The 144,179-nt window shown below is 38.0% G+C and overlaps 7 protein-coding genes and 1 further gene across 9 annotated transcripts in view; 4 read left to right on the forward strand and 4 right to left on the reverse strand.

The window, feature by feature from the left end:
* Positions 1-29,656: 29,656 nt before the first annotated feature.
* LOC100892758 (alpha-2B adrenergic receptor) lies at positions 29,657-30,928 on the forward strand (the record flags this gene model as incomplete). The annotated part of the gene is made up of 1 exon (XM_003724056.3): positions 29,657-30,928. A coding segment is annotated over one exon (1,191 nt), but the record flags the coding sequence as incomplete, so codon positions are not given.
* An 8,580-nt stretch (positions 30,929-39,508) lies between these two features.
* On the forward strand, positions 39,509-40,789 carry LOC105436881. Its single transcript, XM_030987514.1, has 2 exons — positions 39,509-40,046; positions 40,731-40,789. The coding sequence occupies exons 1-2, from the start codon at positions 39,509-39,511 to the stop codon at positions 40,787-40,789; spliced, it is 597 nt and encodes a 198-aa protein (XP_030843374.1).
* Positions 40,790-41,284: 495 nt separating this feature from the next.
* Positions 41,285-58,308, reverse strand: LOC580746 (eukaryotic translation initiation factor 5A-1). The gene is made up of 5 exons (XM_030987247.1): positions 58,208-58,308; positions 53,374-53,569; positions 45,861-45,965; positions 44,481-44,612; positions 41,285-43,730 (listed from the first exon to the last, which is right to left on the reverse strand). Exons 2-5 carry the CDS (start codon positions 53,542-53,544, stop codon positions 43,668-43,670), a joined length of 471 nt encoding a protein of 156 aa, XP_030843107.1. The 5' UTR covers positions 53,545-53,569; positions 58,208-58,308; the 3' UTR covers positions 41,285-43,667.
* Positions 58,309-63,942: 5,634 nt separating this feature from the next.
* Positions 63,943-75,190, forward strand: LOC580680 (Y-box factor homolog). Of its 2 annotated transcripts, none has more exons than XM_030987248.1 (7): positions 63,943-64,085; positions 67,837-67,900; positions 68,935-68,968; positions 69,649-69,738; positions 71,063-71,380; positions 72,888-73,221; positions 73,764-75,190. In XM_030987248.1, exons 1-7 carry the CDS (start codon positions 64,025-64,027, stop codon positions 73,838-73,840), a joined length of 978 nt encoding a protein of 325 aa, XP_030843108.1. In that variant the 5' UTR covers positions 63,943-64,024; the 3' UTR covers positions 73,841-75,190. The 2 variants fall into 2 exon arrangements, with proteins under 2 accessions (XP_030843108.1, XP_030843109.1); XM_030987249.1 differs by having other exon boundaries at positions 71,069-71,380.
* Positions 74,027-75,179, reverse strand: LOC373457 (speract protein; the record flags this gene model as incomplete). Its single annotated transcript, NM_214606.1, is given in 2 exon segments — positions 74,027-74,881; positions 75,041-75,179. The product of NM_214606.1 is annotated as a speract protein (mRNA).
* A 2,008-nt stretch (positions 75,191-77,198) lies between the features above and the next one.
* Positions 77,199-88,951, reverse strand: LOC580627 (peptidyl-prolyl cis-trans isomerase H). Its single transcript, XM_030987250.1, has 6 exons — positions 88,769-88,951; positions 86,913-87,001; positions 86,013-86,100; positions 84,309-84,401; positions 81,370-81,498; positions 77,199-78,408 (listed from the first exon to the last, which is right to left on the reverse strand). The coding sequence occupies exons 1-6, from the start codon at positions 88,841-88,843 to the stop codon at positions 78,340-78,342; spliced, it is 543 nt and encodes a 180-aa protein (XP_030843110.1). The 5' UTR covers positions 88,844-88,951; the 3' UTR covers positions 77,199-78,339.
* A 4,428-nt stretch (positions 88,952-93,379) lies between these two features.
* On the forward strand, positions 93,380-99,586 carry LOC762575 (N-alpha-acetyltransferase 38, NatC auxiliary subunit). Its single transcript, XM_001198253.4, has 3 exons — positions 93,380-93,505; positions 96,857-97,118; positions 97,991-99,586. The coding sequence occupies exons 1-3, from the start codon at positions 93,503-93,505 to the stop codon at positions 98,092-98,094; spliced, it is 369 nt and encodes a 122-aa protein (XP_001198253.2). The 5' UTR covers positions 93,380-93,502; the 3' UTR covers positions 98,095-99,586.
* An 8,330-nt stretch (positions 99,587-107,916) lies between these two features.
* LOC580152 overlaps positions 107,917-144,179 on the reverse strand; it is a 55,677-nt gene continuing 19,414 nt past the window's right edge. Inside the window, exon 4 of the mRNA XM_030987515.1 lies at positions 107,917-108,133. Coding sequence (XP_030843375.1) covers positions 107,917-108,133 — 217 coding nt within the window. The remainder of the gene's footprint in view (positions 108,134-144,179) is intronic.

The following is a 144,179-nucleotide window of genomic DNA, read 5'->3' on the forward strand; positions in this document are numbered from 1 at the left end:
TTAGCTATTTTCTAGGTGTAAACTTGTTTTTGACTCACACGGTATATTCCATGTTTACATAACACGATTAGTAGTATGATTTAAGACGCTAATGGGCAGCCTTTCTCACTGTGCATACATGTACCTCATATTATAAAGCCGTATTTAGATGACGGAGTCCAGGTTTTTGTCGCCGGCAGCTGATTTGATGTAATGAATATTTAAATTAAGAATCGGCGAGCCCCAGGAAGATACTAGTAAAACACTGGATAAGGAGACTGGATTATGAAAGAGGCATTAAAAGCAAGAAGAATACGGAAAGATAATAATCAAAACCGACTCAATAACCCTCAAGCCGAAAATATACTCTATTCCCCATTGAATCAAAGAGGTGTGTATAACTCAACATCGTAAGATCACCTGCTTCTCTTTCTCAACCATGATGAATATATTCAGAGTCAGACACATTTGTGTAGGTCTATCATCTATTTTAAGTATAACTGCATTTTAAAGGTACTTACGTGCCTGTTGCATCAGCGTCAGTGGTTGCCGCGCGTGGCCCTTAATGAGCCATCTGAGAATCGTCTGGAAAGTAAGTGCAAATTAAAATCAAAGAATCTTTCTTAGTAACTGGCATATGAGCAAATGGTTTTACAGGCTTGATAATCGCAGGTAAAAACGCAATCGAATGGACGCCTCGTGTACACTGGGCGTTTTACAAATAACATCCGGGTGTGGGTTCATTAGTCGAAATAAGCGCATGTGTTCAACGAAAGCCGAGTGGCTATAAACATGAATAACATGCTTTGGACAATTCTAAAATAAAAAAGTTCGGACATTTTTACTCATACACGATTTGAAAGATGTAAATATATAAGCATGAACGATCCCTGTTTGAAAGGGATTGGGTATCTTTGCCTCAGATTCTAAACAAAATCCTGGATTTAGCTCATGCTGCAATCATAATTATGAATGAAAGGAATCTCATGACTTTTACAAGCCTATCGCATGTTTGATTATCAAGATAGTTATGAATGGGATTCGGAATGTCAATAACGGTTTTTATAGCACTACATTATATTTGGAAAAATGAGTATGGTAAAACCGGTCACTCAAAGATGTTTACTTTTTTGAAGCACTTCATGATCATTTTGAAGCGCAATTTTTGTTAGGGCTTCAATATTACACCATATCACAGACACCGATAGGACGTAGGGCCATGCATCTCAGATTTTGCGTAGTAAGTTAAACAATGGCTTTAGATAAATAAGTAAATATTGAGAACAAAATATGATTTAATCGAAATTTGACTGGTAATGGAGATTCATGCATAACGACGCGGGGTTGAGTGAACTTAGTTAATCTTTGAATAAATGCAATTGGTTTTGAACTGTGGTTCATTTTGACATCCACTTCGTAGACTTAATATTCATTCTCAGCGGGAAGCAAATTATAAAAATACATTAGAGGGAAGAAAAAACAAACAGTTAATCTTAATTTTGGTACTGTTTGCAAGAATCTATCAACAATGCCTTTGTTAGTATTTTTTGTTTGTTTATCTGATTTTATGCCGGAATTCTACGTCATATTAAAAATTGATATTCAAACTACGTACACAACATTAATAACAGAAGTAAAAATACATACATTGATATGATATTAATTTATTAAAATAATTACATCTTTAAAAAACTCATTTCAAATTAAAAACATGCTAGAGACCGGCATCTTAATCGGAGGCTGGAACGTGATGGCGGCCTTAGGAAAGGAACTTATATGGGCGACAAAACTTATAATATATATAATAAGAAATAAATTTACTTGTGACTTCCACATATACTGAAGGAAATTGCTTTTTTAACGACATAAAGTGAAATGCGTGAACGGTATAGACCAGTTCTGGTCATGCGATTGCATTGTGAAAGAAACGTTGTGAAATCGATCAGAAAAGGTTGATCATCTAGCATATAAGTATTGGTGTGTACGTCAAGATTCTGGAATCATCAAAATGATAAGAAATTTTGCCTAGTCTTGGTAAAGTTACAAGCACTGTACACAGAAAGATGTATATGGGAGAACGGTAGAGAACCCTATATCTATCCAGTCTAGATAGATATAATAATTTACCAAATATATCAATTAGTAGGCAGTTTCCCGGCAAAATTTGTAGATCACGTATTAGTCAAAACACATTCTTTCACATGACTGGTAATAAGAGGTTCCATTTCTTTTTTTAAATGGAGGTGTTTCCAAAACTGCTCTTTACCTTTAAACTTAAATGAGTAGATCAGTTAAGGGTATGTCTTTTGTGAAACGTGTTATTTATGCTCTTATTTATGTATGCGCGTGTGCAAGTGAGCGTGCGAGTGCATGCTTTTGGAGCGTTTATCAAATTATGACTTATATGCTGATGATATTAATTTACACTTCATGGCAGCCTTGACGAAATATGATTAGTACATGATAGATTAGTTGTTGGGAGAATATTCCATAGGTCAAGACCATTGTGTCGGATAGATTTATGTGCAATTAACAATTTCAGGATTATCAAATGAAGGTTCTAAGAGCGAGTCGTGTCGGGTAAGAATGTATCGTGTTGTTGATAACAAACATGTTGTGGAAGGCTAAAAGAAGTAGATTATTTGAACATAAAGATTGTAACATGCAAAGTATTGATTGAACAAACTTTAAATGTTTGCAGCCTCCGAAATAAGGGTTCTGAATTTGCAAGAACTGATGATCCGGTGCAAATGCGAATAGCTCTTTTTATGCAATAAATGAATGGAATTAAATTTTGTCTTCGCACAACTTTCCCAAACAATATTACATGTACCTAAATAATAATAACAATCCGTTGATCAGCATTATTTAAAAAAAGAAGAAAGTATGTGTGTGTGGGGGGGGGGTGGGGGTGCGTGTGTGTGAGTGTCATAGCAATCCCTCCTTTGAGGACATCCTGTCTATAATAGCCCAATCTTTATATGCAATATGGTCATTATGTAACGAACACACTGTGATGGTGGCTTTGTAATACTATCGACTATACTTGCTTTGGGGCATACGTGCATTGGGCATTTTATTAAGTTCCTCTAAAAAGGGAACACCATGGCGTGGTCTTGCGTATAATGAGTCATGGATAATTGCTAGATGCTAGCGTTTCAAAGTCATTTCACGGAAATACAAAGAGCCTTTGAACATTTTATGTCACGATGTAGCAGATAAAGGGGCTTGCTGTCCTCGAAAATGTTCAGCTGTGGGATACTTTTCTTCTTCTTCTGCTATGACAAGGAGAACTACATAATTATTATGATCCATGCCCATGGCGATTTTACAACACATGCTCTCATGGCTGTTCTTCCGTGATTAATTTCTTACCCAAATGAAATTTCTAACTTCATCCCTGGACCCCAACACTCACCGTTATGGTACCCAGTAATCCATGTCATGTCATGAAGACCAATATCAGATCGACAACAGACCAAAGATACATTCAATTATTCGTAAATGGCTAAAGTCGTTCGGTTTTGAGTCGGGTTGGCCCTGTGACTGAGATATGAAAGTAAAACTAATCCCGAATGGACCTAGATCCCTATCACAATTCAAATCATAACTTGGTATATTTGACGAAAAAAAGGTTTTATTCATAACTGTAGATTGCTTATTTCATAATTGTGAGGTATGATATATTCTAAAGAGCCTCAGCTGTCAGCAAGATAAACCACGAAAATCTTACTAGCATACATCAAATTTGATATCAGAAGTAAAAGAAGATTTTTTTTAAAGTGCACTTATTAGGTCAAGTTTTTCTTCGGAAATCACACAAATCTCCACACTCGCCATAGTTTTCAGCCTCGTTCACATTTGGCGCGGTTAACCCCGGCGTTTTTTTTATGATGACGTAAAGTGTAATACACTTCACGTTTCATTATCTTTTAACAAAGAGCTATGACTTTAATACGCGCATGACCTTTGTTACTTGCAGAGGCCATTCCCTTACTTGTACAAAACCGCGGCGGTACTTTTTTTCCGGCGGTTTACCGCACCATACCTGAACAAGCCTTTAAAGGTAAAGTTGAGTACTAGTCATGCAATTACACAGTCATGAATGTGAAAGAGACTGACGCGAAGCAATCGGGAAAAGTTGAATAATGTACTACATCGTAATTGATGTATACCGTGAAGTATAGGAATGGTCAAAATTAGACGGAATTGATTAGGTCTTGATGAAGATCACATGCACCGCAGTCAGAGGTTGGCCTATACATGTATACAGGTCCCCCCCCCCCCCCTCCCCCCTTTGTTTTGTTTTGTTTTGTTTTGTTTTTATTATTAAAATAAAAAAAATAAAATAAAAAATTATACCCACGGCTAATCTAAATAAGGTGACCTTACCCCCCCCCCCCCCCAACGAAGAAAAATGTTAAATTTTGAAATTTCGAGACCAAAAAAAAATAAAAAAATGTCCGTTTACTTTTCGGCCGGCGCGGTTTTCAAATTTTCGGGAGCACAATATTTTAAACCCCCCCCCCCTTGAAAAAATCCTGCGTACGCCCCTGCATGTATATAGGACTGAACACAAATCTTTGGTTCGCACTTTTCAGCTATTTCTCGCCATATTATAATTCCTTTCAGGAATATATTTCTACTTTTATATTGTTCAAACCTGGCATACAAAGTAAGAGAATGCTGACAATGGTCTTTCAGCTTTCTGTCTAAGCTCAATTGTGTTTGTGTATAATGACAAATTGACTTGTTAGTTTTAAGTAATGACTCTTGTGAGGATTATCTAGATGGCTCAAAAGCAGAGCTATATTTTGTTGAAAAGGAAACAAATAACAGGCCATACGATGTCAGTAATTAATTAAGTCATGGATTCATGCATCGATGCATCCAAACCACCAACGCAATTTGTTGAGAAAAAAAACTATGAAGGTCATGCAACCTTTGGATAGATCATAACTTTGTTAGGTTTTAAAGAGATTTTGAATGATGCCCGAAAGTGGTAAGCGCTCTGAAGCATATTTTGTCTCATATTGTCAATTATATTTATTATGCTCTGTTATAATCTTATATGATATTATGGTACCATGCAATGCCTCCATTATCATACTAACGATTGTTTTGTTGTCGAAGAAACAAATATGAAGGTCAAACATCCTATGTAAAAATCACCATATCTTTCTGGAGTTTTAATGTAGAAAGGTTAGGTGTATGCGTGGGATGCTGAGGGTAATCTATTTCAGTATTCGGGAGAATGTCGGTCTTCTTGCTCCCTTTCCATCTGCATCAATCCGAGCCAGTTGTTTTTCCTCATGAACACAAGGAACTGAAATTACCTCATCGTGAAATATGTCAAGAAAGAACTTCTCAATATGATGTATGGTCACATCTGGTGATTAAAAAAAAAAAAAAAAAAAAATCCCTTTTATTGTTCATTAAACAAAAACATAAGACCATCGCATCTTCATTATCAAAGAGTGAAGGACTTTGACGTACGCAATATTTCTGCATTGGGCAATCTGACGTACGTATGCTTCTGTTGCATTTAACCAAACGTGGGTTAATGATAAAGGTTATGATTACGGTTGTGAGTTTTGCCCGTTGCATAATAAGGCGCCATTTTGATCGCTATATACCCCACGCTAACAAAGTAAAGGCAGGTACCACAAACACAAGCGTACACACCCACACAACCTCGTACACACGCACCGTCACCCACAAACACGCACACTCACAGACATCTGCACAAACACACACACACACACACATACACATCAGGCATTCCTAGAAATGTCTGCAATGTTTACGGCATTTTACTATCACTTTTTACGAGAATCACTTCCACATTGAGCATCAAAGTCCGCACTAGTTTCTGACGCCGTCAGACGAATGAGGACTCGAGTGCAATAAACATTAGGTTTATGATTAGGGCCAAGTACTTGGTTAAGAACCCGCCCCCCCCCCCCCCCCCCACTCAGTGTTATTTAGGGTACGCATATGCTCGTTCCCTCTTTTTGAAAACACCCCCTATCTGAGGACTGCCAACATTTCCGAACCCCCCTTTCGCGGGCTTTTTGCGGGCTTTTCCTGCCTTGGAGACCCCCTAAATCATGAAAAATGCTCAATGTACCCCCCTAAATTCGGAATAATTTCAAATGAGTCCAAAGAGACGAGAGAAAAAAAGAAAAAACACCCCTTTTTTTACAATTCTCGGGCCGGACTTTGTCGCACGAAAAGTACCCCTTTACCGGACATTTTGGTAACAGGCATGGGGTCATTCCGACCCCGGGGGGGGGGGGGGGGGGGGGGGGGGGGGGGGGGCGGAGTTAAGAATAGAAATGACAAATTCAATAGACCTCAAGAGGTTGACCGCTTCAAGACTTCATCATCTATATTATTGTTACCGGCGGATTCAGAATTGACTTTCCAGGGTGGGGCTTAGCTCCCAAAGTGACATAAAATTGTTGAGGTGCTTTATTATTAATCCAAAACTCTTTGACATACAAACGAAGGTGTATCAAAATTCCAGGTGTCTTATTGGAGGCTGGATTTACTACTGGGGAGGGTTGTATTTCCGTGACTACTTTGCCATGTTTTATACTGGGGATTAAAACGGTTTATCTACTTTTACATCCGACTCTAATCATGTACCTACCATGCTCTAACTATGCTTTGAAATACTAAATATCACTGTCAATATGGGAACCATAATTGAGTGGTTTAACCGCTTGAATACAGTTTTGAAGGCCATGGGTCCATGCTCGGGCTCGGCACTATTATTGTTCAAGGCATAATAGTATTATAGCGCCTAACACTTACTTTATCAGAAGTCTCTAAGCGCTCTACAAATAATGCAGCATAATTACCCTGGCTTTAGCAGTGCAGCTGTTACGCGCGCTGCGTTTCAAGGAATAAATTCCCATAAGTACCCATTTACTTCACCTGGGTGGAGTGTGGCAAATGTAGATCAATGTCTTGCCAAAGGACATTAGAGCAGCGGCGGGACTCGAAACGCGGACATTCTGATAGACAGTCCGGCGACGTATCCACTCGACCACAACACCTCAACACATCTGGATAAAGATATGCCTCTCATGACTCAAATGACGTAAGTCACGTCGCCTCGTTACGATAACTAGAGTTAATAGGTAATAGCTATGAATAGCACTGACAAGATTCAAGATTCAAGCGTATAGACAAGTATAACATATTAATATGTAGCCAAATTTAAACACGACCTCAAAGCCCATCAGACAAACGCAGTTGTAAAAGCCTTAATGGCACACTGTCCTACTTGTAGCTACTTGCTCCCTCTATATAGAAAACTTCCCCAATCGGTGCCTGTTGGTCCCCCATGATCCTCTTTTTATTATGTTAAATGAGATAGCCACCTGTCACAGTGACCTCGCTGGCTCGCTGGGCGGTCTAATCTCTTCTGGCTGAAGTAGTAAAGCCTGCCTTTAACATGTGCGGACGCGGCAACGTCATGATGACGTAACATGATTAATTGCTATGGGATGTACACAAAAGGATAGTGTACTTACCCTTCAGTTTCTTTCTCGAAAGAATTTGCGATCGCTTTTTTCAATAGAATGATAGGAATGAATTTTATAGAGGAAAAAATACCTCCCCCGTTATTGTACTGTTCTTCTGAATTTTTTTTTTTTGAAATGTGAGAAAGTGGTTAAAAATTGAAAAAACACTTCTTCACCACGTACTTCATGATGATAAGATGTTTGGAGACTATTCCAATCGGTAAAGTATACAGCACTTCGTGCCGTTTACTGTAATCATACCTCGGCAAAGTAGTTCAAATTGAATTAAACGAAGACATATCTTCTCGAGAGTGACTGCAAATATATATTATCTGAATTATATCCTCTCTTGCAAAAGTTAACCATCCGGAACTACTTCTAACAGAAGTAGTTACAGAAATGATTAAATATGGTGAAAATATTCTGTTGTTGAATTTCATCTGTTAGAAAGGGCATTGATTGGCAATTTTAATTTCATTTTTTAATTTCAATTTCAATTTCAGGTTTCAATTTCATATGACCCTTTCCATCATTTTTTAATTAATATTATACCATACCCAACTCTAGGAGAAGCGAAATATAACAGGTTATTGATTGACGCCGATGAGCATGACTGTCACATGTTGCTTCATTTGTATCTATTTGAATCATTATTCTCTGTTTAATGATGGAGAATTTCACAAGGTCCCGAAATCCAATTGTACGCAATGGCTGTCAAAATGTAGATTGATTGTACCGCTTTGTCGTAGTCAGTTATTTATGTAAGTCCTCCTTCTTGTTCAGCTATGAGGTGGTAAACTGAAGCATTTTTGTCTCATATTAGGTACTTTTAGCTTCGCACGAGGACAATGTGGATTGCTACGATCGACGTCCTTTTAATGCACTGCCTTGAATGGACGTCACACGTATCAGTCCACGAAAATCTAAAAGTCCCTAATGACGTAGACTGAGCTACCGTTCACATTTATTTTGTGTATCTAATAATATCACGGAGCTAAGTAAAAACTCGCATGACCTTCGATGCGAGCAATAGCCATTCATTTACATGTAAATAAAAAACCGCGACAGTTGACCGCGTCATATCTTAACAAGCCTTTAGCGGTCAACTATTTTATTCATTTAAAACAAAATTAATGCACATAAAAAGGATAGCAATCATACATTATTATCGAGCCCCCGATGCTTCAGTGAATTTTGCTTGTCTAGTTAGTTTGCACTACCCTTCACGAATCAGGCACGATTTAAGTTTGAAAAGGATCTGTCAATTACCGACGATGAAAATATCTAAGCAACCTTGTTTTTGGTGATCAGTTTTAATTCATAAATTTTCTGCAATGCATCAGAAGCGATTCTGTTGCCTTGAAGTAATGCGTGCCTTTTGATCTGTCAAGCTCTATGAGCCGTCCTTGACAATATATCCATGGCTGTAAAGCATTACGTGCACTCTGTCTCTTCGACTATCAATTTACGTCTACTTTAATTTCATAAAAAGATTTTAGCTTGTGATGTATATGCCCCAGTCCCACGAACGAGATCGACACCACATAATATATCGGGAAAAAAGTTTTAAAAAACTGTGATTGTGATCATTCTTTATGAAAATGACAGATGTATTGTTTTGAGAATGAGAACTCTGCATCGAGAGAGAGAGAGAGAGAGAGAGAGAGAGAGAGAAAGTAAGAAAATGTAATATCACGTATACGGAAAGGCGATAATTTGTCGGTGTGGAATCGTTTTCGAGTCTGTTTGACGGTGTCCATGGATGCGTTTAAGCTTAAATTTTGAAGGCAGAATGAGCGATTTGTAACGCTCATCGTAAACGCTCATCGTAATCGCAGTTCCACGGTGTACTGTTTATGCTCACTTCTCTGGCTCCTCCAAGCATTTCTCCCTGGGTGGCCTTAATTGGCCTTGCAGCTGGATTCGCAACCTTGAAATGCGCATGCTATGTAGACCATGGTCCATGCGTAGACCCACTAGAGGTCAGTGCGTTGACCCCATTTAAACGCGTTTACAAATTGTAAACGCATCTTTTTGTGAGTTTACGATCGGTGATCGTGATCGCCGTTTTTCGGTGATTCTACGAAAGTGAGAAAGGACGCAACCGTGTTTTAAACTAAACGTTTTAAACTAACAGATGCCTGATTCTGACCAGAAAAAGTTAAGCATAAACACGCCCCAAGTCACACTATCAACCTGAGTCCTAAACCGATCAAAAGCGACCGATTCTTGGTCTGGTGTCAGTATGGTTGTTGTGACTGAGGTTACCAAGCAAACATTACGTTACACAGAATGGCCAATGTTTGTCGGTGTGAGTATGATTATGATGAATGTAACCTATGCGGTGAACATTTCAGATACATGTACATTATCAATCATTAACTAAGTTTTTTCTAAGAACATAGACTGCTCTTGAAAGGGGTGTCTTGACTTTGAAAACATGAACATTTATAATGCACATTGTATGTTCCGAGGGCTTGAAGATTTGGCGTTAATGTAAGTTTCAGGATTTTCTAGAACAAAAAATGTGTTTATCGTGTCAAACGTCAACATTACGTGACTGGGGTATCATTATTACGAGCTGCTGGTTTTGAGCGATGACTGGTATCATTTCGATTCATTTAGATGTCATTCTTCAAGTTTGATACAAAATGAAGGAAATCAAACAAGGAAATAGTCAGATTCTCCACCCTGTGTCTGACATATCGTGTCCGTTTTTAGCCGAATGAAATTCGATATACTTTATCGACCAGCATATTTCGACGATCAGGGTATAGACCGTGAAATGTGCTGGCTAAAATTCTGATTCTGACTTAAAGCTTTTAGAAATGTCTGTGGAATACGTAGGCTAACGCACGTTTCTATTCCAACGATATAAACAAAAAAGTATAACAACGTTGATGGCATTTGGCATCATTGGATTTTGTAATTGTTAGTCGATCAGACAGGTTGCTAAATAGAAAAGAGAATCAAACAAAAGCAAATGAAACAAAAAACAGATTGGGTTACGGGCCATGAACGATAAGATCTCGTCCACATTTTGTATAGAGACATTTCCCCCAGAAATATTTACATCTACTGCGTCAAAATAGTAGAAGTGCAAGATGAAAAGCTTACGCCACGAATACAATAATTGCAGCTGTAATCAAATATCCCACAATTCCACCATTATTAATATTGCTAAATGCTTTGGGGTGTCTTTGCATCGTCAGAATTAAAAGTTATTCAGAATTGACGGAAATTTATAGTTTTGTATTAAAACGTGCTTCAGTAAACAAATACAATCAAAGTATCAGATCCTTTGCTTGGATATGTTGACATTTCAATACATTTCCTCGTTAGCTTGTTATCCTTTTTTATATTGAAAATATCATTCCATTTATCCGATCTCTTTGGGGAAAGACAGATTCCTTAAAAATTGAATATGAGAATTTAGAGAAATGTTTAGTAAACAATAGTTTCTCTTTTAAAAATTATAATGGATCTCTATTATCTTTAGACTATAATCTATATATAGGAATTGCCTTTGTAATGGACAAATATTTTCTTTTATCACCAATTGGTATGTCAAACTCTAATACTAATTAAAAAAATTCTTTGAAACATGTTCCATCATGAATCAAATCCTGTATTGTTTTAATTCCCCTTTCATACCAAGCAGGGTAGTAAAACAACCTTTTCGTTTTCAAGCAAACATTTTTGTTGTACCATAAGCTATCTAATCTGTGTATTTCTACCAGATTAGATTCAGACAGCAATCTTGATCTGAAAGCGTACCACACCCTTATAGTCTCTGCAAGTTGCATATTCAACCTTTTCAAAATCTTTTGAGTGGCATGGGCTCTACTAGGAGCATTTTCTTATTGTATAGGTGAAGATTCGAAATCTAGAGACACTGAGGTTATAAATACTTTAAAGGTAAAGACCAGTATTGGAAACGCCCCAATTTCAAAAATGAAATGGAAGCTCTCATTACCAATCATGTGAAAGAATATGTTTTGAATAATACATGATGATAAAAATATTCGCCGGGAAACCGCCTACTAATTCATATATTTGGTAAATTTGTTTCTCTCATGGTCTGTGAGAGATATAGGGTAGTCCCATATACATCTTTCTGTGTATAGTGCTTGTAACTTTACGAAGAATGGGCCAAATTTCTTATCATTTTGATGATTCCAGAACCTTGCAGATGCTAGATGCTAGATGATCAACCTTTGCTGATCGATTCCACAACGTTTCTTTCACAATACAATCGCATGACCATAACTGGTCTTTACCTTTAACAGGTACTGACTGTTCTTTTCAATGAATCGATATTGAATTATCTCTATGCCAGTTCACAGAGGTTGATAACAAAATTAACGTCTACAAACTAAATCGTTATTATTTATTTATCCATTTTTATTTATTTATTTTGTTTTATTTACCCAGGGTAATCCCATCAGTGAGTAAAACACTGTTATACTCGGGGGCCCTGCAGTAGTACAACACAAATTACACACATGTAAATGAATACAAAACAACAAATATTACAAAGACATCAGACCTGCACGAAATATAAAACTTTTAAGAAAAAAAAGAAAAATTAAACTATAAGGCTCCCACAATGCCTCTGTTTGCCGGAACCAACTGGACAGCAAGGTCCGAGGCATTACTTCCAAACACTACTCTCCCTCGCCACCCCATATTGAATTTGTTTTTTGTTTTTGTTTCTCCAATATGAAGTAGCAAAGGACTGCCTAGAAACAGACCCACATTTTGTTCCGTTGGGGGGGGGGGGGGTAAGGTCATCTTTTTGGGGTCAGCCATTGGCATAACTTTTTAAGACATTGGCATAAAAATCAAAAGGGGGGGGGTTAAATTCAACCTGAGATGATTATCAATACCTAATATAGATGTACTGTATATCATACGAAATGTCTTCTAATGTAGGCTGGAGCATGATAAGGTTCGGGTTCCTGTTTTCATTCAAATATTCAATATAATTCATGCTATGACGTAAATACTATTAGTGATTCAAAGATCCATATCATGCATATGTAATTGTTATAAGATCAACTAAATCGTCATTATCAATACCTGATATAGTATGAATAACATCCGATACGTCTTCTAATGTAGACTGGAGCATGTTACAGGCATCGTTTAACAATGTTAAATCTGAGATGCACGGCCCTATGTGTTATCAGTGTCTGTGATGTAATATCGAAGCCCTAAACAAAATCGCGCTTCAAAATGATCAAAAATTAAAAATCTTTGAGTGACCGGTTTACCATACTCATTTTCCCCAATAGACTGTAGTGTTATGAAAACCGTTAGGCAAACGCAAAATTTGGTTTCGATTTCCGATCATAAATATCTTGATAATCAGACAGGCGATCGGCTTGTAAAAAGTCATGGGGTTCCTGACTGACCTAAAGGTTTATAATTATCATTGCAGCATGAGCTAAATCCAGGATTTTGTTTCATCTGAGACAAAGTTACCGGATCCCTTGAAGGTCCGGATTCCTGTTTTCATTCAAATGTTCATTTATATTTCATGCTTTGGCGTAAATACTATTAGTGATGCAAAGATCTGTATCATACCTATGTAATCGCTATATGATCAACAAAAGTAGTCGTAAAAGGAATTGCTGTAATCTTATTTCATCTCTTTGACATGTTTGATGACCTGTTATTGTTCATGTTCTGATTGTTCGAGCTGAATTGCATATGTCTTCTACTAATTTCACATTTATCATTCAAGATGTAACAGGGGCGGGTCAAGCTTTTTGTCAAGGGGGGGGGGGGGTTTACCCAGTGGCGATTCCAGGATTTTCCAAAAATCGCGCTGTTTTACTGTTTTACTTTTTTTTCTTTTCTTCTTTTTATTCTATTTTTTTTTTTTTACCCCTCCCCCCTTTTTTTCTCACTTGGCCGCCCAAGGGAGGGGGGGGGGGGTAACCGCCGAACACCCCCTCCCCAGATCTGCCCCTGTGTAACCATTTCATGTGACGTACGGGTACCGCGTCACCTGCGTCACTCTATTCCAATCTAATCACATGGCATGATAACACATCAACCCCTCATAATATGTGCTTTACAGAGTGCAAACAAAATGAAAACCAAATTAAAATCTTAATGTAACAATGGCATCGCTGGTACAAGCGAACATTACATTACCTCAGGCTTATTGGTAAATTATTTCCATCGGGGTCATAGACCAACATCTATAGATGCCCCATGATAATAAACTTCATCTATCTTTCATGTGTAATCAGGACTATTGTGCTCCTACCTTGCTGGAGATAAATTTCAATCAGATTAATTTTTGAACAAAAACAATAAACGCAATTACGGATACGGTGAAAGGTCATAACAACTTGGATAAGGAAGATGAGTCTTATGCTTTTGTTTAATTAACAATAACAAGATTTTTTTTTCTTCTTCAATTCTTCTAATTCAGTCATTCTGATTTACTCATGTCAGTTATTAAATAATTTTATTCACCTCATGACTTGAACCCTTCTCATAAAGATGTATTTATGACAAATGTTGTGCGTTCAGGTTGTTTTGCCAAGTTTTAAATACATCAGTTGACAGAGGTATAAAAAACCGTGACGTTATACAACGATTTTTTGTAATATTCAGCCTAACTGTTTCTTCGAAATTAGGATTAGAAATATAAATGTATTTGTTATTTATCTAGAATTATGACTATAGTTTAATTTCATAGTATATATACCCTTTGGAAAAATTAAGACAAATTTTTGAAGTATTTTTTGTGGTTTTCCGCGTAAGACGTTGTCATAGAATACAGGAATTGTCAAAAAGGTTAATACTTGGGAGATAATCATTTTGAATCTTTCTTTTCTGATCTTTTATCTCGTCGGATGTATTGTATCTTCTTTCTCTCACTAATTATCTGTTCCTAGCCATTATACCATAGGGAAATTACTTCATATGACCTCATAAGATTCCTACACATAAGTCAGAAACTAATTTTCATTGTCAGAATTGCATAGATGGACTTCGATCCCCGTAAGAACATGGTTATGAAGCGTTCTTAATACGTTAATGGAAAGGTCGATTTCACATGGGAATATATCCTTATTTTCCCTTTTTATATATTCCAACAGTAAGGCAAACCAGCAACAATAAGAAGAAACTATGACTAGAATTTTCCGATTTACGTTTATCGGTTTTAAGAGGCAATAAAGTTCAATTCGTGACATTATATATCGCTTGAATGTGGATGTTTGGAGTCAATATGTATTAAACAGTTAAAATGTATTCGCCAGGGATAAAACCTTCAATGAGATAAAGGAAATGAATACTCGTAGTTTCTAATTTTCCATCCCACTCTATCAATCTTCCATCCTTTATTTTCATTTAAACTCCCACCCCCTGCACTAAAATTTAAATTACTTCACGGTTCCCATTATAACCTATAAGACTGAATAATAATATATGGATTTGATGATCGTAATGCATTTTCATTGGTTGAGGTACATTGACTCGTAGTTACCATTCTTTTTATCAAGCTTTTTCATCGAAATATAATTGAATATCTTGCGTGACACATACTGCACTTACATCTGACAGTTCAGAAGAAAACACCTTCATCAACTGTAATGCTGTTCATGAAATTATTAATAATGATCCCTAATGGCAGGCTGGTAATCAAGGACACTGCCGGTGAATGAAACACGTTGGACCATTTTTTTTCTTCAAAGCAATGCTTTTACGAATCCTTGGTGATAACAAAGGTTTTGATGTGAGCTCCAACATATTAGTGATCGACATTGTGATGTGGTATTTGAATGGATGGGATGTAAGTTATTACACACTCGTTACAGAAGTCGCATACTTACAATTAAGGGCAATTGTATCAGGGGGTGAAATAGTTTAGGGTTAAACCTGAAGCTAAATGTAATTAAATATGGTTCATTAGAGCTTTCGACTGAATACAGTAATAACGTCCACTAAACTATAGACGTGGCCGATATCTAACTTTACCCATATGTGTATGTAAGTAAACTGTGAATCGTTCCACTCATCTAATGCACACAAAGGTCTAAAGCATTTTTACAAGACTTGCAGACATGCTTCCCGCCGAAATGCGCCCAGAACACGAGTACATTACACATTCATTCATCTTTCTTACACACAACCGCACCCACAAATACATACGCACTCACGCACATAAATAAAGAGGTAATCTTGCCGACACTGGTTTCACCCACGACGGCTTGAAAACAAAAATCAATGATAAGAGCTAGATCACAGACGTCTCTAAGGCAACAGACCTTAATGCTTTTAGCACACCAGCTGTTTAGTTGGCGTCAAAAGCAGGATATCATGAAAACACCATGCATTATTGAATGGAAATGTGAAGGGTACAATCGACCAAAATAGGACTTGAATCAAACACAGACCACAAGGAAGAGAGATAGGTTAACAGATATTTAAATAGATAAATAGATGGACAGAGTGGTAAAGAGCGGATGAGAGAGAGAGAGGGGTAGAAAGCAAGAGAGAGAGAGAGAGAGAGGGGGAAAAATATAGAATGAATAGAGTAAGACGAGACCCCTCCCATGCAGATCCTAGCCCAAATCGGTTCAGCCTTGTTAATTCACATGACATCTATATACCGCCTGCAAGTGCCCCCCTCAAGTAACAGTAATGTAAGTAATGTCGTAGCTAGGGAGATGATTAGTGGCTGGCGTACGTAGTGACGGGAACATATTAACACTTTCAATCTGTAAAAGACCATCAATGTAGAATATTGTAATTTATGTACTGTAAGTGAAAAATTATGTTTCTATTTCTCATGGTATAACGTTATTATTGCATCGCGGTGATATTCATGATCTTTGACAGCTATCGGTTTTTATTTTTAGATCTCGAATAAAACACGACCGCAAATTCCTTGAGAAATCATCACAATGGCAATTGTTATACGTTATTGTAAATCATGGAATAATGTTCAAATTACGTTTATGCGCGTTTTAAAAAGGTAAAAGATGATATAAGTCTTTTCGATTGTGTTAATATATTAAACCGGAAAGCACCTTGACCAGACAGATTCTATTGTGGGTGGGGATGTGGGAAGAGGAATGTTGATTTCAATATGGAAGGTTAATTTGGAAGCATTTGAAATCCCAGATGATTACAGATTCTACACAAATCAATAAAAATGCACCTATCCTTCCGATCTCTCCATTTTTAGCAACGAAGAAGCAAACCTTCCTATTTTGACCCTTTCAAGAAAATCACGCCATTCAACTACTTCCGGTTGTTCATTCAGACACCCGGTGTCGTGAATAGATAGACTCGCCGCTCGGAAGACGAGTTTTCAGGAACATCTTAAAAGCAAAGATTAAAGAAAATCTAAGGCGATCGCGATGTAGCAAATGCATTCGCAGAATAAACAAATCTATTTGTTTCTTCTCCTCCCTCCCATACTGACCTTTTCTATTGAAACAAAAGGGAGGCAGAGTCTGAAAGATTCAAGGTCATGATTTCCCTATTCAAAGAGATGGAGTAATCGGTGAGACAGATTATGGTATATTCGCATTCAAAGCACTGTTTTCGCCCGTCTTTACAGACATTTCCAGCCTCCATGTATGACAGGCCTAAGTGTGTCTTTTCATGTACAATATTTGGATCAAAAGGATTTAAAATGTCGAGAGACACATAGTATTTTTGAATTTATTGTGTTCAAGGTTTAGTATGTGCACTATCCAAATTGCCTAGATGTATCAATATATAACTCATGTTATTAGATTGGAGCTGAAAACTAACTATGAAATGGTTTACTACGCCAATCGAAAATGGCGTACATCATGCTTACCAATTAGAGACAACACAGCTAGCTAATCAGTCATAACTCCTTGGTAAAGTACGGCTTAACAAAAGGTAACAATGGCAACAGAAAATGAAGTGCATTTGGTCGTATAGTATAATGATGTCACCCCATCTTCAAAAGACAACTTCATTATTTCGTTTAATTTCTATTTGAAATAACAATGTTTATTGCGTAACATTGCCTAACGCAAAACCCTTGTCAAATGAATCCTCTTAAAAAACACTATGAACATGACAGACAAAGAAAGCGGACAAAATATACAGTTCCTCAGGTGGACAAAGGAACATCCCTTCACTGCCATTATGTAAAAAGTGAATATGCATGTGACACCTGTTCTACATATTTTTACATAATAGCAGTGAAGGGATGTTCCTTTGTCTACCTGAGGAACTGTATATTTTGTCCGCTTTCTTTGTCAGTCATGTTCATAGTGAAAGTCCTTGCAGCAGTTTGATTGCAAAAGTAAAGAATATAAAAGGCAAGATAAAATAGATGATTAAAACGATAAAAACATGTCTCAAAGCGAATGAAAAGTTGAGTCGTGATTTATTTTTTTCATCTTTGTGATATTACACTTAATCATGTTTATGGGTGCAGATTGTCCAACCTGAGGGTTACTATGTTTCCCACCAACTTTCAAGCAATTTAATGACAGGGCCCTTTTCATAAATCTTGTTATCAACAACAAGATACGATCATTGTTATAAGCTACTGAAATCCTTGCATTTGATATGCTATGAGCAATTTGTCATAGATCTGCTCCTGTTGTTCATAACAAGGCTTATGAATACTAATATTTGGGACTTCTTTACCCATAAAAGCAATATCGGTATGTTTACTGTTCTACCTGTGGGCCCTGCAATTATTATTACCCTAGCATTGTCAGGTGGATTAATGTCTTGCCAAAGGACGGTAGTGCCGGGCTGGGATTCGAACCCTCAACCAATGGATTAAAAGTCAAGTGAAGTAACCACTATACCACAACATCCCCACTGAGAGAAACAGAGAGAGAGAGAGAGAGAGAAAGAGAGAGAGGGGGGGGGGAGAGGGGAAACAAGAGATTCGGAATGAAAGTGAGATCCTTTTTCCAAAAACAAAACAAATAAAAATTCCCCTTGTCTCACCTGCCGTTGTTGTTTTTTTTAGTTTTTTTTTTTAGTGTGTGTCCAAACCGATGGAAACCATTTTATGGCTCAAGTGATGACAGATGTATGACCGATATGAGCGCTATACAAGAACCGACTATTATTATTATTACTATTATTATTCGTCAAAGCAATTTATAGATTATTCAGCATATCCATTACGATAATGGATGATAATGCGCGTGTGCATGTACTATGTGTGAAAATTGCGATGGATTCCACTTTAACATTAATGACACAAATTAGTTCTTACAAAGTGCTTTACGAATTAACTGATCAAATACACTATAACCATGATTGATGATCCGAACCAACCCATTACAAAAACAGAAATGCAATATAATTAGGATTCTTTTTATATCAAGTCGAGGTTAATCAATTAATAAAGCAATCAAATTTGCCATCAATGACCATTTGAAATTGTACCCCTGGTAACTATAGTTCGATATAGAAGCAATTACCCGTAATAACAATATGTGACCTGCAATTGATATTCGACGGACTAAAATGAAATAAATGATTGTTGCATCTAATATCCAATTCATTACTGGTGTCGTTCATAGATCTTATCCTTGGTGTAATAGCTTTATAGATTGGGAAAGGCTTAAAAGGGCCATTAATGCATTAGAATAAGTAAGTAGCACGAAATCACAATAATTGCCGCCCCATCAAGATGAAAACTAATGAACTTGTCCACCCCCCCCCCCCCTCCTGCTGATTATGATTGAAGTAGGCCTTCCCTTTTCGAGTTATATTGTTTATTCTTATATTGACTCTTTCCCTTTACCAAGATTTATCTTTGTTTTATACTCTATTTAACCCCCTCTCTGTCTCCCTCTTCCTCCCCTCCCTCTATTTCTCTTTCCCGCTCTCTATTTCCCTGTCTCTGTCTCTCTTCTTCCCACCCTTCTCTCTTCCCCCACCCTTCTCTCTTTCTTTTATTTCTCCCTCCCTCCCACTCTCTCTCTCTCTCTCTCTCTGCCTTTCTCTCTCTGAGTCTCTCCCCTTCCCATCTCTCTTTCAAATCTGCCCTCAGCCAACTTGTTAATATTCTTCTTTTAACCATAGGGATACGGATCCTGTTGTCAATAAATATATCAGAGCGCACTTTAACTTCATTCTTTTTTCTTATTTCAATTCTGTTGTTGACAAGAAAATCGATCTCTCTCTCTCTCTATGTCTTTCTCCATCTTCTCTCTCCTTTCGTCCCCGTGCACATTTTCCACGTGAATATAACATATCTTTTAGCTTGTATAAAGCGAATAATCGACAAAATAGACGTCCATTACTATCCTTGAGCAGGTAGAGTGTAGTTTAAAGGTAAAGACCAGTATTGGAAACGCCCCAATTTCAAAAAATGGAATGGAAGCTCTCATTACCAATCATGTGAAAGAATATGTTTTGACTAATACATGATGATAAAAAATTTGCCGGGAAACCGCCTACTAATTCATATATTTGGTAAATTTGTTTCTCTCATGGTCTGTGAGAGATATAGGGTAGTCCCATATACATCTTTCTGTGTATAGTGCTTGTAACTTTACGAAGAATGGGCCAAATTTCTTATCATTTTGATGATTCCAGAACCTTGCAGATGCTAGATGCTAGATGATCAACCTTTTTCTGATCGATTCCACAACGTTTCTTTCACAATGCAATCGCATGACCATAACTGGTCTTTACCTTTAACATATTTAATTGACATATTGTCGTTATCTGAGGTCCTACGACCTTCCCCATTCACTTGTCTTCAATTATGCCACCTATGCCATCACGGGCATCCCTAGTCAATTTTGAATGTGTGTGTGTGTGTATGTGTGTGTGTGGGGGGGGGGAGGGGGGGGGGGGGTTACCGCTTATGGTAGTTATTAAGAGTTAACAGGGCCATCACACAACCTGCGGCCCGAGTGTTCAATTCAATTTATATTTATTTCATTTCCAACAGAAAGGTAAACAAAGGTATTACATTTTTTTCATACATAATTCATTTTTTCTGGTAACTATTTAGATACACCTTGCACATAATAAAATTATTACAAGAAATTCTTAATTTTTGAGGAATTTGGGGGATCCACTAAAAAGCAGTATGACTAGTTTGTGAAAGAAACTTATGTAGGATTGCAAAATCGATATTTCAAATGTCAATACCTCGTGAGTGAGGTTATAGTGATGCCGAAATGTCAGGGTGAGCCTTCATGTCGAAGAACACTGAGAATCGATCGTATGTAAATCAGAGTAAACTAGTCCGACGGCTGACCTGCGCCTCAGAGCCAAGATGTCTTATTCTCAGATAGGAAGGTTTAACTACAATCCGAATTTAGGTTTTAACGACCATTTGGGGACATATATTGACAACAAGTTACCGTACATATAATCTGTTTATGATTCTATATTTAATTTTTCTGCAATTTCCTTCCTTACCCAGTCGTATAATTATAGTCAGGTAATAAATTATGCGGTGGTCTCTAAATATGGGGCATCTTGTGGTTGCTTATTCTGGTTAGATTGTTTTGTTTTTATTATTATTTTGGTAAGTTACGCAGTATTATACTTTTTCTTTCAATAATATATACACAATCTTTCAAGTTAATGACGCAGCTTTAATATTGTAGCAAATTTTGTGTTTCACGTTAAATACATATTCAGACGGGGAAATCAAAGAATACATGTAAAGGGAGTCTCACGTTAATTTGTGAAATAAAAGTGTATGAGTTACATTTATTTCAATTTGCTTTTCTATTCAAGACTGAGTTTCATAGACAGAACAATAATTTTTCGGGGAATTTGACTGTATTACAAAAGAGTATCGGGATATATTTATCAAACTGCTACTGCTGATCAGTGCAGCAAAGTAAACTTGTTGCAAAAGTTATAATCATATAGACCACTCCAGGGCCAGGGAGAGAAAAATATAATAAAAGAAGAGACAGGTAGACCTTCCAATGAAGTCTAGAAGATGGTTATAAAAGAGTTTGGAAAATTTATTAACTCTTTATTGACATTTAGGCAAAACTTATGAGCAAAATATTTTCGCCGGTACGATTGAATAAACGGCGTATGAGTATGTTGTTGCATTTGTTTAGTCTTAACCTTGAAACCGCATTTCAAGTTCACTTTAAAATGTAAAGATACAACTTAAACTATGCTTCTCCCCCGGTGTGCAACATGCACTTCTGTTGTCATGTTTATTTTTGCAGCTTGTGCAAAGGTGTCCGTATTCTTCCTTTAAAAGAGAACGTGTTAATTCAATCTCTTTCATTACTTGCGTTTTTGCTAGTCAGAGATAAAAAAAAATTGTCAACATAGCACTGGATAGTGGGATGACGGCTCCCTTGTTTTGTTGTCAATAATTCCTGGAATTGTATCTCCCTTACTTTATTCACAATAGTAAAGGGAAAGGTCGATGATGTCATATGATATTATCGTAAAAGAATTAAGTTACATGGCAATATTGCCTTATTAAAATTAATTTAAATTAAATTTACATTTCAGGCTAGATTTTGATATGATGGAGGTCTTTGTATCTGTAAAAGAATTTGTATGTTACACGAGATTCATTTTGGAAATTAAAATCCTTCACGAAGCCATTAGCTAAGTGGTTAGAGAAATTTTGTTTACGAAGAAAGAAATTTATAAAGCCTACAGCCTGACGGAGACATCAGTGAAATATGACCTAGTTTTATAATTGTGACCTTGCTGAAAACACTCGGCCTTGATGAAATTTGAAACTGTCGGGTCAGATTAAAAGGGTAAAATATAATTAGGAATGAGATAGTTACCTTGTCTTATCGTTATGCCGATTCCATTACTAATAAAGCAGGGCATGGCCGTTCATGAAGAACTTTGACATAACCCCCTTTATCCCTTTTCTTTTTCCTTCTTCTTTCCCATCTGTGCATACTTCCTACTTGACCTCTGCACTCTCTGCACTCAGAGAGCAATAACTCATTAATGTCTCGACTTGGTGTCAGCTTGGGTTTGTCATATTAGATCGCCCGCTAATGGGTGGGGTGGTTTTTTGCACATATGTTACATATTTTCACACACACGGTGAGCTTGTTAGCTCACCGGTGTGATGGGGATGTGCGCATCTTCTTGTTGTAGTCATCCATGCTGTGGTCGATGCATCGTTGGGTAGTCGTTCTCTGAGAGTATTTTGTAAATAGTTTTAAATATTCCATATTTGTTGTTGTATTCATGAATAAGTTATCTTTGTCACATCATATGAGGGGGCCTTAACTTAACAAGCTGTGCTTCAACCAAGGTCTCCTCGTCTTCCTTTATTCTACATTGTACTCTATTATATTTTGCCACATGTGCTTTCTGGAAGACAAATAAACTTGATACTTTGATACTTTTTGATACTTTTTGATACTTTTGAAATGGGACTGAACATTAGTAGGGCTATTAGAAGAAGAAAAACGAAGGTGAGATAAAAAGTGATAATTCAAATATATGAATAGTCAGGATTCAATAGAACCATGACGTGTATATATGGCAATAGTGCATGAAGTGCACTTTCATGAAGAAACGGAAGAAAGATACAGGGCAGATATTGAAGAACAACTCAGCGAAGATGAGATAAATTCAATAGAAATAAAAATACAGTAATCGGAATAGTCAGGATGAAATTAAATGAAATAATTATAATTTATTGGTTGCCTTTGAGTGGTATATCAGATATATTGCGTTCAATATTTTGATATATTTGGTATACAACGAAAGAAAGCCAATATAAGTTTGATTATACATTAAAAATGATTTGCTGTCTGTGACTACAACTGCTATTGCTCCACTTTAAAAAATAATAATAATAAATTGAAAACATTGAAACAAAATACAGCACCCATTTAAGTATTGAACTGATGTGAATTTATATGCAACAATGGTCAGAGTTCTGAGATATCACTTATACAAATATATGACCTCCAAATAACCAGAGGTCTTTTACACACCTTTATACGCGTTTTCTTGGTATGCTTACAGTATTTACATTTTGACTGATGGATCTAAGAAATGGAATTGAATACGTGATTTTATTCTCTGGGAAAATAGGCTCTTATGTTTAATAAAAACTCGTATTTAATCGTGGTGGTAGTGGGCATACACGAATTGTGAAAGAAAAGAAAGTTAAGACAAAAATCAGTTGAGGTGAGATAAAAGTGATAATGAACAAAAAACACAGTCGGGATTGAATGGAATAGTTACCATGGTAACTTGGAGTGCTTTCGTTGTCTAGTGAGTGACCATCCTAATAAGCCAGTTCACAGATACCATCTGCGCATGGGCAGATGAAGGTCATTTGTACCAAAAGGGTAAAACCCACAGGGATGAATACTGGATATGCGCTCATGAAAGTTATGTAACATTATTGATTTATGCACCGACTGTACATTCTATGATACGCAGGTGGAAGTATTCTTTTCAAGAGGTCAAACAAAAGGTATTCATGAAGCACATCTAGGACTTTGGCTTTATTATTCTAAGAAGCTCAAAGTGGAACTTATCCATGTTTAAAAGATCTGTGGATATTTATTTGTGAGCACATTTTTTTTTGTCCTCAAAAATTAAAAAATTTGCACCCCCCTGGATCAAGCTTCAAACCCTTTATTGGAAGCGTATTATAGAGACATTGATCAAATTAATGTGCGCTGAGTAAGAAAGTATTATTATTATTATCATTTGTATGAATGTCATCAATATTGATCAAAGAAAACTGGAAACATTCCTAGTAAAAAAAACTATGTCAAAACGTGAGTAAATAATATGCTCAAACAAGTTTCGGATACAATTGATTTTTTTTTCGTCTAAACTTTTAAACAAAAATTTATTTATTTATTTATTCTCCACTCATGGGATGGATTGCCCTTGTCAGCTATAAGCTGTTTTTCGAAAAAGCAAATGCGTTTCATTGGATATATGCTCACAGTCTCTTGTAAAGTAAGGTAAATTTACAAATTCATTGTATTTAATGAGATTTTGCCCCACATGCACTCGTATTACACTACCCGTGAACAATACCATCCCATGTTCAAGCTAATATTATGCTCTCTTCAACATCATGAATACGCAAGTCTAAATGAAAAAAATGTACCAGCATAAAAAGCCACTTCAAAAACACAATCTGCTGATGAGCAGATACTGAAAGTCATTCGAACAAACGGTAAAATGCGATCGATGCTAGATAATGGGTAAGTGTAAAATATATAATCATCATTTACTACGCACCAGCGCGGCGGTACATTTTATGATACATTATGTGGAAGTAATCATTTCAAGAGGGCAAACAAAAGATATTTATGAATCCCCTCCACTTTGGCAGTGATTAATCTAATAAAGCACAAAATGAGACGTCTTCATGTGTAAAAGATCTGTGGTTATTTGGGGGTCATTCATTTGTACAAGTGATATCTCAGAACTCTGACCATTCTTACATATAAATTCACTCGAGTTCAATACTTAATGGGTGCTGTGTTTTGTTTCAATTTTTTTAAATGTATTATTATTATTTTTAAACAGGAGTAATACCCGTCGTATAGTCATAGGCAGCAAGCGAAGGAGCGGGGATTGGGTGGGGTAGGAGGTGGGGGTAGGGGTGTAGGGAAGGTTACCCCACTCAAATATATTTCTTTTAAAGGAGGAGAAATAAACAGTGACTATTAACGCTTCACAACCATGTAAAGACTCTTATTCAGTGATACACTCTATCGTGATTATAGATTGAGCATCGCAATATAAAAAAATCATGTTGTTCAATAATGATCAGTATGTGTATGTAAAGATGATCTTGATTGACCAATGTCGTTTTGCTATTGATCGCAAACCTTTGTTTTACGGGGCCTAGGAATTTAGAAGGTTAGCTTTAAAATACCTAAATGAAAGAAAAATGTCAAAGCGATTATGTGTTGATATTTGCGATACACTATACGGAGTGTCATCAGGGAGGTGAGATTTTAAATGGTGTCATGTTCCTAAATGAGTGTTTTTGTTTGAAAAGTGTAATTGACATTGGAAAGGAAGCAAGGCATACCTTTCCACCGCATCCTGATGACTGTTATAGGTCAATGCCTCTTCCCCTCCCTCTCTCTCTCTCTCTCTCTCTCTCTCTCTCTCGCTCTCTCTCGCTCTCTCTCTCTCTCGTATCAATGACAACACTGATTGGTACAAATCATCACTTAACAGACAGATTAAAGGTACAATGGTCTGCATCATCCAGGTTATACACAAATTGCTCTGGCGGCATATTGCTCCGTGGTCTTCCTACAATAACCAAATTCCGCACTTCAACCCTGGACGAATTACTATACCTAACCAGAACCCTAACCTACAATATAAACCTGACTGTATTCCTAACCTTAACCCTGTATCTTGACCGCCTCCCCCCCCCCCCCCCCCAAAAAAAAAAAAAAAGTTAGAAGAAGTAAGTCCTGAGCAACATGTCGGAGAAAATGTCTGATCACTTCAACTGAATCACAATAAGACAGCTCAATGATGTACTACTTTAGTAATAAATAAACGCCAATTAGCCCAAATCAAATGATTAATATTTATTGTAACAAAGTCTTTTTTTCTACAATGTATCGATATCCACGGCAAATGAAATTTATCCTTTAAATTTGTTATCTCAAAGTAGTAGTCCATGATCAGGATATTGACGGAGCGAAAGGAGAATCTTTCCATGGCGTGGGAATATATTCACTACTATATTAGAATCTATTTCATAGATCTTGTTTGTAGTCTTTTTTAAACGATGCATCGATATATCCAAGGCAAATTGTTAAGTTCTTTGATATTTATCCTTTAAGTTGGTTATCTCAAAACAGTAGCCCATGATCAGGATATTGACGGAGCGAAAGGAGAATCTTTCCATGGCGTGCGGATATCCTGTGGGATAAGATAGGTAGTATCGGATTGTCAATCCTGTCTTCCGCTACCACGTAACTCCTTTAAAGGTAAAGACCAGTTTTGGAAACGCCCCAATTTCAAAAAATGAAATGGAAGCTCTTATTATCAATCATGTGAAAGAATTTTGTTTTGACTAATACATGATGATAAAAATTTTGCTGGGAAACCGCCTACTAATTGATATATATGGTAAAATATCATATCTATTTGGTCCTGATATATATCGCGCACATGTCGCGTTGTCCAAATTTCATCTTTCTGTGTACAGTGCTTGTAACTATACCAAGACTGGGCCAAATTTCTTATCATTTTGATGATTCCAGAACCTTGCAGTACACACCAATACTTATATGCTAGATGATCAACCTTTTCTGATCGATTCCACAACGTTTCTTTCACAATGCAATCGCATGACCATAACTGGTCTTTACCTTTAACGTTCAATCCGTCCAATCTTGCAACATGACGCCAGCATAATCATAATATACACTATGACAGGCAGGTAATACAATGAAGATTGATGTAAACAATATGGTCAGTCGGATTTTGTGTGCGGGTTTTTTGTCTATTTTTGTTGTTTACTGATCGAATGTACAGTTTTGATTATTCAGCGAGACAGAAACGGCCACCCTCAAGAAAATCCTACCATCCACCATCTAAAATGATTATTGCATTTATTTATTCTTTTATTTTAATGTTCATCAAGTTTTCAGAAAATGAAAGGATATAGATATTTGGACTACGTGGTTCTATCGGTTGACGTCTGATTCTTGCTCTGTAATTTGGTCACTATACTGTGTCTGATACAAAGGTATCTTTTGGGGGTTAATTCTTAAAAGATCGAACTTTTGGGGCCTTGATACGCTATTCGATCTTTTTAGATTCACAATGACCTTTAATGGATTGTATTTCGTGGCATTTAGTGCAGGTCATACCATACTGCATCTTTGCGCCATCTTTTCCACCAATCTATCTGTGTCTAATTCACCTGGATTTCAAGCAGTGACCATGTTTGTATGCTTCTTAATCATACTGGGTAATGCATATTATTGTGAGGGGAGTAATTGCGACTTTTTTTGTCTACTGATAGCCATGTTTGTACACACTTTATATAACTACGTGTGAAAGAGTCCCCGTTACACAGGAAGTTATGAGGGAGTTACTTACCTACTTTCATTGGCCAGAAGGGTAATACAATATAATTTAGTTTATTTTCACTTTCACACGGGAAGTACAATGGTGTATACATGTTGATACTTTTTGTTATCAGTGTGTACGTTCTATACAATACAACAAAGGTACGTACAACACCATGTATTAAACATGTTAATAGAATTATTTTGTATAGTTACAAAATATAGCACACAAACCATCTCAAATTTGGGACATAGAGTTGTTTGATTCTTCATCAACTCTCACTACTTCCATCATGGCCATGTTGTGGGTATAGGTCCATGCTAGTAATATCATGGACCTAGGAACTAACAGTATTTGCCACATATTCGCTACCTATGTATAGGATTCCCGCGCAAAACAGCGCTGATGGATCTGTCCTGTCAAAATATGTTTGAATCATGTAGCAAATGGTATTTTTTTAGCTATCTCGGGAAAGAGTTCTTTTATTTTGTGTCGTTGCACTTCCACCCTGATCAACACAGGAAGATAAACAGTACGCCGTCAGGATATCAGTAAGACGTCTTCCTTTTCAATGTATTCATGTTTCCTTGTCTAACTGAACATCAATCATTCCCCAAAGAGAATCAATTTCAAAACATAAAACAAATGTTTATTCGGCGTCACCCGTGCCTGGGAGAGAGAGCAGAGAACTTTATCACCATATCCCAGGTCTTTCCTCCTGGTGGGGAAGGCGTTTCATCACTCTAATATTTTATGTGCCATACTGCCAACATGAGATGTAAAATTTTGTTGAATACTTTTGTGTAATAGTTTATACCATAGTGATCAACGGAACCTAAAGCAGTAGCAGTTCGACAGGTGGTTTGTGGAGATCAAGCCCCCCCCCCCCCCACCTCTTAATTATAGATAAATTTCAGCGAGGCTCATGTATCAAAAAGCAAGAACCGCCAATTAGTGTCCCCACCCAATTATTCTTCTAGAATCGCCCCTGCTCCAAACAGATCAACAGATCCAAAAACGATTCTCGGCCGTTCGGTTTGAAATAAATATGTCTTGTTCGATCCGTTGTCAGTCTGGTATCGGTCTCATTGGTGCGGCTAGAGGGTAGTGGACACTTTTAGACCCTAAATTACATGCTTGTTCTGAGGCGTGTCAGACTTAGGTTAATTTCCTGTCATGAGTCTAAAAATCATAGTCGAGGGTAACTTGAAGTTCGGTGCTCATGAGATGTGAGGGATGTTTGTACTCTAAACAATGAGGTGTGACGTCTGACCAAGTCAGAGTAGGGACATCCATAATTTACAGGCCCCTGACTGATTGATTCATTGATTAATTTTATATAAAACAAAGTATAAGAAAAAAGAACCCGCTCAACAACTAGGCTGGTTTTATACAAAGGGGGCACATTGGAAATACCCACATCCAATCTCATTCTGAAACTGAAAAAAAAGAATCAATCGATGTTACTCCCCCTGCAGTTAGGTCCCAAACTGTTATTCAGAATCCGTTTAAACTCTCTATATATTTTCTGGGGATCCAAAACCAAAGGGTGGTAAGGTACCTTTCGAAGTTTGGAGGCACGAAATAAAATGCCTCCAAACAGATAATATGCAATAAAAATACAAATATATCAAAACAATACATGATAATGTTATAAGCATATTGGATGTTACAGCATAGACAATGATGTAGAGAATCGATGGTCAGAGTATAGGGGCTCAGTTTTCTACATCGGGCAGCATCTCTCAAAACCATTATACAAATTCGCTGACATTATAGATATCGGCGAGATATCCATGATCTTTGCACAGAATTAAAAGGTTTCATAATTGAGATTATGCCACGGTTTTCATGAGATCTTAACATACCCTGTCATTTTCCGCATCAATCAATGAAACAAGATTCGAAATATGAATTCCGGTATTTTGTTATGATGCTAACTTATACGACCCTAACTTATACGACCCTACTTGTTAGAATTTCGATACCCGTTATCATTGGTATTAACAAGATTTCTCTTTTTTTCTCTCTGTCTCTCTCTCTCTCTTTCTCGCTCGCTCTCTCTCTCTCTCTCTCTCTCTCTCCCTCTATCTCTCATTCTTCCCCTTCATTTCGACTTAACAGGTGTGTGGACCTTAGCAGTTATCCTGGCTCTGCCGCCGCTCACGAAGGGTTGGGGTGACTACGGCTTTCTTCCAAACCAATCATTCTGTTTCTGTCGGTGGCGAAGCAGTATCTCCTATACATTCTTCATGGTAGGTGTGTGCTTCGGTGGACCCTGCTCTGTGATGACCTTCTGTTACATCAACATCCTCAAGGTCGTCCGTCAAAGCAGGAAGCGCGTCGCCAGCAACCCGATGCCAACCATCCAGCAACGGCCGAAGACAAAAGGCTCTCCAAAGACCGAACCAAAGAAGTCGGTACCATCCTTCTGTGTCAACGGCAACACGGATACCCGGTCACCGTCAAAGGGTTCGGTTAACCCAACCGTTGATGCGGTAAATGGAGGCGATGCCCGGCAAATGCTCCGGACGCAACTGAACGACCTCCTGCGTTCTAACACGGTAGGAATGTCACAGAATAGTTTGTCGCAAAAGAATTTGTCTCAAAGTGACCATTCCGATTCGGACGATTCGCGACCTGGCAGCGTGGAGCAGAACAGGTCTCAAAGCGCAGACAGCACTCCTTTAAAAACGACTAGCCTTCGTTCACTTAGACCTAAGCCAAGAGAAATCAAATGGATCGTTCCAGAGAGAAAGTTATCTCTGGCAAGCATTATCGGATCAACATCACCACCTAAAGATGGCGAAGACAACAACAGCAACAAACTTAACGGGAGTCCTAAGGTTCAGGAAGCAACAGAAAGGAGCTCTCTCGCTCGTCTTGCCGTTCCAGTCTCCACGGACGTAGCGCGGAGAAAGCAACGAAAGAAAAACCGATCCGAATCTGAGAAGCGACGGAAAGTGGAAGAACTCAAACTCACCAAGTCTTTCTTGGTTGTCATCTTTGTCTTCGTGCTGTGCTGGTTTCCATTTTGTATCACCATGTTCTGGAGTGTTTTCTCGAAAATTGATAATGCAGTTCCACGTCCTGTAGACATGGGTACCTTGCTCTTGGGGTACTTGAACAGTTGCTGTAATCCTATCATCTACGGGGTGATGAACAAGAGATTCCGAGCAGGTTACAAGAGCGTCCTCTGCGGGTGGAGACGCAGGACGACGGATAGCAATAACACCACTTTCCAAGTAGACGGGATAAACCTCAACACATCCACCGTGGGATCGACTGGGTAAAGATAATGATGAAAGAAACAGTTAGACTTTGTCTTTACTAGTATCTCAATATGTCATTGAACCCGGTGATGGCATTTCGCACAAACTCTACACACCAGTATGCCCTTTGCACTTGTGACGTCATGTGCCTGACGTAGGACTGTTGCGTCAGAGGTTGGTGCAGCCATTGACGCACCATCCAAGAGTATCTACGTACTGAAAGCGAGTACACGCAGTAATTACCAGGTGCCAATTTACACCTGGGTGGAGAGTGGCAAATGTGGATTAATGTCTTGCCAAAGGACGTTATAGTACCGGGCTGGGATCCGAACCCTCAACCCTTGGATTCAGAGTCAAGCGAATGAACCATCATCTGTACAATGATACCTGTATTGGTTTTTTGGATAGAAAATATGACCTGCATGGAATATCTGTCATTATGATGTTAGAAGAAAAACAGACATGGAATGATTTGCCCTAAAGACTGTTATAAGAAGAAGTTTTACCAGTTTATGATTTATGTTTGTTCATTTGATCAAGACAAGTTTCAATCCAAGGTCTAGAAATAATTATTATTAATCATTATTTTGAAAACAACTCCAAAATCTTTCGATAAATCAGCCGTTGGGCAGTTTGAATATCCTTGTTAATCATTACAAAGAAGTTACTCTCTAAAAAAAATCGAGTGATCACGGACGTCACTCCTCTGGAGAGTGAAAATGTAGTGAAAATAGAGTGAACATTCACTCTTTTCTTCTTAGAGAGCACTCTAAAATCAATCGATTTTCAATTCTAAACAAGTGATCACGGACGTCACTCCCAAGAAATGAAAATAGAGTGAAAATTCACTCTTTTTTTAAAAGAGAGTACGCAGCAGTCATGATTACACTTGGCCTCCTCAAATTATCATTTGTCACCTAAACATGGTATTATGCATTATTGTGCAAATCAGGAACAGCAATTTTTATTTTCTTGCCTTGTTTTTTCATTGTTCAATATGTTTGTCACTGTTCAATATGCTTGTCACTGTTTCAATATGTTTACTGTGAATTTGTTAATTTTGTCAATTTTATACTCAATGCATAATTATCAAGAAGGTGGACTTCAGATGATTGATAAAACTATTTTTTGTTTAAAATTTGTTAATTTTATGCAACACGAAGTCATGTGAACATTCCTTTTTGTATACAGAAATGTCAACTATTTTTTACTCGACGTGAACACAATAAAATGACAGAGAAAACAATTAGTTGATGTAAGTAGACATCAGAGTATGACCGTGACTACTTTTACGTCCAATCAAAAAGAAATACAGGCCTTTAAAAAGTAAAAAGAGAGTGTAAAGCGAATTTTTCAGAAAGAAACATACAGACATGCATTGTCATTGATAAACAGAGAGATAAAGAGAAAGAAAGAGATAGAGAGATGGGGCAGAGAGATAGAGAGAGAGAGAGAGAGAGAGATGACAGATAGATGACAGAGAGAGGGAGAGAGAGATGTCAAGACAGAGACAAAGAGAGAGAGAGAGATGGGACAGAGAGAGAGAGAGAGAGAGAGAGATGGCAGATAGATGACAGAGAGAGGGAGAGAGAGATGTCAAGACAGAGACAAAGAGATAGAGAGATGGGGCAGAGAGAGAGAGAGAGAGAGAGATGGCAGATAGATGACAGAGAGAGGGAGAGAGAGATGTCAAGACAGAGACAAAGAGAGAGAGAGAGATGGGACAGAGAGAGAGAGAGAGAGAGAGAGAGAGGGAGAAGGGGAGCGACATAGAGGGCATAAAGAGAAATGAGAAGACAGAGACAGTGATAACGAGAGAGAGGGAGAGAGAAAAAGAGAGATGGGACATGGAGAGAGGAAAAAAGAGAGAAACAATAGGGAGCAGAGAGAGGGGGAGCTGGCGATGGGAGTGGGAGGGGGATACAAAGTGGAAAGCAGAAGGAGGGGGGGGGGAGAATTGATGAAAAGAGAAGGGACAACCAAAAAGAAAAAAGTCAAAAGAAATGGCCAAGAAGACAATATGTCATAGCTATTTTACGTCATCGAAATTCATTTGACTGTACCGTGCGTCAATTTATGGATTTCTATGTTTTGTGTATGGCCCTAAACAAGATTAATTTAAACTTCAGCTCAATAAGAGAAACAAGAAATTGTGACCAGTTTTCTGATCTTTGTATTCACTTTTCTTCTCTTATTCGAATGCACGAAAATTGCTCTTTTCTCTAACATGCCTAATGAAAATATTCGATTATACGCGCACATTTAATGTATTTATAGCAAGATAGCAACGACAAGCAAGAACAATGAAATCCATGAAATGTTCAGTACCAAGCCGATAAAACAGATCCTCGAAGGGTACATCACATAGTTGCTACTTTCCGCTGGAGAGATTTCAAATCCACACACACAAAGGGGAAACAGAAGACAACAATTATTATTATTATTTTTTTTATTTTTACTAGAGTTGCTTACATTTCTGCCCAGTGTTAAAACAATCTTATTTAATATTATATCATGCATCAGAAATGTATTGGTTATTGATTGGTTGAGAGCTGTCACATGAGCAGAATTATTCCATCTATTTTAAGGTTGCTCTTTTTTTCTTTCTTTTCTTCTTCTTTTCAAATCTTAATCAATTTAATGAAAACAAAATATTTAAATTTTTTTTGATACAAATTTTCAATTTATTTCTTATTATAAATTTTTGATGCAGGATATAAAAGAAATATACCATGCCTTCTATTCGAGGTACTGGTTTGAACTATGGGCCTCGGTGACTCCAAAAATACCATTTGCTTCGGGGCTGCGCCCCTGCGACCCTCAGCAAATAGTGCTATTGGAGTCACCTCTTGCGCATAGTTTTAACCAGAACCTCTCAAGACAGTGTATATTTACAGGTACAGGCTAAAAGAAAGAGAGAGAGAGAGAGAGAGAGAGAGAGAGAGAGAGAGAGAGAGAGAGAGGAAGGAGACGGATGTTGACTTTTGTTTGCCTATATTTTAATTCTTTTAAATATTTGCTTGTGCCCTCCCCCCCCCCCCCCTTGATCCGCCATATAGAGGAAGACATAGTGATAATGTTATTTAACTTTTCAAACAGGAAGAAACAAACATCCCTCCCCCAAAACAAATAAACAAATATATATATATATATATATATATATATATATATATATATATATATATATATATATATATATATATATATGTATATTTTAAAAAAAATATGAATAAGTGAAAAATAGATTGATAAATAAATAGATCAAAATATAAATTATATCTTCATAAAGGAAAGAAAAAAGGAAAACGCTCCGCCAAGGTAGGTACTTAACATATATCGCTAGATGGCGCTATCCCAAACTACTAGTACAAGGTAGAGAGGATGTACCTCGTAATCTAGGAAATAAAAGAGCAGTTTGCATTCGACCCGAGGAGAGGTCAACTTCCAAATTGAAAATGATATTTAAATATATTTAAGTTTGGGCATTATGATTGTCCGAACCCCTCCAGATGCCTCTACACTTGGAGAAGAGTCAAGCTACAACTATTGATTCATGTTGTAGGGACTTGTGGGGGCAAGCGGCAGGGTGGGGGAGGGCAAGCGGCAGGGTGGGGGAGGGCAAGCGGCAGGGTGGGGGAGGGGGCTATCAAATCCTTATCAGGGTTAAAGTTGTTGTCAATATTTGAGGCCCCATGTTTATAGAGGAGAGTCACCACCCAGTGTACTATTCGTATGAGAGTAGGGGGAAACCCCTGTGCAATGGTCCACTTGCACATCCCAAGCTGTGCGTAAAGTTACGAATGACTTTACAAATGATATTCATAATTTCATATGAAGCGCAAAAGGGGATGCCCCATGTTTTTCCTGATATTTTAACAAAGTGTGACTGTATTTCGGTATTTCCCATAATGTCAGTTGTAGCCAAAAATACACTTTGCATTAAAATGTTTTGTTAATAATGATAACCCAGATAGCAAAATGTTGTGGGGCCCATCTGGGTTTTATCTGGTTACAACTGGGCTGGCCCACTTGGCCCAGATGGGCCAGCCCATCTATTGCCCACTTGGCCCATTTGGCCCAGATGGGTCCCAGATGGGCCCCATGTGGGGCCCAGCAATCTGCACCCGGGTTATAGAAGGGCCCCAGATGGGCGGCCCAGATTGGACCCACTTGGCCCACATGGGCCCACGTGGAACCCAGATGGACCCCACAATTTGCCCATCAATATACACAAGGGTTACCTACTGGGCACCAGATGGGCCATGTGGGTTTTATGTGGGACCTACCACATTCTATATATGGGTCAAGTGGGTTTTATATGGGCCCCATATGGGCTATAAGCGGGTTTATATATGGGATCCATTTGGGCCAAGTGGGTTTGATCTGGTCCCATACACTCTAAGAAAAAAGGGTGCAAAAAAGGGTGCAAAATAAGAGTTTGCACGCTTTACATAAAAATGAACCCTATTGAAGGAAAAGGGGTTAAAAAAAGGGTGCAATATAAGATTTTGCACCCTTCCCACAAAAATGAACCCTAACAACCCAAAAAGGTGCAAAATAAAAGTTTGCATATTGCATGCATATTCATGATTACTTTCCACGTGTTCACATGAAAATACAGTTATCATATGATTTGTTAAGCAAATTATGACAATGCAATTCAATTTTGTGATTTGTATTTTCCTTCGGCAATCATTAACCAATAGATTATTTTGTCTGATCATGTTACAATTAAATTCACGTTTTAGCAATATATATATATTGATTATATGATTACTAACCAAGAAACATCATGCATGTTTAATATGTATATGTGTACGAGCAAATGTCACGAGTATTCCTCGATGATGGGTGCAGGATTGCACCTTTTAAAGGGTGCATGAACCCCTTAAGGTGCTGCTAATGCATCGGTTTGCACCCCTAAAGGAGCAGGATTGAACCTTTAAGGGTACTAACATGTCTCCTAAAAGGTCCCTTCTGGCACCCTCCTAAAGGGTGCAGGATTTAACCCCTAAAGGTGCTGCTATTGTTGCATCGGTTTGCACCCCTAAAGGAGCAGGATTGAACCTTTAAGGGTACTAACATTTCCCCCAAAAGGTTCAATCTGGCACCCTTTTGAAGGGTGCAGGATTGCACCTTTAAAAAGGGTGCAGGATTTAACCCCTAATGGTGCTGCTATTGTTGCATCGGTTTGAACCCCTAAAGGTGCATAGTTGCACCATTTTTTCTTAGTGTGTATGGGTAAATTTGGTTTAAATGGGCTTCATATCGTTGGGTTCTATTTTTACCCAGTTGAATTCATTTATCCCATTTCAGTATACAGGGTTACCAGTTGGGTTTAACTGGACCAGTCGTACCATTTGGCACAACTTTCAACCAGTTAAAAGCTCCAATTAGCAAACTTAATTAGTAGCTTATGTAGCACTTGTACTAATTAATTTTGCCAATAGCAACAACACATCGTCTAAAATTCCCAATGTAAAGGCATTGGTGTTAAGAAGACTTTGTTAATTTACTGTGATGAGACATTCCCATATACTTGTATTTTATTGAATCTGTTTTAGATCATAGTTAGTGTTTTTCCTAATTCATGTTTAATTAAATGGAATTTATACAAAGTAGTGAAATGTCCTAAATATTAGCAATTTACATTTTGTAGTATTTTCGAAATGAATTGCATATAACTAAATCATCAGTAATTAGGAAATATCCTGTAAATTCAGATAAATTGTAAAAAAACATAGATGTTCACGCACCCCATATTCATTATGCAAATTCTGGGATATATTTGTGGGTTTTGGGTGGGAAGGCCCATCTGGTTTACATCTGGTTTTTAGCTGGGCCCGGCCGATGCTCGATGTACAACTTTCACCACCAAAAGACCCACATGGGGCCCACATGGGGCCCACATGTGTTGGTATACATGTGGGTTTTGGGTGGGAATGCCAATATGGGTTTTTTATGGGCCACGTGGGCTCCATATACTTGTGGTTCTGGGTGGGAAGGCCCATCTGGTATACATCTGGTTTTCAGCTGGGCGAAGACAATGTTCAACATGCAATTTTCACCACCAGAAAAAACATGGGGCCCATATGGGGCCTATATGTGTTGGTACTTGTGGGTTCTGGATGGGAAGGCCCATCTGGTATTCATCTGGTTTTTATATGGGCCACGTGGGCTCCGTATACCTGTGGTTTCTTGGTGGGAAGGCCCATCTGGTATACATCTGGTTTTCAGCTGGGCCCAGCCGATGTTCGACGTGCGATTTTCACCACCAAAAACCCACATGGGGCCCATATGGGGCCCATACTTGTGGGTTCTTGGTGGGAAGGCCCACCTGGTATACGCCTGGATTTTAGCTGGGCCCAGCCGATGTTCGACGTGCGATTTTCACCACCAAAAACCCACATGGGGCCCACATGGGGCCCATATGCGAGGGTTCTGGGTGGGAACGCCCATCTGGTATACATCTGGTTTTTGTATGGGCCACGTGGGCTTTAGTCAGCCCATACAAAACCCAGATGGGCCCCAGATATTTTGCTATCTGGGAAGGTTAATCTACATCTGCATACTTTAACTTTAGCTTATGCAATTAAAAGGATTTGAGAATCCCATTTAGCACTTCATATTCAATTCATATTCAATTCATTTGTAAAGTCATGCGTAACTTTACGCACAGCTTTATGAAACACCCCCCCCCCCCCCCCCCCCCCAGCTAGGAGAAACCATTAAAGTACTAGTTGGAGAAACCAAAGGGGTTATAGAGTGATTCAGTTTGCTTTTCACCTCCCAGGCAAAGGTGAGACCAAATACTTCTACTGCAAATAATATTGATTATAATGTTAATACTAAGAATGGTATCATTATTATCATCATCATCATTATCATCATCATCGTCATCATCATGATCACCTCCATCATCAATATTATTATTGTTAAAGGTAAAGACCAGTTATGGTCATGCGATTGCATTGTGAAAGAAACGTTGTGGAATCGATCAGAAAAGGTTGATCATCTAGGCATCTAGCATCTGCAAGGTTCTGGAATCATCAAAATGATAAGAAATTTGGCCCATTCTTCGTAAAGTTACAAGCACTATACACAGAAAGATGTATATGGGACTACCCTATATCTCTCACAGACCATGAGAGAAACAAATTTACCAAATATATGAATTAGTAGGCGGTTTCCCGGCAAAATTTGTATCATCATGTATTAGTCAAAACATATTCTTTCACATGATTGGTAATGAGAGCTTCCATTTCATTTTTTGAAATTGGGGCGTTTCCAATACTGGTCTTTATCTTTATCATTATTATTATTACTATTACAATAGGCAAAATAACGAAATCAAATATTAAACATGAGTTCCTGACAGAAATAAAGAGAGTGAACACTCGTTTTACTTAGACTTTTGCTCCATGTCCCTTTATACCGACTGACCGACTCTGTTAATCAACATAATTCTTGATGACAGTAACGGCAACGAGTCGAATAGCAACATTCTGAAAATGATTCGTAACCACACTTGACTAAATGTATTATATATTGGGTAATGAGGCAACTCTCCTTGAAATATGGTTGTAAAGACTTTCAAGAAATCAATGTGAGGCGTTTGAAATAATACATTATGATGACGCATCACCTAAAGACCATTTTTGGAAACGCCCCCCTCTCAAAAAATGAAATGGAAGCATTACCAATCATGTGAGAGAATATGTTTTGACTAATACGTATAGATACAAATGTTGCCGAGAAACCGCCTACTGATTGATAAATTTGGTGAAATATTATATCTATTTGGACCTGAAAGATATAACGCACGTGTCGCGCACGTATCGCGTAGTCCCATATACATCTTTCTGTGTACATTGCTTGTAACTTTACCAAGACTGGGCCAAATTTCCGATCATTTTGATGATTCCAGAACCTTGCAGTACACACCAATACTTATATGCTAGATGATCAACCTTTTCTGATCGATTCCACAATGTTTCTTTCACAATGCAATCGCATGACCATAACTGGTCTTTATCTTTAAATCCAAACAGGATTTCTCACTTTTCGGGGATATAATGACACAGTAGCGAAATCGCCTTTTAGTCCATTTCTCGAAAGTATTTGCAATTGTTATTTGGTCATTTTCCGTCATTGCTCGATCGAGCCTTGTTCGAGAGCCAATAATTTACATTGGTTTAGCTGGATGGAGAAGAACAGATTTCATAATACTCCAAATAGAAAAAGAATCAACCAAGCTTTTCCCAATTTTATATCAGATATAAGAAACCCTCATGATTCAGTCATCCATGTTCAAAACATTCATTAACACATGGCTGATATGTATATATTGCTCTCTTGCATTTTAACTTTAATTTTCTGCAGCGATTAGTTCAGATCTATAGATACATGTATTATGTATACCTTTATCTAAGAATATGCAACATTGGTTATGTACAAGTGCACGATGAAGTCTTTACCCTACACAGACTGTTGTCGGTACATATTATATAGCTCACTATTTCTACGAATAGAACGCTACTGTTGTATCTAATTAATTTCTATTTTGTACTAATATATTCTTCAAATGGTGAATTCTAAAACAAATACATACATGTATGAAGACTAATTTAATACCAGGAACAATGAACCGTGTAAGATTGTCCGTCGGTGATCAACAGGGAAATGGCAACCGACACTGTATGGACAGACATGGCATTAACCAACACTGTATGGACAGATATGGCATTAACCAACACTGTATGGACAGACATGGCAACCGACACTGTATGGACAGACATGGCATTAACCAACACTGTATGGACAGATATGGCATTAACCAACACTGTATGGACAGACATGGCAACCGACACTGTATGGACAGACATGGCATTAACCAACACTGTATGGACAGACACGGCAACCGACACTGTATGGACAGACATGGCATTAACCAACACTGTATGGACAGATATGGCAACCGACACTGTATGGACAGACATGGCAACCGACACTGTATGGACAGACATGGCATTAACCAACACTGTATGGACAGACACGGCAACCGACACTGTATGGACAGACATGGCAACCGACACTGTATGGACAGACATGGCATTAACCAACACTGTATGGACAGATATGGCAACCAACACTGTATGGACATACATGGTAACCAACACTGTATGGACAGACATGGCATTATTTTACAAAGCTGCCACAAGTACAAGTTTACATTACATTGATAAGGAGTGTTCATGTATTAATATAACACCTGTGTACCGCATGTTAATTTTGATACACAGCATCAGCAAACTTGTACTTAAGACGGTCTTGTTAAACGTCACACTGATACAGAATGGGTCAACAAGTTTTGATTTTGAAAGCAACTACCATGGTATTAAATTGGGAGAAAAACGTTTCTATCCATTGTTGGGTATCACCACTGGATGAAAGTGGACACAAACACATGATACAGCAAAACCTTGCTATAACAAACTCCCTCAAAATCTTGTTCAACAGGGCTTATCGCATTAGAATACAAACAAAGAACCAAGCCTGGAAAGTCTACCTTGTTATGACTGCATTTTGTTTCAATTCAGTTTACCGGTAGCTCAATTTAAAATGGCGTTTATCAAAAAGAAAACCCTGCGTCACAACGTTAGTGTTGAATTGTACATAATTTACGAATAAAAAGATTTTAAAAAACTTTAAAAAGTAACAAACTTATTAAACGTTCAAATGATTTTAGAACAGTGTTCATACTTCGTTATACCAAGGTTCTACTGTACCTTATTACAAAGGGACTACATAACACCCAGATTATCATTAATAGTTTTGTCAAGAGTTGTTCAGTTTCTTTCAAATGTGTTGATATCCTCCATGAGTTTTGTATCACATGATACAGAACACATGGAGGATATCAACAGTTTGAAGGCATGTGAAGATTCAGATCTCCATTTATAGTCAAAACACACATTTGAAAGAAACTGAACTCTTGACAAAACTATTAATGATAATCTGGGTGTCTAGATTAGAGCCTGCGGGGTGTTAGCTCTGCAAGACCTCCCGGGTGCCAGCAGATGGACAGGTACATTTAACATGATTCATAAAGATTTAGAGTGAAATCTAAGTTCGATTACGAAGCCTTAAAAAAAGATATTGTATTGCCCTTCAGGTGCCAAAACATGGGTCGGTCAGAAATCTTTTTTTCCTCCCTCTTTGGGCTGACATTTCTCAGTTTTGAATGCTTTAATAATCTTTTTTTTAAAAGGCCGACCGTAGATTTCAAGATTTTGGGGTCGGTCGCAAAGGGCAATATATCTCTTTTTTTCTTAAGGCCTAATTGCAAGGCAATGTGTTGATGATACAGGTACAATAAGGTTCTAAATCCCAAATAATGCCAGTAATGTTACGAGTCAATACAACATTTACACAAAACAGAGAAAAGAGAACAATTTCTTTACGTTGAATTTGAACAAATTTAATCTAAAAGCGGTGTATCAAATACAAGTAGTATTGAATTACATAGAATGATAATTTGTCAAAACATACATGTGGTATACATCTGCCCATTATAAGCAATCTTTTTTTGTGACATAAATAAACGTGTTAAATTTGGAACGTTACACCGTTCCATATGAGAAGCCAGAAACATGATTACAAAAAGGCTGTACGATCATAATAAAAATACATACCCTCTGTATACGGCTGTCCTAAATTTTGCTTTTGATCATGCTAAATAGTTAATATTTTCCGTCAGTAACCTATTTCAAATCTGTTCACATGCAGTCTACAGGTTATATACACTGAATCTACTTAGGGTTATTCGTTTCAACTAGTTTTTAAACTGGGCACTGGCAGCATCTTACTCGTACAGTCGATAAATTGAAGACTTTTCATAATTCCATATACATGAAGTGTAAATAGTTAAACCGACACCAATAATCCTTCTGCCCTTAAAGGCATGAATATGTATAATAATACACATGTACAAGTGTACATTCTAATGCATGGCTAAACTACACTGATTGAATTGGAACCAAATACTGATTGACTCAAAAACGGCCACTACTGATTGATTGAATTGGAACGAACTACAGAATGTCTCAAAAAACGGCAATCTATTCTCACACGTACACCTGAGAGGATTGACTCACTTCAGAACACATCAACACAAGACTGTCTTCAAAGAAACAAACAAGCCCTCATCAGACTACTTTGGAAGATACAGCATTTCATGCTAAGAGAATGATTACCCTGTCCCTCTCTACACACCCCCCCCCCCCCCCCCCCCCCAACAAAACAAAATACTTGCCAAAATACACTTTGGCTATACAGCATTAAAAGGAAAAAATTGATAAAGCAGGTTATTGATTGTCATGTCTGCTCTGACTTTTTCTTTTTTGCTAAGGGGGGGGGGGGGGGGATTTTTGTCATTCAGACCAAAAAAGTGGAGTTTTCAATCGCATAAAGTCTGGGATTTTGCCTGGTTAGGCACACCAGTTTGAGCACAAACATTCTAGTTTTCATAATTTTATATTTTTTTATATTTCTCTTTGAGAACAAAAAAATAAAGCCACTGTATGCATTGAACACGATTCCCACAATTTCTGATTGTGATTGATCACAATCAAACTATTTTTCAATTTGACAAAACATGAAACAAGAACTTGGGATGATTCGTAACACCATCCATACATAATCTTAAGGACAAAAACAAAATTTGGGGGAAAATAAAAGAGGGAGACAAAGAGAAAAAAAGAATGTACAATAGTTTTTTTCTTTTCACATATTCTCTGTAGAGAGAAATACCCGAGGAATAGAAATAAAAATTTTAAATAAAATAAAAAATTACAGTGGAACCTCGTCATAACAAACTCCTTGGGACTAAGGACATTGCTTTGAAATTTCATTATATCAGGGTTTAAAAAAATATTAAAAAATTTAAAAAATACCAAAGAAGTGGGCCAAATATATTTCCTTTATCACAAGGTTCCAGCGTAATGATAATAATACTTCTTTGATAAATCTGTGGCGTGTTATTCAGAATCATTAAGATCACTCTTTTTTAAAATAATATCAATTGTTTGTCTTGGTGGTGGAAGTCTTCATATGCCTAAAACCACAATCCCCATTGAAATTACTCAGTATTTATAACCCTCTAAGTCTTCTTTTGAAGGAATGGGTTAAGAACTGGTCTCCTAAAGGCCAGAAGGGTGTTACCAAAGCGAAATGCCATTTGAGCCTTCTGGCTCTTAGCAGACAATAAACACGTCTTAACCTTTCATAGGGTGTTCTACGCCAGCAGATGATTCTGATCAACTTCTGTTTTTAGTTTTTAGAATGCATTTACAAATTGTTATCACTGCACGACGACCCGATGGTTCAATCTATATCTGCTGGAGAGACCTTGCACAGCAGCGAAGACTGACTGGGGTCAAATTAAGCAAATAGAATGTGTGTGTTCAGTCTTCTGATACCAGTATACTTATGCTTACAGATGACAATCTTTAACATTAATAACAGACTAAATAAAGCCTAATGTCCATCAAAGATTTTCTGTCTGAAAAAATATGAATTATTTCTGTGAAAATGAAGAAAATCTTGACCTAGAACTTCTATGGGAGATTCTGACAACATGTTTCTTTTTTTCCCCTGAAGTTTGTGAATGTTCAATGATTCCATGAGTGGACCGGTTTCTGGACAATGGAGAAAATCAGAAAGAAAAAAAAAAGAGAAAAAAGTTGTACAACTTTGGATGAGCCTGTGCACAAGCTAGGCGGTGCTGACTTCTTGGCCACTGATTGGCTGCCCTGTGGTCACATGATATCCAATAGCTGTTCTAAGTGGGACAGACCTTGGTTGCCACGACCATTTCTTCGCCCATTGCTGACAGGACAGTGCACTGTGAACACAGAAAAAGAAAACAACAAATTTTAAATCAAGTCCAACCAAGGAAATTTATGCATTCATTCATTCATCTACATGTGATATTCCCTAACCCTATGGTTTCTATTATTGCGTCGGTGCCAGTGAGTGATAAGGCTACGGCATGGGGCATACCATGCCTCTGCACTCCATTCAAGCAGAGCTGCGGATAATGACGTCATCTTTCAAGTAATATCCATATTTCCATGGTTGAATAAAGCAAATTATTAGTTCCTTAATAAAACAATTTTATTTTCTCAAGTATTTCTATATAATAACAAAACTTTATAATTTGTTATACTTAGAAAAGGTATTTAGTTTTTACAAGTTACAACTTTATGTCAAGTTTTCAATGTTAAAATATCAACTTCAAATGAGAGAAAAATCCTAGGTAAGTACATTTCTCACTGCATATCCTAAAATCAAAACCATTCTTGCATGCAACTAATATATATTCCAAAAAACAAAAAACTTAAATAGAATAGTTAACATTCCTTCCATTCTTTTGGTTGTTTTATTATTTTTCAGCTCGGATCAAATAGGTTTCCGATTTGATTACAGCTCTATCTGATAGTACATTGCAATGACCCTGAAACAAAACCTGAAATCACTGTATATTCGTAGGATTACTAACAAAAGGCTCGAGTATCTTGTCAAAGCAACATTTCTTTCCAATGTAGAATCACCCATAGGCAACCGCATACAAAATCAACAATAATGTACTCACATTAAATGGTTCACCTATTTCGGCCTTCTTTTTAATTTCTTTGCCGATATCACTATCAGGGAGTTTAATATCACTTCGCATTTCACCAGCGTCATTCATTAGGGATAGATAACCATCCTCTATATCCACAAACTATGGTACAAATGAGAAAAGAGAGATTTAAAACATACAAAGATAATCAACATCTGGTAATGATAAACAAGACAAATGCGAATGTGTCTACTATATGCCTCTGCCCTAAATTAAGTAGGCCTGAGTCGAAACGGGTCCCTGCCCGGGCCCTGACCGTCGAGCTGAAACCCGGTTTTTGGTTTTCGGGTTGGGGTGACAAGTGTCAGATATTTAAATAAATCAACATTTTTCTTTTAAAGATGAAAAGTCACATTTTAAGAGGCGATATCCTTTTATCTAAATATGATAAAATCATACTGGTTGGTACCTCTGAAAGTGTATAGGGGATGAGTAATGAGCATAGAAAGTTACATAGGCCTGTTACCATGTGCTTAAAGGTAATACAAAGTTTTGGTATGGGGTCATGAAGTTGGTTCAAATTAATATATTGGAAGCATATGCGATCCTACAATATTCAGTGATCGTTGTCACGTTTGAAATCGAGTCTTATGTTATGAAATTGTAAATAATACACTCTTTATGTTGTATAGCTCCCTCTCAAGGTCAAGTTTTAATTAAGCTTTAAAACAATGTTTCTTGACTAAAATCGACCAATTTCAGCTATTTCCGTTTGGAAACTATATATCGCAACTACATATTCTGAAATTGTCATGGTCGCAGCTACCACCGCTATTCGAAATTAATCAAAATTTACCGGGAGCACCGGTAAATGTTTATATTCAATTTTACTCAAAAGCAGAAGTGTTTCAGGTGCTTAACTTTCTAGTGATTATAATACATCCACAGGGGCATTCAAATATATCAAAATTGTAAAGAATCACTATCCACCCAATTTTCAAAAATTCCTAAAACTTTGTATTACCTTTAACACAGGTAACCATGTGCTTTACACAGGTTACTATGTGCAAATGAGATTTATTTCCTTTTATTGAAGTTCCAGCAAATTTTTGTTAGTTTGTTTTTCTTTTAATGATTTAAACAATCAATCTACTGCAGGATAAACAATCCAAAATGAATTATAGCCATGCTCTCTCGACATGCGATTCCCATACCAGAGCTCAAGATTAGCGTTTAACATTATCAATGAGGTCTGACCAGGGACCCGTTTCACAAAGCCTTTTTTCAACGACAAATCTGCTGATGACCAATCAGAAGTAAGGATTTCAGTAGCTTATAACAGCAACTGCCATTCGTCACTGATGACAAGTTTTGTGAAACACCCCCCAGGACTAGATGCTTATTACTCACCTGCAAATCCTTGCGTGTTACGTGAGGAACGTTCATGTTATGGGTGGATGGGCAAATATCTTCATATTTTTTTGAAGTGAATATGTCCAAAGCAACAAGATGAACCTGTATGGGAAATTGGAAGTAAGAAAAAAAAAGAATTGAAAAGGTTGGAGATGTTGTCCAATATATGCTCCAGCGACACGACATGTACTTTAAAAAAAGGAATTTTCTAAAGGTGTCACTGATCAACATGCAAAGTGGCAACTCAGTTATGTACCTTATTTCCCATTCTCTCTGTACATAAAAATGAAAACATTTCCATTTTCTCTATAGAATATGTATAGGTACATGTACTGATTAATTACATAATCCATTATGTGATACATCTACCACTACAAACCAAGAAAATGGAAATTCCTCAAAATTTAAGTACAAAGCAAACAGAAAAGATGTACGAAATGAGTGTTTGACAGACTACACCTTTAAAATTGTTTTTTCTTAAGATATTCTTTAAATTTTCCCTTATCTTTTTTTTCTCCCTTCAATATCTAGTAAAAATCCCCTCTAACCTTATCTAGCCAGGGCTATTTTGAAACTGCATAACCCCCCCTCCCCACTATGATCTCGGCCGTAAAACAGCCGATCGCCGCAAAAATTTGCATGCATGTCAAGTAAAGTGAATAGATTACTATGGTAATTTATGCAAATAAGGTAATAACATTCACATTTTTACCCATAAATCATATATTCTTCATATTTAAACATTAGTTTTCACTACATATATTCTTTAGACCATTTGGGATAATAACAAAACAAAAGAAATTGGAAGAGCCAGGTTATTCCTAAAGTTTTCTATTGATTTGATAATTTCTTTGTTTTTTTAATTAATGTATTTTATTGTTTTTGTTGTTATATTTTAATTCTGACTATAATGAACCCCAAAATAAACACCTAAACAATAAACAAGACCAAATAACCAATGTTAAATCTCTTTTAAAAAAATGAGATTCCTATATGTTTTGTACACAAATCACGAAAATGAGATTCTTTCACGTTAAACATTATCCCGAAAAGTGTAGAGGGGGGGGGGGGGGGGGGGGGGGGGGCTAGATAGGGTTAAACCTGCAGTGAACATATAAATTTGAAAATATCACATATAAAACAATTACATTTGGTGAAAACAGACAAAATTGACAGGTGAATTCATCAGTACGTAATCTCTAAGTGAACTAAAATATAGGCTTGAGTCGGTACGGTCGATCACACCGGGACCCGACCGTTGCCGTCGGGTCCCGGTTTCGTTTTTTTGAGAACCGACGCTCCGAAAAAAATAATGAAATATGTAAGAAATTGCAGTTTTGCACACCACTAAAATCAATCCACCTTAAAACTAAAGTATTTAATTGTTACCAATAATATTCTAGCTCATCCTGAATCAATCCGAACTGCTGATATAAATATGGGTTGCAAAGCAGTTCGCCCCATGGGGTTGTTGTTGCCAGCTAGCTGCTAGCTAGCCTATAATCTAGGCGGAGTGCCGAGCTTTTTTCTTTGCTGCTAGACTAACCCTAAGCAGAACGTCTGATACGGCGAGACTACGAACCGTGAGTCGCGAAGCGGCTCACCGCCTATAATCACTGGTCTAGATAATCAATATTCATATATTCAAAATGGCGGATCTATGAATCATTCAACAGCCCTACCAAATAAGGTACACCTATGTTACGTTCGACCAATCAGATATAAGAAACCGCAACGAAACAACGACTAAAGCTAGAATCCGTGGTCGCGTAGAAAATCACAGCACAAGGGGCCCTTGCTTGGTATATTGCACTCTTTCCAAAACCAGTAGGTAATGCAACAAAAATATCCCTGCCGGCTTCAGTAACGCTACGAATAGCGGATTCCTGCAGTTCTCTGAATTTTCCATTAGGAATGCCTAGTTTGTTGGCCGCATATGATAAACTTTCTCGCAGAAGATCGTCGTCGCATGAACTACCCGCCATCTTGGATGAAGAAAATGACGTAATGTCACATGATTTATAATATGCATATGCATAGACTCTTCTCCATACGTGTTTCTGATTGGTTGAGTTCATTTCGTATTCATGAGGTTTTTTCGTACGAAAAACTGCCACGGATTCATGGTCGATAATAAAAAAACAACGACTAAAGCTAGACCAGTGATTATAGGCGGTGAGCCGCTTCGCGGCTCACGGTTCGTAGTCTCGCCGTATCAGACGTTCTGCTTAAGGTTAGTCTTGCAGCAAAGAAAAAAGCTAGGCACTCCGCCTAGATTATAGGCTAGCTGCTAGCTAGCTACTGTATTGGCCGGGTCTCTCGGCAGGATTAATAAATCAGGTTGAAAGAAACATTAATGTTTGAATAATAAAACGGCTTTCTAAAACGTACTTCTTTACAACATACCGATCAAATATTTTTTAAAAGACAAAATAGATATTTTTTTCTTTGATTTTGAACACCGCATGCTTCTTTTAACCCTTACTGTACTGGGCTATTTCGAGCACTCTCTGACTGGGGGGGGGGGGGGGCCTGGGAGGCCCCCCCCCCCTATGATCTCGGCCGTCGAATGTCTGATGAACGTGAAAATTTGCATGTTTGTAGATATTTACGTAAGGAACAAGATGGTATAATTAGTTTTTCGCTAATATGCAAATTTTTTTTCGTTATAGCCTAATTAATTATGCAAAATGCTAATTTTATGCATTTTACAGAAAACTCTACATATTTGTCCGTAGACTTGTGAAGAATCTTGAAAATGTATTGAATAAATGTTTCCTTCATCTCAAATTCATGAGGTTTCATTATTTTTATGATATTTGAAAATCAATAGGTTAATTTGCATAAATTATGAATATGCATTCATGAATATCAAATCCGTAAATATATCTCGGGAACTAGAATCCTTACAAAAATTGTCAGACTCCACTTTTTGAATGTTGTTACTCATTATTCAAATGAAACTTCTTTTCTATCACAAAAATGTTATTTGAAGTAATTAATAATGATAATTTATGCAAATTTGATGCGATTTTCAACTATATATTTTCTTATGTATTTTATTGTTTTTTATTTCTTATTATATCTATTGTTTTATTTCTAATGTATTCTTTTGTTCTGAAATACATCAAGTTACTTTGAGAAACATATAAAAGCAATTTGATATCAATTCATAGCTTCACATTTCTGCTTGTACATGAATATATGCAATTAAAGCACTTTTTTTGATGACATGCGCATACTAATTGTTATGTAACACCCTACAGGTATATCCGATTTTGACGAAAATGGTATCAAAATGTGCGTAAGACTTGAGGGAAAAAAGTCATGAAACGACAATTCAAAATTCTGAGCGGTTGCGGCGCAATCTCTGAAAATGTCGAGGGGGGGGGGGGCCTCCCAGGCCCCCCCCCCCCCCAGTACAGTAAGGGTTAAAAGCTGAAAATTACTTGGTAATCACAAGAAGTTTCGATACAGATAGCTGTTGCAGGGCAAGTTCAGACTAGTCTCAGAAAATTGCGCAGTCCACCTGGTTCGCTGTAATGCGTGCCAGAACGAACCCAAACAAAGACGTGATCGTAACGAGAAAAAAAATCATTAAAAACTACGAGAGCACAATTGGAAAGACAACTACTCAAAATTATCGTAGGCAGATACATAACTTGGAGGAAGAATACAATTGTCCAAGAAAAGCCACATACATGTAAATAGTGATATTTAAGGAGTTACTATAGGTACAATCATTATCGGAAGGGCCTAGCTGCTGTGATATCCGAATTACACGTGTTTAAATTGAACATGAGGCTAGAAACCAAATAAGGCCCTTTACGGTAAAAAGCAGTATAACAAAGGATTCAAGTATTTGCAGCAAGACCCTTGCGATAAAAATGTACCCAGTTACTCCTCGATTATCACAATTTCTGTGGCATTTCTTGGGCGATTATTTAATTCTTTGTCCAAGTTATGTATCTGATTATGGTAATATTGAGCAGTAGTTGTCTTTCCAATTGTGCTCTCGTAGTTTTTAATGATTTTTTTCTCGTTACGATCACGTCTTTGTTTGGGTTCTTTCTGGCACGCATTACAGCTAATGACCAGGAGCACTGCGCATTTTTCCGAGACTAGTCTGAACTTGCCTTGCAACAGCTATCCGTATCGAAACTTCTTGTGATTACCAAGTAATTTTCAGTTTTTTAAAAAAAGCATGCGATGTTTGAAATAAGAGATAAATATTTATTTTGTCTTTAAAATATTATATGATCGGTATATTTTACAGAAGAATTTTTTAGAAAGCCGTTTTATTATTCTAACATTCATATTTTTTGACCAGATTTATTCAACCTGCATAAATCAAAATGGCGGCTCGAAATTTTGCTGTCTATCTATTTCTGCCCCAATTTTTTTAACTTTTAGAGGCACGATAATAGCACTAAACATCGCCAACCATGGATGAAAAATAACGTCAAATGGAAGAATATACCGATCTGAGCCGAGGTATGCACGTGTTGATTTAATTGATTGATAAACTAGATGGAACTTCGACTGCATGCAGTCGAAAATCTCAGAATATTGTGATTACAAGCAATTTCTCATATACATAAATGACCCTTTGATCTTTGACCTCATGACCCTAAAATCTACTCAGTTCATTGGCTCTGCAAGATGTCCTGAGTTAAATAGTGATCCATCTGTCAGTTCTAATGAGAATGCGTTCACAAGCTATTTTTGCATACATAATGAGCCCATGACCTTTGACCTTTGACCTCATGACCCAAGAATGTACTCAGTTCATTGGCTCTGCAAGATACATACATGATCTAAGTTTGGCAGGAATCCATCGATCTGTTCTAATGATAATGCAATCACAAGCTATTTTTGCATACATAATGAGCCGCATGACCTTTGACCTTGACCTCATGGCCCCAAAATCTAATCAGTTCATCGGCTCTGCAGGTAACATACATGACCAAAGATTGGCAGGAATCCATCAATCGGTTCTTGAGATAACGCGATCACGAGCTGTTTTTGCATACATAATGAGCCCTGTGACCTTTGACCTCGTGACCCCAAAATCTAATCAGTTCATCGGCTCTGCAAGATACATACATGACCAAAGTTTGGCAGGAATCCATCAACCGGTTCTTGAGATAACGCGATCACGGGCTGTTTTTGCATACATAATGAGCCTTGTGACCTTTGACCCCAAAATCTACTCAGTTCAGCGGCTCTGCAAGATACATACATGACCAAAGTTTGGCAGGAATCCATCAGATGGTTCTTCAGATAACGCGATCACGAGAACGGGACGTACAGACAGACGGACAACCCGAAAACATTATGCCTCCGGCTACTTCGTAACGGAGGCATAAAAAGGTCACTTTTAACCCTAATAAGGCCGGGGGGGGGGGCCATTATGGCCCCCCCCCTCCACATTTTTTTCGATTGCTCTGGAACGCATATGGATGGCGCCCCGCCGCTCGCTGACTTTTTTCTTTCGAGTCTTGCGCAACTTTTAAAATAATTTTTTTGAAAATCGGACCTACGGTTACAAGGTCACGTGACCTTTTGTCTTCGCATGTCAGCCTGAAAATCGCTCATTTTCGTGATTTGTGTACAAAACGTATGGCAAAGTCATTTTTCCTAAAAGCAGATCAAACATAGGTTATTGGGTCTTGTTTAAAGTTTAGGTGGTTGTTTTGGGAGTCAAAATAGTTGAATTGTAGTAAAAGATAAAATAAAACAACAAAAACAATGAAATACATAAGTTAAAAAAACAATGAAATACATAAGAAATTATCAAAACAAGGGATAACATAAGAAATAAGCTGGCTCTTCCAAATTTTTTGTCTTATTATTATTCAGAATGGTCTAATGAATATATCTAGTGAAAAAGAATGCTTAAATATGAATAATATATGATTTATTGGTAAAAATGTGATTTTTATGACTTTATTTGCATAAATTACCATAAATATGCAAATGAGTGAATTTTTCAAAAAATTGAAATGATCATATTATTCTTTACACTTCACTTGACATGCGTGCAAATTTTTGCGGGGATCGGCCGCTTTGCGGCCGAGATCTTGAGGGGGGGCCATAATGGCCCCCCCCCCCGGCCCTACTAAGACTAGGGTGTCTGAACGATTTTTCAATTTTCAATTTGGGATCGTTTTTCACCATTTTTGTTTGATATTTGAATAAAAAATGTTATCAGAATAATACATTTCAAATTTCAAGTCTCACCGATGTTTCTATCAAAAGTTACAGCCCCTCCAACACGCTGGTATATTCATATCATTTTGGTCAAAATCGACGAAAAAGACGTCCACGCAGAGTGATGTTGTTTTGCTAAATTTAGCCAAACAGCTGTATCGCGCGATATGCAAGCGTATGCATATCGTACGCATGCTGCTAAGCCAATCCGCGACTTGCAGCTTGAGCTACGCTGTCTCCGCGACATGTGCGATTGACTAGTATGGTTGGCGTTCGTCGCACAATAAACCCGGAAGTGAATGCACGTTATAGTCAATGGCAATATCGCGGAGACAGTCTCCGCGATATTGCCATTGACTATAACGTGCATTCACTTCCGGGTTTATCGAGGGAATTGCCAACCATAATTTCAGTCACTATAATGTGTAATTGAATTTAGGGTTTCGTTCGTGCGCGGAGATGTTACGCGATGTAACCATGGTTTGGACTGAGCGGAGCGCACGCCTCCTAATTAGCTGATCCACCAAATAGCGAGAAGGGTATTTTTAAACTGTTATCAGTTGTGATCCCTGGGGGCTAGCGAAAATATAATCACATAGAATTGTTCCTTAGGACTGGGACTACTTATCGATCGGGGCGTCATATCTCAAAAGTGACAAACCTCAGAGTTAGCCAGGACACAATGTTTAAATTGCTGTTTTGACCAAGATATTTTTAGAATTTCGGGGGCTACGCCCCTTTGGAAATATTGGAATTCACCTGCTCTTTCATATGACACCTCATTCATTGATTATCACCTTCAGGATCACAACTGATAAAGGTTTGAATCTCGATTTGAAAAAAAAAATTGACTTTTTTTGCATGGTCGCGCAATGCACGTAGGCTGCATAGGGATGCGTGTAATCTCTATGGGAAGAATTTTAGCACACAACATCGGGTGCGCGATCAGACACCCTACTAAGACTTCAAATAGCCCGGCCTTATTAGGGTTAAGGGACATACTGATGATATACGCTTTTCATAGAGGCAAGTGACAAATCCTGCGAGCTGATTTCGGGACACCGGGTCCCAATCGCCGGTGCAACGCCGTCGGGACACGGTATATGAAAATCCCGACATGACTCGGGCCTACTACAAAAACAAGGTACATGTAATTTTTGTTATAAGAGAACCAATTCACATTGTTTTGTGGTGTATTGGCAATGCAAAATGGGTCATACAAAGTGATACAATCCTCACAAATACATTTGTCTTCAATCTGACGAGATTATAGCTCAAGTATTTCTATTTTTGTTACCTTAGCATGACCATGCTTTCCTGTCTTAGAAGTGGACATTTCTACAATTTTGCAGGGACGAGATTTGATGAGAACATGACCATTCTTACGAAGTGCAGAGCACTGCTGTGGGTAATGCTTGGACGCTCCAGAGTCTCCACTTTCGAAATATTCATCATGATTATCAGCCATTGTGCGGGGTATTAGGGCTTTTATCCTGGAGGGGGGAGAAGAAGAAGAAAAACTAGAATTTAATTCGTCACGAGGACGAATAAGGTGGTCTGTCTTCAAGTCTTATAATAGATTATAATATTTACTATATTGAAAAAGGGAGAAGTTATATAGACATGTAAACAATGATGATCATCATGATGATCATAATGATGATGATCTTGATAGTAATGGTGATGACGATGTTGATGATGATGATGATGATCATGATCATGATCATGATGATGTTGATGATCATCATCAACAGACCATGATGACATCTGATTGAAAAAAATGAGGGGACATTTAGATAGCATATAGTCTCAGCTACAACATACTCCAAAATCAACAAAAACCAGGCGGAAATAACGGCAATATTGCTCGCAAAAGACAGGAATGTAGAATCCAGATTTGAGAAAAAGTCATCTCCCAGAGGGACTACACTCAAAAAGTAATGGATCAAGTGATAATAGGGGAATAATAAAGTAAATATGGTTGTTTATAACATTATTTGTGATTCTACGTGTTTTAATAAGCAAAGGAAAAGGTACAGTGAAAGGTCAAAAAGACAAAAAAAAGTGAAGAAAAAAATTGTTGGAGACGCCTGGACTCGAACCAGGGTCTCGAGGTCGGAAGTAAACATTTCCCGTAGCGATTACACGTAAACGGAAAATGAAATTCTCAACTCCCACTTTGAAATATGAGCATGATCCCGGCATCTGATCGAAAAATAAAGGGCACACATGTGATAACTTATTGTCTCGGCTAAAACATAGTCAAAGCTCAGCGAAAACAAAGCTAAAACGACGGAGATATTGCTAGTTGAAGCAACTACACTGGCTTCCCATCAAACAGCGAATTGAATTCAAACTAGCACTTTTAGTGTACAAGTGCTTAATGCATTCTGCTCCACACTATCTGTCTATCATGCTTACTACTCCTCCAGTTTCCAGATACCATCTGCATTCACGGAACGATCAGACACTATTACTGATCCCACGCACCAACACCAAGGCAGCCGAACGCTCATTCTCTTATGCTGGACCATCCACCTGTAACACTCTGCCACAACACCTCCGCCTATGTAGTACAGAAGACACTTTCAAAAAGAAACTTAAAACCCAACTCTTTCCATCTTGAATCCATAATGTACATTTTGAGTAGCTAAATTTTATTTTCGTTCATAATATCTTAATTACTGTTCCTTGTTTAATTGTTATGATTTGTAGGTTTCTTTTCTGTTGTATAGCGCTCTGATCAGTTTGTCTGTAGTAGCGCTCAATAAGAATCAATTATTATTATTATTATTATTATTATGAGAGAAAAAAAAGAAAAAACACCCCCTTTTTAAAGAAATCTCCGGGTGAAAAGTCAAATACACCCCTTTTTTTACAATTCTCGGGCCGGACTTTGTCGCACGAAAAGTACCCCTTTACCGGACATTTTGGCAATACGCATGCGGTCATTCCGACCCCTGAGTGGGGGGGGGCCAGGGCTGTTGAGCAAAAATTATAACTTGGCTTGTACCACTTTTTTGTCCATTCTGGCCAAAAATTGGATGAATATTGCCTAGATTTCAGGGGACCGTATCTTTTGATAGAGACATCAACTGTGAGTCTTAAAATTTGAAATGTGTTCTTCTGAGTAGTTGATCTTTTCAATTTTCCAACCATAATTCAAAACAAAAGGGAAAATTAAAAAAACGTTCAGACAAAGTGAAGGAAAAAAGTGTGCGCATCTACTGAACTACTCTTATATCACTTCTTTAGTAGGGTGTCTGAACGATTTTTCAATTTTCAATTTGGGATCGTTTTTCACCATTTTTGTTTGATATTTGAATTAAAAATGTAATCAGTATAATACATTTCAAATTTCAAGTCTCACCGATCCAAAGATACAGCCCCTCCGAAACGCTGCAATATTCATAGGATTTTGCTCAGAATCGACGAAAAAGATGTACACGCAAAGTTATGTTGTTTCGCTAAATTTAGCCAAACAGCTGTATCACGCGATATGCAAGCGTATGCATACGCTTTTCATCTTGCAGCTTGAGCCACGCTGTCTCCGCGATATGTGCCATTGACTATAACGTGTATTCACTTCCGGGGGTTTATGGTGCGAACGGCTTTCCATACTTTCATTCACTATACGTGCAGATGTTACATGATGTAACCATGGTTTGGACTGAGCAGAGCTCACGCCTCCCTAATTAGCCGATTCCAAAAATGTGGGAAGGGTATTTTTAAACTGTTGGGGCGATTGATCTCTTGGGGCTAGCGAAAAAATAAATGCAAACATATTTTCCTTACGTCTATCCGGACATAAGCCCGGGGGACGCAGCTCAGGAAAGTGGCAAATTTTGGAGCTAGGATGCAAACAACATTTAAATCGCTGTTTTGACCAAGATATTTTTATAATTTCGGGGGTGCGCCCCTTTGGGGAATATGGAGAAAAACTTGCTCTTTCATATGACACCTCATTTATTGAGTTTCACCTTCAGGATCACAAGCCCCAAAGGTTTGAATTTCAATTTTTTTTCATGGTCGCGCAATGCACGTAGACTGCATAGGGATGCAATCTCTAAGGGAAGTATTTTAGCACACAACATCGGGTGCGCGATCAGACACCCTATTAGTAGTAGTATCAAATGCATGCAAGTTACCCGTCTGAGCTAGGCTCATATTTTGCATTCGAGCCGTTGAAGTAATTTTTGTTCGAAGCTTGGCAACGTCCGAAGTTTGGCGGTTTTACTCTAAGTAGAGTAAAGGAGCCGGTAATCGGCCAGCTCCAGTTTTCGGCCGATTGGTTGGATGCAAGGTAAAATCACTCTAAAATACATTGCATAATAGCATAACACATATCCCACACATACCATACCATGCCAGTGTCACTGAAGAACCACATTTGCAATGAAAAATATATCCTAAAATATCACATTTTAGCGATGTAATCGGCGGTCCCGCTACCCGAATCTGAAAAATCGAGTATCTTACGCGTGTCTGTAAGAAATATGGGTACCATAAAATGAGCTTTATTTCAAGTATTTTTCAGATTTAGAGCCCGATTTTGTGCTAGTCGCAAGCTCAAAAGTATCTCATCGCATGTATTAAATCAATGCAGCCGCACACCGCAACGCACACCGCAACGCACACAGGATATATCTAATTCAGATTCCAATATCCGATCACCACTGCACAGAACTAGTTTTCGGCCTGGCGAGCTCTGGGGAGCTCCGGCGTGGGATATCTGCTCCGCCCGCTAGTGCTATAGATCAGCACGGAAACGCACGGCGCGTGCGCGCGCTTCCTATTGACTTTGTACATGCGGCCATAACTGGTACGCTATGCCGAAAACTGATTCCGAAACAGTGAAAATTGAAATGAATATTGTCATGGCAATTCGTGATTTTTTTCTGGGATTCTTGTTTTGTTTAAATAATAATATTTGCTTCATGATTTGAACAACAAATGATAATAAATAGGAAGTAAAGGGTCCTAAAAATAGGATTTTGTCTTAAGTGGCCGAAAACCGGCTCCTTTACTCTAAGTAGATCTAAAACTTTTAGTAAAAGTTATAGGGTGGTATTCCGGTAGCGCGTACTAAGTTAGCGCGTACTTAGTTAGTTCACACTTTTATGGAGTGCCTGTTGCAAACTAATTTACCCTGTACAGATTATTTTAATCCCTCAATGAAAAGTGTACAAAAAATTAATTTTGCAACGAAATGGGAAGAAAAAGATAATAGATCTATGAGTTTTCTATGAACTGAATTTCAACAAAGTCTTTGGTAGATTATCTTTGTCATGAATATTGAAGGAGGAAGATGAAACCTAGCATTCCATAGAAGTGTGAACTAAAATTCTTGTTTAGTCTGGACTTAGTCCCGGCTTAACTTATGAGAATACCATAGATCTAGGGTCTAGAATCTAGGCCTAAAGAATAAAGGACAATTCATCATTTTCATGATTGATTTGATTGCTTATGCGCCAAGTAATAAGTTTTATCAAACTTATATAAGAGGGCAAGGCTGAAACAGATCATGTTGCAACAGCATTGCCAAGTATTGCCATTGGGCAATGACTAATCATGGAATCAGACTAAACCTATATATTAATAGTCTTCCGGTCGGTACCCATGCCAGGCCATGCCACATGCATGTATGCGCTACAGTGTACTGTACACTGCAATTGCAACCAACATGCCAAACTCGTTCATTCATTGACGTATGGTCACCACTTATTCGACCTAGATTTTACACTTATTTGTAAGTCAAGAATTCGAGTACAAGACTCTACAAACTCAACAAATAATTCTGAAATCTGCAGAGGGGATAGTCACGACACAACCGGTATGGTTATCAGATTGATTATTGGAAGAGAGATTCGATATCGAAACAGTCGGGACTAAGACTAGTTACATTCGTCACTAGTTTTAGCTCAACATGGCAGCTTCGGTAGAGTCACCACACAAATACTGCAACATCACCACTCTCAATATATCAACTTCCGAAATTCAAATTACGAAATTTCACAGCAAAATCACACCAAATTGTTTTCTTAAACTATGTGGTTGACATAAAATGAAAAACATATTCTTTAAATATAACTAAAGAACTAATCAAATAGTTAATCGACAACAATACTCACACGTGCACGGAGTAACAGAGCCGAAGGAAAGACTATTTGTAGATCATAGCTTAGTGCGCATGCGCGTCAAGAAAGAAAGCGCGCCATCTACTCGACTGTACTTGCAATCGACTGTGCATGCATGGATTGACTATGGGATGACATTTTTTAAAAAAAGGTCTCCTTTGCTTCTTCTTCTTTCTTTTCTTCGCCAAACCTGAAAATTTGTAAATTCATGAAGTTTTTGGGGGGTGTTGAATTCAAATACAAATATAAAAATGCTGCCACGCCATTATAATTAAAGGTACGTATTGCCAATATCAATGTATAATTCATCAACTATCTTATTAACACCAAAAGTAAATTTAGTCTAGCCTATTTACGAACTTTCCACCGGACTGAGTCCGTCGGGAGAAAACAAAAGTTTAGTTTTAATTGCATTAACCGATAATTTCCAAAGCTCAATACTGATATACAGCAAATAAGGCAGATTGCAAATCTTCAGCAGATTCTGCCATTGTCTTCAGCGTAGAGCAACACATAAATTTGGAGAAAAGCTATAAAGATAGGCCTACTATGTCCTTTTTACAGCCAACATCAAATTCTGTAGAACTTGAAACGTCAACAGAAACTGAATTTTGATAAGGATTAAGAGTCGAGAACGGTCGTCTTCTTTCTCTTATAATTTGATGAAACCTCAAAGCTTTCGCGCTTTGCGCGGGAGGGGGGGAACTCCCCCCTTCCTGCACGTATCCTCCCCCCAGGGAGCGTGCTACGCGCGCTCTGTAAGTGATTCGCACGCTTCGCGTGCTCACTACCGCCCCCCTAAAATAAAATCCTGGCTACGCGCTGGACGGCCCATGCGACATCGCTTGGCGATTTTCTAAATCTGTTTTGTATATTTTTGTTTTACTTTGTTTTGTTATGCTCTGTTTTGTTTTGGTTTCTATTGTTTTGTTTGATGTTTATTTTTTTTATAGTTTTATTCTGTGTTTGTGCTTTCTTTGTTTCGTTGATTTTTTTTTTCGTTTTTAATTGTTGTTTTGTTCAAGTGGCGTAATAGGAGAATAACTGAAAGTAAATGCCGGAGCGGAAACAAACGCCTCTGTGGAAAATTTGCACTGACCTACCAGTTCATTCTTCTATCCCTTTTTATTTTGTAAATTTAGATTATCCTAAATGCATGGGGATAGACATTGACGTACGCAGGATTTTTTCAAGGGGGGGGGGGGTTAACATTTTTAAATCGGGCCGAAAAATTCGCAACGTCTCAGCCAGCCGCTGAATAAGCGGGGGGGGGGGGGGCAAGAGCACATGTTTTCTTTTTGTCCAAACAATTTCTCAACGACTCAGGGGGGGGGGGGTAAGGTCATTTTTTTAGGGGTCACCCTTTGGTTAAAAAATAATTAAAAAGTTTTTTTTTTGAGGGGGGGGGGTCATCAAAAATCACACACGTACAAACAAATTGAGGGGGGTTTCAACCCCCCCCCCCCCCCCCCCCCGCTGCGTACGCGCTTGGGGATAGGCCTCAAATGTGACTGATTTGACGAACTTTGAAATTCCCTGCCGAAACTTTGCAAAATCCATTACTTTCTTAATACTTTGTCCCAAATAAAAAAATCGTTTTGCCATGATGGCTTTCTATTATACTATAGGCTGGTGGTAGATTCAATGAAGACACATCGACTACGTTGCCCTTCTATCACAGAAGTTAAACTTAGTTGAAAGACTGATTTTCCTCTATTGTGTCATAGTTTATCACAGTCATGAAGAACTTTTTGGGGGGTGTCTTTTTGTTATTGCTATAGGCCCCTAGTAAATTCAAGATAGCTATTTCACTTATTACCCTCATAATAATAAGCACGTTCATAGTTACAGTCTGCAGCATGAGCAGATAAAGGCCCGGCCCCCCCCCCCCCCCCCCACTCAGTATTATTTAGGGTACGCATATGCTCGTACCCTCTTTTTGAAAGCACCCCCTATCTGAGGACTGCCAACATTTCCGAACCCCCCTTTCGCGGGCTTTTCACGGGCTTTTCCTGCTTTGGAGACCCCCCTAAATCAGGAAAAATGCTCAATGTACCCCCCTAAATTTCGGAATAATTTCTCAGGAGTCCAAAGAGATGATAGAAAAAAAGAAAAACACCCCCTTTTTAAAGAAATCTCCGGGTGAAAAGTCAAATACACCCCTTTTTTTACAATTCTCGGGCCGGACTTTGTCGCACGAAAAGTACCCCTTTACCGGACATTTTGGCAACACGCATGCGGTCATTTCGACCTCTGAGTGGGGGGGCCGGGGATAAAGGTCATTGCAGACCAAATATTGTGAAATACACAAAATATCGGATGCGCGTGGTCATGAAAGTTATGTCATTATTCATTTCATGCACAATCAGTGCACTCCATGATACACAGGTGGTAGTATTCCAGGCGCGGATCCATGGGGGGGGGGGGGGGGAGAGAAGGCCTTGCACCCCCCCCCCCCCTCAAAAAGGGGAGGAGGAAGGGAAATGGAAATTTGAGAGCTAAAAGGGAAAACAAAAAGAGAAAAGAAGGGGAGAACAGTTGCAATTAATCCCGCCAACAACGTGTGGATCGGGGTGGGGCCGAAAGGCCCTTGGCTCCCCCAGCAAACCTAAAACAGAGAGAAGGAAGGGAAGGGAAAGGAAAAGAGGAGAGAAAGTGAAAGGAAAAAAAAGAGAAAGAAGAAAGGAAGGGGAGATCAGTTGCGATTTTTCCCGCCAACAAGGTCAAGGTGTAGATCGGGAGGGGGGGGGGGCAACTGGCGTACTGATGCCCCTAAATATAATTCAGACGTGGTTTATTTCTAATTTGATACCGGTGATTTTAAAATGATGCTGAAATGACATTATTTTCCGAGATTTTTCCTCAATCATTAGTTAGTCATACTTTTTTTGCTCATCTGACCGTAATTAAATGCTAAAAACCCCTTGACTTCTGGTGGCTCTGCCCCTGAACCGAACCAATAGTCTTAAGGCGGGCCCCTGGATGCTCATCTGACGGTAATCTATTGCCTAAAACCCCTGAGCCTCCGGGGCTCAGCCTCTGGAGCCCCACACTAATTTGTGTCCTGCCAGTGTCACAAATAAGGTATAAAAATAATTATTCTGACTGTACTTTATTGCCCGAACCCCTGAGCTTACGGGGGCATTGCCTCCTGGACCCTGTGCCAATTTTGTGCCCTGCCAGTGTCAAAAATAAGGTATCAAAATATGCTCATCTGACCGAAATTTATTGCCCGAAACCCTTAAGCTTCCGGGGGCATTGCCCCCTGGACCCCACGCCGATTCGTGACCTGCCAGTGTCACAAATAAGATATCAAAATAGGCTAATCTTACGATAATTAAATGTATAAAACCTCTGAGCTTCTGGGAGCTCTGTCCCGTGGACCCCACATCAATTTGTGTCCTGCCAGTGTCACAAATAAAGTATCAAAATATGCTCTTCTGACCGTAATTTATTGCCCCAAACCCCTGAGCTGCCGGTGGCTCCACCCCCTAGACCCCATGCTAATTTGTGTCCTGCCACAAAAAAGGTATCAAAATATGTTCATCTGACGGTAATTTAATGTATAAAACCCCTGAGCTACTGGTGGCTCTGCCCCTTGACATCCGCCGGGGCTTCGCCCCTATACCCACGCCAATTTACGCTATGCTCTACCTGATCGTACAATATTATATCACTCGCCACCTACTTAGAGAAACGTTCAGCGGTGCTGCATGTAAGAGTGGGGGTGATGCGGATTTTTTTTGTCTACCTTTTGATTCACTATGATTCAATTTGTACTTAAATGTCTGTAAATATGTTCATTTATTATAACTTGCATATTTGTTTGTAAATTGTATTTTCATTGTTTTATATTCTATTCGAATTTTATGTAATCATGGCCTCGCTGAAAACAGCTTTTGCTGAATGCGGGCACAAATTATTATTATTATTATTTTTGTTTAACCGTGAATAAATAAAATATACCATACCATACCATACCCCCAAACCTTTTTACTCATTTCGCCACTGCTGGTGTCACCATATACGTACCAACAGTGGCGTACGCAGGATTTTTTCAAGGGGGGGGGGGGGGTAAAAATCGGGCCAAAAATTTCGCAACAACTAAGCCAGCCGCTGAAAAAGCGGGGGGGGGGGGGGGGGAGGGGTAAGAGGATATATATTTTTTTTTTTTTTTTTTGGGGGGGGGGTCCCCAAAAATATCGCAATGACTCAGCCAGTCACTGAATAAAAAAAAACTCAAAAGGGGGGGGGGGGGGGTTCCCAAAAAACATACACAAAGCATACACATTAAAAAAAAACCCTGCGTACGCGCCTGCGTACCAATATTTGGCTCGCATAATTTCAAACTTGGGCCCCTCCCCCCCCCCCCCCAAGAAATTGTGGTATTCTTTGGAACTTAAAGGGGAAACACAATTACTGTAGGCCTATAGTAGTGATCATATTTCAAAATGTAGCCTACAAAGTGGGACTTCTTCATTTTTCAGATATGTGGATATTCGGGGTCATTTTGGACATGTATGAGGCTAACCGTGAACTGGTCAATTGACTTCTTTATTTGGAATGGACTTCTCGGTAGATGAGCATGAATAGTAACCTCGGTCTTTGATCTGCCAGTGTGCCTTCAACAATGCAAATTTCAAACTACAAAACATGACTGAAGGTCTATTGTTTGACGATTTATATATTTTTTGTTTCCACGGAGGTCAACTTCTATTAAAAGAGAGGCCACCCTTGGTTTCAATAAAATCAGAAAATGAGAGAAACAAAATGAGTAAAATTTTGTGCAATATCCGATTGAAAATAGGGAATTTATGTATTTTTAAAGTTGTCATCAGTGAAACACAAAATGGCAACGTGCACTAGATTTTGCGAGCTCCTATCCAATTCGCACCTTACTGAACGTTTCATAAACCGTTATATAATTGTTCTTTTGTATAAAAATATATTTGCAATAATTTTATTTGGGATTAATCAAAATAATGTATGATTGAATTTCTTGTATCTTTCATGTAGTAGACGGCAAAGGGGAGGGGACTAAACATTTAAAAAAATGTATTTATACACAATGTCTAAACGCTTTCGCTCAAACTTTTACTGACTTTCTCATTTTCCTGCTTCTATCAAAACAAAAGGAAAGGAAAGGAAAGGAAATTGAATGGAAATGAAAGGAAAGGAAAGGAAAAGAAAATTAAAGGAATAAAGAAAAAAGATACGGAAAGGGGGAAGGGGGAATTAGGAAAGGAGAGATAAGGAAAGGAAAGGAAAGGAAAGGAAATTAGGATGAAGGAAGAAAGTGAAGGAAAGGAAAGAAAAGGGGAGGGAAGGAAAGGAAAGGAAAGGAAAGGAAAGGAAAGGAAAGGAAAGGAAAGGAAATTAGGATGAAGGAAGAAAGTGAAGGAAAGGAAAGAAAAGGGAAGGGAAGGGAAGGAAAGGAAAGGAAAGGAAAGGAAAGGAAAGGAAAGGAAAGGAAAGGAAAGGAACTAATTAGGAAAGGAAAGGAAAGGAAAGGAAAGGAAAGGAAAGGAAAGGAAAGGAAAGGAAAGGAAAGGAAAAGAAAAGAAAAGAAAGAAAGGGAAATGAAACATTGAGAAAGAGAATGCTTTTGAAAGGAATTAAGAAGGGCTATAGAAAGACGAGGAAAACAAAAGCAGAGGAATGATCGGGCGTGTCATTTTTGCTTCCCATAATGCCTTTCGTATCTCAGGTTTGGTTTTCGGATGTTCTTCCGGTATCTAATCAGCACAAAGAAGACCATTGTGCGAACGAGTCGGAATTTTTTTCCACCTGAGAAAAACATCATCCAGGAAGATGTCCGAGGGCCAAGAAGAACAGCCCCAGACCATTGAGGCTCCGGAGAAGATCGTTTTGGGTATGTTGATGAAGTTTGGCCATTTTTCATGAACGGGAAGCTGGTTAAAAAATGAGTTACATTTAGGTTTGCTCATTCGGAGTGCCGCAGTTGGCACGTAACAACGCACGGGACCGCGATTATAAAGCATGCACATGGGACATGCGTGAAAGGACCCGCGTGTATTTTGCACGCCCACATTTTTAGACCTTGTGCGTGCGTGGCAAACAGAAATGCGATGGCAGACCAAGGCTAGCTATGGCATGCGCCACGTCGCGTGTTTTGATTTTACTTATGACTCTAGAGTCTACTTACAATTTCATATGATATTCCTATGAGAAGTTCTGAACGCAGGCTTAATCCTCCATATTCAGTTCCAAATTCCTTCTTCCTTCTGCCAAATGTTGATAATAAAATTAATATTGAAAAATAGAAATTTAGTTGGAAATAAAAGTTGATGATGCATGATTTTGAACTCAAGACAGTTTGATAGACCTATTGACAGTTGCGTAGAGTCTAGATCTACACAGAATTTTTAACAGGGGGTGTTTGAAATTTGATGGAATATTTTTTAGTGACCCGGCGAAGGAGCACAGAGAACTTTCCTCACTGAGCCCTGTACACTAGACTGATGTGTATGGTGGTGTGACCAAAGTTCGCGCGTGACCTAAGTTCGCTATCTCAAAAAATCAGTAAGATTACGAAAATCTGATATCACCAATGGAAAGAGGAACATAAAATTACCCAGAAGTGTAATTTTCTTTGGAATTGGGTACGAAATTGTGAAAATATTGACAAAAGATCGGCAAATTTTGCAATATTTTGCGTCCGTTCCGAAAAATGATCAACTTACCGATAAGGGTTTGAAAATCTTCAATTTGAGAGCAGATTTCCTCAAAATTGTAAGTAAAGAGTGGTATAAACTGATTGTATGATATCTTGCCTTGCAAATTATGATATTACCTTATTTTTGATGGATCACACTTTTTGATAGAGTAAAGTAGCCCGTTTTCGGCCACTTAAGACAAAATCCTATTTTTAGGACTCTTTACTTCCTATTTATTATCATTTCTTGTTCAAATCATGAAGCAAATATTATTATTATTTACACAAAAAAAGAATCCCAGGAAAAAATCACGAATTGCCATGACAATATCCATTTCAATTTTCACTGTTTTGGAGCCCGTTATCGGCCGAGCGTTTCAGTTTACGCCCGCATGTACAAAGTCAATAGGAAGCGCTCGCGCGCGCCGTGCGTTTCCGCGCTGATGTACAGCACAAGCGGGCGGAGCAGGTATCCCACGCCGGAGCTCCCTGGTGCTCGCCTGGCCGAAGACGGGCACAGCAGTGATCGGAAGTTGGAATCTGAATTAGATAGAGATATCGTGTGTGCGTCGCGGTGTGCGGCTGCATTGATTTAATACATGCGATGACATACTTTTGAGCTTGCGACTAGCACAAAATCGGGCTTTAAATCTGAAAAATACTTGAAATAAAGCTCATTTTATGGTACCCATATTTCTTACAGACACGCGTAAGATACTCGATTTTTCAGATTTGGGTAGCGGGACCGGCGATTACATCGCTAAAATGTGATATTTTAGGATATATTTTCCATTGCAAATGTGGTTCTTCAGTGACACTGGCATGGTATGGTATGTGTGGGATATGTGTTATGCTATTATGCGATGTATTTTAGAGTGATTTTACCTTGTATCCAACCAATCGGCCGAAAACGGGAGCTGGCCGATTACGGGCTCCTTTACTCTAAATCAACTGTAAACCCCCGTGCGTGAAGTTAGGTCTCGTTGTTTTTATGACTTTTTTAGATGCAGCGCGCACGAACGATCGGACATCGAATTTTTAGATCACGATATCTCCGAAATCCTTCGACGATAAAATTTTCTAGTTGAACTAATCTGTAGTTAAAAACTTCGCCGTCCCTTTGGTTATAATTGAAATCAATAAATTTGTGAAGAATATGAGAAATCGTAGTTCGAATATCACATTTTGTAATATGTTCTAAAATGTCCGCGAACTTTGGTCACCCCTTCATACAGTCAGTTAATATACTCTCCCATTGGCCGAAGCACTCGAGTGGCTCCGAATTTAAGTGAGAGATGGTCCGCTTCAGCAGAGAGCACAATGGCAACGCCAAAACAAAACCGTACCAAACACACTGACCAACAATTGTCAAGTGACATGTCATGCATTATACAGGTGACGCACTTCACACATAGGTCTAGTCTACCTGACGCACACTAAGCATACAGGTAAGACTGAAGCAATGAAAGTTGAGAAGGTCACAAGGTGCAAAGAAGAGCAACAAAGTTAATTCCTGAGATCCGTCACCTATCCTATCAACTTCAAGACAGACTTAAAAACCTCAGAATGTATCCACTGCAGTACAGAAGGATAAGAGGCAACATGATAGAGGTCTACAAGCTGATGAACGGCCTCGTAAACTCCGATCCCACAACCTTCTTCACATCTGCACCTCATGAAGCTACAAGAGGACACCACCAGAAGCTGTATAAAACAAAGAAGCATGGCCCTAAAAAGAAACAGCTTCAGTCAGAGAGTAGTACTAGTAGAATCCTGGAATAGTCTTTCTATACTGTCATCTCCGCATCATTACTCACTTCTTTTGAGATTAGATTGGACAAGCACTGGTTCTCTCAGCACCAAATGCGTCCTTAAAATTAAATATGTGCGTCCACCCACCATGCAAGCAAAAATATTTCAGTTTAGAACAAATCACCACTCGATGAAACAACCAGAAGTTTCTACAGGATCACCTGACACTTCAGTATGCTGATGCTGATACAATAGAAAATCAACAAACATTTCAGAACAAGTCGCAAGTTTGTACCTTAAATATGACAAAAATAAGAATTTTTCAATCTTCTGAAAGTCTTAAAATTACGTAAATTAACCTTCTTTTAATGATGCTGACAAAATTGTACAAAATAGAAGAATCTACTGGAATATCATGAGTTTGGTATCAGATCAAACAGAAAATCGCAAGCTTTCTCTTCGCACTATTATAACGTTGAGCGAATGGCAGCCAGCAATAGCCGATCAGAAGGGGCCTGGTACATGGTGTGCCAGTGTATAAAAATGAGGCTGAAACTGGATGATCATATTGAGCATGCACTTAAATATTTAAGCTAAAGTTCTACAATATTGGGAGCCAAGCGACATTGGGGGCCTTGCTTTTTTGTGGGGGCACAAGGAAATAATTTTTTTTCTTCATCCAGTGGTGATGGTAGCTGAAAGAAGCATAATTGTCACTTTGGTTTGCACTGCATCAATTTTTTTAATGTTTCATATTAAATGTTATGGGTGTGAACATGGACAATAATGAATGGGTTTCGTTACCTGAAATGTTAATGTACGTTTTGGCAATGTGCAATTTTACACTCAAGTATACCGGTATCTATAAAATGCTCGTGCTCCAGGTGTTCGCTAAATTCTGCAAACTCTGCGGGTGTTGCCTCCTATACTACAGTATATACTAATCGCTATTATCGATGTTGGAGTCTTTGTCAAAAGTCTTGACAAAAGATTCTGACAGTAGGGACTGTCACCCAAATAGGAAAGGGTCCCATGTTGTGCATGCGCCTCTACTGATAAATGTCTAATCCTTGCACACATTTTAAATATCATCTCTCATATTTTACCAAAGTCTAGTACTAATCTAGTACTACATCAATCATGTCAATGGCAAGGAAAATTAACGTTTTCTGCATATCTTTTAAATTTATCTCAGCCACAAAAGTTTCAGGAACAGTCAAGTGGTTCAACGTCAAGAATGGCTATGGGTTCATCAACCGGTAAGACACTCTTCATTTAACTTCATCTCTATTGTATACTAGATGGCATATTCAAAAGTTGGGAAAATGCTTTAGTCATGAAATATTAAGCCGTTGTGTATAATTTATGGGTTCGTTTAATGCTAGTTACTTTCAACGATGAAAATCAGGGTTTAGGAACAAATCTATGTAATGTATGCAGGGCCTTTAAATGTGGACATGCACAATAATCCGAAAACTTTCAATACTTAACATATTCAAACTTTTTTCTTTTTAATAATTATACAATAATCTATCATAAAATTGTGTTTGTGTATGTGTGTGTATGCTTGAGAGAAAGAGGGGGGGGGGGGGGGGGGGGAGGCATTTGGAGGTTTTATGCGAGCAAACTAAGAACCAGAACAAGCCTGAGTCAAAACGTTTAACCAACGGTTAAACGACCGCATTCATCAAAACCGTTAGGTTAAGCATTTCTCGGTCCTTTTAACCATTATTTTTGTGCAGTTTGTGACATGTGTTTTGTTTTTGTTTTTGAGACTTCATTGCCGAAATGGAACTCCTAAATTATTAATTATTGACAAGATTTCATTGCTAATACGGACAACGAAGTCTTGCCATTAATTTTTGTTATTAGATCTCCGTAGGGGCAACAAAGTCTTGCCGATAATAATTGTTTTTAGATCTCCGTAGGAGCAACAAAGTCTTGCCGATAATTATTGTTTTTAGATCTCTGTTGCAGGCCTTAAATTTCAATACTTTTAGGGCAAGGCCACTTTTCTGTAGGGCACATTCCTATATTACAGCACAAATAGGAAGAATTGGAAAGGGCACAAAAAATCTCCAAGGCCAATGAGAGGGGCATTGAGGCCAATCAAAGGGGCATCCACGGCCATGGCCTTGGTGGCCTTGGATTAATTTAAGGCCTGCCGTTGGGGCAACAAAGTCTTGCCGATTAATTATCGGTAAATGACTCGGGCTTAAACCAGAACCATGCTTGATTACCTGTCACTAAAGCTTGTTTTTAATTTCATCATCTCTTCTTTTTGTGCCTACAGAGATGACACCAAGGAGGATGTATTCGTCCATCAGGTGAGCAATGCGTAGACTGTAATTGTCAATAAAATTAATTTACAAATCATCATTGAATGATATGCAAATGAACTTGGGATAGGTTAGAAAATTAATCATTAACTTTTATCTATAAATGAATTTTAATTTACACTTCAGAGTAAATGGGCCTATATTATGAAAATTATCATCAGTATCAAGCCCCCGTCACATTCAAATTCATCGAGAAGAGACACAGAATCAGAGGTGATACGATGCTGCTTCAATTAAATATTGTCATATACATCCAATGAAGATGCTCTTTGTTCAGCAGATGATGTTCATTCAGCATCCTTCATTCTAGACTTACCTGTATTACAATAATTGTTCCTAATATACCATCCCATTGGTGTATCTGGCTTCCAAACCTTAAATTAATTACTGGTTGAACAACCTTGCTGATGATACAAACATGTAGAAGATAATATGAATCTTGTTCAACCTCTTCCAAAGCGACTTATAATTGATTACAGTTACCTTTCATGTCTGTACCTTTCCAATTGTACTTTGTATATATGTATCATGTATTTCATCTTTTGCACAAGCTGCGCCTTGAGCATTTGACTGTCAAGTGGATTTGGCGCCTAATAAATCTAATGTATTATTATTATTATTATTAATACATATATTCAGTAAAAGAAATCATTTTCAATTGTTTACAGTCGGCCATTGTAAGGAACAACCCACGCAAGTACCAGCGCAGTGTTGGTGACGGAGAAGTGGTAGAGTTTGACGTTGTAGAAGGAACCAAGGTGAGGGAGCCGTTTTTCATTTCATGCTAATATTAACCCCAAAGAGCTTAGCTTTGAACAACTTGTTAATGTTTTTGAGGCAATTCAACATGCCTCGTCCTTCATTAGAGACCCCCTCCTGCCAAGGTATTGAATATACCATTCTCAATAGGTATATCTTCATCAGCTCGAAATAAGCCAGAAGTTACAAATCCCCTCTCCATCAGCTCCATAATTGCAACTGCTGGCTGATAAAGACGCAAATTAGCTGGATAATTTGCGATCGGGTTAGTTAAAATATCTGGTTATTTGGCAATCTCGAGCTGATGAAGACAGGCCTATAGTTTGGCAGAGGTAGTTTTTACAGTTCATCTCAAGGTCTGTGAGGGATTGACAACATCGCTTTAAAGGGATCGTTTAACAATGTTATATCTGAGATACACGGTCCTACATGTTACCAGTGTCTGTGATATGGTGTAATATTGAGGCCCTAAAAAGATCGCGCTTCAAAAATGATCAAGAAGTGCCTCAAAAAAGTAAAAATCTTTGAGTGACCGGTTTTACCATACTCGTTTTTCCCCATGGACTGTAGTGTTATGAAAACCGTTCGGTAAACAGTTTTCAAACTTTGTAATTCCAATCATTAATATCTTGATAATCAGACAGGCGATTGGCTTGTTAAAGTCATGGAGTTCCAGACTGACCTAAAGGTTTATAATTATCATTGCAGCATGAGCTAAATCAAGGATTATTTCTAAAGGATCTAAGACAAAGTTACCGGATCCCTTTAATACATGAATGGAAGTTATTACACTTCCTCAAGTCTAAGCAAGCAGGATGATACAGGATGGTTATGAAGATGCTTTGTTGGCCTTGTAAGTTACTACATTTTAGTGACCACTATGTAGGATCATTCTTCAGACAATGTTTCAATGCTGTGTAAAGAGTGTTGTTGCATATTATGGGGAGAGATTTTTGGTGTTGTCCCTTATAATCATACATTTTTGGAAATTTGTAGTGAATACTAAGGCAGAAATTGTTGTGTAGAAGTTACTGGATGCTGGAAAAAAAGAAAGAAAAAGTAATAGTATATCTGTAAAGCGCTTAGAGACATACATGTAGATGTATTAAGCACTATAAAAAAGTCGAATATTATTATTTGAAGAATTCTCATCCTCCGACTCTAAAAGTAATGAAAAGTACTGCAAAAAGCAGAGAATTCATATTCAAGTAAAGAATTATCATCCTCCTATTTCAAAATTTATTAATAATACTGCAAAGAGTAGAGAATTCTTATTTAATTACTTTAAAAATAACGACAAGTACTGTATATTCTTGTCTCCTGGCCAAGGGCAATGAAGCCGCCCGAGTGACTGGTCCTGAGGGTGCCCCAGTAGTAGGGAGCAAGTACGCGGCCGACAAGCGCCGTTACCGCGGCCGCCCCCGCTACTACCGCCGTCGCAGACCCCGTAACTCGCAGGGAGATGAGGAGGAGATTCCCTCGGACGAGAAGGAGGGAGGAGAAGAGAACGACGGTCCCAAGGAGGGGAGGAGACAGTACCGTGACGGAGGTAGGGGAGGCTATCGTGGTGGTCGTCGAAGGTATAGAGGTGGACGTAGACCAAGACCGGGCCAGGATGGAGCACCGCCAGACGGGGAGCAAGTGAGTAGTAAAATATGTCATAAAGCTCCCTTCAGATAAACCCAGAGTGTGTTCAAGGATATCAGTATTTTATGATTATTAGCCTGGGGAAATGCAGAGCTGTGTAGTGCCTTTTGTAAACAAGACACTCAGTTTACCACTGAACTTCAATTATGTGCATACTTACATCGACCTTGACAATCTTTTCCATTCAATTCTATTCTCCAGAATGTAAAAGAAAGAAATGTTAGTTATACAGGCACAGCGGAGCACCCCAATTTGCATATCATTAGCGGCCCGTTCTATTTGAATAACCAACGGACATCTGCGTGAATCCGAACATGTGTGTGCTAGAATGTCAAATCTTAAAATTCGCGTTGCGCCTTTATTACTGCCAATATCGCTTTGAAACTTTCCATACTAACTAAAATTATTATGAATTTTATGTCAGTGAAATAAATACGAAATTCCATGGAATAAAACTCGAGATATTAATGTGTTTTGAGCTTCGCCCCTCGAAAAACACGACGTCTACTTTATAATGTGATGACCCTATCAAGCAATGCACGAAGTAGAGACTTGGTATGAATATTCATTAGGGTTAAATCCATACATGGGCGAAATTTTCGCTTCTCCGCTGTATTTTTTTGGTTATAACGTTCTTTTTCATGGGGCTTCATTTTTAAAAGTTGTAGTCAGCGAACTCATTGAACATGACGTCATCGATCTCAGCGATGTACTGCGCATGCGTCTTAGGCCCAGTGCATGCCAGATCGAAACAGCTGAGCCATTAGCGTGCACGTGTGCAGTCGGCTGGCAAGACATGTATAGCCAACGCACACGCGAGGTTCAGACATGACACACATTTGAAAGTATGGGACTGGTCAAACAATTTTGCGACAACGAAGGATTATTTTTGTTCGATGAGATTCGGACATTGGGGTATGTTTTTCTCTGAGACGACCCTATCAAGCAACTATGAAAAGAGATATTTCACAAGGATTGAGATTATTAAATTTTCTTTCTGTTCATACGAGGCAATTCTTTCTCGCTCTAAAAGAAATGGTGAATTTTACGGTGATTTTGTATCTCATTTTTTTCGTTTTTGTTCGTCAAACCTATCCCTTAAATTTCACATTTTCTGTGCATCAATAACTCTTTTTATACACATGAGTGTCTTGCAAATTTATTAAATACTCGATTTAGTAGCTTTGATTGGTGATATTCATCACATTAATGAAGAATTTGTCTTCGAAATTTGTTTACTTTTTTCGCATCGATCGGTACACAATTGTTGATTTTATGCAAATGATGTTTACTGGACGAGAGTCGATCGCACGGTAATTGGGGTGCTCCGCTGTGCCTGTATAAACCATGTTAGAAGGTTTGATTATCCATAAATATATCATGAGATGCATATCTATTAAAGTGGACAAGCTAAATGCTCTTGGGATTGTAGTAAAATGTGCTGTGGATTCAATCCTCAAGAATTCACCAAAATCCCCTCATGTATTCTATTTTTCGACAGAATGAAGAGGAAGGCGAGCGACAGGATAGGGAAGGCGATGACAAGTCAAACAGCAACCGCCGTCGCCGATACCGTCCCAACCAGAGATATAACAACCGCCGCCCCAGTCCCGTGGCGACCAGAATGAGGAAGGTGGTGATAGGGAGAACGGGGAAGGAGGTGAGGAGAGGGAAGGTGGCGAGGATCAACAACGTAGGAGGCCAAGACGTCCTTACCGTCGTCGCTACAACAATCGTAAAGGTGCCCCAACAAGGACGGGGAAGGGGACCAAGGAGGAGAGAACCAAGGAGGGGAGAACCAAGGAGAGAACCAAGGGGAGACAGGAGGAGGCCGGGTAAGTTGCTTCATTATCAAAGTGGAAAATGCAATGAGTGACATCAGAAGTGCATGTAACAGGGATGCCAGTTTTCAGGCAATAGCCTGAATTCAGGCCATGGCGAGTTTTTTTCAGACCATAGTTTAGGCTTTATTGTGTGCAAAATAGCTCATTCTAGGTGATTTTCAGGGACTCTGATCAATGCTAACTGGCATCCCTTATGTAAACTGAGTGAGAAAGTTTATTGAAAAGACATGTTTACTGTAGGTTATCTGTGTTGTACTTGCAGTTATTCATCATGGCAACAGGTTAAATTTCTTGCATTTAAAGAATGGGTTGGTTTGTAGAAAATTCTTCTGTGCCCTTTCAACAAGAAAATTATTTTGTGGAGTCAGCTATTGGTGGAAGGAGACATTAGTGTTTCTGATTTGAGATATGTAAATGTATTTAAATATGACAGTTGCGTAAAATAATGCTCAGATATCTTGTTCTTGCCTTGATGCTGTACATGATACAAGTTCATGGCTTGAGATAATCATCCCTCTTTACTTCTCTTGCAGAACGAGCCCTCGGACAGACCGGTCATCAAGGAGGAGCCATCTGCTCCAGCAGATACCAAGGCCAGCATCAAGGTTGAAGAGTAGAAGGAGTTAACCACCAAGAAGCACTGCACCCTGCCTTGTAGCATTTCACCTAGTAAATCATCATCGGCACAGTCATCGAAGTTAGACAGACACTGCTCACCAGCGATGCAAGAACAAACATCAGCAACAAGTTACAACACCATGGACAAATCATTTTTGCTTTTTCCTTGATTTTACTTGAATTCAAGTATCTTCATTGCGTCTCTGGATTTTACCAAGCACCAGACTACAAAGAAAGTCACGTTATCAAAATTCTTTGCAGCAATGCATCATTGACTTCTAGTATTTGTTATCATTATGTGAAATATACAAGGCCTTCATGAACTAACCATATTGCTCAACAAGCGTATGGACCGTTTTTTTGTCACTTGTATCAAAGCTCTACACTGATGACCTATCTGTCAATCGATTTGCAACCTTCCAAATAAAAATCTGGCTCTCTTTTTAATTTACCATTTTAAATGAGTACAGGAGAGTAAACATTGGAAAGATAAGAAAAGAGGAAAAGAGCACAGCTACCAAAATCTTTCCTTTTTTATGTTGCGTTATTCTATACTTCTCGATTTGTTTGTGGGCAGTGTCGACTGTATATTCTAGGCAGGTGCAAGTTATGGTATTAATTCGTATTAGTTGAAAGGAGTTTACAATCAAAGGAAAAAGGAAAGAAGATACCAAAGTAGATCTAAAATCTTGTAAAGTAACATCTAGAAGGTACATTGTATGACCTTTACCTGTTTGATTTGCCTGATGTAATACCTGCGGCTATCACTATCAGTTGCTGACATTTTGAAAAGAAAATTTTGCTTTCAATTCATTTTCTTCTTTTTTCAATTCTTTTTGACAAAGTTGTCTTTTGGAAATAATTTATTAAACTATTTTTAAAATATTTTATATTTTATATATTCTTTCTAGTTTTTCCAATGAAAAAGAAATATGAATTGTAGAAAACAGAGAAAAATGCTGAAATAGCCATTTTACAGGCATATGTAATTTTTTTTGTTAAAAATTTATTTTCAATATTTGATGAGGAAACAGAAGAACTCGCTGTCAGTGAATAGCAGGCAGGTATTGCTGATTAATACAGGCATATATTTTTCTCGAATGCCTCAGCATAAGTTTAACACACGGAATTAAAGACCTTTCTAATAACAGTATGCATTATTCATGTTAGTTTTAAGACTCGTTAAAAAGCAAAGAAAACGTCCTTAAGATCAAAGTTTAACATACCATCTTGAGTCTTAAATTTTGCTTATCGCCTCTCTTGTGACGCAGACCATCATGATGACACAGGATGATGGTTGATCGTTGCAAGCTCAAGAAAACAAGACCCTTATTTGAGCAAATCCTCTTGTCTTTATCTGTTTATTTCTTGACGTCTACAGATGATATATATTGTGATTGATGGATGGTGTCTTGAATGGTGTGACTCAATTCCTTTAAAGCCCCACTGCACTACTTGTAGCTACTTTATATAGTAAACAATGCCTTAGCGGTGCTCGTTGGTGCCCCATGATCATCTTTTTCTTATGTTAATTGAGAGCTGAGTTGATGAGATAACCACCTGTCAGTGATCACGCAGGGTGGTTTAATTCCTCATGGCCAAACTAATGCAGTGGGGCTTTAAAGAGAGAAGGGATGCTACAGAAGATATGTATTTGATTGATGGATGAGCATAAGATCGAGGTGGGTTCATTACTGCAAAACCAGAAACTTTTGGTTGTGTATGTTTGCGAATTTCAGGAGTGGTTCAAATTTCTGATAGTTACAAGCTGTGACATAATTGAATCGCAACTGATGCGATAATGAATTTTCGCATGTTAAGATGGTTTCTTGTAAAAACAAATTGCCTTTACCAGATATAAAAACACTGAAAGTGTTGTGTTGCAAGAGTTTCTGGGTTAACACTACAAAAACATCTTAAGACGTGAATCCAAGTATTCTCTTGCTGGTGATGTTGACAAAGAGGTGTAGATAGTGTATGTGTGTGAGAGAGAGAGACATAAAAGAAAAGCTAAGGATATGGCAGGGAGGGAGAGAGAGGTGACCATATGAAGGAATATTCAGAGGTACTCCACTGCCGGACAAAAGCCAACCTGCATGTATCTAAAGTTGCAGCAGGAATTATCAGGCAGGCAAACACAAAAATCTCTTTCATTCACACGACCGTTTCTTCTTTCTCTAATATCTGTACTTCACGATATCCACCCTGTTCTCCTCATTCGTTGGATCTCATTATGCTCTCGTTTTCTTTTACCCCCCCAAACTCCTTACAGCCTCGCTACCTTTTTCTCTCTGTCCCCACCTCCCTCTTCCTTCCGAGATGCCAATTTTCAGGCAATAGCCTGAATTCAGGCCCTGGCAAGTTATTTTCATACCATAGTTTAGGCTTTTTGGGTACAAAATAGCTCATTCTAGGTGATTTTCAGGCCCTCGATTCTAACTGGCGTCCCTGCCCTTCCATGATTCAAGGATGATTTATTGTTCTTTCTCACTCTGTGTACACATATCGTCATAAACATCGTAAGTTTTATTTCATTCGAAAGTTTACTTTCTTTTAGTCTCGACTCCTGTTATCATTCTATTCGTATATCCTACACCTATTTGCAAGTTTCCTTGACTTGTCTCATCCCACACTATATGGCCCTTATCCAAGTGTCTCGCGGAACAATCAGAAGTATCAAATTTGTAAATGTCCCAAGGAAATGTGAGTTGTGTGTTTCAACGGGATGCCATTTTTATTTTCCATTTTTTGTCTTCATATTTTATGTATTAAACGCTGCTGTGAACTCTTACTCTCCCTACCCACTCTCCTTTCCTTGTTCACCATCTCTCCTTCCTAAATCTTAAAGGCAGGGTATTCTACTGACACTACTTCAGATTTACGTATATACAGTCAAACCTGTCTATAACGACCACCCAAGGGAAACAAAAAAAATTGGCCTTTGTAGACAGGTGGTCTTTGTAGACAGGTGGTCTTTGTAGACAGGTTCCTTTAGTACGTTTCAATTAAACATTTTCAAGGGAAACAAAATATGTGGTCTTTGTAGGCAGGTGGTCTTTGTAGACAGGTGGTCACTAAAGCAGGTTTGACTGTACTGCCATCTGCTGCTCACAATGTCCCAATGTGTCAACAGCCATGTCCCACAATGCATCACAAACTGATAAGCGTGAGTGATATGTTTGGGTACAAGAATCGAAAGTGGCTCTATGTACACCTTCACCGAAAGACTGCGATTTAAAATACATTACAGAAGTTGCAGTGATGTCAGTTAAATACCCTGCTTTTAAATTCTGTCATTTATAAAACTCTCAATTCATGCCAAACAAAAACTTCCTGAAAATGGCTCACCATTTCATAAGAAAAAAGTTTATTTACATAAAAAAAAGTACACTGATATCTTAATCATGATGGAGACACTTCGAGTAGCGTCTCTTCCTGCCTTAGGAATGTTGCCAAATAAAAGCAACCAGCCATGTCAGGTCACAACTCATTATGTAGAGGTCAGTTTCAACTGTTTACGGGCTTCGGTCGACTAAAGGCTCGTCCAGATAGGACGCTGTAAACCCCCCTAAATATACGGCAGCGGTAAATAAGTGGAAACTGCGTGAAATAAAGGCCTTGGGATATTCACCAAACTCTGTGTTATAAGATTCAGTAATGTGGCGCTTATTACACTTCACGTCATCTTTTGGTTTTGCTGGATCATATCTGAATGGTGCTTATTTAAATAAATACCGGTAGTGAACTGCTGGTGAACCCGATGAAAAGCAGCACTTGTACTGAAATGGGTGATCTATCCCACAAGAGGTAAATAAATAACTAAATAAAAAATGAATTTGAATTTTGTCACACATTCAGGGTACTATGTACCAGTGTATCAATGTGGCAGTCTTGAGTTTGATCCATACAATGATAGTGCTTGTGTATTATGTCAAACCATACGCTGATCATCTATATTTCGTCAAGGATATTGCCTGTTTTGGAGCCAGAAGGACGTTAACCCATGTACGGCAACACAAAGTTGACGCCCTTCTGAATCTGAACAACAGACGATGTGGGCTTTGGTTGGGATTAGGTTCCAGGTTAGGGTTCGGGTCAGGCATAAGTGTTGGGTCAAGGGTTAGGGCTATAAATTCGATTTGCATAAGATGTCGACCGCAGATCAATTGTCACAGACGGATGTATCAAACAAGTGAAGTACATGTAGTATCACCAGGACATTGTTGGGTGTTCCAGAATAAATTAGGCCTTCCACTCTCTTGTAGTAAGAACTTTGGGACATCACAAAGGGGCAAACATTGGTGGGCAGTTGAGTAAGAACCTGACTGACAGATCTGCATCCCGAGATTCCCGATGGCTACCATTTTGTGTTTCTGTCATTTGGATTTATCCATTTATGGAACATGTACAAATTCTTGCTGTCCTCACATGGAGAGTAGAGAGGTCTTGAAGGAACTTATAAAACAGTCTTTGAGCTGGGCTGGCTGATCATCACATCTCCCCACACTGGGAGACAAGCACAGGAATCTTGGGTCTGTTGTTTGGTCCGGTTGGTACATTCTGAAAACCAAACAAAGAATATCAATCAATAGGTAGCTGGATGGATAGCCATCATTATTTTCAAAAATAACTGAAAACGATACAAAACAATACGCAAATAAAAAAATAGGAAGACAACATAAAATTAAGGAAAAAAAACCCCTCCCCCCCCCCCCCCATTTTCTCAATGTCATATTCAATTCAAGTTTTCCACAATATGATACAAATACAAAACAATCAAAATACAAACAAGAATACAACATAAGTATTACACAACAGAACGGGTGGGATCCAGGCGCGTAGCCAGGGGGGGGCGGTGGGGGCGGTCGCCCCCCCCAAAACGCCGGCCAAAAAAAAAAGAGAGAGAAAGAGAAGAAAAAAAAGAAAGAGGACGTAGGAAGAAAAAGGGAAAAGGAGTCGAGAACGGTACAATGAATCGTCAAAGCTTCCGCGCTTCGCGCGGGAAGGGGGAAACTGAGTTCAAATTAAGAAATATGAGTCGGGAAAGGTACAACGAATCGTCTTCTTTCTCTAATAATTTAATGAAACGTCAAAGCTTCGCGCGAGAGGGGGGGGGGGGGGGAACAGAATTCAGACAAGGATTAAGAGTCGAGAAAGGTACAACGAATCGTCTTCTTTCTCTAATAATTTAATGAAACGTCAAAGCTTCGCGTGAGAGAGGGGAGGGACTGAATACAGATAAGGATTATGAGTCGAGAAAGGTACAACGAATCGTCTTCTTTCAAAGGGGAAACTCCCCCCTCCCTGCACCCACCCCCCTAGGGAGCGCGCTTTGCGCGCTCTTTAAGTGATTCGCACGCACCGCGTGCTCACTACCGCCCCCCCTAAAGTGAAATCCTGGCTACGCGCTTGGTGGGATCAACAATAGGCCTACAGGTCTTTTAATGCTCAATCCCTTCAGTATATATATATGAAAGTAATATATATCTATTTTTCTTTACCCATTGGAATAATTAATTGCAATGACCTCTCAAGTGTTGTCCTAAAAGACAAACTGTAGTGGAGGAAGTCATCTTATAAACTGAATCTAACCTGAAACTAAACTTGATGATACACGTCTTGTGTATCTCCTGTATCTTTTATGAACAGTCATTTCTTGACTTTGACCCTGCATTTCTCTCTTTCATGTTAACCCTCTCATCACCATGTAATAATCAGGGGTGATAGTGAGCACTAAAAGAGAAAAAATCTGGAAAATAAGGGGAAAATAGGGGTAAAATCGGGAAGAAAAAAAAAAAAAACGGGGAAAAATCAACAAAAAAATAAATCAGGAAACCGATATAAATCATTACGAAAAGCTCTCGTTAAAACTATACCCCACCACTATAGCACAGCAGTCAATGTAATCTGGTGGGGTAGCACTACCCCAGATTCATTTCTCTCGTTAAAACTTTGTAATCTGGTGGGGTAGCAATACCCCAGTTTCGTTTCTCTCGTTAAAACTTTGAGAGAGCTACACAGGCACCAATGGGAATCTGATGGGGTCTCACTACCCCACTTTCAATTCTCTCGTTAAAAACTTGGACAGAGCCTTGAGGCTTTGAGTGAGAGATTAAGATATTGGATTGCAGCTGGACTCTACATCATCTTACGTAATACTAGTGTAAACAAACTCTTACTGGGGTCTGCCTGAAAGGAAATGAGAAGTAGAAAATAAGTATTTTACTTGTTTTAAGATATTTTCATGTCCTAAAGTCACTAATAATTTAGATGAAGACCAAAATGAAAGTTCGAACGAAGCAAAATGACCCATAATTGGCGATATAACAACAATTTTTACTCTGGCAGCGAACCCCTGCATGTGTCTCTTTCTCCCTTCTCCCTTCCTTTCCCCTTGTATCATGCTTATCTCTCTCTCGCTATCACCTCATCAAGGTCTCGATGGGGGTGGATTACAGCGCTAGTGTTTACTTAGGGCTTATCACAATCTCAGCTCTAGTACAAGTAGAAATGGTGAAAGTCAAATGGGGGTTTCAATTTTAAACGACGAGTTTTCGTCATGTCGGGTAATTATCAGTCCTGAATAATGCACTATTTGCACTATTTCAGATAAATTAAGCTAATCAGGAAGTCGAAATTATATTCCCAAACACAGTTTTGTAAGCTTTGAGAGAATAATACAAAGAATAGATGAGTCAGGTCCTGGCCAAGCCGATATGAATAGTACAATCCTCCTAGGCACAGACATTGAATGGACAGGAAGATCAGTTGAGCGCTTCTCAATCCTTGAGTATTGGTTACAACATGTTGTGAGATGTTGTGATTGTTAACATCTATTCTATTATCCGAAATAAGATACACAACATTAAATTGTAATTGAGCAATACCTAGGAAGATGGGGGGGGGGTGGGGAGGGTAACATTACCTGACCCCCCCCCCCCCCCAAAAAAAAAAAAAAAAAAAAAAAAAAAAAACCCTAACGAAGTACATGTACCTGAAAATGTTTTTCTTCTCCTTTCACATTTTGCCAAAGTGGACATTATATCAACAACAAAATCTTCATTTTGTCCTCATCTTGTTTTTATTACAATTTGACATACCTAATGTACAGGAGATTTTGCATCATTCTAAAAGTTAGATTCCATCTTAAATAGTACAGCGCCATGAGCGTCAGACCCTGGCAGATACCGGCGCTATATAAATATCCATATTATTATTATTGCATCAAATGTTTCTGATATCTTAATTGATGCTTTGATTGTTTTACCTGACTGCGAAGAAAGCAGGAGCATGCTAGTATAATAAATAACCCCGGGGATTGATGGCTTTAAGTTCTCTCAAGGGGACTTGGTAATTGGGATTAATGCCATACCAAAGGGGACTGGCGCATCCACTTGGTTTTTAACCCGGGACCTGCAGATTACAAGCCCACTGCTCTACCACTGAGCCATTGTGTCTCCTCAGGAGTGGATGCACTTTTGTAACCTCCTCCCCTGAAAAACAGAAAAGAACTGCACATACCTCAATCTTTCTCATGACCAGAAGTCCATCTATCACCTTGCCAAAGACCACATGCTTGCCGTCTAAGAAGTCACACTTGGCGCACGTCACAAAGAACTGACATCCGTTAGTACCTGGACCCGAGTTAGCCTGATAACAATAACAAACAAAATAATACCCGGTAATGACAATGATAATAGCTCCATTTACATTGCCAACATCCTATTTTTCTAGGGGATACAAACAGTGCCTACAGAGTACTATCATTACCCTGGCTACAAACCAGCTGCCCTAGGGTTCTAAAAGCATTCAAGTGATTTCTACCTACCAGGTACCCTTTTACTATACCCAGGGCTGTCAACCCTCTTGCATTTGGAGGAAGTCTCACGCCTCCACGCTCATTCTCCCGCCGTCCCACCAGCTTGAAGCGGGAGATTCCCGCCACCATCATCCCTTTCTCCCGCTTCAATGTAGAATCTCCATTTATGAAAAAACCTCCCTCCAAACATGGTAACCACAATTTAACCTTTTTTTTTTGCTCGGGGGGGGGGGGGGGGGGGGGGGGCAGTGAGCACCAAAAATATTCTTTTTTTGATTTTTTTTTTTGAAATTTAACCCAACACCCACCTCCCCCCAAAAAATCCTGTTGAGCAAACAAAATGTTGGCATACAATCTTCCTCAAAGCAGTTCCCCAAAGTTGACAGCCCTGTATACCTGCATCAAGAGTGGCAATGGTAGACTAATATGGGATGATTTTCTGAATTCTGCTACTGATGTTCAAGTCTCACGACCATCTATCTCCTGGGCAAATGATTTCCTTTATTCCTCATTGAACAGTACGGTCTTCATCCTGGCTTGTATGGAAGCAGGAGACCGTCAAAAACATGGATATACGTCGTGTCGTAATTCGAATTGCCACACTACCTAAATAATTACGTAGATAAATACTGACTTCATAGGAGGAACCTGCACCAATGTTTTTGTTTTGTTTGTTTTTCCTGAAATGACATGAATCGGGGGAGCATTGTGGTATAGTGCATTCAAAGGTACCAAGATCGTTTCTTGCTTTGGGCTGTTATCCTTGAACAAGGTGTTTTGGCAACAGTTGTCTCTCTTGACCTAGGTGTATTATACGGTAACCAGGGGGGTGTTTCACAAAGACTAAGATGGACTTTAATTGGACTTAACTATGGCAGGCCATTCATGCCACTGGTTGCTCTCACCATTATGATCTTTAGATAATATTTTTTCCTTCAATAATGAATTATAAAAAAAAACTAGATGGAATTCGACTGCGCGCAGTCGAAAATGATGCCTCCGTCATAGAGCAATTTTACAAACCGAAACGGAAGAAATTTTTCAAATTCATGTTCAATTGTAATCCATTAACATGTTCTCAGAATATCGTGATTACAAGCAATTTCTCATATATACTTTGATCTTTGACCTCATGACCCTAAAATCTACTCCGTTCATTGGCTCTGCAAGATTTCCTGAGTTAAATAGTAATCCATCTGTCAGTTCTAATGAGAATGCGTCCACAAGCTATTTTTGCATACATAATGAGCCCATGACCTTTGATCTTATGAACTATTCATTGGCTCTGCAAGATACATAAATGATCTAAGTTTGGCAGGAATCCATCAATCTGTTCTAATGATAATACGATCACAAGCTATTTTTGCATACATAATGAGCCGCATGACCTTGACCTTTACCTCATGACCCCAAAATCTAATCAGTTCATCAGCTCTGCAAGTAACATACATGACCTAAGTTTGGCAGGAATCCATCAATCGGTTCTTGAGATAAGGCGATCACGAGCTGTTTTTGCATACACAATGTGCGCTGTGACCTTTGACCTCGTGACCCCAAAATCTAATCAGTTCATTGGCTTTGCAAGATACATACATGACCAAAGTTTGGCAGGAATCCATCAATCGGTTCTTCAGATAACGCGATCACAAGCTGTTTTTGCATACATAATGAGCCCTGTGACCTTTGACCTTTGACGTCGTGACCCCAAAATCTAATCAGTTCATCAGCTCTGCAAGATACATACATGACTAAAGTTTGGCAGGAATCCATCAATCGGTTGTTCAGATAACGCGATCACAAGCTGTTTTTGCATACATAATGAGCCCTGTGACCTTTGACCTTTGACCTCGTGACCCAAAATGTAATCAGATTGTTTTCCTATAGTGATACACACTATCACTAAGTTTGAAGTTTAAATCTCCAGTGGTTCTTGAGATATCATGATAACAATCTCAATGTATGGAATTTCATAAGTTGACCTCTGTGACCCTTGACCTTTGACATACGTGCTCCAAAATCTAATCAGATCGTCTTCCTGTGGTGATACATACTATCCTTAAGTTTGAAGTTTAAATCTCAAATGGTTCTTGAGATATCGCGCTAACAAACTCAATACAAGGAATTTCATAAGTTGACCTCTGTGACCTGTGACCTTTGACCTACGTACTCCAAAATCTAATCAGATTGTCTTCCTATGGTGATAAATACTATTCCCGAGTCTTAAGTTTAAATCTTAAATGGTTCTTGAGATATTGTGATAACGGTCAAACGGGACGGACGTACGGACGTACGGACGGACAACCCGAAAACATGATGCCTCCGGCACCACCTTCGGTGGCGGAGGCATAAAAAAAAATTCTGTAGATTTGTGACCATGATTTGTATGTCTCTTGAGAGACCAATGCCAGTAAATGGTGGTAGCAAAGAGTGGCATGAACGGCCATAGCTAAGTCAACTTAAAGTTGATCTTAGTCTTTGTGAAACATCCCCCTGGTAATGCTGAGTGAATAATCTTTGCAGGGCAAGCAGGAAAAGCAGTATTGATTCTCAAGTGGCAAGATCAAATTCTCATTATCTTAATATCTTATCTTATTAACAAACAAAATTGGGAAGAAAAAAAAGAAAGAAAAGAATTCCTTACCATTGAGAGTAATCCTGGCCCATCATGCTTTAGTTTGAAGTTTTCATCCATAAAGTTAGATCCATAGATACTCACTGTACCTGTGCCATCACCCTTCAAAGAGGAAGAAATGAGAAGTTTGTAGAAAACAATGCAACTCAATTCAATTTTTAATTTATGCTTCCATTAGAATAATAATAATAATAATAATAATATTATTTAATTTTTATATAGCGCTTATTACAAATGTCTCTACGCGCTTTACAAACATACTATTACCCCGGTCATCGGATTCAGTGCTTGCCCGCTCACACTGTGTGCACAATCTCCACTCCCTGGGGAGCATTCCAGCCAAGCGTTACATGACGCTCAAAAACTGTGCGACCAAAAATGATGGTCGCATCCTACTGGGTACCATAATAATTACATAATGGACCCCTCAGGAAACAAAAGCTAACCGTATTAGGAGGGCCCTGTACAAAATAAAATGCACATGAATGAAAATGGAATACAATTAATCAACAGGCAATAGTAATAAAATCACAAACATACACCCATTCATTCCAATAACTTTACCACACCCGTATTCACACACCAAATAGCACTCATCCGCATATATATTACATACAGTTCATGCAGAACAGTTTCACATAGGAAGAAAAGGGATAGACACAAAGAGTTTGAAAGTTAGAGAGAGTAGAGAAAAGAATTAAAGCTTAGAAAAGATGAAAAAGCTTTGCAATCCTTACAAAATATTGTCTTATAAAAATGTTTTGTATTTGGAGGTTACTTGCAAGCAACCTTTTCAACTAAAATTTGATATGGAACACAGAAAATTTAAGCACTACCATAAGTAACAATTTTGCTTTGTGTAAAATAATGTTATACAGTGAAACATGTTTAGGCATCATTTCATGCAAAAACTTGATAAAGAATAAATGTCAACAGAAAATGCAAATGGTGCATGGTATGAGAACTGTACACTTTCATTCATTTTGTTTAATTCATTTTTCATTTTTATAAAAAACACAGCAAAAGCAAATAAACATACAAGTACATATACATACACAGGCAGAGAATGTTCAGTTTATACGATAACTTCAAATGAAATAGGAGAACAAAGGAAAAGCCAATGGTGGCCTTGTTTAAAAAAGTTCCCCAGAATATTATAATTTATATTACTGAGTATACATGTATATTAGATATCACAAAAGACATTTTCATACACTTCCAACCCAAACAAGCACCTATCAGGGATTTGCAAGCTCTCCAACTAAACCTATCAAAAAGTTCATCTGAAAGAAACAGCAAGATGAGATCAAAAGCCTTTGTGGGTCTTTTTCTCTATGGGTGAAAAGTGAAGCCCTCATTTTGTAACACAACAAATGGGGTGAATAAAACACTGCCATAATTTGTAAAATTCAAATTTGAAAAGAATAATGACTGTAATTTTGCTTTGGTGATTTTTTTGCCACCACACTTTTAGGGAAAGTTTTCAATTATGATTTTTACAACATTATTGCCCTTTTTGAGATTTTCACTGAGCAATCCCTGCGACGCCCTTTAACAAATATTGTTTCTTTATCTTACACACGTATGTTAACGAGAACAGTCATGGCATGTCTTTTATTCTTTTTGCAAGAATGGGTCAAAAGAGGCTTTCACAAAACAATCATCCTTTTTTCCGCAGCAGGTCACTGGGTAATGTGGAACCCCTTTTCTTACCTTGATAAAATCTCCCCCTTGGATCATGAAATCTTTGATGACTCTATGAAACGTTGCTCCTTTGTATCCAGTCGGCATGTTATTTTTCCTTTTAACAAAATCAAAATACATTAATAAACAATCCTTTCAGGCACTTTTTGTTTTGTTTTGTTTTTTATTCCTCTTATGAAGTAATATGGTTATGGGGTTCAAGTGCATCGGGACTGTTCTAGTGCTCATGAAATCTTTGATGACTCTATGAAACATTGCTCCTTTGTATCTAGTCGCCATGCCATTTTTCCTTCCAACAAAATCAAAATACATTCATAAACAATCCTTACAGGCACTTTCTTTTTTTTCCCTCTTTTTTAAAAAACTTCCTGTTCTTTAAAAGTACTATGAAGAATTAGGGGTTCAAATGTGCACTGGGTCCAAGTTGACCGGGTCTGTTCTAGTGTTCAGTCCTGCTACACTTCAATAAATGAGTTAGAGAACATAAGGGGTGTACAATTAATCATAAGGCCATCAAAAAATGAACAACTATAACGTTTCAGCTGCAGAATGGAGATGAATATTTAGGCAGTATCCCGGTAAACGCAATGATTTTATCATTTTAACCTACAATAAAACGAACAAATACCTATGACATCCCAAACACTTCCTAACTACTCTTCCCCCTCCCTCTCTCTGTCTCTCCCTCCTCCTCCTCCCCCTCCCCTTCCCCCTCCCCCTCCTCCTCCTCCTCCTCCTCCTCCTCCTCCTCCTCCTCCTCCTCCTCCTCCTCCTCCTCCTCCTCCTCCTCCTTCTTCTTCTTCTTTTTCTTCATGTTTAAGAGAGATATACATTTACATGAACTTTCAATGAGACCAGAAAAAAATTAGACTGAAATTCTAAAAAGATTACTGTTCAATGTTCACTTACTTAAATTCTCCTGTACATAACTGTCTGAAGTTTTCTGCTGTTCTTGGTACAACATCAGCAAATAATTCCACCTTCATTCGACCTATATCCTGCACATTAACAAAGAACATATCAAACATATTATAAGTAACTTTTTCACATAAGCTTAAAAGAAGAATTCAATAATACGCTTCGTAATTATTTTTGTTTAAACTTTTTGGTAGTAATACATGTGATATAAATCATTTTTGTATTATTCTACTTCCACTCCAGTATTAAATGTCTGGAATATCCAATGCCTTGTGGGTCATCATTTCCAAAATTTTGTCTAGGTTCATATTTCTTTCTTTTTGGGGGTCAAAGGTCATCTTGTTATAATTTTGACAAGGTTTCTCATCTCTATGTCCATATTAGCATAATTGTCAAACCCCATTTTTTTGTCCTTACTCAGAGTTACTCCCCCCTCTTCTTTTAAAGGAATGAACAGCCATGAGTAGAGGTGGCTTTCTTGCAGATGTTCACAGTTAGGTCATTGGCAGAGAATCCTTCAAAGAGTAAAGGATATTAATATCCTTTAGCTAGATCACTTTAAATAAATAATAGAACTCTACATAAATCAGGGCCATGAGGCTGTTGAAATCGACCCAGATTGATAAGAAAAAGCCTCAAATTAACCACAAACTCATGAACTAGCCTGAATTCCTTTCTCTAGGCCCTATAATTTAGCTCAAACTAAGCTATTTGAATAGACCTAGACCGAATTTTCCGTCTCTTTCGTTCGTTAGCCTCTTATTGGGGTAGGGTCGGCTCTCTCTTTAGAGACGGAAACCGTCTATACACATTCCCTTGATAACGCCACGGCCATTTCAGGTCGTAGCGTTTTGCCCCCAAAATCCCCCAAAATGTCATTTTACCTCGTGCATATCCACATGTAAATTAGGCCTAGGCTATAATAAATCAGTTCCACTTACCAACTTGACTGAAATAATCAGTTTAATAGTCCCTTTTTAGGAAATTATGGGTCAAAATCGAAATCCATTTTGAAAATTTTTTTGAACATGGATTTTGATTTTGACCCATAAATTCCTAAAAAGGGACTATTAAACTGATTATTTCAGTCAAGTTGGTAAGTGGAACTGATTTATTATAGCCTAGAGGTCTAGGCCTAATTTACAATATAAAATGCACGAGGTAAAATGACATTTTGGGGGATTTTGGGGGCAAAACGCTACGACCTGAAATGGCCGTGGCGTTATCAAGGGAATGTGTATAGGCGGTTTCCGTCTCTAAAGAGAGAGCCGGCCGACCCTACCCCAAAGAGGCTAACGAACGAAAGAGACGGAAAATTCGGTCTAGAATAGACCTAGACCTACTAGTCTACATCATACATGTACATCCAACTGTTTTCTTCTCTTGGAAAAAAAGAAGAAGAATCATCAGACATCAATCATCATTAGTTTATGTTTCCTTCTTTTTGTGGAGGAACCACTAGCTGCTGTCAACTGATAATTCTGCTCCAGCTCCAGCTCCATTTAACATAATTTGCCAGTTTGCAGGACAAACTAATTTTGGATTTCAACCGGGCCGAGTACAATGAAACTTGAAAGAATAGATAAGAAAATTGACACGAAAGGGGTAAGAAACATAACGACTTTTAAATCAAGACCATTATTTGAACAACTGATGAAGATTTAGTTGATTTTTGGTATGTTTAAGACGGGTTTCTCCACGCCGGAGTTACGGGTCAATGTCTGGGTACGAAAGTACCACCACACAGTCTGCATACAGTGTACATAATAAACTACGGGAAAATCAGCATGTGGGACTACGAAATACAAATTCGGCCACTTCAAACTGTAATAAAAATGGATATTTACCTGCCCTCCGATCGTTATGTCAAAGAAAACAACCGGGTTATTTGGATTTGAAACTTGCAATCCCAGCCAAGACATTTTCAACTTTTAGAACTGAACAACAGACCGAGAAATGAGGACGTTCTTAGTTGAATCGTCTTTTTAACGTGAGATGCATGCAGTTGTACGTACGAACCACTGAAATATATGACACATAATAATATGAAGTGACTGCGCTGATTATAAATCGCAGGCGGAAGAGACCGCCATATTGGTACTCTCTGTCATCATTCAGTATTCTAGTACAGTGGCGGATCCGGGGGGGGGGGGGGGGGGGAAGAAGGGAAAAAAGAAGGGGAAAAAAAGGGAAATAAAAGGCGAAAGATATCAAAGGTATCAAAATATGCTCATCTGACCGTAATTAAATGCCTAAAACCTTTGACTTCCGGTGGCTCTCCCCACTGCATGGACCCCTGCCCTTAAAGGAAACCAAAACCTTCATACTAAGTTACTTTTATTGTAAAGTTTAAAAGATTTGAATAAAATCAGTGAAAATTTGAACAAAATCGGGCAAGGAATAAGAAAGTTAGAGCTTTTTGAAATGACTAGTCACTAGAGGGCGGTATTCAATTTGATGGCATCATCTGTGAACAACTCTCCGTGCCTTTTGTACATAAAATTTCACAATTTTTTTGTTTTCTTCGTATTTATTTGTGTTCTTGATCCGACTTCATAACGTGTGAAGTAGAATATCATTTAGCATTCTATATCTTGCTTTCAGGGAAGTACATTATCTCAATCACAAGAAAGAAGGAAAAACATGAAATTTGATGTACAAAAGGCATGAAGAGTTGTTCACAGATGAGGTCATCAAATTGAATACCGCCCTCTAGTGACTAGTAGTTTAAAAAAGCTCTTACTTCCTTATTCCTTGCCCGATCTTGTTCAAATTTTCACTGATATTTTTCAAATATCTTAAACTTTACAATAAAAGTAACTTAGTATGAAGGTTTTGGTTTCCTTTAAGGCGGACGACTGGATGCTAATCTGACGGTAATTTAATGCTTGAGCTTCTGGGGTCTCGGTCCCTGGACCTCACGCCAATTAGTGTCCTGCCAGTGTCACAAATAAGGTATCAAAATATGTTCATCTGACCGTAATTAAATGCCTAAAACCTCTAAGTTTCCTGGGCTCCACCCCCTCGACCACTAGAGGGGCCCTAAGGCGGGTCCCTGCATGCTTGTCTGACCGTTATAAAATTCCTAAAAAACCCCTGAGCTTCTTAAGGGCTCCGCCCCCTGGACCCCACGACATTTAGTTACCTGCCTGCAGTGTCACAAATAAGGTATAATTATGCTCATCTGAAGTAATTAAATGCCTAAAGCTCTGAGCTTCCGGGGCTATGCCCCCCCCCCCCCGAACCCAACAAATGGCCCTAAGGCGGGCTCTGGATGCTCATCTGAACGTAATCTATTGCATAACACCCCTGAGCCTCCTGGGGCTCCGGCTCGTGGACCCCACGCCAATTCGTGACCTGCCAGTGTCACAAATAAGGTATAAAAATATGCTCATCTGACCATAATTTATTGCCCTCAACCCCTGAACTTCTGAGGGCTCTGTCCCCTGGACCCAACACCAATTTGTGCCAGTGCCAGTGTCACATATAAGGTATCAAAATATGCTCATCTGAACGTAATCTATTGCATAACACCCCTGAGCCTCCTGGGGCTCCAGCTCCTGGACCCCACGCAAATTCGTGACCTGCCAGTGTCACAAATAAGGTATAAAATATGCTCATCTGACGATAATTTAATGTATAAAACACCTGAGCTTCTGGGGGCTTTGCCCCCTGAACCCAACACCAAATTGTGTACTGCCAGTGTCACAAATAAGGTATAAAAATATGCTCATCTGACCATAATTTAGTGCCCTCAACCCCTGAGCTTCCGGGGGCTCCGCCCCCTTGACCCCACGCCAATTCGTGACCTGCCAGTGTCACACATTACGGTATCAAAATATGCTCATCTGAAAGTAATTTATTGCCCCAAAACCTCTGAGCTTCCGGGGGCTCCGCCCCCTGGACCCCATGCCAATTCGTGACCTGCCAGTGTCACAAATAAGGTATAAAATATGCTCATCTGACGATAATTTAATGTATAAAACACCTGAGCTTCTGGGGGCTTCGCCCCCTGAACCCAACACCAAATTGTGTACTGCCAGTGTCACAAATAAGGTATAAAAATATGCTCATCTGACGGTTATTTTTTGCCCCAAACCCCTGAGCTTCCGAGGGGCGGAATTCGTGACCTGCCAGTGTCACAAATATGGTATAAGTTATGCTCATCTGACTTTAATTTAATGTATAAAACACCTGAGTTTCCGGGGGCTCCGCCCCCTGGACCCCACGCCAATTTGTGACCTGCCAGTGTCACACATAAGGTATCAAAATATGCTCATCTGACAGTAATTTATTGCCCAAAACCCCTGAGCTTCCGGGGGCTCTGCCCCTGGATCCCACGCCAATTCGTGACCTGCCAGTGTCACAAATATGGTTTAAAATATGCTCATCTGAAGATAATTTAATGCATAAAACCCCTGAGCTTCTTGGGGCTCCGCCCCCTGGACCCAACACCAAGTTGTGTCCTGACAGTGTCACAAATGAAGTATCAAAATATGCTCATCTGACAGTAATTTATTGCCCCAAACCCCTGAGCTTCCGGGGCTCTGTCCCCTGGACCCCATCCCAATTCGTGACCTGCCAGTGTAACAAATAAGGTATAAAATATGCTCATATTACTACAATTTAATGTATAACACTTGAGCTTCTGGGGGCTCCGCCCCCTGGACCCAACACCAAATTATGTCCTGCCAGTTTCACAAATAAGGTATAAAAATATGCTCATCTGACCATTATTTATTACCCAAAACCCATGAGCTTCCGGGGGCTCCGCCCCCTAGACCCCACGCCAATTCGTGACCTGCCAGTGTCGCAACTAAGGTATAAAATTATGCTCATCCGACGATAATTTGAAAATCCCTGAGCTTCTGAAATTTGAAAAATCGCACCACCCCCCCCCCCCCTCCCTGGCGTTCAGAGGGAGGGGGGGGTGCGGTTTTTCAAAATTTCGAGGGCAAAAAAAAAAAAAAAATCACTCTGCGAAATATTGCCGGCACGCTTTTCAAATTTCAGCACACTAAATTGCAAATTGATTTCAAATTTGGGCCCCCACCCCTAAGAAATCCTGGATTCGCGCCTGTTCTAGAAGTTACAAATGCTGCTGCCCTTTGCAGGAAAATGTGCAGGAGCCAGGAGGTGTTAAACATCACACATAGCAGCATTGACCACTATGCTTTGCATCGGTTTCTCTCAATTAAAAAAAAAAAATCATCCCCTCAATTATGTTGGACTAGCAGTGGATCATTACGATCATTCATTGAAATATATTACGACACCAATACTGATTTTACAGGATAGATGACCCATGCAGGGCCAGAGGTGCCAGATCAAGAAATAGGGGGCAAGGGTTCATCATATTTCAGGGGCCTTAATTTGTGCATATCGTTCCTTGCTTTGTGTGACAAAATTTGCTGCAAGGGGCAGCAACGGCCTCCCGTTGATAGTTTTGTTTATAGTACAATGTTAATTTATTGACGCCTATATTCCTCCTAGACAATCAAGATCATCAAATTATAAATGGCTTGTTGTGCCTAAAATATAAGAATTCATGGGGGGGGGGGAGTGGTCGATAATTTATTTGCGCATGCATGCCCGGGAATCAGTTGCCACTGCAGAAATTTGTAATATTTTAAGTGTAGATAGTAATAGAGAGATATGCCCTAAAACTCATTTGTTTAACATTGCTCTCCTCTATAGATCTACTTGTAAACGTATTTTCCAAGTCGTTTCACTTTTTTTTTTTTTTTCATGTTCATTATACTTTTCTTTTGCGCCTTGAGCGCATTATTCACGTGGAATTTTAGCACCATTACTCATATATTGTTAATATTTTTATTAAGATTATCATTATTATCATTAACATTATTGTTGTTTTTTTTATGTTAAGAAATGCCATGAGAACTTAAATTTTACCGGGGATGTTCTCCTTCAGAATCCGCTTATGGCTGCATGCCGTGAGATAGATCCGACCTGAGGCGTTTATTCCATTTTTTGTGTGCAAAGTTGGGAATACTGAGGGTGGGGGATTCCCTCACCAGATCTCCTGATCACCCCCTCTTTTTTTTTTCTTTCTCTCTCTCTCACCCTTGCATTTGATATAGGGGAGGGTGCCTGTCGCAAATTCACGTCAACCTTATTACAGATTATGTATAATTCGCTATTATATGCTTACTTTAAATAAGGGATACGTATGTAACGAAAACGGTCCATATTCTAGCTCCATGTAGTCTATGTTTTCCTATCATTCATAATATCCCTATACATGTTGTACCCCCCCCCCCCCCCCCCCCCCCCCCCCCCCCCCCCCCCCCCACCTTGTAACTCTACAGTCTATGCAGGGATATCCCTGGTCTATGGTCGTTCCTCAAACATTACTACCGTATACACACTTTGCGTCCAAATGACCATTCCATGCTATTACATGCATGTAGTTCAGTGGTACAAATACGTTCAGGATGTGCGCCCTCTACGTCGATGCAACAAACATAAATGCTGAAATAGAGTCGGAGACCGAAGTCAGATTTGTGAAGGAAAAGTGATTTTGCGCCGTTCATTGAGCTATCTTTTCCATTTTTTACGATATGGTATGTATTGTATTTAGTGCTACGCAAATATCGTAATATAACTATGATCAGATATTGTGTTGATGAGTCGATTGCACTGGTTCGAGTTGAGAGAGTTGCACTGGTACTTGAGTTGAACTTGATCGATGGTGTAGAAGAATACTCGGTTTTCCTACGTGAAAGTTGTGCAGAGGCCCGACTTCGTGTAGTGTCGCATCATTGGGCGAGATTGTTTGATTTTGTTTACACCTTTAAAACCCACATTGACCGAGGTGTATGATATGATTCTTTTAAAACAATGCTAGACCGAGGTTAACAATAATTTATACAACATAAAAAAGCACATTTTCTGTCATGTCTGACTCTGACTAACTGACTAAAATAAAAAGAGTAGAGGGTCTAGAGGTCTAGGTCTAGCTCGCGCTCGTCTAAAAGTTACTAGTCTACAGACAAAAAGTAAACTCTATTTACCAGGTTTACTAAAAATTGCCTAATAATATTGGCATAAATCATGATTAGTATCCACACCATGGTACACCAGCAACACATAGTGGGCAATGCTAATGCGATTATTACATGTATCAATTCAAAACTTTGCTCAACCAATCAAATCAAAACGACGCATCCGTGCAAAACAATTTGAAAACTGTAATACCTCAAATATCATAGACAGACGAGTGACAAACAACAGCAAGTGCTACAACCCCATCAGAGCACAAACTGAAAACTACAGGAGCTCATTCTTCCCATCTACCATCATTGAATGGAACCATTTGGATGAAAACACCATAAACTCCACATCAACCAGCACATTCAGGAAGGCTTTTGACAGAGCCTTCTAAGTACCCCGCGCCCTCTCTCTCAACCGATGCGTTTATGCCCAGTAGGGCCCTGCATCGTACACATCCAGATCCAGATCCAGATCTAGATTTAACTCAAACAGTACTAGTAGAGTAGAGAGCAGGGGCCCGTTCCTAGAAACCGTCATAAGTCAAACTTCTTGACTAAATTAGCGTTAGTGAGCTACTTGTCCGCTACGTGTTTCACAAAGCCCTCTTTGCTAACATCAAGGACAACATCCTGACTAAGGAGTTATGACGCCTCCAACACCGTCGTATCTAGTGCTGTAAGTCAGACGCTATGTTCGTGTTCGGTTCGGTTCGGCAGAGTTCGGCGATTTTTCACCCGAACTTGGTTCGGTTCGGGGTTCGGTAATTTAATAGCAAGCAGAGTTATAGCGACGGCGGTCGGGACTGGGCAGGCCGCCCGCCCTGCCGGGCCCGACCGGCACGGAGGACTTCTGCACACTGCTTCCGACCAGCACAAATTTCACATTAAAAAACTGCTCTAAACGTAATTATTTGTGAAGAAAAATACTACTTACATTCGTATTTCCGTCTTGAATCATGTTTTATTTTCAATTTTAAAAGAATCATGTTTTCAATTTGTCAATAAATGATATTTTTAAAAGATTTCCCGAGACGGTTGTTGTCTAATGTTAGAGTCATAAAAGGTGCCATCTTGAATAGAGACTTTCAGGCTCGCCAAGAACTGTTTTTTATAAGTTTTTATTTTCAATAGGAAAAATATAAAATCCCTATTTTTCCTGAATAAATAAATACCATACTATAATATATATTTATTACATTATTTATATTGTAAAATTTGTCCGATATGGTTACAATTAAAATATTAATTTTTTGTTCGATGGGTTTGAGCAAATTGAGATGAACTTGTTTTGATCATGCACATGTATTCTTGTTTATGGCTTGCGATCGCGACGTAGCGATGGGTTTGAGCAAATTGAGATGAACTTGTTTTGATCATGCACATGTATTCTTGTTTATGGCTTGCGATCGCGACGTAGCATGGTCAGGATTTGGGATTTAAATGGCGCCAGTGAAGTTGAGCCCACCACTGGATAGGCATAAATCACAAGGGCGGAAAATGGGAAAAAAGTAAATATAATATGAGCAATCATAACATGAAAATTAGGTACAAAATGAAAAGTTTATTAGCTTGCAAAAACGTTTACATTTTTTTTGCCGAACATCCGAACCAGGCCTTTGCGTTCGGTTCGGTTCGGTTCGGTTCGGAAGTGCCATGTTCGGAGAACTTCCGTTCGGTTCGGCGGTTCGGCTACAGCACTAGTCGTATCTCTATCATAACTATTTTGTCGATGGGCAGCACCATCACATGTCATTTATTGGGTAGACTATGGCTGGCAAACAAGGACAATAAATCCTCCAGCTATGATTTTTCTACATATTCACTTAAACAGTGAGTTATTGTTTTTTGTATTTGATAATCTTTTGAAAATATGCCATGTTTATATTTAAGGATTTTCCCACTTAAATAAACTGATTATACGCCTTTATTTCCACATTGTAAAATCCTTGAAGGGATGGGTATTCTGCCACGGCAGGCAAGCCATAGTAAGGAGGGGATCCTTTACTTTTCAGACCCATATTGCCTTCGAGATAAATTCTATCTTCAAATGTGTAAAATGAATAGTTTAAAACATGTGTTGTAACTTTTAACGTTTGGAATATTGAAGTTTTTTCATTTGATTATTCAACTGACACCTAAAACATTGGACACAAATTTCATTACATCGTATTTTTCTAAGAATACTATATTGGTGTGTTTTTATAAACTATCAAATGAAAATAGCTGGGGGGTACCCATCTCAAGAACAAAACTGATTCACCAGTCATGAAATGAAATACTCACGATTATATTTTACAAGTACTTCTGTTGTATAATCTACACAAATTTGGAAGTATATTGCATCTCTCATTTCTTGGTATCATTTTTTATCTTTTTTTATTACTAATTCATTTAGATAATTGCATTTTCCCTAATATTACTTTTGTAATAATCCGGTGGTATTCTGACTAAGGCTAAGTCGTGGCTCCTCTTCTCGCCGATATTATCGATCTCACGAGATCTAGTGAGCTCTTCGTGAAACGGTTTAGGAAGATCAGAGACATCTCCGTAGTTGGTGGATAAAGTTATGACTGTCTTGTCGTTGGTTTCTAGGAACAAGCCCCAAAGTCTCTCTATCGAGTTTATGACAATGCTATGGGCCTAGCAAAATGCTAGAAAATGCAACAAACGCAAAACACAATTTATGCGATGCAACTTTAGAATACCCCACCTTGATGCTCCAACTTAAGTTTCTTAGGTAACATTAAAGTACCTAATCCTAATCCTAACCCTATCCCTAACTCAAACCCTAGGTCTTGGACGTTAATGGACATAATCCTATTGGTGGGGTATTCCAAAGTTAAGCTGGCAAACGGGCAAAGGTATTAAATTGACAAAGATAACAGTAATTGACAAAGTTATTATTATTCATATCCACCCCAGGATGAGGAAACAGTGGAAGAGACCAGTACATCCATGAATGGAGGAGAACCAAAGCCCAACATTGCACCGGAGGACACTCCAAACCAGGAGAAACTTGAAACGGACAGAGCAATAGAGATGAGGAAGAGAATGGAATCATGGCTGAATCAACCAATGCGGATACAGATGACTGATGGCAGGACGCTGGTAGGCACGTTCATCTGCACTGATAAGGATAGGAACGTTATCCTGGGCTCGTGTGAGGAGTACGTGAACCCACCAGGTAAGATGTAAAGTGATGTAAAGTCTTGCAGAGGGTTGTAGGAATTTAGTGTGGTTGGTTTTTATCATCATCTTCATTATCATCATCATCATCACCATCGTTGTGGTCATCGTCATCATTCATCATCATCATCCATCATCATCATCGTCATCATCCATATCATCCATCATCATCATCGTCATCATCATCATCATCATCACCATCGTTGTGGTCGTCGTCATCATTCATCATCATCATCATCATTACCACCATTATCATCATCATCGTCATCATCCATCATCATCATCATCATCATCATAATATATAAAAAATGATATTAGTAATACCGCTAGTAATAATGATAGTAACAGCCAGTTTTGCAGAATAACTATGATATCAATAATAATTATGAAAACTTATTGAAAAATTATAATCACATATTTTTAAACTCCACTACACATATCAATATAACAAACAAGAATGAAAGCATAAATGACGCTAATGATAACAACAGATGTTCAATCATATGAGTTTGAATTAGTTTTAGGCCTTGGCCTACATAATTAGAGTTGTTTCTTAAACAACTTTTGACCAATAAAGGCAATCCAATCTCTTTGATAAGTTTGAACATGCCAAAGCAAAAAGGACAGAGAGGAACGGGATGACAGAAGTTTTTAAATAAATTAAAAAATGAAAAGATATTTTTGAAAGTTTGAAAACTGGGATCAATAAATCTTTTTAAATCTGAAGTTGGTTGATTGTTCATTAAACTTTGATTTAGTTTGTGACATTCCATAATCTTAGTGTGGCCTTCAAAGCTTTCTATTGATCTTACATCATCGAGGCAGTGTTCATCAATGATTTAATTCATCATTTTATGCTTTTTTTATCAGATTCACCTGAAAAGGAGGAGCCGAGAGTTCTAGGCCTTGCCATGGTCCCTGGTCAACACATAGTCAGCATAGAAATAGACGAAGCCAGCAACTCTCTCTTATGACATGCAGCTTCTACTCATTGACTCTGTGAACCTAGTCAGCAATGAGAGATCGGTTATCTAATATCTCGTGCAGCTTCTACTCATTGACTCTGTAAATTTACATGTAGTCGGCAAAGTGAGATCGGCTATCGGCTATTGGGTATCTTGTGCAGCTTCTACTCATTGACTCTGTGAAGTTAGTCGGCAATGAAAGATCGACTATCTGGCATCTTGTGCAGCTGCTGCTTCTACTCATTGACTCTGTGAACCTAGTCGGCAAACAGAGATCGGCTATCTGGCATCTTGTGCAGCTGCTGCTTCTACTCATTGACTCTGTGAACCTAGTCAGCAAACAGAGATCGGCTATCTGGTATCTTGTGCAGCTGCTGCTTCTACTCATTGACTCTGTGAACCTAGTCGGTAAACAGAGATCGGCTATCTGGCATCTTGTGCAGCTGCTGCTCCTACTCATTGACTCTGTGAACGTAGTCGGCAAACAGAGATCGACTATCTGGCATCTTGTGCAGCTGCTGCTTCTACTCATTGACTCTGTGAACCTAGTCGGCAAACAGAGATCTGCTACCTGGTATCTTGAACAGCTTCTACTCATTGAGTCTTTGATTGAAGTGGGGACAGAAAGATGGTAATCTCTATGATGCACTTAGTATACCCAATGAGTCTTTGACCCAAGTTGGTGAAGAGAGATCGGCTTATTCGGCTATCTCCACTATGATATGCACCTTACATGTGTACTTGATGATAACTCTGTGAAATCAGTGAGTCAGCAAAGAGCGATCGTCCATCTCCTGCAGCTTATACTCATTGGGTCTACAAATCAAGTGAGCAAGCAAATTGAAATCTCTGTTATGACCAGCACCTTATTATACTTGGTGAGATTGTGATTCAAGTTAGCGAAGAGAAATAAGCTGTCTCTGTTATTATGAATCTTATCATTAAGGCTGTGAACAAAGATGTCAGACTGTTTGGTGTCCTGCGATGTCCAACCCTCAGAAACTTATTTCAATCGTATCACTGGCATTGATACATGCGTGCAGGATTTGCCAGGATCATAGACGGACATTGCAACTGCCAGACAGAGCAAGGCAATGTGTTCAATTTTCATCAGATGAACCAAATACTAGTATTTTCTTTTTCATTACATGAATGCTTTAATAGCGAGAAAACATTTCATGATAATAATAATAATTAAAACGTTTTTGTAAAGCACATAATGCAAGGGCATACTTGCATATCTACATGTATATATATATGTGCTCTACAGAAAAGAATACAGAAGAAATGGCAAAGGCGCACTGGGTCCATAATTGTGAGATCTTGCAAAGTGCTAAATAGATTTATGTTTTCATTATACTTCTGAGTTTTGATTATTTTCTATACATTTCTAAGCTATTCTAGCAGGTTACGCCACAAAATAGTGGCTGCATATGAAAATCACTTTTCTCCATTTCATTTTGTCACAGTTGTGGGACATAAAATAGACTTTTTACTGGAATGCAGCTTTCTTTCTGGTTTATACTGTACATGGACATGTATTAGAAATTCATATACCGGTAGTTAAGCAACAAGAGGAACCTGTAGGACTATAATGAATTAATCATGTAAAAGGAATTTGGTTGTGAGGTTTAAAGATACTATGTCCCATTTGCAGCCCAAAAAATGAAAAAGTTAAATTCCAACTGCATTTGAAAGATAATACTTATTTAGAACTTCCCTAAAAAATGTGGGGCTTAAAAATGTCTTCAATGGGAAAATAATGACTATTAGTTGTCAAATCGACTTTAGGGCTATAGAGCCCAAAAGTAATAGTCTTGATGTTCAGACAATTGTACCGAATGGTCATACGTTTTATGTTCCGCAAAGTTTCAATCAGTTTAATCTTGACCATCACAAGAAGTGGGTTATTGATGTAGACAAATGCTCATGTACCCTTTACAACTCTTTTCATGTATGTTATTACCAAAGAAGAAAAAAAGCCAGTCAGTCACTCAATAATGTCTGACAGTGAAGTCTAGCAAGTAAACAGGTTTCCTTGCATAATTTGAATATGAGGACACTGCTAACGTTTAAATTTCACAGATAGGACATACATGACATATTCATAATTCCTGCAAAGTTCTACAGAATTTGAGATTGGCTGCAAAAGGGACATAGTACCTTTAAAGCCCTGTTGAGATATTAGGCAGTAAACCCATGTGAACCTACGTTCTACACATGAGAGAATGAGAGAATTCTGTATTGAATGCATTCATGTTTACCAAAATTGGAAACTTAAAATCCCTACAGTAAATGCATGTTATTCACATGTTTACAATTCAATTTGGGCGAGGGAATGAGGGCTGTGGTTTATTTAGTGATATGTATATCTATTCTGTATGTTCGAAATGCAGTTATGAATTCAGTCTAAATGAGTTTGTTAATGTCAGGATATTCACTTCTCCTCTGAGAAAGTCAATATAATTCACTGCTCTGTAAACTAAGCTGTGATATTCCAATAACAAAGAAGAAATAATAAAAGAAATTATGATTATGTCGTCTTAATCTTTTTACTTTGCCGGTGCCAGAACATCATCATTACAGCTACTCAACTATTATTACATGTTCTCTATGCAGTGTATTGAAGTCGGCATATTCTCTTTAGTGTTTCATGTCAATCTTAGTGATTTGCAATATCTCAAGATAATAATTCTTTTTTTTTTTGGGGGGGGGGGGGGGGGGGGGGTTAAAGAAATGACACTTCAGGGACCTGTTTCATAAAACTTGTTACCAATAACAATTCCTAAATTTCTATGACAAATTTAGTCTCAGCAAATCAAATCTCACAATTTCAGTAGCTTATAACAGTTATTGTAACTTGTTATTCAAGTTCAAGTTCAAGTTTTATTTCCACATCTGATTTAAAAAAAAAAAAGTACAATTTATATGCATATACATTCATGTATATACATTAACAAACGTTAAAATGAAACATCTTCAATGTAAATCACAATGTGGTGGGAAAAAACAAAGGCCAATGGCCTATCAAGGTTATTCCCAGAGATAATAAAATTTACTCAAAAAGTTTCTTAAATGGTATTGATGACAGGTTTTTTGAAAAAGGGTCCAGAGCATGCTGGGTGTTGTCCAAGGAAGGCTGGTGTTTTTATCTGGTATGCTGCCCTCTCATGGTGAGAATATGGACATCCCAGCTTGAGCTGAAAACACAACCTACTGTCTTCTTCAAGAGGGGTTCTATTTATCAGATATGACTAGAGAAGACTTTCAATGGAACTGTTATAGTTGCACACACTCTTGAAAATGCTGACGGATTGTTTCATTATTTTGTTTACATACAAGTAAAATAAGTACTGGTAATAGACATAGATCACAACGGTGTAGCCTTATCACAAATTGTTCTGACAATAAAAAGAATAGTGATTGGAACATACTAGATTTATGCTTTGTTATACATGAAGCGTGGAAATATTGGCTTACTGGTGATAATGGTACAATATATGAAAAATGTGCTAGATGAAAGGAGAAAAGGAGTATAATGTAGTAGAAACGCACAATTGAGAGAGAAAGAAAGAGGGAGAGAGAGAGAGAGGGGGTGGGGGAGCAAGGGAGAGAGAGAGAGAGGGGGAAGGGGGAGGGGGGAGGGAGCAAGGGAGAGGTGGTTGGAAAGACTGCTAGATTGAGGGACATCGAGACAGGTAGATAGGGGTAAGGAGAGAGATGGAGAGAGCAATGATTGTTGGAGGAAACCTGGAATATGTCACAGATTCCCGTCATCAAAACACAATGACAAACATTACAAAGAAACTGAAAAACACTGCCTCCCAAAGGACAGTCCGGCTTCTAAATTCATATCACATGTCCGTTCTTGGAAGATTCCTGTAATCTGTAAAATAATATTTGAAGATTTCCGCGTATTATTGACGGGGGTCGATTCGTCACATAAAATAATAACAACAATGTTTGATTAATAGATGTTGAACCGATGGCTGAAAGTGATTTGCTTAAAAAATGGAAATAAAATGAATAAAAATCGGTTATAATAATATAAATCGATATCTAATGATTCTTCACCGTTTTCTGTTTTTTTTTGGGGGGGGGGTGGGGTGCGAGCCTCTCTCTCTCTCTCTCTCTCTCTCTCTTTCTCTCTGAGAAGCAGTAACAAAAGTGAACGAAATTGGACAAAAATAAGAATGTTATGAATTTTTGAAAGTTGTAATCACCATACGTATTGGAACTTCAACTAGCTAAATCGGTAATGTCACTGTGATGTAGTGCCTGAAAACTTTCCTTTTTGTTCAAACACAAAATGACTATAATGTGATTATTTTTTCTCAACATTTATGACCCGCGACGGTATTTTCTTTTTAGAGGCCTATTAGACTATATTATCCACAATAAATTTAGAGTAGTACCCCAAGGGAGGAGGCCTAATTTGAGATTCACATAGCTATAGTGATCTCATATTTCAAACATACATTCATAACTATCTTATTTTAACCTTTCGCTTTTCTATTTCTCTCATTTGTTCTGCTTTCATACATAATATTTATGAGCTTATTGCAAGGGTTGGCTTGTCATTTTAGGGAGATGTGGAAAGCAAGAATTGTGATATAACCTGAAAAGGGGCATTCTACGAACACTTTCTAAACAGCATCGATATACATGTACTGTGGCTTCGTCAAAAAGTGGCATTTGTACAAGACAAAAAGTCAATCAATCAAACATGCATTTACGGGTGCAGACACAAACTAGGCTTGATTCAGTTCAGAGCGAACTTATGAGAAAAGGGCAAAGGGATATTGGAAAGACTTTTCTTGCTCCCAAAACAAATATGCGTTAGCAGAGCATTGGAGGGTCTTGTAAACATTTACTAGGGGAAACAGTTAACCCGTTGTGACGTGACAGACATGCATGCGACATTTTACAGAAACAAATCTACAAGTACGTTCTCCCTATTCTGATACATAATGCCCCTTGAACACGTACGCCGATGCGTTATTTTGACTGCGCTATTGAATTACTAACGGTTATTAAACCAATGGAGACTATTACTTCATGTGCCAATATACTCAACATACTGTTGCGATGTTCACTTTGCATCCATTGCGGTGTCAATATTGCGCATTTGCGCGACAAAGATAGTGATATTCTTTGACGCAGTCGTGCGTTAGCTAAATTAATGACGTCTCGTTTACGTCAGACATTACGGCCGTTGCACACGAGGCGTCAATGTATTTGCTTTACTACCTGCGCTAATGAATCTTTTGAATCCAATCAATCAATACTCTATAGTAATTCAACTCAATGTGTTCACTGTAAATTTTGAAGTCACTTTTCCACAATTTTCACTTTGACGCAACGTGTTAAGGAGTCAATGACGCAGTACTAAGTCAGGAAAGTGACACTTTGTGTGCAACATTGGTTTTATGATGAGAAAATGAGTCATGGTCCAGTCGTGCAGGCAGTAGTAACGATTGAATAACTGAAAGCCAGGGACCGGACAAGCAAGCGTAATGTAAGCACACGTAGTTTAAATGCAGATTATCATGTATACTATATTTACAAGAGCGTATCCTATTGGATGAAGAGCCATATCATGTGACTTTAGAAATCAACTACATTACAAATGTGGTCATGACCATTCTTGCTTTTTATGCACTATTATTATACAAAAGTAGAAACTGCGTGTAGATGCGAAAAATTCTGACTAATGACATGTGACTTAAAGGCCCACTGCACTACTTGTAGCTACTTCCGCCCTCTATATAACAAACAATGCCTAATCGGTGACCATTGGTCCCCCATGATCCTCTTTTTCTTATGTTAACTGAGAGCTGTGTTGATGAGATAACCACCTGTCCAGTGACCTTGCAGGGCGCTCTAATCCCTCCTGTAAACTACGGCAGATAAGCTTTAAAACTAAATAAAACAAAACAAATTGCGACTGCGTATCATTTTTAAAATGAAATAAATAGTTTAGTTAACATTGAGCTTTGTCACCTTATATGGAACGAAGTGGGTCTAGATTTTGATACAGAATATTGTACAAGATGAGTTCAACGAACAGAATGGTCTTAAAACCTAGAGTGAGTATAACTTTCGGCATCGTGATAACTTTAAGGGTAGTGCTAAGATGAAAGTGGTTTTTCCAAATGTTGAATCCTTGTATTTACCATTGTTTTAGGGGATCTGGGTTAACAAATGAACCTAATTAGTATTCAAGCTTAGTAGAATAGTACAACCTGGTGAACTCTTAGACCCGAAGGATAACTCACGTGGCTATTTGCACATGTACTTCAGCAAACAGAACGGTCAGATGTTTATTTGAAGCAAATGGAAAGCTTTTTTTTTCTATCGTGGTTTCGTGGCCTGCATTGTATCGCTGCAGGCAATGCTTTTTAAAAGACGAATATTTGCAGAAATCTTTAGCGATGCAGCATTTGATTTCTTCACACTTCATATTCCCAGTTTCTATATGTTTACTCTGTGATAATGTACAATATCAACTCTTACAAGTGGTCCCGGTCCTCTTTGTGGTAACATTATCAAGAGAGTTTGTGGCACTGTGTCTTCACCAGCAAGATTCCAAGAAGGGTGGGGGTACTTATAAACATTTTATCTAACATATTTTGTGAGAATCTCTTTACTAATCAAATTGGTGTGATTTTGAATTATCGAAACGAAATACATAAGATCAACGACGGGAAAGGTGGAATGTATATTAGAAAGAGAACTATTCCCGTTATTTGGATTTGGTTGATTGATTAAGAAAGCGTTTAATTTTGAGCTAGTCCACATTTTGGTCCTTATTGCCATTGTTTTCAGAAAAAAAGGAGAAAGAAGAAAGTATTTATCATTGCAATCATGAAAATGCACCAAAGTAATGCTAAAAGAGCAAAGAAAAATCCCCCGAAGTAGCTAAGGGTTGGGGCTGTCAATATTATCGCCCTTAATGATCTCTCTATTCTTGAAATTGCCCTTTTTAAGATAACAGCCCCTCCCCCCCCCCCCAACTCAGCTGAAACACGATCGCTGAGACCTTCACGGTTTTACAATTCAGACATTATACAAATATACACTGTCTTGAGAGGTTCTGGTTGAAAATATGTGGCAAGAGGTGAATCCAATAGTACGAAGCAAATGGTACTTTGGAAGTCACCGAGGGACCTTAGTTTTAATCCAGAGACTCGAATAAAAGCAGTTTATGTTTCTTTTACATACTTCATTCATATATTCATTCATAGGATGTCAACAGAATGTCATATTCTCATATTCAATGTCGAAGTAAAATTTACTTTAATATTTTACGCACTGCGACATGAATACTGTGTTAATATTTCATAGCCGTCAATAGCACTTTTAATTGAGGGGCTATTTACAAAGTAGTGTGTTTATTTTTGATCATATGACACACTTTTAACCAATCAATGAACAAGAATATATGAATGACGTACTATAATGTTTTTTTTACTTACGCACCGCGGACTGACAATGGTTTTTGCCTGCAAAGTATTTACTAGCGGGGCAATGCCAGGGATTAAACCTCAACGTGATTGGGTCATTCTGGCTTACGTCACGATTAGGTAATCCGCCTCCGGGCCAGACTCATGATTCTATGCCACTATCATCGATGTCAAGATACCAATATTCTGATCAACTTTAGACTCTTTTTAGCACTGATTTTCAAGAAATTGCCTTGAGACGTTTGTGGTGTCCGTAGCAAATTGTTTATAATTCATCTCTAACTTTATCGTGAGAAGGGATAAGGGGGAGAGGGGAGACGGAGAAAAATACAGCAATAGATCCAGGGAAGAAGAGGGATGGAGATATAAGAGAGGGAGAGGGAGAGAGGGAGAGAGAGAGAGAGAGAGAGAGAGAGAGAACACAAAGAGAATTAAGATGATAGAAAGAGAGCAGTAGAGAAGATAGAAATACAAAGAGAGACAGAGAGAGACAGAGAGAGACAGAGAGAGACAAAGAGAGACATAGTTGAAGAAGGTTCATAAACATGTACGTCACCAATCCAAATATTATTGCTACATCTATTATCAGGAAATTAGCTCGATCAGCCTTACGGCAAATCGTCTTTGCCTGCCAAAACAATTTCTCTTCTTTCCATGAACCCGCGTATAATTTCGCGCTCACTTACCTATTCAGAATTTTGCATGTAGTTACTTCGAGGTCCAATACGTGTTATTTTCGTCACTTTCTCTAATCAAAATAGAAACAATAATTGGTACGCTACACTGATATGTCATTAACTCTACAATGAATCCATTCGCGTAATAAGACTTCAAAATATAGGTGTAAATAGGCTTCCGTCTCGTCCCTGACAACTCCGCAGACAATTGGGGAGAAAACAAGATATTGCGGGAAAATATCAACGCTACGCAATTATAAACGCAATAAAGGATTACAAGACCATACGGAGCCGATTTGAATTACAGTTATCGGAATTCATAGATTGCCTTTATGACTTGTGAAATAACTCATTATCGCTGGTAAGATTGAAACCATTACGCTGGCAGCTGCCTGCAAAATCACCTGATCAGACCCATGCAGAAAGATGTTAACTCCCAGCTAAGACTGTTAAAGTTTATGACCTAACGCCCTTTTGGCTCCAGACAGGTGTTATCATCTCATCGTTATCCAAGTCCATTCTCGAACCAATGCTTTACTGCTTCATATAGCATTCTGCATGTTGGCATTCGTTTTATATGAGTTTTGACCTTTTGATAATTATTAGTCAAAATTTGAAAATATTTATAAAAAAAACATACTCTATTGTATATCATTTCCATATGTTGGCTATCATGACAAAAATAGAAGTGGTTCTCGATATATATATTTTACAATTAAAATTAAAAAAATTGACAGTTAAAAATGAGATTGCAACATTAAGAGGTGGCATTTGTAATTTTGATGTCGTCTTGTCAGGTGACAAAGGACATGTGCCGTGCCAGGATTCGAGCCCACGTCCTTCGTTTTCAAACCACTCGACCAATAGTCAAGTGTATCATGAAGACGATCACAGCCAATTACTTTCGAAAAATCACTAGGGCACTTTCTAAGGCCTTGTATGTCATTTTTTGTAATGTGCGATCATTATTACGTAATATAAACATGCTTTCAATGGGCTTTATAATAGGATACTGCAGTCGCCCTTGATTTTAATTGTCAAAAGTCTTGCGACCTTTTTCCATTTTCTCTATAACACAAAGTAAAAAAGAGTAATGTTATCATAGTGAGAACACAGTACATCATTTTTTTTAAAGATATATATTTAAGGTAAGCAGTAACAGTTACATGAAATTCAGATTTCAGAATTATGATAACACAGTCAAGTTGTTGCCGGGATGAGGTATCACTAGTCAGGGTGCGTGTCATGATGATGATGGTAAGGGTGAAAGGGATTGTGGCGATGATGATGGGGATTATGATTTTGGTGATGATGGTGACAAAGGCGGTGATGATGATAATGGTGGTGGGGATGATGTTGGTGATGTAGATGGTGGTGGTGATGATGACGATGGTATTGATGACGATGATGATGATTATGATGATTGTGGTGGTGGTGATTATTACAATGATGGTGATGATGATGATGATGGTGGTGATGATGATGATGATGATGGTGGTGGTGGTGGTGGTGATGATTTCGATGGTGGTGGTAGTGATGTACATGGTTATAGGACGCGTTGCTTGTTACTAGTGATGAAAGTGATTGGTAGTGGTGATGGTGTTTATGGTGGTCGTGGTGTTGGTCCTATTAAGGATGCTGGCGATGGTAGTGATAGGTACAGATAGCGTGTGTGGAGGGGGTAATAATTATGGTGGTGGTGGTGAAATTGCTGTCGATGTCGCTGGTGTGGTGGTTATGGTGGTGATGGCTGTTGTGTTGCTATAGCGATGATTGCCGCGGGTGGTGGTGATGGTTGTGGTGCAAAGGTTGTGATGGTGTTTGGTCTTGGTAGCATTGGCAGTACGAGTACTTGTAGTGATACTTGTGTTGGTGGCGATGCTTTTGACGATAGAGGTTCTAGAACTGGTGGTGGTGCATGATATTGATGAGAGGTTTTGATGATTTCGATGGCTATTTTTTGTTAAGAGTTTTGGATTGATGGTAGAGGATGGTGTCTAACACGAATATAGCCTTTGTTTCAAAGTTTGACTCTCACTTCCAGATTGTATATTTTAACATTGACGCTATTAATAGAAACAAAACCCGGATAATTATAAAAAGGAAATTCTGCCAACTCAAAAGGAAAAAAAGAACGAAGAAGAGATGAAATGAAGAAATACAATTCCGGCATCAATTACAGTTCATATCCCATCTATATCATTTTCACCTTCCATCTTATACATTCTTGCCCAAGTTCCATTAATTTTCTTTCAAGATCAACGCAGTGCTACTTACATGCCAAGGGAAATAAGTGTTCTTTATTCTAGAAAGAAATCCCACTTGGTTCTGCATATCTTAGAAAACCTTCATCAGATAATTATTAGCCGCAAACACGTAAACGAAGCTCTCCTTTCGCCTTCGGATGAAAACTATAATCTAATTACACCACCGCTGGTCATGGTCCGAAAAATTGCCCGAACCCCATTACACAATCATTCTTTTTATGTCCTCTCTGTGAGGATCTAGTGATACCTGAAACGTCTTAACTGTCGAAAGATGAAAATAGATCGGGCTTCTGGAGTAGATTCTTAAGTCATACAGGCATTATATTAATCTCATTGTATCTGGAGCATTAACAAATGCAAACAGCGATTCAGGGCTTGTGAATGCTATGGACACAAAAGCCTTAGGCATTTATATATTCCATTTATACCGATAATGTAAACAACACCAGTTTTGTAGTATTAATATACATTAATGTTTCCATCCAGAGTGAGCTGATATTAGTATTTTTAGGATTAGAAGGATCTTCATCAAACAAACTCTCCTTTGAGCTCTGGTGGATATTGTATTTCGAATGATCTAGGGAGCACAATCAGTATGATTATTAATGATATACGATACACGTTTGGGGCAACCTGGCATAGGACGTTTGTTGGGTACTTGAAAAATTGAGCGCCGAAAAAATGTTCACCTTAAAGGTAATACACAATTTTGGTATGGGGTCATGAATTTGGTTCAAATGAACATCTTTGAAGCATATTGGGTCTAAAGTGAGCTCCTTCTCAAGACTGATATTACTTTAGCTTTAAAACAATGTTTCTTGACTATAATCGACCAATTTACTATTCCCGTTTGGAAATTATATATCAGAACTGCATACTCTGAGATTTTCATGATCACAGCTACCATGGAATAGCCTTAGGCGCTATCTGAAATATTTGAAATATACCAGGAGCACTGGTAAGTTTTGATTATTCAATTTCTCGAAATCAGAAGTGTTTTAGGGCTAAATTTTCTAGTGCTTATAAATAACCTACAGGGGCACATGATGTCGGGCCTTACTGGGCTACTTTACATTGATTTACTTATCTATCTATGCTCATTACTGGGGCCCTACACATTTTCTTCCAAAATTGTTTGGCACATGTCATGTTTTTGTTGGTAATCTTAACCATTCAGTGTAAGTTTTGTTGGATTCTGTGCGAATTTATTTTCTATCATTACCAGAACTCAACCCTATCTTTAACTCCGATCAGCATTGCATATAGTCAGGCACGTAGCCACGGGGGGGGGGGGGGGGGGGGCACGGGGGGCACGTGCCCCACCAAAATTTCCAAGATCGGTTGAACGTTTTTAGACCCCCTTTTTTTTCCTCGATCGATTACATGTATGTGCCCCCCCCCCCCAAAAAAAAAAAACAACAAACAAACAAAACAAAACATCAAACTCTGGCTACGTGCCTTTATTTCACTAGAAGTCACCCTGTCTATGAACACGATTAAAAAATCTTTTTATTTTCCAAATTATTAGCTTTCAGTTCGTAAAGTCAGTTCAGATGCTGAATCAAATCATTCTTGGAAATCCAACGGTGACATAAATCATAAATCATAATTATATTTCGCCTTTTGTTTAATTGCATAAAAGCCATATACTCTTCAAGTAGTCTCTCGACATCGACAAAAATTACCTCTTAACCTCTTCATAAATTATTTTGTGACTTGAGGCGTTTCCAACCGTTATTAAAAATCACGATTTCCAAACGATGACGTAATATGAATCTTTGCAAAAAATTGCTCCGTACAGATCATTACTAAAACCAATTTCCACACCAATTAACTATTGCGTAACCACAAGGCGGAATGTATAACCCTGTATGACTTAACTCTGACATGTAAGTTGGAAATGTTTACACCTTTTACAATAGAGTTGATAATTAGAATCACGCGTTTAGGGTATGACGTAAAATGTTCCTTAAACAGATTCGACATTACGATAATAGAAGTTCGTTATTTAAACATTATGTTATTCCGTTCGTCTATTCGTACTGTCCGTTGCTTTTGTTATGCCAAATTATGTTATTCTAAGTTTTGAGAGTGCGTTATTTCGAATATTTGTTATTCCAGTTGTTCATCTTTCTAAAATCGTGTTTTTATGAATTTCCGTGATTTCAGACACTTCTTTACTTTCGTGATCCTGTTAAAACACGATCTCAACTATTTTCGAAAAAAGTCAACTCGAAGGGAATTCCCCTATCCTATTGTACATCCCATAGAAATAATGTTTTGATTTCAGTAGGGGATGACGCACATGCAAGGCTATCGGAATTTCCTCGGGTTGATGTTTCGAAATTAGTTGCGATCGTGGTTTAAAGATAAAGGTGAGTTCTGGTTAAAAGAAAAGAAAAGTAATTCTCACAGAATCAAACAAAACTTACACTGAATGTTCAAGATTACAAATAAATGTCATTTGCCAAACAATTTTGGTAGAAATGTATTCTGGCTGAGTAATGAGCATATTAGGAAATCAAGGTTAGTAGCCCCGACACCATTTGTGTAGTCCCATATGCATCTGTTTGTGCACATAGTGCTTGTTACTTTACTGGGCCAAATTTAATATGATTTTGATGACTCTAGAACTTGCAGTACACACCAATACTTACATGCTACATGATCAACTTTTTCTAAACCATTCCACACCTTTTCTTTCACAATGCAATCGGATGACCAGAACTCACCTTTATCTTTAAGTATACCTCATTTCAGTTTTATATTGATGATGATGAATGAAATTAGTAGTCCATGACCAATGATGTGGTGTTCTTAGCAAAATATTAAATGACTGGGCTGATAAGGCTCGTTCAGCTATGACGCGTAACCCCCCCCCAAAAAAAAAAAAAAAATTAAAAAAAAAAAAAAAAATAAATAAATAAATAAATAACTACATTTTAAAAAAATGAATAAAAAATAAAATAAATAAATAAAAATGTAAATAAATAAAAAAATAAAAATAAAAAAAATTAAAAAATTAAAAAAAAAAAAAAAATTTGCTGCGAGTTGTGTAAATGAATGGCAAATGCCCTCAAGAGAGGCCATAACAAATTTTTTAAAAAATAAAACCTCCGCAATTTACGTTGCCTCATATCACAACGGAGTATCAACCGATCCGCCAGGCAAATTTGGTGACGGAACAAATCCGCCACGGGACCATGTCTTTCGTAACGCCAGCAAAAGAAATACAGACTAATGAATGTCTTTCTCCAAACATCGCAACGTGTCAAACGTATTGTTTGTTTAGTCTTAACGAGTTGTCACCTAACTGTCATCCGTCATGAAACTGACAAAGAGTGGTTTGAGAAGACATTTCTTGAATTTCGTCGCCATTATTGTATCTATTACACGAAACTGTTTTGTCAAAGCATTGTGCCAAGATTTTAGAAATTTCGTTTGTTCACACTATTATTCGGGCAGGAAATCATGTGATTCGAACTTCGGCTGTTTAGACATATAGGAAGATACGGATGTTTTTATACATACTCACTAATTAGGAGAGACAGAAAGAGAGAGAGAGAGAGAGAGAGAGATGGGGAGGGAGAGAGTGAGTGAGAGAGAGAGAGAGAGAGAGATGGGGAGAGAGAGTGAGAGAGAGAGAGAGAGAGAGAGGGAAAGAGAATGAGACACAGGGAGAATGAGTTAAACTTTGTTTTTCCAATCTGCAGTTTACTCGTCTAAACAAACATTGTAACCAAAGACAAATTGATAACAAGACAATCTAAACCAGTCGTCTGACAAACATAATCCAATGTAGATATCGTAGAAACATGAGCAAACATGATGAATGCTATACGGTCTGAATAAACGAGAGAGGGAGGGGGTAGGGCGTGGGGGGAGATGGTGCAAACAGTGTAACCTGGATAATCAGGATTTTTTTTTAAAAACTCGGGATAAATATAACTATGCAATATTATCAGCGAATTAAACAACTGCTGCAGTGGTCAAACAGCTTGTGAGCGTCAAGTAACGCCCGGCTGGAATGCTCCCCAGGGAGTGGAGATTGTGCACACAGTGTGTGCGGGCAAGCACTGAATCCAATGACCGGGGTAATAGTATATTTGTAAAGCGCTTAGAGACATTTGTATTAAGTGCTATATAAAAATTAAATATTATTATTATTATTCAACTCTCTGAACTGCATGACCTATTTTTACTGTCGTTATGAGATTTTGATTCAAAGTCTATTTCCTATGTTTCTATCGACATTTTCAATAATTCTCCGAACTAAAAATTGAACAGATGCAATAATTAGTAAAAGAATCGTTTAACACATTTCAAGCGATTTCATAAGTCTTAAGAGAACATTATTTTATATGAAGTTTTGTATATACTCTCCCCCATTTTCTCAGCCCCCTCATTCGCACATTATTTATTTTAGCCTACATTGGCGTCCTGACGGCATCAAAGACCAAGAGCAAATAAGTAGCCAGTGCAATTTTTTCAGAGAAAAAAAATGTTTATGTTTCAACATTTGACATTTGACGCGATTTGCTCTTAATTCGCGAGTTGGAGAAATATATATTTTGTTATGTTTCTCTGTTTTATAGACTAAACACTCACAAAGATGATTGTCCTCGTGGTGATTGACGGCCCATACTGTTAATGAAGTTTGGAATTGATTGTAGGACCTTAAGGATTGGATAAATAGAACTGTTGTTTCAGTAATTACATACAGTACATGATGAACATTTTCTTGACTTGAAGAAGTGAAGAAGGATACTCGGCGGACCTCTTGCGTTTTGATTTGTCTATGCTGTCATCTATTTATTTTAAAGAAAACAAAGAAGAAGAAAGAATATGAATAAAAGAAAATGGTGCATGGAACTGAAATGAGCCACAGACATTTAACATAGGAAGAGTTGCAATTTGTAACTTGTCTTAGTTGCTTAATGTTCTTTTTTAAAATTAATGTCAGACTAATGGAGCTTTAATTTGTCAGGAAATTTTATTTGAGAAGGTTTAAAAATACTTAAGAATATAAATTAAAAGCCAGCAAGGAGAGAAAGAGAGAGATAAAGAGGGGGCAGAACATAACGTAAATAATAATCTGAATATGTTCACATACAGCATCGGTTCTGACTGTCCGTCTGGATATGGAATCACTCTTAAAGGGATAGTTGAGTTCCGTTTTCAGACCGCAAATGCCTTCAAAGTGCATGGTTATTGCCCTTATTCTTATTTATGATGTTTCTATGCCCTTTTAGAACCTAAAATTGCTATGAAGGTCATTTTAGACCCCAAAATGTGTGAAATTTAGCCAATACGATCATACCACTTCAGCTCCACTTTAAAAAAAAAAACACGATGACCGTTAATTCATTATTTAATTAAAAATAACAATACATGAGCCGGCTAATTGTGGGTAATATAAGCAACACGAAAATGCCAACAAAAAAGCCAACATCGGCATTGGCTTAAATACGACGTAAATGGTGTTATTTCGTTTTTTTCAACGGTTTTTTCAAATTATTCAAACTATCTAATATTTGTGGTAGTACACAGGTATTATAAATCGTTATATTTCAGCCATCTCTGAACCGATTTTGATCAAACAAAGATGGTTTTGGGATCTAAATATTATGTTCTTTCAAATTTGACACTCAGTTTTTCATTATCTCACAAAAAAATATTTGTTGTAGCGCCCTCTGCAACAGAACTCAACTACCCCTTTAAACGGTGATGTTAGATCCGGATGTACCACGGGAGATGGCCGTGACTCTACCTAAACAGCAGAAGAAACTTCCTCTTCCGTGACGTGATGTTTGACCGCAGTCATAGAAAAATCACCGGGATGTAATGGATATCTTGAGAGAGATTTAAGAAGGAAACGCAAACAAATATTAAATTCCAGATTTTAAGGTTTTGAAAATATTGTTGTGCAACGATAGAGAGTCCCTGACAATAATATTATTGATATCCTGATTATACGTCATCATATGCATTTGCGAAAGTTTTAAACAGAAGTTTGCGATTAGAAATGCATTACAAGGAGATAGAGAGAGAGAGAGAGAGAGAGAGAGAGAAAGAGAGAGAGAGAGAGAGACAGAGAGACAGAGATATTGGTAATATTAGCGTGGTATATAGTCATTGTGTAAGACCATTACTCGATAATCAATTTACCCATGACACATTCTCGATAAATCAAAATGTGAGGGACAAAAAATTTCCCATAAAATTCGGTATGGGTATAGCTGTTCAAATGCCACTGATCAAAATCAATACATCCAGTTACCATTCCCTTTATGTCAAAATAAATAAAGGTGCTTGCAACACCCGATCAATGGCCTGCAATGCAATGATCGTCGTCTGTGCACGTGACCAAGCTGTGTGACCAATCGGCGACGCTCTGTGGTTATTTCAAGACTTAGTCATGTCGTATTCCGTAGCCGTCTTTGCACAATTGCAATCTTCATTTGGGACCAATCACATCATATCAACATTAAAGCAAGCACGCTCTTTTCTGTATCTCTTAACATCTCACTCACTGTCTCACACACCTTCCTTCATTATTTTATACAACACAAATGAAAGTATACTTGTGAACATAAAATAATTCTCACTTTCTTTTCTCTCTCTCTCTTTTCTGTCTGTGTGCGTTCGTCTCACCAAAGAGATACTGGTATCTCTTCGGTCTCACTCTCCCCTCACTCTTTTCTCTTTCCCTCTCTTCATTTTCTTTGTCTCTTACATCATATTCTCCTGTAATCACTTCTTTCTCTGTTTCACCCTTTCTTTCATCTCTCTCCCTCTCTCTCTCTCTCTCTCTTTCTCTCTCTCTCTCTCTCTTCTCGATCTTTCTGTCTCTTTCTCTTTCTCCCAATTTTTCTCTCTTTCTCTCTCTCTCTCTCTCTCTCTCTCTTCTCGATCTTTCTGTCTCTTTCTCTTTTTCCCTCCCCCTCTTTCCCTTCCCTCCTCTCTCTCTCTCTCTCTCTAAAATATTTCCTCCGTTTGACATGTCAGATGAGTCACCTATGGACATGCATGGCAACTATTCGCCGTGAGGTTTAAACGCAACCCAATCTACACAGCCAGTACAAAATATGAAAATATTAAACGACGATTAGTATCACCCGTCATGAGTGTCACCGCCATCACTTTGCCCATCCCTCCATCTCTTGATGTTCTTCTCTGAGAATCACGACTTCCCGACGAAACCCGGAGGGGATGCTGGGGTTGAATGTCGGACGTTGTGGTAGAGCGGACGAATCCAGATGAAACTAATAGCGGTTCATTTGTATTAACTGAGAAAGTTTCGCTCCTAATTGGACACTTTTGTTTCCAACGATTCTTCTACATACCCATAGAAAAGGCGAAAAAAAGGGAGAGAGAGGGAGGGGGTGATAGAGAGAGAGAGGGAGGGAGAGAGAGAGAGAGAGAGAGAGGCAGACATGGCCGAGAGGCAGAGAGACAAAGAGAACAAAACATTTAAAAAAGAAAGAGCAAGAAGAGGGAGAAAGAGAGAGGACGGAGAGAGAAATAATTTTTGAGGCAAGGACGTAAGCTTTGAGTACATCATTGTACAATGATTGTATTCAAAGCTTATGTCCTTGCCCCAAACTAACGAATATTGAAACATAGTAGAATCGAATACTAATCATGTACAATTTGTACGAATGTGTCAATATTCATTTCAAATATTAGAAATTTAAACTGCAATGTCTTTAATGAAAAAAGATACTAAAAACTAGTAGCAGGAAAAATGTATTAGTTAAAAAAAATAAGAGAGAGAGAGAGAGAGAAAGCGAGAGAGAGAGAGAGAGAGAGAGAGAGAGAGAGAGAGAGAGAGAGAGAGAGAGAGAGAGAGAAATAATATCGGCCGGGTTGCACGTACAAAGACTGTTAAATTTCCGGTCTAGGCAAAGTCAATCACCAGATTTGACATTTCTATCAATTCCTGCCATTAATTTAGAAGGGGCAGATAATACGACAAAATCAAATAACACATACAAAAGTAAAGTATGGCATACGGGATAAATGATATTTCGTTAAGAGGAAACGATGGCATGTTATGAAAGGTAATAAGCAGTTTGGGTCTATAGGTCACTGGTTGGGGAAAATGTGTAATAAATCGATTTTTGTTAATTGGTTTTAAAAGCTGTACAAATTCTACATTACGGTGGGGGTAATCTTTAAAACAAGATAAATATTATTTCCATCTAATTAAACAGTTCTCCTTCGATAATTCTCCGATGTTTAATTATTTTAGATTAAACTTTAACAACACGATTGCAACATTACGCTTGGAAACAATATTGTCCGTGAGATATACATGTATATAATGTTTCGTACTGGACAAACATAATTGCGATTAATTCTAGTTATTAACATTAATACCTTGTGATTGCTAAACAAAAACCATACAAGCGGTCAGAGGAATATTATCAGATGGTATATGCGCTATCCTTCATTGGGATAAAACTTACCAAAAACGCATTTTATCTTCGACGCCTTCGACCCCCCCCCCCTCCTCCTCAATGTGCTGGAATTAAAGATAACATAGTGATTATGCTATCTTTAATTCCAGCACATGAAAAAAATGAAATGTCACTTTAACCATTGATGTTTATATTCAGCTTCATGCAACGCTAGCGCTAAATATAGCGATATGTATTCCAAAGCATAGTCGCTCAGTTTCCTCATCCCAATGTATTGTCAATTTGCTAGACTTAAATTATAAAGAAAATATACCCAAGATTGGCTTTATGTTTCACTTTTAGTACCACTTAGAGCCCCCGACTATTTTGCGATGGTTTATATTTATACGGCGGGGGCAATGATTTATTGATGACGTAGTTTCTAGTTTATTTTCAGCCAATATGTGGTTCACATAAAACACACCATGGCTAAACCATGACTATATATTGTTATGGCATTTATACGCTTGAAACTCCAAGGGCAAGAAAGTCTTCAAAATAGATCAGCAATGCAGGAACATCTGACGTCATAATTTTCGTTAGAATCCATAATCAGTATGCGCGCTACGCCAGTGCGGCTTTGTCTCTATAAAATCTATAAAATCAGAGAGGGCCTCAATTCGCTTGTCTGGAATTGCATGAAGGTCGACATCTTCTTTAAGGCGACTTTATTTCAACGACAAGATTTATAAATGGTGGTCTGGAAACACTTTGGAACCAAATGATCAGTTTTGAAAGAAACGTCCAACTTTTTTTTGTCTTTGAAATAGCTAAATTTGAAACAACATCTTCCCTTTTATTGATAACCCTTTACTTTTAAATCAGAACTTTTCTTTATCGTTTTTTTTTAATGGCGCAAAGAAGACAAAATGACCGAAAGTCACGAATAATATTGATTATTACCAGCGTCCCAATTTCCGACGAAGAGAATTGTTGAGGTTTCTAGTAGATAAAGACGAAAACATTTGAAAGACGTCTCACATTCGAAGTTCAGTATAGGTTACATATCAGTGCTTTTGATATGCTATGAAGAACCTTAATTCATGTACAATTTATTTGGCCGTACCCATCACAAGTTTTAGACTTCGGGGAATGTTATCCCTTCTTTACCTTCACTGTGTTGTCTTTGGTTGTCTGCATTATTCATTGTTTCATCGAATTTATATATCATGGATTGAAATGAATATCTTTTTTTTTAATTCGAAATGAAAGGAACTTAATGTCAATGACACTTCATTGACGTTGTATGTCCTTATAATTGTTTTGCAAAATTGAGTTTTTACTTTGACGAGAGTTTACATCCATTGCAGTTGCAAAGCGTTTTCTTTCATACGACAAACAATGACATTTCATTGATGTTGTACGTCATTTAGTTGTTTTGCAAAACTTAGGTTTTACTATCAGAAAACAAACAATGCAAATCACTGTTATAATTCACTACAAAATACATCTGACTTCCGTCTCCGAAATGGAAGAAAGCGACAACTCACCCGTTTATTTTGTTATGCCTTATTTGTTTTACAGGCGCGGGAATTTCGTTTATGCCCGTCCAAATGCGCGGGCGTTAGAGCGGGCGATATTCCCAATTATGATCGTTCATATTTACCGTCTGCGCATACAGTGGGAAAGTCCATCCTCATTGGTGCGGGTGCATCCAGTGCAAAACGCCAAGACCTGCACTGCAAATCTTGGGTTACTTACTACTGCTTACGATGAGATGACTCAAGATTTTTGCAATATCGCAGCGCGTCATCCTCTCTACATATTATCGAGCCAAGTGTGAAATGGTCCAATTAGAAGGGTTTAATTTTTCTTCAAAATACGACATGTCTGCCGAAAAGATATAGCTATATCTGACTTTGTTTACAGACTGTCCTCACGTATCGCTCTGTTTTTGCAATCGAATTCGTCCTGGCTATATTGATCATAATCATCATACTTGGACCACCGAGCGTCAAGAAAGATCAAAATGTTTTACCCGTCCTTTCTATCCTTGACTTTTATTTTCGAGGCTGTTGATATTGATACACCCTTTAATTAACAGAGCAAAACGTGGATTAATCGGCTTGCCTCATGGGCCGCTTCCAAATCCGTGTCCACTTTCTCTTTCTAGGTAGTTTTTTGTCTTCATTAGCTTGTTTTCGCGCGCACCCAATAACAGTGGGCGAGCAATTAGTTGGTGCACGAGTTCCCGAAACGTTGGAAATACCTCTGATTTTCGGGGCAAATATAGGCGATACGTGTATTTTGATCTTTCGCACTTTTCTATCAAATTCCCTCGAATTTTAATCCTAACTTCCGCTCCATATCCACCGGCTCAGTCACAGATTGAACAAAGGTGACCATCTTGGATGAACGTGACTAAAATAAGACACCTTAATAATTATTGCCTGAAGAAATGTGTCAATTGCTTTACAAAAAAAACGAAGGTAGTTCTGTAGATAAATTCAAAGATATAAGGTTTTTTTTTCACGTAGTTACTCCAACAATCTAAAATTTAGAAAGTATCATACAACAAAATGTTACGATTACAAACCCCGCCGACATTATCTTAACAACAAAAAAGTTGATAAGAAAAATATAATATACAATGCATCCGGTAGAATAACAAACATGATGAATATATGAATTACATGCATGCTAGCGGCGCCTCGAAATCAAGAGATAAAAGTATTTTGTTTTGCCAAGTGAATTGATATAGTATAATGATATCTGATCAATCAACAGATTGCGGATATACTATCTGTATTCAAAGTTATATTCCTGTTTTAGTTGTGAGATGTAGTACAACATGTAACGTCAATTCAATAAATAAAAGACTTGAAACAGGATTATCCAGAATTCTAGATATAGCATTGGATGGACTAAATACTGATGCTTTTTTAAATGTGAATAATCCTTACCACGTGACCGTTATATTAATAACCGTATATTTATTTATTTATTAATGTATTTATGATTTATGATTTAAAACCTGTCTTTGCGGGTATTTCGTTATCTCTTCGAAACTGAAAGTTTTTTTCAGGCAATCAGAGATCATATTTTGATAATATCTCCAACAAGAAAAATTGTTATCCTACAATTTTAATGTCACTGTTGAAGGGCACGTTTTGCATGCTAGGAATTTAAACTGTTACAAAATTATTATTCAGATCGCATCACATCGCATGACATAACATCACTTTACATCAAGTGCCCCATGTCGATGTAATTATCACAATAACTATCCACTCTAAATCTTAAAGAATATGGAGTTTATGGAGAAGCACGTTTATGAAAAGAAAGAAGAGCAACAAATCAGTGACAAATGCTTTCTAAAGGACTTGTAATCTAACAACTTTTATCGTACAAATGTTGTGCAATGCACTTATGACCATAGATGTAAATACTTATGGCAATGAATGGTTGTAATAATTCCTTTAATGAATGAGGGTTAATGCTGGGTCACGACTTATACAAGACATTCTTCTCAAGTAGTTTGCGTGGGCTATGAGCAGCAAAAAAGAAAGAAAGAAAGAGAAACGAAAATCTGTTCAAGATAGTAAAGAGAGAGTAAGAAATGCGTCGAAGTAAACTGAAATATTTGAAACGTCACGCACCAAAAGTTAAATTAATCAGACTGAATCAGGAAGAGAAAAGTAAGGAGTTGAAGAGAGGTCGCCATCTTTATTTCCTTCCCCCAATTACAGCTAATTAATCAGAACATGGTTGGCCTAATTTCTACATCTGTTACAACTTTTTAACTTGCCGTCGATCTCCCCATGACGTCATACATCGATGACGTATTGATGTGGTTCAGAATTTCGTGGTATTCCTGGTGAATATAAATCGGTTCTATTGACTCTTTGAAACAAGGAGGAAATCGTCTAGATGTTGGGCAATTAAACTATATTTTAGTAAAACCAGATAGTGGTCAAATTGTTCTGACAACGACTTAGACCACTTGAAGAGCTTGTGGGGAACTTCAGGCAACGGGATATTTGAGTAAGTTAGCAGATAAATTTGCCCCATTCAATATATCTTTATTTTTTCAGATTGCTTGAAAAAAAATGAAGGAATGATAGAAGGAATGATTACCTACAGGATACAGTGAAATTTTGAATAGAAATGATGCTTGTAAATAATAATGTATTCACATCTTCTAAAGACAGCATTGACCTCTGTGTGTTGATAGTTTGATGTAAATATGTTGATATAAATAAAAAATACCATCGCCACCACCACCATCATCATCATCACAACTACCACCACCAACACCCTAATTAAAAGATAAAGTTGAGTTCTGGCCATGCGATTGCATTGTGAGATAAACGGTGTGGAATCAATTAGTACTGCAAGGTTCTGGAATCATCCAAATTATAGGAAATTTGACAAAGTCGTGGTAAAAGTAACGAGCACTTTACATAGAAAGATGTATATGGGACTACACAAACTTGTGGCATAAAAATGAGCCTCACATTTATAAGCTGTTACATGTCATATTTAGAATATGAAGGCATTTGAAGAGCCATGCTTTTCAAGGAACAATTTTTCTCTGATATTCTGCCACATTTACATAATAACAATGATATTGCTCACAAATTATTTTCACCTCTTCCCAAAACTCAACCTTCTCTTTAAGCTTGCAAGAATCTTGAGAAAAGAATTAGATTTTGATCAGGGGGGGGTATCCAGGATCGTAAAAAAGGAGGAGGGGGATTGGCGAAGGATTTTATTTAAAAATATTATTACAAAAAGAAAAGAATTTGCGGATACCGCAAGCGTAATTGGGGGTGGTGGTGGTGGTGTGTTGATGATGGTTGTGGTTGCGGAGTTGATGGTGGTGGTGGTGGTGGCAGTTGTGGTGTAGGTTGTATCGTAGCTACGAGAGGGCAGGGGCACTTGACCCCATTAAATACTTTGCACAAACATGAAGCATAAGTTAATAACACCAAATTTGACAGTATTCTTTCCTCGATAATATTAGTTTGAACGAAATATTGCCTCTCATTACCGTAGTGTTGACAAAATTAATCAAAATTCATGTTTTTTTTCTTCGAAGTAGGCTGATCCAATATCCAATATCTATCTTTTCTTATTATTTACTTTGTATCTCCCCGGTGTTTATGAAACAATATTAATGTTTACATAGCTCAGAAAAAAAAATCACACACCTGTCTTTATTGTTATTACCTCCCGCATTGTCACTCAATTTGACTTTCTTCAAGCAAATATATATAGGCCTACTCTTGACGTCCTACGCCCACCGTATAGACTTTATTTTCGTTTCAATTGCCTTCGTATATTTCAATCTACCTTTGTATATTTCGTCTCATACCCGGCGGCGCTTGAGTTATATTCTTCGCGTTTCTTTAAGCCCTTAACTTGGACGCTATACTTTTGTTTGGTGGAATCAATAACATATCACTAGGACTTCTTGGCACATTTGTCTAGGCGAGAAAATAAGACGGCATGGGGTGCGAGTCGGCCCGGTAATTAAAATATCTCTTTACGTGCTGTTGTCTCCGACGATCCACAAATGAATGCCCTCTATATACCTTCCCATGATAAATTGAAACATAAACTAGCAAGGGAGAGACGCCAAAAGAGAGGGTGAGAGATAGGTACAGTATGACTAACAATGACTAATAGAGACAGACAGAGGAGATAAGGAGAAATAGATAAAAGATAGAGAGCGAGAAAGAGAGAGAGAGAGAGAGAGAAAGAAAGGTGCATAGATTAAAAAAGAGAAAAATAAATAAATAAATAAATAAAGAAAGAAATACATGAAGGAAGGAAGGAAGAAAGAACGAAATGAAGGAAGAAGGAAAGAAAGAAAAAAATATGAGAGAGTTGGGATATGTGTGCATTTCGCATTATAGTGAAAGAGAGAAAAGGGTCAAACGAAATATGACTAAAGACAAGGAGAAATAGAGAGAGAGAGAGAGAGAGAGAGAGAGAGAGGAGAGGGATATTTACGTAAGCATTTCACGTCAAACACAATGGAAACAAAGAAGCAATATTGATACAAAGGAAGAGATAGCTGGAAAGAGAGAGAGAGAGAGAGAGAGAGTAATTAGTGATAAAGTTAAAGCAAGCTTGTTGGAAAAAAGGGTGATCAGAGTAGAACGAGATAAAGAATTGATATGCAGACAGAGAAAAGTAGAAAAAGAGAGAGAGAGAGAGTCACAAACAGACGGGGTCAGAAAGCAAGAGAGAGAGAGAGAGAGAGAGAGAGATAGCAAAAGTAAGATAGACAGAGAAAGAGAAACAGAGAGGGAATATAGACGGAGATAAAAAGAAGATAAAAATGAGAAAAACGATAAACACACCTGTCTGCTCGTGGCTAACTGTTAAAACGCTTTTGTACGAAGCAATCAAATCTCAACCGGGGCGGGCAAGGCGAGAGAAAGCCCGGCGGGACGGTGGTTTTGATTAAGCGTGCTATGTGACGACCCTAGAGACAATAAAATGTGAGATGTCTTTCAATTGAAAAGGAAAAAAAATGAACAAAAGAAATAAAGATGGTGGGAGAAAGAGCCGTCAAAAGGTCGTGAATATTATTCATAAATAAACTGTGTCGTTTTGGGGCAGTGTATATAGCTTATAAAAGGAAATATTCAGCGAACATTTTTATTTTGGTTTATTCTCCTTTATCTTTTTCACGTCACCTCTTTGTCGGTGTGCTGATCAGAATTGAATGATATTACCTGGTTAACTTTAAACCATCCTCGACGGCTCATGAAAGTTCGAGCAGTTAATACCGTGCACTTTCAGCAATAAGTTACAAAAACAACTTTAGAACATAATATCCGGTTATCAAGTGTGGATGAAAACAACTTTTAAAAGTGCAACCCAATTTTTAAAGCGCAAAACATGGAGAAACCAAAGTACTAACTTTCAAAATGTAAACAGTTACAAGTTGTAGACACATGAATTGTTATTCTTGTTAAATTTAACTGTACATCCCTCCCTTTCAGACACACATATAGTTCACCCTTTGCGAAGAGCCCCTTTAACAAAACTCTGAAAGTTTGCTCTTTGGCAAAACCATTTTCTTTAAATTAAACGATTTTTTCTTGGGTGAAATATTTAATAATTATTCTAACATTACGAAACCGCCTCTATTCCAAATTACGACTCTTTAAGAAGACAAAATTACACGAATTATGAGATAAATGTTTCTTTTCCAAGGACAATGATTTCAATTATCGATCCAGTGATACCATTGTGGTCGATCCTGGTAAAACAAAGGTAGGTCAAAATGGAGGCGTAGCTACGGAGAGGGAGGGGGGTGCACGGGCGGTAAGAGCCCCACATCGAATAGCAACAGAGCAGAGAGAGAGAGAGAGAGAGAGAGAGAGAGAGAGAGAGAGAGAGAGAGAGAGGGGGGGGGGTGTTTGTTTGATTGTTTGTTTGTTTGTTTATTTGTATATTTTTGCCACCATCCTCTTTAATAGTAAGACGGTGATTCGACATTTTCCTGCACTACAATCGCTCTGGGTGAGGTTTCGGGTTAGGGTTTAGGATTAGGGTCACGTATTGTGTTGGTTCCAGCTTTGAAGTTAGGATTCAAGCTAGCGTAAGAAATTGATCGGGTAGAAATTGTTGCACAAACATGGGTCTTAAAACCAGTAGGACTGGTGCCCCCACCCGCCTTTTCCCCTAACACCAGTGCCCCCGCCCCACCCCATGGCTGGACCCTCGCTATACGCCCCTCAGATAATAACCATGTAGCGTTTCATAAAAGTAATTCGGATTGAGTACGGACGGATATAAGATACAGTTTCATTAATTGTGATTGGCACTTCCAAAACAAACTCTGATCAAATTAAGACGCAGCGAAATGGTAACAAAAGCCTATCGGCCATAATACTGCGCTATGACAAGTTATCTGGTTGGAGGGAGAGAGAGAGAGAGAGAGAGAGAGAGAGAGAGAGGAAGAGACAAGAGCCGAAGAGAGAAGGGAATGAGTGATAAGGAGAAAGACAAAGAGAGAAAGAAAAGAGATGAAGAAAAGAGATGAAGAGAGAGAGAGAGAGAGAGAAAAAGAGAAAAGGGTGGGTTGGGGGGGGGGGGGGGAGGTGAGAAAATTCATAAGTATGACGGGGTTGTTTTGAAAAGCCTAGAGAGAAAAAAAATTAGAGGGAGAAAGCGAACACATATAAGGTATTGGAAATGTAGGAATGAGAAGAGAAAAAGATACGTCCAATTGCAGAGATAAGACTAATGGGATATGCAGCAGTTCACAAAAGTACACGCTAAATCTAACTTTCTTTGTTTTCCCCTCTTTATTTCTCACGATAATCCCCGCCTGTCCCCTCTCTCTCCTTTTCATTCTCTATCTTTCTCTCTTTTATGTGTCTCCACGATCATTCCTAGAGACCGGAGAAAATGGAAAATGATAAATAGAAATTAATGAAGTACGGGAGTCATGGATCATTAGCTTTAATACAGTGCAATCTATGGTTTCGTCGTTAGTACTCAAAAGTACTTAAACACCTCAACGATATTCACTTGATATAATAACAATATATTGTTTAAATTAATGTTGTAGATTGACTACATTTGGTCGATTTTGTCAATTTGCAAATTTGGTTTTGTTGATTTTATTTTATATTTTATTGCCAAAACTTATCTTATGCATCTAGAAAGGACATTTTGGTAAAAGTAACTTACGAATATCATTATAGCACAATGACAGCCTTACAGAAGTAAGCAAGTAGGTTATGATGTGCCTCCAAGAACACCTAATGTCATCATTATTTTTTTGTCCAATTTATAGCTCTCCCTCTTCCCCCACCCCTCATAAGTACAGGAATATTTGATAAAATAATAATAAAGATGTAATTCGATAGCGAGGACCAGAAAGGCGATATATACGTCCAATCATGTTCACTACGAGTTAATGCCATTTTAACAATCATCATAATTAAAACGTAACGACACTCTCCAATAACGGACTGAATACAAAAGGAAAAGGCTATGTAACGGGTCTATGCATCTCGGGTAAAATTATTTCTTGTCGCGTCATCTTATACCATTAATTATTCTCGGCGTTGCTACCAATTTTTAAGAAAATCACTTTCGAACGATTCTCGTTTAGTTTCATCATCTGATCTCTAACTAGCATTGATTTGTCTTTTAGCAGTGTATAAATCATCGATTTTATGACAAATTTTTAGTTCCGGGCAGTCTATTACAAAGTGCGCCTCTCTAATCTGAGATCAAATGACGTGGAGCGATGCGAAAGATAGCTAATAAAGATCCAAAGTGCCATTCAACATGTGTTATATTATGCTTCATAATTGCTAATTTGTAATCAATGTTTTCTCCATCAATGCCCTTGGCACTACTTTTTATTTCTGCTCATTATTTTTCCACTTGGGTGAAAAATGCAAAGGTTTCAGTTCGACCTTTATTTCACGGGGAATATTTTATATTGGCCTATCGCAATAACGGCAAGAAAATCAGCAAAAAACATTATGTAAGACGATTCTCAGAAAAGGGGCTAGTATTATGTATAGATACATTGTGGCATCTTCTCTCAGCTTAGAGGTTGATTGCAACCAGCTATTTGTTTGGACCGTGTTTGCAGATCGGACCTTGAAGAAAAGGTCTTGTGGGATGAGGCAATATTTTCAATTGCATGAAAGTTTCTTACCTTTTTCAAATAATTCATTCATGTAAAATCGGAGATAGCACCTCTATGTAGAAGCTTTGATAGATCGGTAGAGGACCGGTGGCAGTCTTCTCGGGAAAGTAAAGAAGTTTAACGATCGATAAAACATACTCAGGAATGATTTGAAATCGGGGAGAACAGTATGAATACTGATGAGGCTACCCTGGGTAAACAAGACACATTATTATTATTATTATTATTACTATCATCACTTTTATCCATTTTTGTGAGTAAAAAACAATTCAGTAAGCCGGGTCGCTTTTATTTTTCATCTTTTTTTTCGGTTCTGATTTGGGGTTTTTCTTACAATCTTTTGGTAATGAGTGAAAGACAAACGGATGACCTATGCTTTTATTAAAGGTTTTTTTTTCTTCAAGAAACATCATCAATGCAGGTTACAGCGAAGTACCTTTCTACCGTTATCTAAAATCGGCAAGCTATTTTTTCAAAGCTAATGAAGTGAATTATTTTACCCCAGAAGTGCATTAACTTTGAAAGGATTCGTCGCTGTTTTCACGAAGTGACGGTAGTGAAAAAAAAATTGCATTCACTTTGCGTGACGATTTTCCTCACTACCATCACTTCGTGGAAACAAGGACGGATTAATGGATAAACCTTTAAAAAATGAGGGAAAATATCAGTTTACAAGAAAATTTTGTAATGCTTGTCCGAAATTGATTTAGTATTCACTTTATAAAGCTCATGATGTAGGGCAAAAATTACGTTCATGAAAAATTGCTCTATTAATGAACACTTTACTCGTTACGATACCACTTATTTAATCTTTCATAAAGACTTTACATTATAGTGTCAAAATTGTCAAAATAGAAAAAAGTTTCGGGAAAATTTAGGGCAAATATCACAATTGAGGACCAAATTGCACAAATTTTTCTGATCGTTTGTTTCTTCTAAATTATATTGCCAAGTGAATATGTGATATTTTAGAAATGAACTGCATTTGCAAATGATATCTATAAATGTATGTTCTTATCATATTTTTTATTTGCCAAGAATATCATTTTGAAATTCTATATGTATATATATCTCTTCTTGTATTAATGTGTGAATGATATAATTTATTATAGGAACCCTATGGAAGGGGAAAAAGAAAAAGAAATTGTACAAGAAGTATAGAGAAAGCATTATCTTTGTTACACCATGTGAAACAAAATATTATATTATCAGAATAATATCATACACACCGGAACCCATCCGATATGTATGGAATCTGGATTTTTTTTCTCATTTAAATTCATCACAAATTATAATCACCATCTATTGCTATGATCACGATGATAGAAAAATCAAATATCACCGGGTTCAAACTCCTAATTCGGTAAACACCCCGCATGCGAAATATATCAATTTCGGAAATATATCGTTTTTGTTTATTTTAGCCAGGCTTCCAAACCCACGGCGCTCTATCCGTGATATGTTTGTCCAACTCCTCCAGAAAATCAAATCAAATCGTTAGATTTCAAGAAATATTGATTTCTTTGCTATCTCTCTCCTGCCCTCCAGAACCTCAATATCTTTGTCATTGCCTATTCCACTCGCATCGCATGACGTCTGCTACATGAATATATTTACCGAATCGTCTCAAAGATGAAAATATTCTTCATCTTCTTTTCATTACCGAAACATTTTGCCTTTTAATGATAAATGTCAAAGGTGGAATCATTCTTATTTCGCAAAACGGCGATTTGATATGGACCAGAATTCTGCCTGCCAAAACAATTTTAGGTGATTTTATTTTTTTTGGTATTTTTACATTCCAAAAATGATGTTTTATCAAGAATGACGCGGGTATGATAAGGTTATATGAAATACAGCCAGGCAAACAATTTAAATCTTTAAATATGCTACACGATGCCTTCGTGTTCTTGGTATACGAATACATACAGGTTCAAGGTTTAGAGGTGAGGCTTTTAAGATATTTCAGCCATTGTTTATGACAATGATCATGACTTCTTTTCACCCGCTCGTTGATTCATGCCAATGATACGCTAGAAGATTTTGAATCCCATATTAGCTAGAGAGTAGATCGGAAGTAGAAATTGATAGACCCTTTATTGTTTGTCTGATTCTCAAACAGCGCCGATATTAAATTATGTGAGACAGTGAGACAGCTTTAAAACAGAAAGTATCGAGTTTACGTGAACGTCTGATTGTTTGACACGAGAAGCCCATGTAGGATGAATTGTATTTAGTTACACACTATTCTAATTGATACTTTGTAGATTGTAATAATAAAAAGCTAGATGTAGTATATACTTAGCAGTCTCGATGTAAAAATACACAGAATGAGCGAGGGAAAAAGGGTGGGTGTATTTAAAGTATATCCCTGTCGTTATTTTGTTAAAATCTAGAAACAATATTTCTTGACTGTAGTTGGCCCTATCAGATTCGTTCAGTTGGAAGGAGAAGGGAGGGTTGCGTTTCGAACCCCCTACCCCTAACCGCCAAACTCATCTCCGTTTGTAATTTTAAATAATTCAACCCTTTTATATTGAACCTGATCTTTCTGATTTTTACTCTGCAATATATTCCATTCCTTATGAATCACTCACACCTTCTCAGTACTCAATGGTGATTGGTGACACCATTATAAATCTCGTCTTGTTTTAATTTACACCTTGACCTCATATAAATATAAGAAACATGACTCCGGCAGGTCAGTACACTTAATACTCGTCTTAATTCCTAAGATGATCCTTATTGCTCTGAGATTCATTGTTGCTATGATGATGATTGACGGCTCAGCATCCATTGAGACCAAACACGGATCGCATCCGTTGCTATGAGGATATTAGAGCGTGACACGATGGATTAGATGACCGTGACGATGACCAATATCACACATACGTGATTTCTTAAAAGCCCAGGTCACATCGGTTACCATGGTTACCATAGATACATAAAGTAAGGTGATCAAAAGGTGAACAAGTAATAGCAAGCATTTCGCTTTTTCGCAAGAACAACAATATTGTAAATAATCTAATTTGCATTTTGGAAATGTCTGAATGTTTTCAATTTTTATTCTAATGAGTGTTAAACATTGCGTACATGAATCATCGTATGCAACTGTAATGTCCTCTTGGAACCATTACAACAATAAAAGAAATGATAATCGTATTGCACATATCCGCCTTAACGGATGCTCAATGCGCATATTTACAGATTACTATTATAACCCTGGCTTTCACCCATCATCCCTGCATTATTTTCTACCAGGTACCCATTACATACACCTGGGTGGGGCGTGGCGAATGAAGATGAATGCCTTGCCAATGCACATTAGTGGCGCGTTATTAAACTAAGTCCCAGTTAAAATATATTGAAATGTCCTTATCGAGATCGCAAGTGTCGGTCAAGAGAAACAGAAATAAGACTAAAATGGTAATAGAAATAAGAAACCCCAAAAAGAAATGAGAACAAAATGTAGATTTAAAGTTGATTCGAAACATGCAAGTATTAGACGCTAAAGATGTTTTCCATAAAGGACCGTGTAACGATTTTCTTGTGATCGCCTGTAATGGTAATTGCATTGATTGATGCGCTACGAGAGTTAAGAAAGTCAACTTTCTTTTTAGAGGGCTTATAAAACAATGTAAAATGTCGGATTTATATTCCTTTATTGACAAAGCTCTCGAATATGCCCCTGAGATTAAACACATTTAAACGTGGTATAAACATAGATGAAACAGAAACAAAATGGTCTCGAGACTCTCACAAGAATCAATACCCCGAAAGATAGTTGATGGGGGAAGCGATTGAGACGTATCGATTGTAACTTGATCACATCGTCTGCTAGAAACCCTCTGAGTAGTACATCGAATTGACGAGGCACGTACGAGAGACAAAAAATAGAGATGGCGCGAACATCTGCACTCGGCAATATTTTTTCCCCTAAAATGTCGATTTCTTCACTGTTTACAGCTTCAATTTAAATTACAAGGGTCTGAGCAAATGCCATAAATGTGAAGAACGTGAAAAAAGGCAAGAAGTAGCAATGGAAATGAGGGGAGAAGGAAAGAGAGATAGGTAAAGATGAGCAATACGAGAAATGAAAGCCACTGCTAAAAGTAAAATATATCAACAGGTAATCTCAATATGGAATGGAGTGTAGCCAGCAATTGTGTTCATCATCATCAAATAATTAACTTAGTAGGCCTTTATACGTGGGGCTGAAAACGGTAATTGCAATTTTAGTCTAGAATAGGTTAAGTTTTCAAAACACTTAGGAAGTGTGTTTAGAGACGTGATTTGCATTATTATTCCCTGTATGATAAGAATGATAATAATTTAAAACAATTTAATTTGTATCAATATTATTGTTGTTATTGTTATTATTACTATCATTATTATTATTATTATTATAATAGGCATTTGTTCGGAAAGATGTATTTCAGCCAAATTTAACAAGATAAGAGACAATAATATCAAACAATATAATTTAAAATTAATTTATAGGATATTGCCCTCTAAAGACAATCCCTTTACATGAAAAATCGTACAGTCTAACGAATGTGAAATTTGTCGTGAAAAAGAAACTATTGAGCATTTCATACTACGTTGCAAGAAATTAAGAGTTTTCTGGAAAATTATCTCAAGAATTATATCTTTCATCTATTAAATAGAAATAGAAATTGATATGATTACGTAAAGCGGAACTTTGGGGAAGTAAACCAACCAATCCAAAGTGGTCAATGAATAATTTTATTTCATCATTGAAATGTTATTTGAAATACAAAGAAAATATAAGATACTTCGATATAAATGAAGAAGTTAAGAAAGTAACAGAAATGTTATAATGATCATTTTAAGAAATTATGTTGATCTTGTATATAATTCATATGTTTCATTTTACTTGTTTTGTAAATAATTATGTATATGTATTTGAAATGGAATAATAAAGTCCCTCTAAAGAGGTAAAGAGAAAATTTATTTTATTATAGTAGAGTAGTAGTAGTAGTAGTAGTAGTAGTAGTATAGTAGTAGTAGAGTAGTAAGTAGTAGTAGTAGTAGTAGTAGTAGTAGTAGTAGTAGTAGTAGTAGTAGTAATAGTAGTAGTAGTAGTAGTAGTAGTAGTAGTAGAGTAGTAGTAGTAGTAGTAGTAGTAGTAGTAGTAGTAGTAGTAGTAGAGTAGTAGTAGTAGTAGTAGTAGTAGTAGTAGCAGCAGAGTACTAGAAGTAGTAGTAGTAGTAGTAGTAGTAGTAGTAGTAGTAGCAGCATAGGTTTCAGAATGTAATTGCACAAGGGTAGTCCTTGTCGTGCTGTTGCGCAGTCACGCTCACCCTCTCCTGTCAATCTGCCTTCATTTTAGTAATATCTCCTCCCAAAATATTCCATTTTCCATGATATGTTTGTTTGGGGGTTTCCAAGGAAGCTTCCGCTATTAATCTGTTGATTTTTGTCCCAGTCTATATTTGTCCAGCCTCTGTCTATATGCAATCAATAGGTGTAAGAACACTAATAGATGATGGCTATTATGCGTATTTACGGAGTCTGACGTATTGATTCTGGCCATGTTCTAATCCCTAAGTTGCGCTGACGGATTTAAGATGATTAAAGTTGTGCGTTCACTGCCACACTGCAAATGTAAGTCGCAAATAGTCTATATTTGGGGTGAAATTTGTGTCATGAACACCGAGAGCAGCTATAAATGACAATTATTGCGGCAATTATTATTGATTATTATCATGAAACGTTGTAATGAAGACATTCCTTGTTGTTATGTCTACTCTCTCAATGAAAGGATTGGAATTTTTAAACTTTCTTGAGTAAAACTCTTTGGTGAAGCAGGTAGTCACAACGAGGTGATCTTAAATAATATAATTAAAGCTTTGTGCACTCCGCCAACACGACAGTATCAATATTATTAATACAAAACAAATAACAACATACCTGTTGCAATGAAGGTCGTGAGTTTAAATCAAAATAACCCCTTCGTAAGCGAGCATTCTGATCATGAGCAAAATTAACACACATGAATGTGTACAAGGCTCGTAACAAGTTATTAGAATAGCAAGACTTGAAGTGATAGATAAGGGAAGCATTTGCTGAAATTCTTTTTGTAATGTCTTATAAGTACTGAGTTTTATCTACCCAAATTTTGTAAAGCAAACATAATTAAAAAATCTTATGATAATATCGCGTTACCCCGCAACCTCCTATTTCTGCTAAAAGAGTATAAACATGATTCTGATGAATAACATATAAGAGCATGAATTGGAATAGTTGTGTGTCGAAGGAGGAACGCTGATTTCAATTATTGTCCATGTTTTTCGAGAAATGAACAGAGAAATTACCAATTATTACTGAAGAGCAAGACATACTATTTCCCCGACAACGCGCGCCCAAGATAATATTTGCGCGTCCATATTCGGCCCCTCTCAAGGCACCCTTTTCCCTGATCCAACCCATTACCGACAAATACGTGTATATTGCCTCTGAAACACCGACGACGGTTTGATATTCTACGCCACGTTCGCCGTGTGTTGGTGAGGAGAAAACCGGCCCACTACAGCCTAGGAATAAAGTGAATAGGTAAACATTTTTGGTGGAAAGATGGCATCGAAAATAACCCAGTTGTTCTCGTTGTGCACGAAATGCTCAACTAAAAGGGGTAATTCGTTTCTATTAGGGGTTGGGGAAAGGAGAAAGGCTTCCTAGCAAAATGAAATACATATTTCCCTTGCCTGTGTAAACTCAGAAATATGTCTGAGTACAATCAATTGTCATGATTTCATTCTCTTACTCGGCTTTGCTCATGCATTTCGGAATTGAATCCAAGGTCGAGATTCAATTCAATTCAATTATCAAGCTTAGAATTCACATTTCGTTTGAATCAAGAGTTTGTAGTTGTTAGAGGAATTTCCAGACCAATTATATTTCAAACGTGTTTTTTAGTAAACAAAAATTGCTAACACGAACATTGTGCTAATGAGCAAGCAAGGAAAGTACGATCAACCTTTCACAATTTGTTGTTTTTGTCAACGGAGTATTCATACCCTTGAATAGAATCTGTTCCTCCAACGCCTCTCTGATCACCTTCTCTCTCCCCTCTCTCTTTTTCCCTTTCTCTCACAAAGGAAGCCAAAAAAACATTCACCTTCTATGTATCTTAAGTAATTTCCCATGTCTTTGTATGTATATGTTATTGGATGTTAACATAACTGTCGAAGAATCAAATTTCTGTGAGGTTGTGAAGAGATATGAAAAATGCATTCCTAAAGTTAAATTAAATTATTTGTTTGCTTTTGACGTCTAATCTAGGAGTGGAGGGGGTGAAGATCTTTAAGGCCAAGCCGCCTACACCCCTCCCCCGAGCTCCGCCTCTGATGGGGGACACCAGAGATTTAAACGAAGAATAAATGGGGGGGGGGGGTGAATAAAATGCACATCGTTTGAATACCAATCCTATACATTGTTCGCTTTCCGACCAGAATCCTTTTAATTGAAATTTATTTAAATGCCGAGATTTTCAAGGGCAATCTAAATACTCTATCGTCTGATTGTATTGACTATCGAAATCTTGTTTAGATTATGTCATATGTCACTGTCAATGTTCGTATATTAATTAGGAGATCCATAGAGCTATCGACATTGCTGGTTTTCTATCGTATTCTATCTACATTTGTGTTTGTTACCTATACAAAAAGGGATTCAGCTCGGCGACTACTTTAAATGTCTTAATTGGAAAATGCAGTGTAAGGTTAGAATAATATCTCTACCCCGAAGTATGTTTTCCTTATCCTGTGCTAGAAGTAGTACGCATGAGATTTTTTGCAATAAAGGTCATGTGCAAAGGCTTAAAAGAAGAGGCATTGTGCGACACAATTAATTCTTAAAAGGAAATCACTGGTCAAAATGAGACAATTGCGACTTTTTATTCTCCAGTTGGTCACATGATCGGTATTTTGAATTGGTATCTTGAACAGGTTAATCCTTAGGGCTCCTGTCCATCGTTTCTTCATTAATCATTGATATGCACCTGTATTAGTTTCAGGTAATCATTGCAATCACATAGATAGACTGACCAATGGAAGCAATACCACAAAGATACTTTAGCGAATTGAAATGGGAACGATCAAACGGATATGTGGGCGTTTAGATCTTGTGATATCGCTGCAGGTCCATGACAATGGAGACCAGCAGGATATAACTATAGCGTTGATACTACCATCCTCCAGCAAACAAGTAGAAATCACACTATCATCAGTTCATCACCAATGGTGTATCCATAATTTTATTTAGTGGGGGGGGGGGGGCTCCTCTCTTGACCATTAAGAGGGGTTGGTACGGGATGGATTTGTTTGGGTAGCCTTATAGGCGTAGCCAGGAGGTGGGGGGGGGGGGCTCAATGGGGCCGCATGACCCTCCCCTGCTCATCCACTAAAAAAAAATTGTCATCCATCGACCTTAACCCTATGACCGATCGCGTGAACAAGTGTGCAGGTGTGTGCGTGTGTGCGTGTGTGTGCGTGTATGTGTGTGTGGGTGAGTGAGAATGTAACTACGTCAATCATTGATGTTATGTTGCACACTCACCCACCCATCCACCCCCACATGTCTGTGTCCCCGTTCAACAAGTCTGACTACGCCGCGGTGTGCTACAGATTCATTGAACGTTGACTTGATTTTTGTTAAATACGTTTTTACCTTCAGACAGGGGGTGTACCGTTCGCCCCCTCTGCCCTGGATACGTCCATTGAGAACGTTACCTCGAGAAAATCATCACGGACCTTGTAGGATGTGTAAAGCCTTTTTGAGATAAATTTCACCTAAAATGTTTGCATATCATGATGCATGAATAAGACAAAGTCCCTTGAGGCAGGAACAGTTTGATAAACACACTGTGGACTATTGAATAATAATGGCTAGGATAAAAAAAAGAGGCGCCTCAACTAATTATGACTCGGTAAATCGCGTAATTGTAATCCGATATATATGTGATAACTCATTTAATGTCAGTTAATGAAAAAGTATATCAACAGTTCTCGAGAAATGGCGTTCCTCTCTTACATTTCTCAAACAGCTATCTTTGCTCATCTATTCAGATTGTGTACGTTTTATAGCTTTAAGTATATGAAAGATCAAATAAGATTTTCTCACTTTTATTTCTTTGAACAGACATCTTAGATCCAATAGATTCCCATGACAAATGCTTTAATATTCAGCAGTAATTCACTCTTAGATAAAATCAGTTTCCTTTATGTTTGTATTACAAAAAACATAGTTTCTGTCTCACTTCTTTTACATCCAACATTGGGCTTTGATTCACACATAATTCTGTACCTTGGAAAAAGTAATTATAAAATAATTTGTATTTTATACTGTATTACAATGAAACATCACCTCATGTTCAGCCAAATAATTGAGTGATCTTTTGCTTCTGGTTTGCTTCTACTTTGCAATATGATGAATATTTTGTTTATTTGTACGCAAGTGTGATTTTTATTTGTACCTTTAATGTAACTCAACTCATTAATGTTCTTATTTGTCTTAATATGTTATCCTATTTATTACCATTTTTACATTGTAAACATTGTGCAACTGGTCCCTGGACTACTATTATGTATTTCTAATAAATAAACTACACTGAATTGAATTGAATTGAATATTGAAGAGAAGAAATTGATATATACGCATGAACAAATTCCCAACATCAGTACTTCAAACTGGAATGACTCTATAGCGGGGGAGGGGGGGGGGGGGGGAGGGGAGTACGAACTCTCCAGAGGTACAATGCTATCATCGCAAATACGAAAATCAGGCATTTCGGGAAACTGAACACATACCGTGACGATAAAACAATCATTACTGGAAGAAACAAATCTCAGAGATCTAAAAGAGAATCGTGAGAAGCATTCTTTTCCTCGTCATGAATTTATTGATTGCATGTATCGAGAGAAACTGAGTTTCAACATACACGGATATTTCCAGATGATAGTGGGCAACAATTTCAACCAATCAATGGAAATGGTTTTATGCTTTTAAGTCACAGCACTGGAGTAAAAATAAAGTTGTCAGACCACAATCAAATAGATGCTCTTGAGAATGCCAAGGAAATTGGAAAGAAATGAAGGAGAAATGAGGAAAAGATAGAGATATTGAGAGTTCAACAGAAATGAAAATTGGAAAGACAGTTGAGAAAGAGAGGGGGAGACAAGAGGAGAACGCAATGACGTGAGAGAGAAAAAGAGAGAGAGAGAGAGAGAGAGAGAGAGAGAGAGAATGAGAGAAAAAAAGAGAGAGAAAGAAAGAGAGAAAGAAAGAGAGAGAGAGAGAGAGAAAGAGAGAGAGAGAAAGAGAGAGAGAGAGAGAGAGAGAGAGAGAGAGAGAGAGAGAGAGAAATCGGAAAGATGAAGACAGTTAAGAGAGATAAAGAGAATAAAGATAGAAAGTGATGTTATACCGAGGAAGACAGTGACAGAACATAAAGAAACCGAGAGATCGAGAGAAACATATAGTCAAGAAGGAGAGAGAAAGGTAGAGAGAGAGAGAGAGAGAGAGAGAGTTGGCCAGGTATGGTCGTAATGGCTGAGGAGTAACAAATATATAAAAAAGTAGCGATATGAATGTGAGTCAACCAACTGAAATGACTTAATCAATTACCGCTTGCTTATATAGGACCTCGACCGCAAAAAAATTAGGGATAGCCAAATGATAGAAAAATAGGTCAATTGGAAAATCAACGTCATTCACGAATTCCATAATCTGGTTTTATGTCATCGATACACTTTTCAAGATCGGCATCTTTAAACGTTGTCATCTAATAATTTTCTTTGTTCATAAATCGACATGGTAAATAAGGAACCTGTGAAAGAGATGTCGAGGTGTCGTGACCTAGCAGATAATGATGTCATCTGACTGTGGATCACATGGTTCGCGGTTCGAGTCTGAACTGTTACAGCGAGCTATTATTGTTTATCATGTGTATGATCAAGAGATGTGTAAGACATTGGAACGTTAAATTTGTTCACATGGGGTGATATTACCAATCTTTTTTTACTTCATATTTCTGTATGCATAACGATTAATGACATTATGAGAAAAAAAGCGCCCACTTCGAAATCAATACACCTTTTCATTTAATTCGAGATGACGGTAAGTGGGTTTGAGAGACACCATATAATTACTATTGAACGTATCGTCTGTCTGAGATGCTATAGGTATAAATTCCCTGGTCGTACCGACGAGGCCGACATCAGACCGACGATAGGAAGAACAAAAGAAAAAAAAAAAAATCATATTACCTTCAAATGGCCACGATTTGTTGGTTGGGAGCCCGTTTGGAGTCGATTTCTGCAGTGCGATTGAGGTACAGAAAGGTCCTGTAATTATTCATGATTTGTCTGCAACGTAATAACACTAATGGGGAGATACTTGCCCTGATATGGGGTCTCTATAACGTGCGGAAATCAGGGCAGCATGAATGGCGCTGCTGAAATTGAGATATGCTCTTCTTTGCGTCACGTTTTCATGAAATAATCAAGAGACCATTCAGCAAATGGAAGGGGTGACCCATTAATTTCATCTTCTCTCATTGTATAGCTCTGTGAATGTAATTCAATACATTTTCCCCATTGAAATTCATTCATGAAATGTCAGCGAACATTACATGTGTGTTTAAACATTAAAACAAAATACACTTGCCCACACAAACACATTAAGTATAGACTATATGGAACCGCTTTTGTGCTTGCATTTAACAAAGTTCATGAAATTGAGAACGGTTACATCACTAAAGTAGTGAATGCGATATGAAAACCAGATTCTAAATGACCTTTTTCTTCTATTGTTTCTCCTTCACCTCACATCTTTTATTTTCACACTAGTTCTACGCATGACTGAAAAAAATGGATTTATAAATCAGGTACGAGCCCGAATAGATGATCTCGAGAGATTAAGGAAGTATCTTTTACGAGAATATTTGCACCTGTCTGGTACAGTTCTGTAGTCTGTGAAAACAAGCCTTATTTAAATAAGCGTGACAAAGAGGTGTCTATTTGATTTCGAAAAGAGACAGTAATGATGATAAAATTAATGCCAATAATTTTATTAAAAAAACAAATTGTTACAGTAGTGATGATAATGATGATGTCGACGATGATGACGGTGACGATGATAATAGTTATACGAATATTATAATAGTAATAATGATGATGATGATCCTCGCAATAATAATTATAATCATTATAGTGATTATAATAACAATAATAATAATATTTATCAAATACATTATAGTAGAGATTTACTGTTTCCAATAAAAGAACGTCTCATTATTGTGATAGAATATAGTTGATGAATGCACACTATAATCACATTTGACCTCATTACTGAATTATTACAATAAGCCTCGTTGTTTGTGGGATGTTTTGCATCATTCTTCGATTCCAAATTTGCTTTTACTTCTCGCATCCAAGTCTGCTGTCTCCTGATTGTTTTGAACATATTCGCAGACTTTTAGTACATTAAATAAACACAAATTTAATGTCTTTATTTATCAGCCTTGTACAGTACCTCTTAAAATGTGCGAAATTTACAATGATATATTAAGTAATTTGAGCATACTTTCTGTAGGCAAAGCGATAGGGTGTGGAATTACCCCTGAGTTTATTTCTTGAAAACTTTTCTTTGCCATCGTTTTACCGTTTTTTTAAAAACAAATCATCTTGACAACGTTGCTCATTCTAAATGCAGCTATGCTTTTCTGGACATCACACAAGGCGTGGGTGTCGTTTAACTATTGTCACATTATCCTGTAATATGTAAATATAATACCTCCCACAAATCTTCAACTGCATTGCATTGCTTTTAATATCTAACACAACTTGTCATAAAAAAAATGATCCTACGTTACAATCTTGCCTCTAAGTCAGTGTCATCTTTCATGACATGTAGTAAAAACAGTTGTCACTCGCGAGCACATTGAAAACAAAGTAAGCTTGCTTACAGGAATGATAAAACTGTATGATTATTTCTTTTTAACCCTTTGAAAATACAGAATTTGCTACTGTAAATCTAATGAACTATCCAGCTTCTCTATTCTATACAACCGGCATAAGCCCCATGTACGCCCCCCTGTACGCCCCCCTGTACGCCCCCGTATACCCCCTGTACGCCCCCCGTACGCCCCCTGTACGTCCCCCGTACGCCCCCTGTACGCCCCCGTACACCCCCTGTACGCTCAGTTGCAGGGCCCAAACCAACATTCATGATATTTACAATGTTTTAATGGGTATGTGGCAGACAGGGACTATGCCTAGGTATGTTACATCACGAACCCTTGAGGATTCCGCCTCATCCACGTTTCTATTTAGTTCTTTAATTTTTAGATACGCCACTGATACATGCAGGTATAATCGTGGGTTCTCATGGGGACTTTGACACCCTTCCAATGTGTATTATTGTAATTGTTGTAACTTTTGTATTTGTAATGTCATTCCTTGTAATGTAATTTTTTTAAAGTAACAGCATAGTAGAATTTTTGTGTCGTATTTTCCGTATATATGAAATGTATTTCATATTCATATATTATTGCTATAAAATTATGTGATATAAAGCAGTATAAAGCGATTTAACCGATGACTGGGATTAAGGGTGTCAATTTAACAATAGTGCAATTCACTTTAACGACCCAAAAGTCTTACGTAATGCGCACCGCCCCCCTCCCCCGCCACCCTCAGGAGTGACCGCACCTCAATGATTTAGAAGAGAAGACGCCCGTGCACTCTTAAAAAAAAAAATCAGTGTTTCATATTTAATACAAAAACTACAAGATAGTACCGTACCCCCCCCCCATTTTTTTGTTTTGCTCTTCAGACTATTTTCGGAATACCCCCTCTATTACATCATTCTGGATTACGATGACGCAGTGCGTGGCGCATAGGAACGGCCGAGAGCATGACTTGAAGTCATACTCATGGAACAATCTCCATCAAGGCATGCAAGGACTTAAATGCATCGTTTAACAATGTTAAATATGAGATGCATGGCCTACGTATTATCAGTGTCTGTGATATGGTGTAAAATTGCACTTCAAAATGATTATGAAGTGCCTCAAAAAGTACAAATCTTTGAGTGACCGGTTTTACCATACTCATTTCCCGAATAGACTGTAGTTTTATAAAAACCGTTAGGAAAATGAAAAATGAAATTTCGATTTCCAGTCATGAATATCTTGGTAATCAGACTGGCGATCGGCTTTTAAAAGTCATGGGATTCATGACTGACCTAAAGGTTTATAATTATGATTGCAGCATGAGCTAAATCCAGGATTTTGTTTAGAATCTGAGGCAAAGATACCCAATCCCTTTAAAGTGATCACTGAGATTCTGTCCATGCCCTGATAGAGTAGACTAGTCCTGACACATCCTCTACAAATCTCTTCCAGATCTACAGCTGACAAGATATTGATATCATTTATTCCAATTCTTTAATGGGCCTCAAGCGGCATCGAGACCCACATACCCGCTAACGTGTGACATTTGATCGGGAAGCTCTTTACACCTATTTAACCTCCATGTGATTTCTATAGGGGAATTAAAAGGGAAAATGCAATGTACTCTGTCATAAGTTTGAATCTACATATTTGGTGCATTGGTCTCACGTTTACTCTAAACCCCAGATTACACCCCTCCCCCATCGAAGTAGTTTTACATTATAGGAAAAAAAGCGATTCAAGATTTAATGTTCCCTATATTGATAGCCTTTCCGTCTTTGTTCTTCTAATCTTAGTCTCCCTCCCCCTCTCCCCCTCTCTCTCTCTTGCTACCCTTCTCTATGCCCCCTCCACATATACCCCTGTGTCCCCCTCTCTTCATCTCCTTCTCTCTCCATTTCCATCTCTCTCTTCCTTCTTTTGCTCCCCCCCCCTCTCTCTCTCTCTGTTTATTCATCTATCTATCTAATTAACTTTCCCCATTTCTCTTCGTCCGATTCTTTTCTCTGGCTACGGAAATGAAATTAACAGCTTGGTAATAATTCCTCATTATCCAAGAGTAACAAACCAAAGTATCCATTAAAAGCAGATTAACCTTTTATTATGGACATCTGTAACAATTTCCTTTTCCAGTTTTCTGGGTATTTATTTTTTTCCGCGAGTGAATGTGGGACGTTTTGATTAGAGGTTATTCCTATCTCAAACTGCTTTCGTTGAAATTGCATTACATCAATATTCAATAAAGATTGGAGGAAATTTGCTAATCAATGCGTACTCAGTGAATACGTAAATATCACCGCGACGCCGGCATGGGGTAAATTTACACGACGCTCAATTAGTTCCATTGAGATAACATTAAATCATTCGCTTGAGTATTAACCTTAAAACCTAAATATTTAATCAATTTATATACTTACTGGAAATCAGTCACAAACTTCCAGTACTGAGACTGCAATATCTTTTGACAAAATATTGTTCAATGTTGTAGGCCTTAGCTTTTACAACTATGATATTATCCTTTCCTTTTTTGTTTATTTATTTTTTAATGAATGTACATGTATGTATTTATGAATTTATTTATTCATTTATTTCCACATGTAAGTTGAATTTCTATATCAACAAAAGTTGGTCTTCAATGGAGACTATTATAAATTACATGATAATCAAATAACGCACTTTGTTAATTTCTAACTTTATTCGAAATCAGAATAACAAAGGAAATAAACTATATGCAGGTGGTTTGTACTAAAATAACTGATAGAAGAGACGACCTTGTCTGGAAGAAAATTGGCAGAGAAGTAACACATAAATCGAGGACAACATTGTGGTAGTTTTTCAGTCTCATCAGCGCCTTTGATTAGGCAACTAGATTTTGGCGCTTTATAAATTCCTGGATTGGATTGGATTGGATGAAAATGTTGGATGATGTGATTTTTTATATAGTAGTTTCGATCGTTTAGAATTGCATGTGAGATGGATTTCTCTTTCAACAAAACCTGGGGGAGGGGGCGTTTCACAGAACTTGTCATCAGTGACAAATGACATTTGTTGTTATAAGCTACTGAAATCCTTGCTTCTGATTGGTTATCAGCAGATTCGTCACTGATTTGTGTCATTTGTCATTGAAAAAAGGCTTTGTGAAACGGGTCCCTGGTCTTCAACATCGTTCAACGGCATCCAATCATAGCACATTATAATCAAATAAAACACTTTCTAAAAAAAACCCACAGAATTACAAATCAAAATATTTGAAGGTGATTTGTACCATAGTAATTGCAAGAAGTGACGAGCTAGTCTGGAAGAAGATGGACATAAAGATGAAAATCAACAACCAAGGACAACATTGTGGATGAAAGCCCTTCAGCAAGGTAGACAGAGAGTAAAGAGTAGAGAGAGAGAGAGAGACGGGGTACAAAGAGAGAGTAAGATCGTGGGAGGGATTGTAAAGAGGTATATAAAAGTGTGAAGTGGATGTGCTTTAAGACCACCTGGTTGTCCTTTTGGAATCTTTAAAGACTGGTTCCGATAGACCTCAAGGAGTAGCCGAGATCAACACCTTTGATTGAAGAGACCCTGACTTCAAAGACGATAAGTCTCCTTGCGACTAGATGAAGTGATTTCACCTGCTAAAGATGAATCTTAGGTGACATTCGAGCACCAACGGGGGATAAAAGAAGATAGTGGTGTCTCATTCAGAGATAAATTATGAATACATAGATTTTTAAAAGATGGGCTTACACAAGAGAACATTTCGATTTCGGGTAGTTGATTTCTGAACATAATCTAAAATCTGATATAAGATGCATTATCCGTTTAGTTTAATTCTTTAACTAAACATCAATATATTATGGACGTTTAGAACATATCTCAAATTACATATACGCGTGTTTAAAATGTATGTGCGTGTATATGGTGCGTGTACGTGTGAGTGTGCGTGTGAGCGCGCGTGTGTGTGTGTGAGCGTGTGCGTGTGCGTGAGTATATTTTGTTTTCTATAGTATTATCGATGACGCTGAATCTATTTACCGTTCGTCCTAGCATGGACCTATTACGGATGGACATTCAACGTGGTTCTTTCTTTGATCCAATGATAGTCGCCGCCTTCTGATTATGTGCATCTCAATGAGAACATTCAGCTGTTTTAACAATAACGACTGCGTAGGCATTTTCGGTTATTGACAAAGGAGCAGTTTCCCTCTCTTGTGTTTTGTTTGGATGGTGTGCTCTGTAAGAGTGTGTTTTAAATGAAATCATCCCAAATGGGGATCAGCAAAGTTGAAAAGCAGACGATTTTGGTGATATGAAAAGTATTATTACGGATTCGCACACTTTCGCACACACCCATGACCTTATAAAACAGTTAAAAGGCCATGATCTTTATAAGCCCTGTGCTTTGTAACTTTGTAATTACGAGGAAATAGGGGGAAACGGGATTTTAAATCACAACCCAAAAGTAAAAAAAATAACCTCTATCTGGTAATTTCAACATGTTTTTCAGAATAAAATACATGTACAGTACACGGAACAACAACTTCCGATTATAAGTCAGAACTGCACATCAATTTTTCATGATTAATTTAGGCGAGTTGTTATCTTCTGCGCATGTAGATTA

The sequence above is a fragment of the Strongylocentrotus purpuratus genome, unplaced genomic scaffold (assembly GCF_000002235.5).
Source record: "Strongylocentrotus purpuratus isolate Spur 01 unplaced genomic scaffold, Spur_5.0 spur5_scaffold_16, whole genome shotgun sequence".
Taxonomy (NCBI): Eukaryota; Metazoa; Echinodermata; class Echinoidea; order Camarodonta; family Strongylocentrotidae; genus Strongylocentrotus; species Strongylocentrotus purpuratus.

Bases quoted from the DNA above. Each gene is read 5' to 3' on its own strand.
- LOC580680 (XM_030987248.1), top strand. From the start codon at position 64,025: ATGTCCGAGGGCCAAGAAGAACAGCCCCAGACCATTGAGGCTCCGGAG. The intron at 67,901-68,934 runs GTAAGACACTCT...TTGTGCCTACAG, and splicing joins GGCTATGGGTTCATCAACCG to AGATGACACCAAGGAGGATG. The intron at 68,969-69,648 runs GTGAGCAATGCG...AATTGTTTACAG, and splicing joins AGGATGTATTCGTCCATCAG to TCGGCCATTGTAAGGAACAA.
- LOC580627 (XM_030987250.1), bottom strand. From the start codon at position 88,843: ATGTCTTGGCTGGGATTGCAAGTTTCAAATCCAAATAACCCGGTTGTT. The intron at 86,101-86,912 runs GTAAGTGAACAT...TTTTGTTAAAAG, and splicing joins TTATGTACAGGAGAATTTAA to GAAAAATAACATGCCGACTG. The intron at 78,409-81,369 runs GTATGTGCAGTT...TTTGGTTTTCAG, and splicing joins TGGTCATGAGAAAGATTGAG to AATGTACCAACCGGACCAAA.
- LOC105436881 (XM_030987514.1), top strand. From the start codon at position 39,509: ATGGCAACCGACACTGTATGGACAGACATGGCATTAACCAACACTGTA. The intron at 40,047-40,730 runs GTACAAGTTTAC...CACATGATACAG, and splicing joins ATTTTACAAAGCTGCCACAA to AACACATGGAGGATATCAAC.
- LOC762575 (XM_001198253.4), top strand. The intron at 97,119-97,990 runs GTAAGATGTAAA...TTTTTTTATCAG, and splicing joins GGAGTACGTGAACCCACCAG to ATTCACCTGAAAAGGAGGAG.
- LOC580746 (XM_030987247.1), bottom strand. From the start codon at position 53,544: ATGGCTGATAATCATGATGAATATTTCGAAAGTGGAGACTCTGGAGCG. The intron at 44,613-45,860 runs GTGAGTAATAAG...TTTGTACCATAG, and splicing joins TAACACGCAAGGATTTGCAG to TTTGTGGATATAGAGGATGG. The intron at 43,731-44,480 runs GTGAGTACATTA...CTGTGTTCACAG, and splicing joins AAATAGGTGAACCATTTAAT to TGCACTGTCCTGTCAGCAAT.